The sequence below is a fragment of the Pseudophryne corroboree genome, chromosome 5, assembly GCF_028390025.1.
Source record: "Pseudophryne corroboree isolate aPseCor3 chromosome 5, aPseCor3.hap2, whole genome shotgun sequence".
NCBI lineage: Eukaryota > Metazoa > Chordata > Amphibia > Anura > Myobatrachidae > Pseudophryne > Pseudophryne corroboree.
Genome location: NC_086448.1, coordinates 598,394,963 through 598,539,141, shown reverse-complemented (window position 1 = coordinate 598,539,141; position 144,179 = coordinate 598,394,963).

The following is a 144,179-nucleotide window of genomic DNA, read 5'->3' as shown; positions in this document are numbered from 1 at the left end:
TGCGATGAGACTGGCAAAAGTGAGACAGAAAATTGGATTGAGGAGCCTCAGAGACCTTAGCACTGAAGGAAAAGCACTAGTGCTGCATAACTAGTTTCCTTCTGTTCAGTATAGTGCTCAACTCTGGTTGCAGTCTGTAGGGCCATCTCAAGGACAGTGTTTCCCTTCATGAGAGAGATTACAATCTAACAGGTCAACCCCACATATTACAATTTAAGCCTGATTTTGAGTCAGTGTCACGTCAGTATGTTAAGTGGTATTTGTGTCAACTTGCTCTGCATATACTCAGGAAAGTCATTGCATGCATATACACCTATAAAGATTGTGTACTGTACTTCTTGATGTAATGCCAGCCTCACTCTGGAGATGCAGGATAAGGCAGGGAAAATCATGTTTAAAATCCATCCACTCGCTACTCATAGAAAAAAGCTTAGCCATGCAATACATGGTGTGCCAAATTGAGCAAAATAGAGAAGGTGTAAGTGGACACATACAGTAGAAAAATAATTGGTGTATAAAACAGTAGGTCATGATGTTACTGTAAATAAATTCTGGACAAAGCACCTGTGATGTTATTGCATTAGATATTTGTACACACTCCTTTACTTGATGTGAAAGCCTGAATCTTCAGAGACTGTCCCTATGACCTTGGAGAATGCTGGGCAGTGGGTGTAGTCCAGTGACATGTGGTGAGGTGAGGCAGAGCCTTTCCTATCAAACTAACGTACTATAAGCCAGAGTTTTGACTATATAGAGAAATAGCTGTTCTACCCGTTTTTCGCATGGGAGTTTCTGATTTTCATGGTTGTAAATATAAATGAATGTTAAAAATTTGGTAAATCTATAGAGTCTATGCCAGGTGAGGCAGTGCTTCTCCTGCCTGTCTTTTCCCCACATCTCTGATCAAAGCTCACCTAATTTCTAGCAGTACAGTATATACTGCTGTACCTGTGTATAATGCCCACATGAACCCTTTGGCTCATTTATTGTGTGTACATCTGTCTCTAGTTCTTCCCAGTGCTTCCTGAACCATTTACCTCACCGCACGTCCCTGGCGTAGTTCGGTGTACAGAGTGTGTAAAGTTTGTAATGGCTGAACAAAGAAGCAGTACAGTTGTGACCAATGCATGTGTTCTTATGAACAGATAAACAAGCAAAACATGGTGTCAAAAGAGGATGGACTGCTAGTGCTCAGAGTGTGCAGGGATCCTGCAGAAGTCTGAAAAGCCATGAAAGAAGAACCTGACATGTGCTCCTGTGACATTAAACTGGCATGCAAATGTCTAGTAACTTGTCTGAAAAATGGAAAAGATTTAAACAAAGGGTTCTTATATACCTTACTACAAGTGGTGCAGATTAGAGATGAGCGCCGGAAATTTTTCGGGTTTTGTGTTTTGGTTTTGGGTTCGGTTCCGCGGCCGTGTTTTGGGTTCGACCGCGTTTTGGCAAAACCTAACCGAATTTTTTTTGTCGGATTCGGGTGTGTTTTGGATTCGGGTGTTTTTTTCCAAAAAACCTAAAAAACAGCTTAAATCATAGAATTTGGGGGTCATTTTGATCCCAAAGTATTATTAACCTCAAAAACCATCATTTCCACTCATTTTCAGTCTATTCTGAATACCTCACACCTCACAATATTATTTTTAGTCCTAAAATTTGCACCGAGGTCGCTGGATGACTAAGCTAAGCGACCCTAGTGGCCGACACAAACACCTGGCCCATCTAGGAGTGGCACTGCAGTGTCACGCAGGATATCCCTTCCAAAAAACCCTCCCCAAACAGCACATGACGCAAAGAAAAAAAGAAGCGCAATGAGGTAGCTGTGTGAGTAAGATAAGCGACCCTAGTGGCCGACACAAACACCGGGCCCATCTAGGAGTGTCACTGCAGTGTCACGCAGGATGTCCCTTCCAAAAAACCCTCCCCAAACAGCACATGTCGCAAAGAAAAAAAGAGGCGCAATGAGGTAGCTGTGTGAGTAAGATAAGCGACCCTAGTGGCCGACACAAACACCGGGCCCATCTAGGAGTGTCACTGCAGTGTCACGCAGGATGTCCCTTCCAAAAAACCCTCCCCAAACAGCACATGACGCAAAGAAAAAAAGAGGCGCAATGAGGTAGCTGTGTGAGTAAGATAAGCGACCCTAGTGGCCGACACAAACACCGGGCCCATCTAGGAGTGGCACTGCAGTGTCACGCAGGATGTCCCTTCCAAAAAACCCTCTCCAAACAGCACATGACGCAAAGAAAAAAAGAGGCGCAATGAGGTAGCTGTGTGAGTAAGATAAGCGACCCTAGTGGCCGACACAAACACCGGGCCCATCTAGGAGTGTCACTGCAGTGTCACGCAGGATGTCCCTTCCAAAAAACCCTCCCCAAACAGCACATGACGCAAAGAAAAAAAGAGGCGCAATGAGGTAGCTGTGTGAGTAAGATAAGCGACCCTAGTGGCCGACACAAACACCGGGCCCATCTAGGAGTGTCACTGCAGTGTCACGCAGGATGTCCCTTCCAAAAAACCCTCCCCAAACAGCACATGACGCAAAGAAAAATTAAAGAAAAAAGAGGTGCAAGATGGAATTGTCCTTGGGCCCTCCCACCCACCCTTATGTTGTATAAACAGGACATGCACACTTTAACCAACCCATCATTTCAGTGACAGGGTCTGCCACACGACTGTGACTGATATGACGGGTTGGTTTGGACCCCCACCAAAAAAGAAGCAATTAATCTCTCCTTGCACAAACTGGCTCTACAGAGGCAAGATGTCCACCTCATCATCATCCTCCGATATATCACCGTGTACATCCCCCTCCTCACAGATTATCAATTCGTCCCCACTGGAATCCACCTTCTCAGCTCCCTGTGTACTTTGTGGAGGCAATTGCTGCTGGTCAATGTCTCCGCGGAGGAATTGATTATAATTAATTTTAATGAACATCATCTTCTCCACATTTTCTGGATGTAACCTCGTACGCCGATTGCTGACAAGGTGAGCGGCAACACTAAACACTCTTTCGGAGTACACACTTGTGGGAGGGCAACTTAGGTAGAATAAAGCCAGTTTGTGCAAGGGCCTCCAAATTGCCTCTTTTTCCTGCCAGTATAAGTACGGACTGTCTGACGTGCCTACTTGGATGCGGTCACTCATATAATCCTCCACCATTCTTTCAATGGGGAGAGAATCATATGCAGTGCCAGTAGACGACATGTCCGTATCCGTAATCGTTGTCAGGTCCTTCAGTCCGGACCAGATGTCAGCATCAGCAGTCGCTCCAGACTGCCCTGCATCACCGCCAGCGGGTGGGCTCGGAATTCTGAGCCTTTTCCTCGCACCCACAGTTGCGGGAGAATGTGAAGGAGGAGATGTTGACAGGTCGCGTTCCGCTTGACTTGACAATTTTCTCACCAGCAGGTCTTTCAACCCCAGCAGACTTGTGTCTGCCGGAAAGAGAGATCCAAGGTAGGCTTTAAATCTAGGATCGAGCACGGTGGCCAAAATGTAGTGCTCTGATTTCAACAGATTGACCACCCGTGAATCCTTGTTAAGCGAATTAAGGGCTCCATCCACAAGTCCCACATGCCTAGCGGAATCGCTCCGTGTTAGCTCCTCCTTCAATGTCTCCAGCTTCTTCTGCAAAAGCCTGATGAGGGGAATGACCTGACTCAGGCTGGCAGTGTCTGAACTGACTTCACGTGTGGCAAGTTCAAAGGGCATCAGAACCTTGCACAACGTTGAAATCATTCTCCACTGCGCTTGAGACAGGTGCATTCCACCTCCTATATTGTGCTCAATTGTATAGGCTTGAATGGCCTTTTGCTGCTCCTCCAACCTCTGAAGCATATAGAGGGTTGAATTCCACCTCGTTACCACTTCTTGCTTCAGATGATGGCAGGGCAGGTTCAGTAGTTTTTGGTGGTGCTCCAGTCTTCTGTACGTGGTGCCTGTATGCCGAAAGTGTCCCGCAATTCTTCTGGCCACCGACAGCATCTCTTGCACGCCCCTGTCGTTTTTTAAAAAATTCTGCACCACCAAATTCAAGGTATGTGCAAAACATGGGACGTGCTGGAATTTGCCCATATTTAATGCACACACAATATTGCTGGCGTTGTCCGATGCCACAAATCCACAGGAGAGTCCAATTGGGGTAAGCCATTCCGCGATGATCTTCCTCAGTTGCCGTAAGAGGTTTTCAGCTGTGTGCGTATTCTGGAAACCGGTGATACAAAGCGTAGCCTGCCTAGGAAAGAGTTGGCGTTTGCGAGATGCTGCTACTGGTGCCGCCGCTGCTGTTCTTGCGGCGGGAGTCCATACATCTACCCAGTGGGCTGTCACAGTCATATAGTCCTGACCCTGCCCTGCTCCACTTGTCCACATGTCCGTGGTTAAGTGGACATTGGGTACAACTGCATTTTTTAGGACACTGGTGAGTCTTTTTCTGACGTCCGTGTACATTCTCGGTATCGCCTGCCTAGAGAAGTGGAACCTAGATGGTATTTGGTAACGGGGGCACACTGCCTCAATAAATTGTCTAGTTCCCTGTGAACTGACGGCGGATACCGGACGCACGTCTAACACCAACATAGTTGTCAAGGCCTCAGTTATCCGCTTTGCAGCAGGATGACTGCTGTGATATTTCATCTTCCTCGCAAAGGACTGTTGAACAGTCAATTGCTTACTGGAAGTAGTACAAGTGGGCTTACGACTTCCCCTCTGGGATGACCATCGACTCCCAGCAGCAACAACAGCAGCGCCAGCAGCAGTAGGCGTTACACGCAAGGATGCATCGGAGGAATCCCAGGCAGGAGAGGACTCGTCAGAATTGCCAGTGACATGGCCTGCAGGACTATTGGCATTCCTGGGGAAGCAGGAAATTGACACTGAGGGAGTTGGTGGGGTGGTTTGCGTGAGCTTGGTTACAAGAGGAAGGGATTTACTGGTCAGTGGACTGCTTCCGCTGTCGCCCAAAGTTTTTGAACTTGTCACTGACTTATTATGAATGCGCTGCAGGTGACGTATAAGGGAGGATGTTCCGAGGTGGTTAACGTCCTTACCCCTACTTATTACAGCTTGACAAAGGCAACACACGGCTTGACACCTGTTGTCCGCTTTTCTGTTGAAATACCTCCACACTGAAGAGCTGATTTTTTTGGTATTTTCACCAGGCATGTCAACGGCCATATTCCTCCCACGGACAACAGGTGTCTCCCCGGGTGCCTGACTTAAACAAACCACCTCACCATCAGAATCCTCCTTGTCAATTTCCTCCCCAGCGCCAGCAACACCCATATCCTCCTCATCCTGGTGTACTTCAACACTGACATCTTCAATCTGACTATCAGGAACTGGACTGCGGGTGCTCCTTCCAGCACTTGCAGGGGGCGTGCAAATGGTGGAAGGCGCATGCTCTTCACGTCCAGTGTTGGGAAGGTCAGGCATCGCAACCGACACAATTGGACTCTTTTTGTGGATTTGGGATTTCGAAGAACGCACAGTTCTTTGCGGTGCTTTTGCCAGCTTGAGTCTTTTCAGTTTTCTAGCGAGAGGCTGAGTGCTTCCATCCTCATGTGAAGCTGAACCACTAGCCATGAACATAGGCCAGGGCCTCAGCCGTTCCTTGCCACTCCGTGTGGTAAATGGCATATTGGCAAGTTTACGCTTCTCCTCCGACAATTTTATTTTAGGTTTTGGAGTCCTTTTTTTACTGATATTTGGTGTTTTGGATTTGACATGCTCTGTACTATGACATTGGGCATCGGCCTTGGCAGACGACGTTGCTGGCATTTCATCGTCTCGGCCATGACTAGTGGCAGCAGCTTCAGCACGAGGTGGAAGTGGATCTTGATCTTTCCCTAATTTTGGAACCTCAACATTTTTGTTCTCCATATTTTAATAGGCACAACTAAAAGGCACCTCAGGTAAACAATGGAGATGGATGGATACTAGTATACAATTATGGATGGACTGCCGAGTGCCGACACAGAGATAGCTACAGCCGTGGACTACCGTACTGTACTGTGTCTGCTGCTAATATAGACTGGATGATAATGAGATGTAGTATGTATAAAGAAGAAAGAAAAAAAAAACCACGGGTAGGTGGTATACAATTATGGATGGACTACCGAGTGCCGACACAGAGGTAGCTACAGCCGTGGAATACCGTACTGTACTGTGTCTGCTGCTAATAAAGACTGGATGATAATGAGATGTAGTGTGTATAAAGAAGAAAGAAAAAAAAACCACGGGTAGGTGGTATACAATTATGGATGGACTGCCGAGTGCCGACACAGAGGTAGCTACAGCCGTGGACTACCGTACTGTACTGTGTCTGCTGCTAATATAGACTGGTTGATAATGAGATGTAGTATGTATAAAGAAGAAAGAAAAAAAAAACCACGGGTAGGTGGTATACAATTATGGATGGACTGCCGAGTGCCGACACAGAGGTAGCTACAGCCGTGGACTACCGTACTGTACTGTGTCTGCTGCTAATATAGACTGGATGATAATGAGATGTAGTATGTATAAAGAAGAAAGAAAAAAAAACCACGGGTAGGTGGTATACAATTATGGATGGACTGCCGAGTGCCGACACAGAGGTAGCTACAGCCGTGGACTACCGTACTGTACTGTGTCTGCTGCTAATATAGACTGGATGATAATGAGATGTAGTATGTATAAAGAAGAAAGAAAAAAAAAACACGGGTAGGTGGTATACAATTATGGATGGACTTCCGAGTGCCGACACAGAGGTAGCTACAGCCGTGGACTACCGTACTGTACTGTGTCTGCTGCTAATATAGACTGGTTGATAATGAGATGTAGTATGTATAAAGAAGAAAGAAAAAAAAAACCACGGGTAGGTGGTATACAATTATGGATGGACTGCCGAGTGCCGACACAGAGGTAGCTACAGCCGTGGACTACCGTACTGTACTGTGTCTGCTGCTAATATAGACTGGATGATAATGAGATGTAGTATGTATAAAGAAGAAAGAAAAAAAAAAACCACGGGTAGGTGGTATACAATTATGGATGGACTGCCGAGTGCCGACACAGAGGTAGCTACAGCCGTGGACTACCGTACTGTACTGTGTCTGCTGCTAATATAGACTGGATGATAATGAGATGTAGTATGTATAAAGAAGAAAGAAAAAAAAACCCACGGGTATGTGGTATACAATTATGGATGGACTGCCGAGTGCCGACACAGAGATAGCTACAGCCGTGGATTACCGTACTGTACTGTGTCTGCTGCTAATATAGACTGGATGATAATGAGATGTAGTATGTATAAAGAAGAAAGAAAAAAAAAACCACGGGTAGGTGGTATACAATTATGGATGGACTGCAGAGTGCCGACACAGAGGTAGCTACAGCCGTGGACTACCGTACTGTACTGTGTCTGCTGCTAATATAGACTGGATGATAATGAAATGTAGTATGTATAAAGAAGAAAGAAAAAAAAAACCACGGGTAGGTGGTATACAATTATGGATGGACTGCCGAGTGCCGACACAGAGGTAGCTACAGCCGTGGACTACCGTACTGTACTGTGTCTGCTGCTAATATAGACTGGATGATAATGAGATGTAGTATGTATAAAGAGGAAAGAAAAAAAAACCACGGGTAGGTGGTATACAATTATGGATGGACTGCCGAGTGCCGACACAGAGATAGCTACAGCCGTGGACTACCGTACTGTACTGTGTCTGCTGCTAATATAGACTGGATGATAATGAGATGTAGTATGTATAAAGAAGAAAGAAAAAAAAACCCACGGGTAGGTGGTATACAATTATGGATGGACTGCCGAGTGCCGACACAGAGGTAGCTACAGCCGTGGACTACCGTACTGTACTGTGTCTGCTGCTAATATAGCCTGGATGATAATGAGATGTAGTATGTATAAAGAAGAAAGAAAAAAAAAACCACGGGTAGGTGGTATACAATTATGGATGGACTGCCGAGTGCCGACACAGAGGTAGCTACAGCCGTGGACTACCGTACTGTACTGTGTCTGCTGCTAATATAGACTGGATGATAATGAGATGTAGTATGTATAAAGAAGAAAGAAAAAAAAAAACCACGGGTAGGTGGTATACAATTATGGATGGACTGCCGAGTGCCGACACAGAGGTAGCTACAGCCGTGAACTACCGTACTGTGTCTGCTGCTAGTATAGACTGGATGATAAATAATGATATAAAAAATATATATATATCACTACTGCAGCCGGACACGTATATATTATATAATGACGGACCTGCTGGACACTGTCTGTCAGCAGAATGAGTTTTTTAATTTTTATAGAATAAAAAAACACCACACAAGTCACACGACGAGTGTACTTTTTCAGGCAGACATTCAATCACAATATACTATACTAGTGGTCAGTGTGGTCAGGTCACTGGTCACAGTGGTCAGTGGTCAGTCACACTGGCAGTGGCACTCTGGCAGCAAAAGTGTGCACTGTGTTTAATATGTACTCCTGGCTCCTGCTATAACCTATAACTGCTCCCCAGTCTCCCCCACAATTAAGCTGTGTGAGCACAGTCAGATATTATACTTAGATGATGCAGCACACTGGGCTGAGCACAGATATGGTATGTGAGTGTGACTGAGTGACTGTGTATCGCTTTTTTCAGGCAGAGAACAAGAACAGAACGGATTATTAAATAATAATAAATTATAAAACTGCACTGGTGGTCAGGTCACTGGTCAGTGGTCATCAGTCACTAGTATAACTCCTCCTAAGCTCCAGTAAGTAAATGAAGTGTCTCACTCTCCTATCTATTTTAATTTCTAAACGGAGAGGACGCCAGCCACGTCCTCTCCCTATCAATCTCAATGCACGTGTGAAAATGGCCGCGACGCGCGGCTCCTTATATAGAATCCGAGTCTCGCGATAGAATCCGAGCCTCGCGAGAATCCGACAGCGTGATGATGACGTTCGGGCGCGCTCGGGTTAACCGAGCAAGGCGGGAAGATCCGAGTCGCTCGGACCCGTGTAAAAAAACATGAAGTTCGGGCGGGTTCGGATTCAGAGAAACCGAACCCGCTCATCTCTAGTGCAGATACTGAGGAAGATAAAATGTAAGGCATCCATTTTCCTCCATGTGACAGGAAAGGATCTGCTGAACATTTATAACAGTTCTCAATAAGCTTAAGGGCAGAATATGGTACCTTTATCTCAAATGATTTATCATAGAGCTCTAATATTGTGGCCATGGTTAGGAAGGCCCAACAGCAATTGGATTTTTTGAGGAGGCTGCGGGCAGTGATTTTATCTAAAAAAAACTGGTGAATTTCTACAGCCTAAAAATCAAACGTGTGTTAACCTACTGTATACTGGTATGGTATGGTATGGTATGGTATGGGAATAGTACCAAATTGGACTGAAGGTTGTTAGAGAGAGTGGTTAAAATGTGTGAACATATCATTGGTAGTGTGATGCCCTCTGTTTAAAAAATGTATATTAATATCAGTTTACACAAAGGAAATAGCATTACAAAAGATTGTCAGCCTCCATATCCAGTGCCATATTAAACCCTGTAAAGGCTCCTAGGCAGTCGAAATCTCAGGCCCCTCTTGCAAACTATCACCTAATACATTCATAATTTTACCAACAAACAGTCTACAATCTGGAAACTGTAATGTGAATCTGATGTTTATGCTTAATGTATAGTTTTTGTTTCTTTGAGTTGATTAATTTTTTTTCTATGAGTTGGTAGCAATTAAGGAAAGCTGGATTGTCATTTTCTTTCAAGATCAAATCAATATTATTTTGATCCGTTGTTGCGGGGCCCCGACAAGGCACGGGATCCATAGGCCAATGCCTACTCTTCCTATTTGGTAATCAGGCACTGTACGTATCACAGCATTTTTTCTCTTTTATCCTTGAAAAAGCATTTTCAGTGTATCAAATCCAGAACATTCTGGCATACAAACAGTTTTTTTCCATCTATTTTATTGCTAGAATGAACCTGGCTGTTGGCTTTTATCAATATGCTATTCTGAACTGTCATGTGTACAGTATGTGGTTAACCTGGTTTATAATCGAGCTGGTTTGTACAAAGACAATAAAGTATCTTATTCTCTATAATGTAAAATTTTGATGAGTACTTTGTACCAAGAAAGAATGCGGCATATGAAAGATATGTTTTTCAATTGTGATCACAAGAAAGGTGATGATTTTGATCAGTATGTTACAAAACTGCAACCAATCAGCAAAACCTGTGATTTTGGTGAATTAAAAGATTCACTGATTAGAGAACATACTGGTATTGTATTTGGTACACCTGGTAATGGACTCGGAGAGAAATTGACGAGAGAGCAAGATTTAACACTAGACAAGGTAGTGAATATATGTATTGTAGATCTGCAAAAAATAATAGATTTCAGGCAAAAAGGCTGCACAAAGAAACTGATGGTGCTGTACAAATGTTGAATTATATAGAGCCAAACAAAACATTATTCTCTAAAATAAAGCAGTATAAGACACAGTCCAATAGAAAAATGTGTAGTAGATGTGGTAACATGCAAAGGGGGTCATTCCGAGTTGATCCCTAGCTGCCGTTGTTCGCAGCGCAGCAATCAGGCTAAAAATTGGCACTTCTGCGCATGCGTATGGTGCGCACTGCGGACGCGCGACGTACTTTCACAAAAGCCAATGCAGTTTCACACAAGGTCCAGCGACGCTTTTCAGTTGCACTGCTGATCGTTGAGTGATTGACAGGAAGTGGGTGTTTCTGGGTGGTAACAGACCGTTTTCGGGGAGTGTGTGTAAAAAAGCAGGCGTGCCAGATAAAAACGCAGGAGTGGCTGGGGAAACGGAGGAGTGGCTGGCCGAACGCAGGGCATGTTTCTGACGTCAAAACAGGAACTAAATAGTCTGAAGTGATCGCAAGGTAGGAGTAGGTCTGCAGCTACTCTGAAACTGCACAATCTTTTTTTGTAGTCGCGCTGCGATCCTTTCGTTCGCACTTCTGCTAAGCTAAGATACACTCCCAGAGGGTGTCATCATAGCGTTTGCACTGTTGCTAAAAGCAGCTAGCGAGCGAACAACTCGGAATGAGGGCCAAAACCCTAACATTTGCATTTGCATGTAGAAGGATCAATCACTTTACCAAATGCTGTTAAACAAAAAGTGAAGCAAAGTGAACATTGTAAAACAAGGTAAAACTGAATATTTTTTGGTGGATTTTATTATACTATGTAGTGCAGATATGAATAGGCTTAGCATACCATCAATTTAAACTGGGACACTCTTAGATCATTACATAGGTTCTGTGCCTGATTAAATCCAAGTGAAATGCAGGCTTGAGGCCAGCCAGCCAGCCACAGAACCTGTGTAATTCATGAGAATCCCAATTTAAAAGGAAGGTATGGTAAGTCTAGATATGATGGAATGGATTGATCCTTTAACAGTGAACAAGATTGATTGGGGATTGTATTGGGATTCTGGCACTTGGGATGCTGGCGGTTAGAATACCAACAGTGGCATCCTGACACTGTGGATGCTGTGTCACAACTGTGGGTTGAGGCTGACTGGGCGAAGCCTCAGTTGTAGGGGCTGGTGTGTAGGTGAACCGTGGAGGTGAGATTAGGTTCCTAGACATGCAGTATGATTAGATACCTTGAACAAGAAGGCGTGACCTCGGAGTAAAATTATAACATACAGTTTATTGAACACACAGTATAACTCTTGGCAATGAGAATCATCAACAGTGAGTGCAGAATAAAAATGCAATACAGTTCCTGGGAATGCAAGTGGTATTTGAGACTGTGGCTTTGCAGAACAAGATAGTAAAGTCCTTGCCAATATACGGATTTGGAAAGTCCATGGCCACAGCTAACCGCTGTAATGAGGAACGGGCAAGTACTGCACAGTAGATGGTAAACAGAAGACTGGAATAGGCACTGATACACTGAGGTTGAAATGATGTAGACAGGATTGCCAGAGACTACCGGACGGAACCGGTGTGAGGAAATATACACTGAACTCACCAGTAGAGCAACAGTTCGATGGTGAGCATCGGTAGATACTGTGGTCCGATGTTGTGTGGTATGGTATGCAGGATGATATATGAATATCGTTGGAGATGAGATGAAGCACCGCTGAAGACAGATGGTAACACCCAACACTGCTGGAAGCGACGGAACGCTGGAAGCCAGTGACAAATGTACCTTGAAGCTAGAGAGCGATGCAGGGGTGCAGAGCGATATAGGAGGAATACCGGTGGAGACAGATGGTAACACTCAACACTGCTGGAAGCGATGAAACGCTGGAAGCTGGAAGCCAGTGACAAATGTACCTTTGTAGCTAGAGAGCAATGCAGTAGTGCAGAGCGATATAAGAATACCGCTGGAGATGATATACAGCAACACTGTAGGCAGATGGTAAGATCAATCACTACTGGAAGCTGAAAGCGATGTGGGTGACACGCTGGAAGCCAGTGACACTTTATCACAGAAGCTAGAGTGCGATGCTGTAGATAACTGGAAACAATAATATGCCAGGATACCGTTGGAAGCTGGAGGCAGGAGAGAACCTTTCTGCACATGTTATATCTGCCTCCCCTGCAGTGCACATGGTTTTGCCCAATTGCTATAAAAAAAAACTGCTGCGATCAACTTGGAATTACCCCCAGTATATACAGTATATGAATATCCAAGAGATTTAAATAAAAGGTTAAATTTCAAACTACCAACCAGAGATTAAATCATGCAAAAATGTATCAGTAAATTGGATACATCTTTAAGATTCTGGCAAATTAAGTTTGATGAAGCCAGCTCAAACCTATATCAAACCTTTGACTACAATATGGAATATTGTCCAGAAGTATAAAACAAAAGAAGAAACATCATATTTGAATATATTCCAGGTGTTGAAACAATGATGACATTATTTTCTGGGGTTCTACAAAGAAAGGTCATGATTGCAGACTAAGACAAGTGATGATATTTACCATGGAAGTGAATCTAAAGCTAAACGAGGTCAACCAATGTCACACCTTGTTCATATCTCTCCCACAAACTGTATCTATCTCCAGTGCCCTCTGGAATGCCAGATCTGTCTGTAACAAACTGGTCCCCACTAGAGATGAGCGCCTGAAATTTTTCGGGTTTTGTGTTTTGGTTTTGGGTTCGGTTCCGCGGCCGTGTTTTGGGTTCGAACGCGTTTTGGCAAAACCTCACCGAATTTTTTTTGTCGGATTCGGGTGTGTTTTGGATTCGGGTGTTTTTTTCAAAAAACACTAAAAAACAGCTTAAATCATAGAATTTGGGGGTCATTTTGATCCCAAAGTATTATTAACCTCAAAAACCATAATTTACACTCATTTTCAGTCTATTCTGAATACCTCACACCTCACAATATTATTTTTAGTCCTAAAATTTGCACCGAGGTCGCTGTGTGAGTAAGATAAGCGACCCTAGTGGCCGACACAAACACCGGGCCCATCTAGGAGTGGCACTGCAGTGTCACGCAGGATGTCCCTTCCAAAAAACCCTCCCCAAACAGCACATGACGCAAAGAAAAAAAGAGGCGCAATGAGGTAGCTGTGTGAGTAAGATTAGCGACCCTAGTGGCCGACACAAACACCGGGCCCATCTAGGAGTGGCACTGCAGTGTCACGCAGGATGTCCCTTCCAAAAAACCCTCCCCAAACAGCACATGACGCAAAGAAAAAAAGAGGCGCAATGAGGTAGCTGTGTGAGTAAGATTAGCGACCCTAGTGGCCGACACAAACACCGGGCCCATCTAGGAGTGGCACTGCAGTGTCACGCAGGATGTCCCTTCCAAAAAACCCTCCCCAAACAGCACATGACGCAAAGAAAAAAAGAGGCGCAATGAGGTAGCTGTGTGAGTAAGATTAGCGACCCTAGTGGCCGACACAAACACCGGGCCCATCTAGGAGTGGCACTGCAGTGTCACGCAGGATGTCCCTTCCAAAAAACCCTCCCCAAACAGCACATGACGCAAAGAAAAAAAGAGGCGCAATGAGGTAGCTGACTGTGTGAGTAAGATTAGCGACCCTAGTGGCCGACACAAACACCGGGCCCATCTAGGAGTGGCACTGCAGTGTCACGCAGGATGTCCCTTCCAAAAAACCCTCCCCAATCAGCACATGATGCAAAGAAAAAGAAAAGAAAAAAGAGGTGCAAGATGGAATTGTCCTTGGGCCCTCCCACCCACCCTTATGTTGTATAAACAAAACAGGACATGCACACTTTAACCAACCCATCATTTCAGTGACAGGGTCTGCCACAAGACTGTGACTGATATGACGGGTTGGTTTGGACCCCCCCCAAAAAAGAAGCAATTAATCTCTCCTTGCACAAACTGGCTCTACAGAGGCAAGATGTCCACCTCATCTTCACCCTCCGATATATCACCGTGTACATCCCCCTCCTCACAGATTATCAATTCGTCCCCACTGGAATCCACCATCTCAGCTCCCTGTGTACTTTGTGGAGGCAATTGCTGCTGGTCAATGTCTCCGCGGAGGAATTGATTATAATTCATTTTAATGAACATCATCTTCTCCACATTTTCTGGATGTAACCTCGTACGCCGATTGCTGACAAGGTGAGCGGCGGCACTAAACACTCTTTCGGAGTACACACTTGTGGGAGGGCAACTTAGGTAGAATAAAGCCAGTTTGTGCAAGGGCCTCCAAATTGCCTCTTTTTCCTGCCAGTATAAGTACGGACTGTGTGACGTGCCTACTTGGATGCGGTCACTCATATAATCCTCCACCATTCTATCAATGTTGAGAGAATCATATGCAGTGACAGTAGACGACATGTCCGTAATCGTTGTCAGGTCCTTCAGTCCGGACCAGATGTCAGCATCAGCAGTCGCTCCAGACTGCCCTGCATCACCGCCAGCGGGTGGGCTCGGAATTCTGAGCCTTTTCCTCGCACCCCCAGTTGCGGGAGAATGTGAAGGAGGAGATGTTGACAGGTCGCGTTCCGCTTGACTTGACAATTTTGTCACCAGCAGGTCTTTCAACCCCAGCAGACTTGTGTCTGCCGGAAAGAGAGATCCAAGGTAGGCTTTAAATCTAGGATCGAGCACGGTGGCCAAAATGTAGTGCTCTGATTTCAACAGATTGACCACCCGTGAATCCTTGTTAAGCGAATTAAGGGCTGCATCCACAAGTCCCACATGCCTAGCGGAATCGCTCCCTTTTAGCTCCTTCTTCAATGCCTCCAGCTTCTTCTGCAAAAGCCTGATGAGGGGAATGACCTGACTCAGGCTGGCAGTGTCTGAACTGACTTCACGTGTGGCAAGTTCAAAGGGCATCAGAACCTTGCACAACGTTGAAATCATTCTCCACTGCACTTGAGACAGGTGCATTCCACCTCCTATATCGTGCTCAATTGTATAGGCTTGAATGGCCTTTTGCTGCTCCTCCAACCTCTGAAGCATATAGAGGGTTGAATTCCACCTCGTTACCACTTCTTGCTTCAGATGATGGCAGGGCAGGTTCAGTAGTTTTTGGTGGTGCTCCAGTCTTCTGTACATGGTGCCTGTACGCCGAAAGTGTCCCGCAATTCTTCTGGCCACCGACAGCATCTCTTGCACGCCCCTGTCGTTTTTTAAAAAATTCTGCACCACCAAATTCAAGGTATGTGCAAAACATGGGACGTGCTGGAATTTGCCCATATTTAATGCACACACAATATTGCTGGCGTTGTCCGATGCCACAAATCCACAGGAGAGTCCAATTGGGGTAAGCCATTCCGCGATGATCTTCCTCAGTTGCCGTAAGAGGTTTTCAGCTGTGTGCGTATTCTGGAAAGCGGTGATACAAAGCGTAGCCTGCCTAGGAAAGAGTTGGCGTTTGCGAGATGCTGCTACTGGTGCCGCCGCTGCTGTTCTTGCGGCGGGAGTCCATACATCTACCCAGTGGGCTGTCACAGTCATATAGTCCTGACCCTGCCCTGCTCCACTTGTCCACATGTCCGTGGTTAAGTGGACATTGGGTACAACTGCATTTTTTAGGACACTGGTGAGTCTTTTTCTGACGTCCGTGTACATTCTCGGTATCGCCTGCCTAGAGAAGTGGAACCTAGATGGTATTTGGTAACGGGGGCACACTGCCTCAATAAATTGTCTAGTTCCCTGTGAACTAACGGCGGATACCGGACGCACGTCTAACACCAACATAGTTGTCAAGGCCTCAGTTATCCGCTTTGCAGTAGGATGACTGCTGTGATATTTCATCTTCCTCGCAAAGGACTGTTGAACAGTCAATTGCTTACTGGAAGTAGTACAAGTGGGCTTACGACTTCCCCTCTGGGATGACCATCGACTCCCAGCGGCAACAACAGCAGCGCCAGCAGCAGTAGGCGTTACACGCAAGGATGCATCGGAGGAATCCCAGGCAGGAGAGGACTCGTCAGAATTGCCAGTGACATGGCCTGCAGGACTATTGGCATTCCTGGGGAAGGAGGAAATTGACACTGAGGGAGTTGGTGGGGTGGTTTGCGTGAGCTTGGTTACAAGAGGAAGGGATTTACTGGTCAGTGGACTGCTTCCGCTGTCACCCAAAGTTTTTGAACTTGTCACTGACTTATTATGAATGCGCTGCAGGTGACGTATAAGGGAGGATGTTCCAAGGTGGTTAACGTCCTTACCCCTACTTATTACAGCTTGACAAAGGGAACACACGGCTTGACACCTGTTGTCCGCATTTCTGGTGAAATACCTCCACACCGAAGAGCTGATTTTTTTGGTATTTTCACCTGGCATGTCAACGGCCATATTCCTCCCACGGACAACAGGTGTCTCCCCGGGTGCCTGACTTAAACAAACCACCTCACCATCAGAATCCTCCTGGTCAATTTCCTCCCCAGCGCCAGCAACACCCATATCCTCCTCATCCTGGTGTACTTCAACACTGACATCTTCAATCTGACTATCAGGAACTGGACTGCGGGTGCTCCTTCCAGCACTTGCAGGGGGCGTGCAAATGGTGGAAGGCGCATGCTCTTCACGTCCAGTGTTGGGAAGGTCAGGCATCGCAACCGACACAATTGGACTCTCCTTGTGGATTTGGGATTTCGAAGAATGCACAGTTCTTTGCTGTGCTGCTTTTGCCAGCTTGAGTCTTTTCATTTTTCTAGCGAGAGGCTGAGTGCTTCCATCCTCATGTGAAGCTGAACCACTAGCCATGAACATAGGCCAGGGCCTCAGCCGTTCCTTGCCACTCCGTGTGGTAAATGGCATATTGGCAAGTTTACGCTTCTCCTCCGACAATTTTATTTTAGGTTTTGGAGTCCTTTTTTTTCTGATATTTGGTGTTTTGGATTTGACATGCTCTGTACTATGACATTGGGCATCGGCCTTGGCAGACGACGTTGCTGGCATTTCATCGTCTCGGCCATGACTAGTGGCAGCAGCTTCAGCACGAGGTGGAAGTGGATCTTGATCTTTCCCTAATTTTGGAACCTCAACATTTTTGTTCTCCATATTTTAATAGGCACAACTAAAAGGCACCTCAGGTAAACAATGGAGATGGATACTAGTATACAATTATGGACTGCCTGCCGACTGCAGACACAGAGGTAGCCACAGCCGTGAACTACCGTACTGTACTGTGTCTGCAGCTAATATAGACTGGTTGATAAAGAGAAGATGTCTATGTAACTATGTATGTATAAAGAAGACTGAAAAAAATCCACGGTTAGGTGGTATACAATTATGGACGGACTGCCTGCCGAGTGCAGACACAGAGGTAGCCACAGCCGTGAACTACCGTACTGTACTGTGTCTGCAGCTAATATAGACTGGTTGATAAAGAGAAGATGTCTATGTAACTATGTATGTATAAAGAAGAATGAAAAAAATCCACGGTTAGGTGGTATTACAATTATGGACGGACTGCCTGCCGAGTGCAGACACAGAGGTAGCCACAGCCGTGAACTACCGTACTGTACTGTGTCTGCAGCTAATATAGACTGGTTGATAAAGAGAAGATGTCTATGTAACTATGTATGTATAAAGAAGAATGAAAAAAATCCACGGTTAGGTGGTATTACAATTATGGACGGACTGCCTGCCGAGTGCAGAGACACAGAGGTAGCCACAGCCGTGAACTACCGTACTGTGTCTGCTGCGACTGGATGATAAATGATATAAAAAATATATATATATCACTACTGCAGCCGGACAGGTATATATTATATATTATATAATGACGGACCTGCTGGACACTGTCTGTCAGCAGAATGAGTTTTATTTTTATAGAATAAAAAAAAAAAAACACACAAGTGAAGTCACACGACGAGTGTTTAACTTTTTCAGGCAATCACAATATAAGTATACTACTAACTATACTGGTGGTCAGTGTGGTCAGGTCACTGGTCAGTCACACTGGCAGTGGCACTCCTGCAGCAAAAGTGTGCACTGTTTAATTTTAATATAATATGTACTCCTGGCTCCTGCTATAACCTATAACTGGCACTGCAGTAGTGCTCCCCAGTCTCCCCCACAATTATAAGCTGTGTGAGCTGAGCAGTCAGACAGATATATAATATATATAGATGATGCAGCACACTGGCCTGAGCCTGAGCAGTGCACACAGATATGGTATGTGACTGACTGAGTCACTGTGTGTATCGCTTTTTTCAGGCAGAGAACGGATATATTAAATAAACTGCACTGTGTGTCTGGTGGTCACTCACTATATAATATATTATGTACTCCTGGCTCCTGCTATAACCTATAACTGGCACTGCAGTAGTGCTCCCCAGTCTCCCCCACAATTATAAGCTGTGTGAGCTGAGCAGTCAGACAGATATATATAATATTATATATAGATAATAGATGATGCAGCACACTGGCCTGAGCAGTGCACACAGATATGGTATGTGACTGACTGAGTCACTGTGTGTATCGCTTTTTTCAGGCAGAGAACGGATATATTAAATAAACTGCACTGTGTGTCTGGTGGTCACTCACTATATAATATATTATGTACTCCTGGCTCCTGCTATAACCTATAACTGGCACTGCAGTAGTGCTCCCCAGTCTCCCCCACAATTATAAGCTGTGTGAGCTGAGCAGTCAGACAGATATATATAATATTATATATAGATAATAGATGATGCAGCACACTGGCCTGAGCCTGAGCAGTGCACACAGATATGGTATGTGACTGACTGAGTCACTGTGTGTATCGCTTTTTTCAGGCAGAGAACGGATATATTAAATAAACTGCACTGTGTGTCTGGTGGTCACTCACTATATAATATATTATGTACTCCTGGCTCCTGCTATAACCTATAACTGGCACTGCAGTAGTGCTCCCCAGTCTCCCCCACAATTATAAGCTGTGTGAGCTGAGCAGTCAGACAGATATATATAATATTATATATAGATAATAGATGATGCAGCACACTGGCCTGAGCCTGAGCAGTGCACACAGATATGGTATGTGACTGAGTCACTGTGTGCTGTGTATCGCTTTTTTCAGGCAGAGAACGGATTATAAAGTAAACTGCACTGTCCTCTAGAGATGAGCGCCTGAAATTTTTCGGGTTTTGTGTTTTGGTTTTGGGTTCGGTTCCGCGGCCGTGTTTTGGGTTCGAACGCGTTTTGGCAAAACCTCACCGAATTTTTTTTGTCGGATTCGGGTGTGTTTTGGATTCGGGTGTTTTTTTCAAAAAACACTAAAAAACAGCTTAAATCATAGAATTTGGGGGTCATTTTGATCCCAAAGTATTATTAACCTCAAAAACCATAATTTACACTCATTTTCAGTCTATTCTGAATACCTCACACCTCACAATATTATTTTTAGTCCTAAAATTTGCACCGAGGTCGCTGTGTGAGTAAGATAAGCGACCCTAGTGGCCGACACAAACACCGGGCCCATCTAGGAGTGGCACTGCAGTGTCACGCAGGATGTCCCTTCCAAAAAACCCTCCCCAAACAGCACATGACGCAAAGAAAAAAAGAGGCGCAATGAGGTAGCTGTGTGAGTAAGATTAGCGACCCTAGTGGCCGACACAAACACCGGGCCCATCTAGGAGTGGCACTGCAGTGTCACGCAGGATGTCCCTTCCAAAAAACCCTCCCCAAACAGCACATGACGCAAAGAAAAAAAGAGGCGCAATGAGGTAGCTGTGTGAGTAAGATTAGCGACCCTAGTGGCCGACACAAACACCGGGCCCATCTAGGAGTGGCACTGCAGTGTCACGCAGGATGTCCCTTCCAAAAAACCCTCCCCAAACAGCACATGACGCAAAGAAAAAAAGAGGCGCAATGAGGTAGCTGTGTGAGTAAGATTAGCGACCCTAGTGGCCGACACAAACACCGGGCCCATCTAGGAGTGGCACTGCAGTGTCACGCAGGATGTCCCTTCCAAAAAACCCTCCCCAAACAGCACATGACGCAAAGAAAAAAAGAGGCGCAATGAGGTAGCTGTGTGAGTAAGATTAGCGACCCTAGTGGCCGACACAAACACCGGGCCCATCTAGGAGTGGCACTGCAGTGTCACGCAGGATGTCCCTTCCAAAAAACCCTCCCCAAACAGCACATGACGCAAAGAAAAAAAGAGGCGCAATGAGGTAGCTGACTGTGTGAGTAAGATTAGCGACCCTAGTGGCCGACACAAACACCGGGCCCATCTAGGAGTGGCACTGCAGTGTCACGCAGGATGTCCCTTCCAAAAAACCCTCCCCAATCAGCACATGATGCAAAGAAAAAGAAAAGAAAAAAGAGGTGCAAGATGGAATTGTCCTTGGGCCCTCCCACCCACCCTTATGTTGTATAAACAAAACAGGACATGCACACTTTAACCAACCCATCATTTCAGTGACAGGGTCTGCCACACGACTGTGACTGATATGACGGGTTGGTTTGGACCCCCCCCAAAAAAGAAGCAATTAATCTCTCCTTGCACAAACTGGCTCTACAGAGGCAAGATGTCCACCTCATCTTCACCCTCCGATATATCACCGTGTACATCCCCCTCCTCACAGATTATCAATTCGTCCCCACTGGAATCCACCATCTCAGCTCCCTGTGTACTTTGTGGAGGCAATTGCTGCTGGTCAATGTCTCCGCGGAGGAATTGATTATAATTCATTTTAATGAACATCATCTTCTCCACATTTTCTGGATGTAACCTCGTACGCCGATTGCTGACAAGGTGAGCGGCGGCACTAAACACTCTTTCGGAGTACACACTTGTGGGAGGGCAACTTAGGTAGAATAAAGCCAGTTTGTGCAAGGGCCTCCAAATTGCCTCTTTTTCCTGCCAGTATAAGTACGGACTGTGTGACGTGCCTACTTGGATGCGGTCACTCATATAATCCTCCACCATTCTATCAATGTTGAGAGAATCATATGCAGTGACAGTAGACGACATGTCCGTAATCGCTGTCAGGTCCTTCAGTCCGGACCAGATGTCAGCATCAGCAGTCGCTCCAGACTGCCCTGCATCACCGCCAGCGGGTGGGCTCGGAATTCTGAGCCTTTTCCTCGCACCCCCAGTTGCGGGAGAATGTGAAGGAGGAGATGTTGACAGGTCGCGTTCCGCTTGACTTGACAATTTTGTCACCAGCAGGTCTTTCAACCCCAGCAGACCTGTGTCTGCCGGAAAGAGAGATCCAAGGTAGGCTTTAAATCTAGGATCGAGCACGGTGGCCAAAATGTAGTGCTCTGATTTCAACAGATTGACCACCCGTGAATCCTTGTTAAGCGAATTAAGGGCTGCATCCACAAGTCCCACATGCCTAGCGGAATCGCTCCCTTTTAGCTCCTTCTTCAATGCCTCCAGCTTCTTCTGCAAAAGCCTGATGAGGGGAATGACCTGACTCAGGCTGGCAGTGTCTGAACTGACTTCACGTGTGGCAAGTTCAAAGGGCATCAGAACCTTGCACAACGTTGAAATCATTCTCCACTGCACTTGAGACAGGTGCATTCCACCTACTATATCGTGCTCAATTGTATAGGCTTGAATGGCCTTTTGCTGCTCCTCCAACCTCTGAAGCATATAGAGGGTTGAATTCCACCTCGTTACCACTTCTTGCTTCAGATGATGGCAGGGCAGGTTCAGTAGTTTTTGGTGGTGCTCCAGTCTTCTGTACGTGGTGCCTGTACGCCGAAAGTGTCCCGCAATTTTTCTGGCCACCGACAGCATCTCTTGCACGCCCCTGTCGTTTTTTAAAAAATTCTGCACCACCAAATTCAAGGTATGTGCAAAACATGGGACGTGCTGGAATTTGCCCATATTTAATGCACACACAATATTGCTGGCGTTGTCCGATGCCACAAATCCACAGGAGAGTCCAATTGGGGTAAGCCATTCCGCGATGATCTTCCTCAGTTGCCGTAAGAGGTTTTCAGCTGTGTGCGTATTCTGGAAAGCGGTGATACAAAGCGTAGCCTGCCTAGGAAAGAGTTGGCGTTTGCGAGATGCTGCTACTGGTGCCGCCGCTGCTGTTCTTGCGGCGGGAGTCCATACATCTACCCAGTGGGCTGTCACAGTCATATAGTCCTGACCCTGCCCTGCTCCACTTGTCCACATGTCCGTGGTTAAGTGGACATTGGGTACAACTGCATTTTTTAGGACACTGGTGAGTCTTTTTCTGACGTCCGTGTACATTCTCGGTATCGCCTGCCTAGAGAAGTGGAACCTAGATGGTATTTGGTAACGGGGGCACACTGCCTCAATAAATTGTCTAGTTCCCTGTGAACTAACGGCGGATACCGGACGCACGTCTAACACCAACATAGTTGTCAAGGACTCAGTTATCCGCTTTGCAGTAGGATGACTGCTGTGATATTTCATCTTCCTCGCAAAGGACTGTTGAACAGTCAATTGCTTACTGGAAGTAGTACAAGTGGGCTTACGACTTCCCCTCTGGGATGACCATCGACTCCCAGCGGCAACAACAGCAGCGCCAGCAGCAGTAGGCGTTACACGCAAGGATGCATCGGAGGAATCCCAGGCAGGAGAGGACTCGTCAGAATTGCCAGTGACATGGCCTGCAGGACTATTGGCATTCCTGGGGAAGGAGGAAATTGACACTGAGGGAGTTGGTGGGGTGGTTTGCGTGAGCTTGGTTACAAGAGGAAGGGATTTACTGGTCAGTGGACTGCTTCCGCTGTCACCCAAAGTTTTTGAACTTGTCACTGACTTATTATGAATGCGCTGCAGGTGACGTATAAGGGAGGATGTTCCGAGGTGGTTAACGTCCTTACCCCTACTTATTACAGCTTGACAAAGGGAACACACGGCTTGACACCTGTTGTCCGCATTTCTGGTGAAATACCTCCACACCGAAGAGCTGATTTTTTTGGTATTTTCACCTGGCATGTCAACGGCCATATTCCTCCCACGGACAACAGGTGTCTCCCCGGGTGCCTGACTTAAACAAACCACCTCACCATCAGAATCCTCCTGGTCAATTTCCTCCCCAGCGCCAGCAACACCCATATCCTCCTCATCCTGGTGTACTTCAACACTGACATCTTCAATCTGACTATCAGGAACTGGACTGCGGGTGCTCCTTCCAGCACTTGCAGGGGGCGTGCAAATGGTGGAAGGCGCATGCTCTTCACGTCCAGTGTTGGGAAGGTCAGGCATCGCAACCGACACAATTGGACTCTCCTTGTGGATTTGGGATTTCAAAGAACGCACAGTTCTTTGCGGTGCTTTTGCCAGCTTGAGTCTTTTCAGTTTTCTAGCGAGAGGCTGAGTGCTTCCATCCTCATGTGAAGCTGAACCACTAGCCATGAACATAGGCCAGGGCCTCAGCCGTTCCTTGCCACTCCGTGTGGTAAATGGCATATTGGCAAGTTTACGCTTCTCCTCCGACAATTTTATTTTAGGTTTTGGAGTCCTTTTTTTACTGATATTTGGTGTTTTGGTTTTGACATGCTCTGTACTATGCCATTGGGCATCGGCCTTGGCAGACGACGTTGCTGGCATTTCATCGTCTCGGCCATGACTAGTGGCAGCAGCTTCAGCACGAGGTGGAAGTGGATCTTGATCTTTCCCTAATTTTGGAACCTCAACATTTTTGTTCTCCATATTTTAATAGGCACAACTAAAAGGCACCTCAGGTAAACAATGGAGATGGATGGATTGGATACTAGTATACAATTATGGACGGGCTGCCGAGTGCCGACACAGAGGTAGCCACAGCCGTGAACTACCGCACTGTACTGTGTCTGCTGCTAATATATAGACTGGTTGATAAAGAGATAGTATACTCGTAACTAGTATGTATGTATAAAGAAAGAAAAAAAAACCACGGTTAGGTGGTATATACAATTATGGACGGGCTGCCGAGTGCCGACACAGAGGTAGCCACAGCCGTGAACTACCGCACTGTACTGTGTCTGCTGCTAATATATAGACTGGTTGATAAAGAGATAGTATACTCGTAACTAGTATGTATGTATAAAGAAAGAAAAAAAAACCACGGTTAGGTGGTATATACAATTATGGACGGGCTGCCGAGTGCCGACACAGAGGTAGCCACAGCCGTGAACTACCGCACTGTACTGTGTCTGCTGCTAATATATAGACTGGTTGATAAAGAGATAGTATACTCGTAACTAGTATGTATGTATAAAGAAAGAAAAAAAAACCACGGTTAGGTGGTATATACAATTATGGACGGGCTGCCGAGTGCCGACACAGAGGTAGCCACAGCCGTGAACTACCGCACTGTACTGTGTCTGCTGCTAATATATAGACTGGTTGATAAAGAGATAGTATACTCGTAACTAGTATGTATGTATAAAGAAAGAAAAAAAAACCACGGTTAGGTGGTATATACAATTATGGACGGGCTGCCGAGTGCCGACACAGAGGTAGCCACAGCCGTGAACTACCGCACTGTACTGTGTCTGCTGCTAATATATAGACTGGTTGATAAAGAGATAGTATACTCGTAACTAGTATGTATGTATAAAGAAAGAAAAAAAAACCACGGTTAGGTGGTATATACAATTATGGACGGGCTGCCGAGTGCCGACACAGAGGTAGCCACAGCCGTGAACTACCGCACTGTACTGTGTCTGCTGCTAATATATAGACTGGTTGATAAAGAGATAGTATACTCGTAACTAGTATGTATGTATAAAGAAAGAAAAAAAAACCACGGTTAGGTGGTATATACAATTATGGACGGGCTGCCGAGTGCCGACACAGAGGTAGCCACAGCCGTGAACTACCGCACTGTACTGTGTCTGCTGCTAATATATAGACTGGTTGATAAAGAGATAGTATACTCGTAACTAGTATGTATGTATAAAGAAAGAAAAAAAAACCACGGTTAGGTGGTATATACAATTATGGACGGGCTGCCGAGTGCCGACACAGAGGTAGCCACAGCCGTGAACTACCGCACTGTACTGTGTCTGCTGCTAATATATAGACTGGTTGATAAAGAGATAGTATACTCGTAACTAGTATGTATGTATAAAGAAAGAAAAAAAAACCACGGTTAGGTGGTATATACAATTATGGACGGGCTGCCGAGTGCCGACACAGAGGTAGCCACAGCCGTGAACTACCGCACTGTACTGTGTCTGCTGCTAATATATAGACTGGTTGATAAAGAGATAGTATACTCGTAACTAGTATGTATGTATAAAGAAAGAAAAAAAAACCACGGTTAGGTGGTATATACAATTATGGACGGGCTGCCGAGTGCCGACACAGAGGTAGCCACAGCCGTGAACTACCGCACTGTACTGTGTCTGCTGCTAATATATAGACTGGTTGATAAAGAGATAGTATACTCGTAACTAGTATGTATGTATAAAGAAAGAAAAAAAAAACCACGGTTAGGTGGTATATACAATTATGGACGGGCTGCCGAGTGCCGACACAGAGGTAGCCACAGCCGTGAACTACCGCACTGTACTGTGTCTGCTGCTAATATATAGACTGGTTGATAAAGAGATAGTATACTCGTAACTAGTATGTATGTATAAAGAAAGAAAAAAAAAACACGGTTAGGTGGTATATACAATTATGGACGGGCTGCCGAGTGCCGACACAGAGGTAGCCACAGCCGTGAACTACCGCACTGTACTGTGTCTGCTGCTAATATATAGACTGGTTGATAAAGAGATAGTATACTCGTAACTAGTATGTATGTATAAAGAAAGAAAAAAAAACCACGGTTAGGTGGTATATACAATTATGGACGGGCTGCCGAGTGCCGACACAGAGGTAGCCACAGCCGTGAACTACCGCACTGTACTGTGTCTGCTGCTAATATAGACTGGTTGATAAAGAGATAGTATACTACTAATATTATATATACTGGTGGTCAGGTCACTGGTCACTAGTCACACTGGCAGTGGCACTCCTGCAGCAAAAGTGTGCACTGTTTTAATATAATATTATGTACTCCTGGCTCCTGCTATAACCTATAACTGGCACTGCAGTAGTGCTCCCCAGTCTCCCCCACAATTATAAGCTGTGTGAGCTGAGCAGTCAGACAGATATATAATATATATAGATGATGCAGCACACTGGCCTGAGCCTGAGCAGTGCACACAGATATGGTATGTGACTGACTGAGTCACTGTGTGTATCGCTTTTTTCAGGCAGAGAACGGATATATTAAATAAACTGCACTGTGTGTCTGGTGGTCACTCACTATATAATATATTATGTACTCCTGGCTCCTGCTATAACCTATAACTGGCACTGCAGTAGTGCTCCCCAGTCTCCCCCACAATTATAAGCTGTGTGAGCTGAGCAGTCAGACAGATAATCAGATATATATAATATTATATATAGATAATAGATGATGCAGCACACTGGCCTGAGCCTGAGCAGTGCACACAGATATGGTATGTGACTGAGTCACTGTGTGCTGTGTATCGCTTTTTTCAGGCAGAGAACGGATTATAAATAAAACTGGTGGTCACTATCAGCAAAACTCTGCACTGTACTGAGTACTCCTAATGCTCCCCAAAATTAGTAAATCAAGTGTCTCTCTAATCTATTCTAAACGGAGAGGACGCCAGCCACGTCCTCTCCCTATCAATCTCAATGCACGTGTGAAAATGGCGGCGACGCGCGGCTCCTTATATAGAATCCGAGTCTCGCGATAGAATCCGAGCCTCGCGAGAATCCGACAGCGTCATGATGACGTTCGGGCGCGCTCGGGTTAACCGAGCAAGGCGGGAAGATCCGAGTCGCTCGGACCCGTGAAAAAAAACATGAAGTTCGTGCGGGTTCGGATTCAGAGAAACCGAACCCGCTCATCTCTACTGTCCTCACTAGTAAACTCTCTCCACTCAGTCTCTACACTTCTACAGTAACAGTACTCCTCCTAGTCAGCTCCAGTAAATCTCTCTCAGTCTCTTATAATCTAAATGGAGAGGACGCCAGCCACGTCCTCTCCCTATCAATCTCAATGCACGTGTGAAAATGGCGGCGACGCGCGGCTCCTTATATAGAATCCGAGTCTCGCGATAGAATCCGAGCCTCGCGAGAATCCGACAGCGTCATGATGACGTTCGGGCGCGCTCGGGTTAACCGAGCAAGGCGGGAAGATCCGAGTCGCTCGGACCCGTGAAAAAAAACATGAAGTTCTGGCGGGTTCGGATTCAGAGAAACCGAACCCGCTCATCTCTAGTCCCCACCCATGAATTTTTTATTTTATTTAACTTCCTGAGTCTCGTAGCCATTACAGAAACTTGGGTTTCCCCCTCTGACACAACTTCTCTTGCTGCGCTCTCCACTGGGGACCACACATTCTCACATACCCCTGTTCAGGGGGTTGCTATGGTGGTGATATTGGGGTCCTTCTATCTTCCAGTTACTTCTTCCAACTCAGAGCCGCAGAACCTTCACTTACATTCTCTACATTCAACGTCCACGCCATACACCTCTTCCAACCTGTACACCTTCAGGTATATGTCACTCACTATAGGCACTACCTACAAACACCTCAACCACTTTGCTTCATGGCTGCGTCTTTTCATTGCTTCAGACATTCCCTCCATTATCTTAGATGATTTCAACATCCCAATCAATATCCCCACAGAAAACTCTGCTGTTGAAAAACCTCCTCTCTGACATCACCTGCTCTCTTTTAACTTATCCCTCTTTGTTTCTCTATGTGTACCTCCTAAGGCTACTATGTATAACATTGAGGCTATTAACACTGTTTCCTTATCCTTCCTGCTCATCTCCCTTCTCTTCTCTCTCTCTCACCTGCCCTGAACAAGCCATTTCCCTAGACAATGCTCTTGACTCTGTGCTCCAGTGAACACTATTCAGCCTCGCAGATCACAATAACTCAACTCTGTCATTCCAAATTCACCAGATAGCTGCAAAAATGTTCACATACCACAGAGTAACAGTAGAGGAAATCATGCCCTAAGGCAGACTACCTCCATTTCAAATGTATGCTCTCATCCTACAGTGCTGCCCTTTCCCTTATTTCCTACCAGTCTGCACCTCTTTGCCATGGTCAGCTCCATTCTATGGCCTCCCCCACTTCAATTCTCTCCTTCACTCTCTGCCCTTGGCTTTGCTACCTACTTCACATCCAAAACTGACTCCATACATCAGGACATTACATCCAACCAAACCCTCAAACACCTACCCCCTCTGTTTCCTGACCACCCCTCCTCATCCATCTTACCAACTCTGACTTATTTTTCCCCTGTATCTGGAGATGACATTATGCCCCTCATCAGGACCTACCCATTCCACCTCACCACTAGACCCTATCCCCACCCACCTCCTTCATTATCTGGCACTGCGCTACTGGCAGGGCCGGTTCTACACCTTGTGGCGCCCAGTGCGAAAGTTTCCACTGGAGCCCCCCCCCCCCCCCGGCAAAACAGATTGTGCGTGCCAAAAAATAGGGGTGTTGCCTCATAGGGGAGGGGCGTGGCCACAGTTATGCTCCCAGTAGCTGTGCCCCCAGATTTGCCCCAAGTAGTTGTGCCCCCCAGTTGATTTTCCCCCAGTAGTTGTGTCCCCTGTTGCTTTGCACCCAGTAGTTGTGCCCTCTGTTGCTTTGCACCCAGTAGTTGTGCCCCGTTTCTTTGCCCCCAGTAGTTGTGCCCCTCTTTCTTTGCCCCCAGTAGTTGTGCCCCGTTTCTTTGCCCCAGCAGTTGTGCCCCCTCTTTCTTTACCCCCAGTAGTTGTGCCCCGTTTCTTTGCCCCAGTAGTTGTGCACACACACACACTCAAAAAAAACACTTACCACTGCCCCGCTCCTTCTTCCCGATCGCTGCTGCTGCTCCATCTGGCCACTGGCTCCTCTCTAGGGGAGAGACGTCTCTCCCGTAGCAGCACCGCACAGACACTAGAGGTCAATACTGACCTCTAGTGTCTGTCCCTGGAGCCGGCTGCAGCGGATGCCCACACAGCCCACGGCGTCTGCTGTAGCTGTGGAGCGGGGAGCGGGCAGGCACGGTGCCTGCGGGGTGACTGCGGCCGCGCCCCCAGGCCGCAGCGCCCCGGGCGAAGGCACTGCTTGCCTGCACCAAAATCCGCTCCTGACTACTGGTGGCATATGTGTATCTGGCACTGCACTACTGAGGGCATATCTGTATCTGGCACCCATGTGTGTGTCACAAACCAATTTTTTGGGCGCGTGCGCCAAAGTTTTTCCTACTTCCACCACTGCATTAAAGTAAATGTTTTCTTCACAATACTTGACATCTCTTTGATTATACTTTATTGTTGGTTTTTCTAAAAAACCTTTGAAAATGTCATATTAGACTGTTTCAAGGGCGTAGCTACCATAGGTGTAGGGAGTGCAGCTGCTATGGGGCTCAGAGCTGAAAGGTTCCCATCTTCCCAATCAAAGATACATGTATTGTATACATTTTCAACCATAGGGTGGTACATAGGGGACCTTTTGCCTTTTGTCCTACAATATCTCTAGTTACACCCCTGGACCTGCTCATTTTACTGTGGTCTAAAATTAACTGGAGGGCATTATAATGTAGTAATATGAACTGGGGAACTGTAATGTGGCACAATATGAAGTGGAGGCACCATAGTGTGGCATAATATGATCTGGGGGCCCTTTAATGTGGCATAATATGAACTGTGGACTAGAGATGTGCACCGGAAATTTTTCGGGTTTTGTGTTTTGGTTTTGGGTTCGGTTCCGCGGCCGTGTTTTGGGTTCGAACGCGTTTTGGCAAAACCTCACCGAATTTTTTTTGTCGGATTCGGGTGTGTTTTGGATTCGGGTGTTTTTTTCAAAAAACCCTAAAAAACAGCTTAAATCATAGAATTTGGGGGTCATTTTGATCCCAAAGTATTATTAACCTCAAAAACCATAATTTCCACTCATTTTCAGTCTATTCTGAACACCTCACACCTCACAATATTATTTTTAGTCCTAAAATTTGCACCGAGGTCGCTGGATGACTAAGCTAAGCGACCCAAGTGGCCGACACAAACACCTGGCCCATCTAGGAGTGGCACTGCAGTGTCACGCAGGATGGCCCTTCCAAAAAACACTCCCCAAACAGCACATGACGCAAAGAAAAAAAGAGGCGCAATGAGGTAGCTGTGTGACTAAGCTCAACGACCCAAGTGGCCGACACAAACACCGGGCCCATCTAGGAGTGGCACTGCAGTGTCACGCAGGATGGCTCTTCCAAAAAACACTCCCCAAACAGCACATGACGCAAAGAAAAATTAAAGAAAAAAGAGGTGCAAGATGGAATTGTCCTTGGGCCCTCCCACCCACCCTTATGTTGTATAAACAGGACATGCACACTTTAACCAACCCATCATTTCAGTGACAGGGTCTGCCACACGACTGTGACTGAAATGACGGGTTGGTTTGGACCCCCACCAAAAAAGAAGCAATTAATCTCTCCTTGCACAAACTGGCTCTACAGAGGCAAGATGTCCACCTCATCATCATCCTCCGATATATCACCGTGTACATCCCCCTCCTCACAGATTATCAATTCGTCCCCACTGGAATCCACCATCTCAGCTCCCTGTGTACTTTGTGGAGGCAATTGCTGCTGGTCAATGTCTCCACGGAGGAATTGATTATAATTCATTTTAATGAACATCATCTTCTCCACATTTTCTGGAAGTAACCTCGTACACCGATTGCTGACAAGGTGAGCGGCGGCACTAAACACTCTTTCAGAGTACACACTTGTGGGAGGGCAACTTAGGTAGAATAAAGCCAGTTTGTGCAAGGGCCTCCAAATTGCCTCTTTTTCCTGCCAGTATAAGTACGGACTGTCTGACGTGCCTACTTGGATGCGGTCACTCATATAATCCTCCACTATTCTTTCAATGGGGAGAGAATCATATGCAGTGCCAGTAGACGACATGTCCGTAATCGTTGGCAGGTCCTTCAGTCCGGACCAGATGTCAGCATCAGCAGTCGCTCCAGACTGCCCTGCATCACCGCCAGCGGGTGGGCTCGGAATTCTGAGCCTTTTCCTCGTACCCCCAGTTGCGGGAGAATGTGAAGGAGGAGATGTTGACAGGTCGCGTTCCGCTTGACTTGACAATTTTCTCACCAGCAGGTCTTTGAACCTCTGCAGACTTGTGTCTGCCGGAAAGAGAGATCCAAGGTAGGTTTTAAATCTAGGATCGAGCACGGTGGCCAAAATGTAGTGCTCTGATTTCAACAGATTGACCACCCATGAATCCTTGTTAAGCGAATTAAGGGCTCCATCCACAAGTCCCACATGCCTAGCGGAATCGCTCTGTGTTAGCTCCTCCTTCAATGTCTCCAGCTTCTTCTGCAAAAGCCTGATGAGGGGAATGACCTGACTCAGGCTGGCAGTGTCTGAACTGACTTCACGTGTGGCAAGTTCAAAAGGTTGCAGAACCTTGCACAACGTTGAAATCATTCTCCACTGCGCTTGAGACAGGTGCATTCCACCTCCTATATCGTGCTCAGTTGTATAGGCTTGAATGGCCTTTTGCTGCTCCTCCAACCTCTGAAGCATATAGAGGGTTGAATTCCACCTCGTTACCACTTCTTGCTTCAGATGATGGCAGGGCAGGTTCAGGCGTTTTTAGTGTTGCTCCAGTCTTCTGTACGTGGTGCCTGTACGCCGAAAGTGTCCCGCAATTCTTCTGGCCACCGACAGCATCTCTTGCACGCCCCTCTCGTTTTTTAAATAATTCTGCACCACCAAATTCAAGGTATGTGCAAAACATGGGACGTGCTGGAATTTGCCCAGATTTAATGCACACACAATATTGCTGGCGTTGTCCGATGCCACAAATCCACAGGAGAGTCCAATTGGGGTAAGCCATTCCGCGATGATCTTCCTCAGTTGCCGTAAGAGGTTTTCAGCTGTGTGCGTATTCTGGAAACCGGTGATACAAAGCGTAGCCTGCCTAGGAAAGAGTTGGCGTTTGCGAGATGCTGCTACTGGTGCCGCCGCTGCTGTTCTTGCGGCGGGAGTCCATACATCTACCCAGTGGGCTGTCACAGTCATATAGTCCTGACCCTGCCCTGCTCCACTTGTCCACATGTCCGTGGTTAAGTGGACATTGGGTAAAACTGCATTTTTTAGGACACTGGTGAGTCTTTTTCTGAGGTCTGTGTACATTTTCGGTATCGCCTGCCTAGAGAAATGGAACCTAGATGGTATTTGGTACCGGGGACACAGTACCTCCAACAACTCTCTAGTTGCCTCTGCAGTAATGATGGATACCGGAACCACGTTTCTCACCGCCCAGGATGCCAAGGCCTCAGTTATCCGCTTTGCAGCAGGATGACTGCTGTGATATTTCATCTTCCTCGCAAAGGACTGTTGGACAGTCAATTGCTTGGTGGAAGTAGTAAAAGTGGTCTTACGAGTACGACTTCCCCTCTGGGATGACCATCGACTCCCAGCAGCAACAACAGCAGCGCCAGCAGCAGTAGGCGTTACACGCAAGGATGCATCGGAGGAATCCCAGGCAGGAGAGGACTCGTCATAATTGCCAGTGACATGGCCTGCAGGACTATTGGCATTCCTGGGGAAGGAGGAAATTGACACTGAGGGAGTTGGTGGGGTGGTTTGCGTGAGCTTGGTTACAAGAGGAAGGGATTTACTGGTCAGTGGACTGCTTCCGCTGTCGCCCAAAGTTTTTGAACTTGTCACTGACTTATTATGAATGCGCTGCAGGTGACGTATAAGGGAGGATGTTCCGAGGTGGTTAACGTCCTTACCCCTACTTATTACAGCTTGACAAAGGCAACACACGGCTTGACAAATGTTGTCCGCATTTCTGTTGAAATACTTCCACACCGAAGAGCTGATTTTTTTGGTATTTTCACCAGGCATGTCAATGGCCATATTCCTCCCACGGACAACAGGTGTCTCCCCGGGTGCCTGACTTAAACAAACCACCTCACCATCAGAATCCTCCTTGTCAATTTCCTCCCCAGCGCCAGCAACACCCATATCCTCCTCATCCTGGTGTACTTCAACACTGACATCTTCAATCTGACTATCAGGAACTGGACTGCGGGTGCTCCTTCCAGCACTTGCAGGGGGCGTGCAAATGGTGGAAGGCGCATGCTCTTCACGTCCAGTGTTGGGAAGGTCAGGCATCGCAACCGACACAATTGGACTCTCCTTGTGGATTTGGGATTTCGAAGAACGCACAGTTCTTTGCTGTGCTTTTGCCAGCTTGAGTCTTTTCATTTTTCTAGCGAGAGGCTGAGTGCTTCCATCCTCATGTGAAGCTGAACCACTAGCCATGAACATAGGCCAGGGCCTCAGCCGTTCCTTGCCACTCCGTGTGGTAAATGGCATATTGGCAAGTTTACGCTTCTCCTCCGACAATTTTATTTTAGATTTTTGAGTCCTTTTTTTACTGATATTTGGTGTTTTGGATTTTACATGCTCTGTACTATGACATTGGGCATCGGCCTTGGCAGACGACGTTGATGGAATTTCATCGTCTCGGCCATGACTAGTGGCAGCAGCTTCAGCACGAGGTGGAAGTGGATCTTGATCTTTCCCTATTTTTGGAACCTCAACATTTTTGTTCTCCATATTTTAATAGGCACAACTAATAGGCACCTCAGGTAAACAATGGAGATGGATGGATACTAGTATACTTATGGATGACGAGCGACTGCCGACACAGAGGTAGCTACAGCCGTGGACTACCGTACTGTGTCTGCTGCTAATATAGACTGGATGATAATGAGATAAAATTAAAATATATATATATATATATCACACTAGTACTGCAGCCGGACAGGTATATATTATGTAATGACGGACCTGCTGGACACTGTCTGTCAGCACTGCAGACTCCTAAAGTAAGCTACTAGTATCAAGAAGATAGAAAGAAAAAAAAAACCACGGGTAGGTGGTATACAATTATGGATGGACGAGCGACTGCCGACACAGAGGTAGCTACAGCGGTGGACTACCGTACTGTGTCTGCTGCTAATATAGACTGGATGATAATGAGATAAAATTAAAATATATATATATATCACACTAGTACTGCAGCCGGACAGGTATATATTATGTAATGACGGACCAGCTGGACACTGTATGTCGTCACTGCAGACTCCTAAAGTAAGCTACTAGTATCAAGAAGATAGAAAAAAAAAAAAAAACCACGGGTAGGTGGTATACAATTATGGATGGACGAGCGACTGCCGACACAGAGGTAGCTACAGCCGTGGACTACCGTACTGTGTCTGCTGCTAATATAGACTGGATGATAATGAGATAAAATTAAAATATATATATATCACACTAGTACTGCATCCGGACAGGTATATATTATGTAATGACTGACCTGCTGGACACTGTCTGCAGAATGCGTTTATAAAAACACCACACGACGAGTGTTTAACTTTTTCAGGCAGACAATCACAATATACTGGTGGTCAGCAGACAATCACAATATACTGGTGGTCAGTGGTCACTGGTCAGTCACACTGGCAGTGGCACTCTGGCAGCAAAAGTGTGCACTGTACTTAAAATATGTACTCGTGATATAACTGCTCCCCAGTCTCCCCCACAATTAAGCTGTGTGAGCAGTGAGCACTCAGCACAGTCAGATAATGATATACAGTATTACATATGATGCAGCACACTGGGCTGAGCACAGATATGGTATGTGACTGTGTCACACTGTGTATCGTTTTTTTTCAGGCAGAGAACGGATTAATTAAACTGGTGGTGGTCACTGGTCACTGGTCACACTATCAGCAAGTAGTACTCCGTCCTAAGCAGACAATCACAATATACTGGTGGTCAGTGTGGTCACTGGTCAGTCACACTGGCAGTGTGGCACTCTGGCAGCAAAAGTGTGCACTGTACTTAAAATATATTATTTATGTACTCCTGCTCTAACTGCTCCCCAGTCTCCCCCACAATTAAGCTGTGTGAGCAGTGAGCACTCAGCACAGTCAGATATACAGTATTACATATGATGATGCAGCACACTGAGGCTGAGCACAGATATGGTATGTGACTGTGTCACACTGTGTATCGTTTTTTTTCAGGCAGAGAACGGATTAATTAAACTGGTGGTCAATGGTCACTGGTCACACTATCAGCAAGTAGTAGTACTCCAGTCCTAATATGCTCCCCAAAATTAGTAAATAGTGTCTCTAACTCTCTACTCTCTTCTCTATAAACGGAGAGGACGCCAGCCACGTCCTCTCCCTATCAATCTCAATGCACGTGTGAAAATGGCGGCGACGCGCGGCTCCTTATATAGAATCCGAGTCTCGCGATAGAATCCGAGCCTCGCGAGAATCCGACAGCGGGATGATGACGTTCGGGCGCGCTCGGGTTAACCGAGCAAGGCGGGAAGATCCGAGTCTGCCTCGGACCCGTGTAAAAAGGCTGAAGTTCGGGGGGGTTCGGATTCCGAGGAACCGAACCCGCTCATCTCTACTGTGGACACTGTAGTAATGTGAATTAGGGGTACTGTATTGCATAATGTGTACTGGCAGCACTACAATGTGACATACTATGGTCTATAAAATAAACATGGGAAGTTCTATGGGGGATAAAATGCACTTCTATAGTTCAGTGAGTAAATTAGGGCACTATTATGGGTGCATACAATGAACAATTGCTGCAGAGAGGTATCTCTCTAGAAGCATTGTGACAGAGGCTCCTTCAAAATGTTGCTATGTGCCCCACAAATTTCTGGCTACTCCCCTGGACTGTTTGTTTTTCTTGCGGCCCACACAAGACTTAGACCTTGATTATTCGGCCCAGTAGGGATTTTGAGTTTGACATGCCTGGCCTAGAACAACAAAAACAATTACATAAGCAAGTGTTATTATGTGATCTAGCCCTGGATTTATATGATTTACATTTTAACAGAAAGAAGTGCTCAAATTTTTATTTGTATAGGACTAGGGGTGATGTGCTTAGCATCCTAGCAGTTGGAATGCTATCAAGGATGCGACCACAATGTGTGTGCCTGCGCAGCAGTGATGCAGCTTGTGCGCATGAGCAGTTTGCCTCCATTGGCAAACTGTGCTGCGGGCCGCATAAGCGGCCAACTCAGAATCAACCAGCTAATCCACCCAACTCCTCACTTCAAAAGATGCAACATCTTGGCCTGAACATCCATATTCTAATTTCTTACATGCTTAAACATATGCATTCAGGGCTGGATTAAGGATTTCAGGGGCCCCGGGGAAACAAAGTTGTGGGGGCCCCTCACCAATTCATTTGATACCCTACCCCACAATGAACCCCACATACAAGACCCGCAGTACCCCCCTATATAACATATGGTGCCCCCCACCCCTAATATGCTCAATTGTGCTCCCAATTCCCCCATCTATCCTTCGGCCAATAACAAATAAAGGCCTCCATCATCTTCATGTCTCATCTCTCGCAACACTTGCCCCTCCCACCTTCACTGCCCACCTCTCACATCTCCCCCTTTAAATGTGCACCCCAAAGCACCCCCTCTCCTTCAATAATCACCTCACAGCACCCCGCAAAATTTACCGGCTTTACTCGGCCTGGCTTTGAGGATGGCTCTTCTGGTTTGCTAGGCCTTGGGTCCCCTACAGTGGCACGCACAAGCACATGTCATGATGCAAGTGTGTGTGGAAGGAGCTTGGAGGAAATGCCTGGCTGGGGATCTGGGGAGTGTTTATCCTGCCTCCTGTGTGCTTCCCGCAGCCAGCCGTGTACATTCAGAGAGCTGCTGAGGGCAGCCCTGGAGCACATAATCTTGCCCACCGCTGCTGCTCTGTCAGTCACCATTACCAGGGTCTGTGCTCAGTATTTGCTGTGGGGGGCCCCTCTGTGTGGGGGGGCCCAGGGGTGACCGCCTCTGTTGCCCTTCCCTTAATCTGACCCTGTATGCGTTCATATAAATATGACAACACATTATGTTTTTTTCTGAATTGAATGAATGCTTTTCTTTTCATTATAATCCACAGGATATGAAAAAGGATACATACAAGTTTCGCTTTAGTTGGAATAATAGATTGTTAGCAGCAACATATGGTTCTTGCAGTACATAATATAAAAATAAAAGGTTGAACATAAAAAAGAACAATCTGTTACAGTAGTAATTGTATATCCTTTATAATAAAACCCCAAAAAATGTACAGTTGATCAAGAAGAGACGATAACATTTTATTTTGTACAGTTTGTTCTTACCAACTGCATTACAGTGAATTACAAGATGAGCTAGGACTTTGGACTATGGACCTAATTCAAACCTGATTGCAGCAAGATTGTTCTCTAATGGGCAAAACCATGGGGGTAATTCAGAGTTGATCACAGCAGCAAATTTGTTAGCAGTTTGGCAAAACCATGGTGGTCATTCCGAGTTGATCGCAGCCAGCAACTTTTTGCTGCTGCTACGATCAACTAGTCCACACCTATGGGGGAGTGTATTTTAGCTTAGCAGGGCTGCGATCGCTTTTGCAGCCCTGCTAAGCTAAAAAAAATTTCAAGCAGATGAAGACTAGGCCTGGACATGCTTACTCTGTGCGACGATATCAGCGATGCTGGGGCAGGCTTTGACGTCAGACATCCGCCCTCCTTTCTCCTGGACAAGCCTGCGATTTCTTCTCCACTCCCCTAAAACGGCTGCCAACGGTCCGGAGAAGCCCAGGAACGCCTTCTTTCTGTCAATCTTCTTGCGGTCATCTCTGTGACCGCTTTCTACGTTGTCCGCGACGTAACCCGGCGACCCCTGTCGCTGGGCAATGACGTGGGTGCGCAATACGGCCACCGCGCATGCGCATTCCGGACCCGTTCGCACCGCAGCGACAAACCGCTGCGTGCGAACGGGTCGGAATGACCCCCCATGTGCAGTGCAGATGGAGCAGATATAACATGTGCAGAGAGAGTTAGATTTGGGTGGGGTATGTTCAAACTGAAATCTAATTTGCAGTGTAAAAATAAAGCAGCCGGTATTTACCCTGCACACAAACAAAATAACCCCCTCAAATCTAACTCTCTCTGTACATGTTATATCTGCCCCACCTGCAGTGCACATGGTTTTGCCCATTAGAGAACAATTTTAGTGCTGCGGTCAGGTCTGACTTAGGCCCTATATTAGGCCCCAGAGATTACATCTAGTGGCAATTGAAGTCACTGTAGTAAAGGTTATTTTTTATGTAATTGTATAAATGTGATTTTAGTGTCAAAATGTAATACACACTCAGGGTTCTGCAACCAGGTACTAGAAGGATGTGCAAATGTTGGGCTTATTAGACCGCTTGTCTCCAGCCATGGCTTTGGTTCCTCAACTATTATTTATCCCCATTCTCAAATTACATGAGAGGTGAGTGGAAAGACAATTAAAATGCAAGGAGCGGTGATGTAAGATAATGATTTTCAGTCATATGAATATAACAATGTTAAAATACATAAAAAACAACTACTAATGTCTGGCGCTAATAATATTTAATTAATTTATATACTTGCGGATGGGTGTCTGTATCTGTAATCACACCCACTCCACACAGGATTCTAAATGATCTCTTACAACTCATAAAATCTATGTAGCAGCAAGCAAGGTATAATGCCCTGTGGATATGGCCAACACACTCTCACCTGATTGAAACCAGGTGTACCAAAACAAACTATATAACCCCTTGCAGGGGCGGACCCAGAAAAAAATTACAGGGGGGGCACCATAAGGGGTGTGGCTTCGTTGGAATTGGCGTGGCTTCGTTGGAATGGGCGTGGTATTGCAGGAAAAGACTACCTTATACCCCAGTTTTGCAACCTGCACGCCCAGACGTTGGCCACCACAGGAAAGAAAAATAATCCTGATTCATGCCCCTTACATTATTTGTCATTTTTCCTCCTTATAGTAATGCCCAGTATACATAATGCCACATACTGCAATGGCCCTTAGACTTTATGCCACACACAATAATGCACATGACACAGTATGCACACACCGTAATGCCCCCGACACATTATGCCACACACCGTAATGCCCCGACACATTATGCCACACACTATAATGCCTGTGACACATTATGACAGGAATTGCAATGCCCGTTATACATTATGCTACACACTGCACTGCCCCTGATACATTATAGCACATACAATGTCTGTGACACATTATGACACACACTGCAATGTCCGTGATACATTATACCACACACTGCAATGCCCGATACATTATAGCACATACAATGCCTGTGACACATTATGCCACACACTGTAATGACCTTGAGACATTATACCACAATGCCCGTGATATAGTATACCATACACCGTAATGCCTGTGACACATACCGCAATGCCCGTTATACCCTATGCCACACACCGCAATGCCCGTTATATATTATGCCACACTGCAATGACCCTGAGACATTATACCACATACCACAATGCCCGTGATATAGTATACCACACACCGTAATGCCTGACACATTATGACACACACCGCAATGTCCGTGATACATTATGCCACACACTGCAATGACCCTGAGACATTATACCACATATCACAATGCCAGCGATATAGTATACCATACACCGTAATGCCTGTGACACATTATGACACACACCGCAATGTCCGTGATACATTATGCCACACACCATAATGCCCATTACACATTAAGTCCTACAGTAAGGCTTCTAATTACTTTTCAAATACCTGCTCGTTGTCAGGGGTTTCATGCACTGGGTGTCATGCTCGTTGCCAGGGGTTTCATGCTCTTGGTTCCATGCACAGTGCCAGGGGTTTTCATGCTCAGGGTGTCATGCTCGTTGCCAGGGGTTTCATGCACTGGGTGTCATGCTCGTTGCCAGGGGTTTCATGCACTAGGTGTCATGCTCGTTGCTAGGAGGTAGTCCTTGTTGCTAGGGCTGTGCTCCCAGTGCCACATATGTCCCCAGTGCCAGATATTCCCCCACGGTGCCAGGTACTCACATGCCCCCAGTGCCAAATATAGCCCCCCCCTCCCCCATGTGCCAGGTACACATATACCCCCCCAGTGCCACATATGCCCCCAGTGCCAGATATTCCCCGACAGTGCCACATATGCCCCCAGTGCCAGATATCCCCCCCCAGTGCTATATATGCCCCCAGTGCCACATATGCCCCAGTGCCAGATATTCCCCCCCAGTGCCACATATGCCCCCAGTGCCAGATATCCCCCCCCCAGTGCCACATATGCCCCCAGTGCCAGATATTCCCCCCCAGTGCCATATATGCCCCCAGTGCCAGATATTCCCCCCAGTGCCATATATGTCCTCAGTGCCAGATATTCTCCCCCCCCTCCCTGCCAAATATGCCCCCAGTGCCAGATATTCCCCCCCAGTGCCAGATATGCCCCCTCAGTGCGTCCCCCCCGCTTCCTCTGCCGCCGCCGCTCCCCCCGCTCCCCTGCTGTTAGGAGGGACACGGAGGGCACAGTGCACGCCTCTCTGTGTCCCTCCTGTGTCTCCGGCGGCCGCGGGTCACTCTAATAAAGGAAGTGCTCACGAACGGCACTTCCTTTATGAGACCTGCGGCCGCCGGAGACCCAGGAGGGACACAGGGAGGCGTGCACTGTGCCCTCCGTGTCCCTCCTAACAGCAGGGGAGGAAACGAGACCGCAGACTGACATGCGGACGCTCGTCCGCATGTCAGTCTGCACTAAATCAGTGGCGCCCCCGCACTGCCCGCAGCAATACAAAAATCAACTAAAAATGACAGGGGGGGCACGTGCCTTGGTGCCCCCCCCTAAATCCGCCACTGACCCCTTGCACTATTAAACTTAGTTAGAGGCAACAGGACATGAATACACTCAATAGAATAATTGTAAGATAATTTTAATATCTATAAAATCAATCATGTATAAAATACACAGAAAATTTATAAAAAATTGAATTGATTAGTATGCGCATACAAATAAAACTAAATCAAAAGCTAAATACTCAAACTACTAATTGAGCATAAGAGGTGGATCATATAGCTAATAGTGACCACAGAGAGCTAATTCAATACTCATATAATTGACAATGTCCTTGTTTTTGTTCCCAAATAGGACAGTCCCATTAGATGTGCTCATAAATATTTAATGATTAAATATCATGTGGTGTGATAGATATATATGTGGAGCCTTTGTTTATGTATACACCAATGAATGGACTTGACCAATTGCTCACATAAACGAATGGTTTCTTTACATGTGTAAAAGATATCCAGAAAACATGGAGGAATTTGATATATCACCCGGGGCTTGGTGCACCGCAAGCACCACTTGTGGATATTGGAAGACGGGAGCTTTCTTCAATAGGTGCTTGCGGTGCACCAAGCCCCGGGTGATATATCAAATTCCTCCATGTTTTCTGGATATCTTTTACACATGTAAAGAAACCATTCGTTTATGTGAGCAATTGGTCAAGTCCATTCATTGGTGTATACATAAACAAAGGCTCCACATATATATCTATCACACCACATGATATTTAATCATGAAATATTTATGAGCACATCTAATGGGACTGTCCTATTTGGGAACAAAAACAAGGACATTGTCAATTATATGAGTATTGAATTAGCTCTCTGTGGTCACTATTAGCTATATGATCCACCTCTTATGCTCAATTAGTAGTTTGAGTATTTAGCTTTTGATTTAGTTTTATTTGTATGCGGATACTAATCAATTAAATTTTTGATGAATTTTCTGTGTATTTTATACATGATTGATTTTATAGATATTAAAATTATCTTACAATTATTCTATTGAGTGTATTCATGTCCTGTTGCCTCTAACTAAGTTTAATAGCGCAAGGGGTTATATAGTTTGTTTTAATGTTAAAATACAATCAATGCAATACCAGTATATCCTGGAGGATTAAACATTTAAAAAAAAATAATAATAAAAGTACAGACAATTCACCTAGTATATCGATCTCAAATGCAATATAATTAATGTGCACTAGAGAGGTATGCAACAGGGATCGTGAATCCCGACAAGGACAGGGCACCCTGACCGTAAGTATAGATGGCTGATCAGGGTTAAGGCCGGGGGTGGGTATAGGTTTAAGTGCCACCCGGGGGGTTAAGCTGTGCAGGGACGTGTGTTGAGCTAAATTGCTCAGGAGGCACAGGCTAGCAACAGAGCCACATTTACACGCAACATATGAGCCAAAGGGTACATGGGGGCATTATACACAGGTGCAGCAGTATAAACTCCTGAAAATTTTGTCTGTTTTGATTAGAGATGTGATGAAAAGATAGGTAGGTAAGGCACTGCCATAGACTTTTCACTCCACAGTTTTGGCTATTAGGTGCCCATAACTTTATTGTGATTAACATAAACCTTTCTTAAGCTATCTTATCACTAAAATAAAATGACACACACTGAAATAAAGACACGGACACGGTAGCTGGAGTTAAAGGTCAGACGATATTTATTGATCGCTGACCAACTCTTTAAACTATAATTGTAATTCAAATTGGAATTAATTTAGATTATAAAGTTAAATTTAGATTGGAGGATGGCAAAGGAAAAGTCGCTACCAGACACCAGCTCCAGTCACTTAGATGAAATCCAACAAACCAAGGAGGGGACTACCAAAACCCCACCTCCTTCCTGCATAACCCGCATTGTGCTGGCCTCACCACTCTTTTCTCTGGCAAACGTTCGGTTCCCGCAGGGGAACGTCTAAATGTCCAACCGCAAGAGAAGGACACACCTGTTGTCCTTCTAAAGAGGGTGCCCCACAATGACCACTTATGCCTGTTTGACCGCTGGTTGGTAGCTATCTTCCCGCCAATCTGGCTGTCAATAGCCAACTGTAGATGACAAGAACAAATAAAATAATCAGGGAGGGCGGGAGGGCATACAATAATGGCAAGAGGAAGTCTGGGGCACATACTATGCCTTATATACTATACTGAGACCAACCCCTTAAAGCTTGACGGACAACCCTATGATCCTATAGGAAAAAACAACCAGAAACCATGATCTACCTAGCAACTGCTTAGTCATAACACAACCAATCACAAAAAGTTGGGCTCTTATATGGCCTCAGGCTTATGCAGCCTTCAGCTAATCTAAGGCGCCCATAACTTTATTGTCATTAACATAAACCTTTCTTAAGTTAGCTTATCACTAAAATAAAATGACACACACTGAAATAAAGACACGGACACGGTAGCTGGAGTTAAAGGTCAGACGATATTTATTGATCTCTGACCAACTCTTTAAACTATAATTGTAATTCAAATTGGAATTAATTTAGATTATAAAGTTAAATTTAGATTGGAGGATGGCAAAGGAAAAGTCGCTACCAGATACCAGCTCCAGTCACGTAGATGAAATCCAACAAACCAAGGAGGGGACTACCAAAACCCCGCCTCCTTCCTGCATAACCCGCATTGTGCTGGCCTCACCACTATTTTCTCTGGCAAACGTTCGGTTCCCGCAGGGGAACGTCTAAATGTCCAACCGCAAGAGAAGGACACACCTGCCGTCCTTCTAAAGAGGGTGCCCCACAATGACCACTTATGCCTGTTTGACCGCTGGTTGGTAGCGACTTCCCACCACAAAAGGTTTTAACAAAACTGCCACCGCCATCCGAACAAGCAAACAAGAACAACTAAAGAGCCCTAACGGAAAGGACCAAAAACATCCTCCAGGAAAACCCCATCCTCCTTGTAGAACTGCCTATTACGCAGCACAAGTAAAGGATGCCTGACAGCTACGCCACCTATGGCCCTAACAAACAGAGACACCGCCAAATTCACCTTCTTGCGAGCCTTCTCCAGAGCCGAGAAACGCACCGCACCTCGCCAATGAAAACGCGGAACTATCTCAGACCACACAATACGGACTCCCGGCCAGTGACAGCGAATCGCCACCAAATCCGCCTTAATAGACAAAATTAAATCGATGCCCTTAACTCGGCCCAAATCATTGCCTCCTAAATGCAGGATAATACAACTGGGGCGACCCCAGCGGCGCTCATGGTGAAAAAGGAAATGCAACAAATCACCCCAAAGCATGCCCCTGACACCTAACCAACGCAACTCTCTAGACCCAAAAACATCAGCCGCCCTAAGTGCCATAGGATGCCTCGCTGCCCAAAAAATATAAGAATGGCCAACCAGCCACACATGCTTCCCAAAGTCAACGACAGCTGAAAAAGAAAAACACCCTAACATCAGAAATTTGAACACAACATAGATAAATGCAATAAACAGAAATAACCCAAGTGAAGGAGAAAACTCAAAAAACCTCCTTAAAAGAACAGCCAATTGAAATTAGGCCCCCTCGGAGAAAAATTTAAAAATTCACTTCACACCCTCGATTCCTGAACGGTAAGCGTTCAAAAACCGACGAGTAAACAAGTTTTTGGGTAAGCGCAACAGGCGCACCTAAATCTTATCCAAACGAACATAAGACTTATAGGAGGCAGACTTCAAACGGCCCAGTTCCCGAATAGCTGCCGGGGAGGAGCCCGTAGCCGCGGCATGGGTAGCCACCCCAATCCGAAAGGAATGAGTACCGAAGTCCGCCCCGCGCAAGCCTAGCGCCTCCAAACATTTTTTAAACACTGCAGCAAATTGGAACTTAGTCAGCGGGCCAGCGTGCGCATGCACCAGCAAATGGTCGCCACCCGAAGGCCTTAGCCGGAGATACTCCTGCGTTAGCCGCAGCGGGCAAACACTCGCATCCTCCCGGGCCTCCAAGGACACCCAGCGACCCCGACCTGTTTGATCTGTCTTGGACCACACAATCCTACAGAGCAACAGGCCATCCTGCAGGCACACATTCCCGTAAAGCATACCGGACTCACGAGATGCCTTACTGCACAACACTAACTCGCTCACTCGGAAAGCCCCAAAGAAAGCTAGGGCAAAAGCACAACTAAATAGGGCCACCTCGAACTCCGAGGTCGCAATTCGAGGCAGCACTCGCAGCAACTCCGTTAGCAGCTGTAAAGTCACGGGTCTACGCGAGTCCGCGGACGCCGGTCGCATCCTAGCCCATCCTTTAAGCGCTCTGGAAAGGACAAAAGACCCGGTGGGGTCCGTCATCCTGTGGAGCCGAGAGTGAAAGGAAATGCCCGCAAGGGCAGAATACATGGCCGCTTTTGACCTACTCCCTTGAAAATGTTCTCAAACAAAGGCCATCAAAATGTCATCCGGGGACTCACCTGCCACACCGTACCTACTTTGAAAGGCTGACCAATCACGCCAGGCCGCATCATACGCCCTGAGCGTGGAAGGAGTCAACGCACACCTGGCCAGAGCAGCTAACCCGACTCGACAATCTGCCAGACAGAAGGCGGGCACGGTAAACCCTCCGCCGCCGCTCCCGGAACCAACGCCCGGAACTTATTAAACTGGAACCTAGACAATGCATCCGCAATTCCGTTGTCGATTCCGGGAACGTGATGGGCCCTGAAATTAATATTGCGCCGCAAGCAAACCAGCACCAGATGTCGCAAAAGCCGCAAAGCCTGTGGAGAAGAAGAACGCTGATTATTGATAGCGTGCACCACTCCCAAGTTGTCGCAACGGAACGAGATGTCCCGATTCGAGAACTGGCAGGCCCACAACTCCAGGGCAACTATGATCGGGAACAACTCCAGCAAAAGGAGGTTCTTGGTGAAAACCCGAGCCACCCAAGAGGACAGCCAAGCAGCAGCGCACCATGACCCGGCAAAAAATGCCCCAAAGTCCTGACTGCCCGAGGCATCAGTGAACAACTGGAGCCAACTGTTGGAACAACAAGGGGGAGGCCACAAAACCTCCCTGTTGAAGGAAACCAGGAAAGAAACCCAAATCCGCAAATCATACCTGATCTCGCGGGAAAGGTACACGGTGTGATGCTGCCGGACCGTCCCTGCCGTGGCCCGTTCAAGTTTGCGACAGAAAAACCCTACCCATGGGCATAATCCGGCACGCAAAGTTGAAGGAACCCTGCAAAGACTGTACCTGCTTAAGCCGAACCCTGCGCTTGCCCAAACAATCGTGAATTAAACCTAACAGCTTACGCACTTTATCCTCGGGGAGGCCACAGCAACCCGCCAACATGTCTATTTCAATTCCCAAATAGCTAAGACAACTGCAGGTACCCTCACATTTGTCCTGCGCGACAGGAACCCCCAAACTTTCGAACAAGGACCTGGCAACCGACAGAATATCGCCACAGACCGAACTGCCCCCTGGGCCCATAAAGAGAAAATCGTCCAGGTAGTGGGCCACCCCCGGTTGCCCGGAGGCGGCCTGGACGCACCAGTGCAAAAAAGTGCTAAATCTCTCAAAATAGGCGCAGGAGACCGAACAGCCCATGGGGAGACACCGATCCACGTAAAATTCGGCAAACCAATTTGAAACCCAGGAACCACAGGGAATCCGGGTGCAGGGGAAGGAGCCGAAAAGCCGATTCAACGTCTAATTTTGCCAACAGGCCCCCCGGACCACAGTCCCGTACCAAGCGCAGAGCGTCATCAAAAGACTGATAACGCACCCTGCACACGGCCTCGGGAATGGAGTCATTAACCGAAATGCCAGGAGGATGCGACAAGTGCTGTATCAGGCGGAACTTACCCGGGGCCTTCTTGGGCACCACCCCCACGGGGGAGATGCACAAGGAGGGCAGAGGGGGAAAGGCGTAGGGCCCACACATGCGCCCCAAGCCGATCTTCGCGTCCACTTTTCGCCAGACCTCATGCGGGAATTCGCGAGCCGACTTCAAATTCTGGCGCGCCACCACGTGCACCAAATCCGAAATGGGCAGGCGAAAACCATGCCTAAAACCCTCCAAAAGGAACAAAACCGCCGACTTGTCAGGGTATAAACTAAGCCAGCGACGCAATTCAGGAACCTGAATAGGGGAGGGGGCCTTACTTACCAACTCCCCCGGCCTCGGCTGGAGCGGAGGGCTTACCGCTCGCCGCCGAGGTGCAGTCTTTGGCCGAGTGACCGGCCCCGCACAACTTACACGAGTGGCGAAAATGACAATTTACGCCCCTAGTGCATTTTTCCTCATTGTAGGCAAAACACTTGCCTTTCCCCGATGAGCGGGAACCCAAAACCCCGGCCGCCGCAGGCTTCTTGACCGCGGCGTCCGGAGCGGGCTTGACCTGTTGTGTGACCTCCAACCACACCTCGACATCCGTAAAACCCGCGGGCAGAATGGGGTTACCATCCTGATTATGACGGAATTTCTCGGCGTAATCCCGCCAAGTGGAACCCTTGGATTTTAAGCACATGGCATGCACCAGAAAGAGGTATTTAACCAAATTGGGATATTCTGCGGGCCGTGATTCGGTGTAGCAAGCCGTGAAAACCAAGAAACCCCGCAACCACTGGTGAAAATTACGAAAAGCACTCTCCCCAATGCCCCCCGGTATCTTAGCTGCGTCAAAAGCCTGCCGCATCTCATCCGTAAGGGTGAAGATGTCCACGTACTTCCCCTTCCTAATTTTTTCCTGCATCTGTTTGCGAACCCCCCGCGTAACGGCCGTATTGGCGCAATGAACCATCTCCGTATAACGGGGGAGGGGGGTCAGGGGGAACCGCTAATGCCGGCGCTGACGCCTTTTGCGATTCCTTAGCCACGTGCCACGCAATAAGTCTAGCTAGTTTACGCGGGTGCCGCGGAGAACCTGAAGAAGCGCCGCTAGAAGAGGTGGAAGAAGTGCTAGAAGAACAATGGGAATTAATAGCATGCTCACCAGCGCCTGAAGGACCCGGAACAGCGTCATCCGTTTCACCCGACTCCGGTGGCGGTGGAACATCTCCCATCGGTGCTGCGGCCGCAGCTCTCTCCGACCTCCTGCCCCTCTGCGATGAAGACCCGGAACTTGCCAGCACCTGAGTGGAGGAAACAGAAGACCCAACAGGCGCAGGAGAAACCAGCGCATCAACATAAATGGGGGAACAGGCGGGAGGGGGGGGGCAAAGCACATTCGCTCGGCGGAGGGGGGCCAGCGGGCAGCGGTGGGAGAGGACCCCCCACGGAGGGGGACGAAACGGCGTGGGGGAAGGCAGACCCGACCCCCGTCGCGCCACCAACGGTGTAGGCAGGAAGCCACGCGGGAGGTGGAAGGTGCCCGGCCGACCCGGGAAATGCAGACGAGACAGGTTGGAACGCAGTAGGAGCGGGGGGTGGCTGCCAGAACTGGGCCAATGGGTTCGCCCCAGCCGGGGAGAACCCGGCATACGAGACTGCAAAGGCAGCAGGGGGATCGCAACCCGGGGGCCACCGGCCTACCACGTGGGTCGGACGCCAGCGGCCAAACTTGCAAAATACGGGTAAAAATGCGGTGAGGACGAAACCGGGAGGCCTGTGAAAGGCGCTCTGGAGGACACGGGCAACGCCTGCGCAACTGGCCAGGGAAGGCCACCGGGAATAAAAAAATGTCCCCCGGCAAACCCGTGAGGCGCGGCAAACGACGGAGGAGGGCCAGGCAGGTGGAACGCAGCCACAATGGATGACTGCGTCGCCACCAGCTGCACCGCCCCCACCGGGCCGGGGGAAGAGCCTGGAGCCCTACGCCCGGGGATGCCGACGCGGGAATATAACCAGCGAGTGACCGGGAGCCAAAAGAAAATGCCCCCGCTGCGAGATCCCCCGCCGGGGAACCCAGCACCGAAACTGCCCGGGGGGCCCCACGCTGCGGCAACCTGTGACAACCCCACCCCCCTTAATGCACTGGGGCCCGCCCTAACCACCCCATCCCCAACCATATATGCGGGGGAAAACGGCCCCCCGCAGGGAGGAGCCAATCAGCAGCTGCCCCAGCCCGAGTAATAGAGGGCACAGGATCTCCCTGCAACCCCACAACATACTGCCCCCCCTCACCCCCTGCAGCCCGCCCACGGACGCCAGGTACAACGTGGGTGCCCGCGCCGCTGGCCAGAGCCGCTGGCAAGAGGGGAAGGGGAGATGAGCCGCAGCTAGTCGCGCCGGGCGAGGGAGCCGCCCGGCGCACAAAGGTCTCCGGGGACGCCCGTGGTCGTGGCCCGGCCGAGACGACCACCTCAGCAGCACGCCAGCGCGGCCGCCGACCGCATGATCACCACTGGCAGGGGCGCGGGCCGGGGCGATACCGCAGCCGCCGGGAACAACCTCCGGGGGGCCGCACTCCGGGATCTCGGGCGTGGGGTGCCCACGGCTTCCACGAGGCGGCGGGAGGGGGGGGGCGGATCGGCGGGGATGCGGCATGTTAAGGCAGCAGAAAAGGGGTCACAGCAACAGGGGAATGCACTAAAGGGAGTCCCAAAAATAAAACAAGGGAAGCAGCAACTAAAACATCTACAGTAAAACAAAGGGGGACCAAACAGCACAATGTATGACAGAGGCAATATACTCAGCCTTCCTGGGCCATACAAAAATGGCAAGAGGAAATCTGGGGCACATGACTATGCCTTATATACTGTACTGAGACCAACCCCTTAAAGCTTGACGGACAACCCTATGATCCTATAGGAAAAAACAACCGGAAACCATGATCTACCTAGCAACTGCTTAGTCATAACACAACCAATCCCAAAAAGTTGGGCTCTTATATGGCCTCAGGCTTATGCAGCCTTCAGCTAATCTAAAAATTATTAGAATAATGCAAAGAAGATAATTCAAACAGATTATTTGTATTTTTCATATACTTTATATAGTAAAAACTCTGGCACAAATGTTAGTATGACAGGATAGGCTCTGCCTCACCTGCCCCACGCCATCGCACGTCACTGGGCTGTAGGGAAGTGGAGGTTAGGTTTTGGGTGCAGGTAGGGCGGGTTAGGTTTAGGCACTAGGGAGGAGGGTTAGTGTTAGGCTGCAGAAAGGGAGGGATAGGAAGAAGGGGAGAGGGGGAACAGTCTTATCTCCCCCCTGTCAGGATTTTGGGATGCTGGCGTCGATATCCTGGCCATACTGAATCGATAGAATTTTCTGCATTTTTTTGGGGGGGGGGGGGGGGGGATTGTACTTTTTTGCTTCCTCCTCGATAAATTTGTTGCATTTATTGCATTTTAACATGGTTATATTTTTATGAGTAAAAATGATTTCCTTATATCAACGCTCCCTCGATTCATTAATTGGTTCACTTTTTTTGAGTGTCAGCACCTCAATCTCTTGAGGTGTGCAGCAGGTGTGGGTTGATTGAATTATTTATCTTTTTTTTTTTTTTTTGAGAATGGACATGCATATATGTATTAGCACCTGGTATATTTCCCTTTTTCTTCTCGAGAGTGGAAAGAAGAGCGGCTTGATCAGGGGTAATTGATGTATCATACATCCCATAAACAATTAGCAAAGCAGAACACCATTTTTATTTGATCTTGACCTGTTCATTTTACATTTGTGCAAATCCTATTAGACCTAGTGGATGCACAATACTGTACATCAAGATCCGGAATACAAATGTATCTGCTACTGTGCAGGAATTTAACATATCTGACCAGCTCCAACAACAATTGTCTTTAGGCATACAAATATACATTTTGCCCTGCAGTGTATTAAATAAAACAAAACTCATGTCAGGTACATTTTAATTAGAGTTTACTTATTCACTATTCATTATTCATATAATATTGAAACCCCTTACATTTACCATATCAAAGCACTATATTAAATTGTACTTTGTGTTAACCAATGTTATATATATTCTACTACTTTCCTTGTGCAGTGAAATATGACAATAAACCTAAGAAATGAAATAGGCAATATGACTCCAAAAATATCCCCATGTACTGACTCCATAATACATTTCTTTAACGATTATAGCACCATCCAGTGACACCAAATTAAGGCAGTATATAGGACAAGCAACTCTCAAAAGATGCTCCTTATGCACTGACGCCAAGTATATATATTTTTAAATTCACAATAGGGCTACCTATGGGTTACCAATTAATTGTACTTGCCTACTTTCTCTGCCTTGCTTCTGTAAGATGTTGAGGTGAGGAAGCAAAACAAGAGCTAAGTGGGAGTGTACACATTTCACATCTTTTTTCCATCCACCTTGTGCTAGGTAATCTCTGTCTGGGAGTTGCCCCCTCTCTCAGGCATCTAGGAGGGCAATTCACTAATATGGAAGGGTGTGGTATTGAAAGTCGACAGTAACTAGGTCGACAATGTCTAGGTCGACCACTATTGGTCGACAGTAACTAGGTCGACAGGGTGTCTAGGTTGACCGGGTCTTTAGGTCGACATGTTCTAGGTCGACAGGTCAAAAGGTCGACATGAGTTTTTCATGTTATTTTGGTGTCATTTTCTTTGTAGAGTGACCGGGAACCCCAATTAGTGCACCGCGTCCCCTCGCATGGCTCGCTTCGCTCGCCATGCTTCGGGCATGGTGCCTTCGCTCCGCTACTGCTTCGCTCGGCACAGATTACCGTTCCAATCGTAGTCCACGTGGATCGTTAAGTATGAAAAGGTTCAAAAAAAGAAAAAAATTGTGAAAAACTCATGTCGACCTTTTGACCTGTCGACCTAGAACATGTCGACCTAAAGATCCTGTCGACCTAGACACCCTGTCGACCTAGTTACTGTCGACCAATAGTGGTCGACCTAGACATTGTCGACCTAGTTACTGTCGACTTTCAATCCGGATCCCAATATGGAAGTATATCAGACATTCCCAGAGAGTAGACATCTCTGCTCGACATCCCACCATTGATAACTTCAGAGCATAATCATGGAGGTAAAATTAATTGTTCAGTGTTAACTTCATATTCAACTGTAACTTTATGAAAAACTAAGAATTTTCTCTTCACTAAATTGTAGGCAGATGAAACCGCACACCATCTTTATGGGGATTCGGTTAGGATTCTGGCAGTTGGGATCCCAGCTGTCAAAATAAAGACGCCGGAATCTGAACATGTAACGGAATGCCAGCGCAAAAATCCTGAAGCTGGCATCCCGACACCCGGGATCCCAATTGCTACACTGCCGGGTCGCCAGAGAGGTTAGAGCATGGCGGGGGAGGGTTAGGGTTAGGCTGTGCCCCAAGGAGGTTAGAGTTAGGCTGCGGGGAGGGGGAGTTATGATTAGGCACCCCCTGTCAGGTCTGTAACTGTGTCTGTTCCTGGAGTGGGCACTAGTGGGTCAGTGGTGGTGCGGTGGAGGAAACGAGGAGGCTGTAGTAAATTCCTGCGCATGTGCGCAATGATGTTTATTTAGCACACAGAGGTATGAACAGTAACTGGAGCACAATGACAATACTGATGGTTTGAGGAAGGAAGCTGACAGAGGTATAACAACAGTCACAGGTGATGGTCTGGAAACTAGTGAGATTAACAATAGCGATGATTGGTCTGGAAGCTGATGGCAAACATCGATGGTCAACTTGGAAGTCGATGGTAACAGGATCAATATGCAGATGATAAGTAATGCAAATGATGACAGTGAATACAGGCAATAAGTAACTCCGGTGATTGGTCTGGAAACCAACAGCGATTGATTCACACAGTCTGTTTATATACACAAGTCCACAAAGCCAAACAAGGCAAAATCAGGAGACAGTTTGTAAATTGCAAGCTGGTTGTTTTAAGTGCTGGGTGTAAAAGCACAGTGCTGAATGCAGATAAACAACACACAGGTGAGAATGGTAAAGTAGCACCTGGAGAGAGTCTCTTACTGCATGTAGAAGTGGAAGCTGACTGTGGAAGGAGTTGTAGCAGAGCTGGATGGCTGGAGCCTGTAGTTCCACGGAGGCACTGGAGCAAGGAAATCACTGGAGACAGGAGACTGGAGCCAGGAGACGCTGTACACTGGATGTGACATGTTGTTCAAGGCGATGAGACTGAGCCGATGTTCTGGATTTATACCCCCTGGTCAGCAGGCATTGGATGCTTGAATCATGTATGCAGACACAGCACAGGATAGGGTGTTACAGGTCAGCTGACCGCAAGTGTCATGGCGGCGCCCATGCTGCACAGATGGCGGGCACACAGCGGGGTACATAGTGGATGGACTTCAGGGGTACACAATGACAATGGGCACCGCACCTGCGGACAGAGCATTCATGCAGCCACAAACTGGGGCCGTTACCTCCGGAGGCCTGCACACCAGCGCACTGGTAAGTGAGATGCCACTGAAAGCCGATTCATATCACCCCCGGGAAGGGCTAGGGTTAGGGTGCGGGGGGAGGGGGAGGATTGGGTTTAGGCTGCATGTAATATAGTAACATAGTATCTGAGGTTGAAAAAAGACAATTGTCCATCGAGTTCAACCTATTTGTGGTCTCCTATGCATGATGATTTGACTAAAATTTCTGACTGATGCTGCTGTCAACCGTTGCATTTTATCCCTATTTATAGTAACTATAATGCATGACTATGCACCATACCCCTGGATATCCTTATCCATTAGGAATTTATCTAACCCATTCTTAAAGGTGTTGACAGATTCCGCCATTACAACTCCCTCGGGCAGGGAATTCCAAACACGTATTGTCCTTACCGTGAAAAAGCCTTTACGCTGTATTGTGCGGAATCTCCTCTCCTCTAACCTGAGCGAGTGTCCACGAGTCCTCTGTGTTGATCTAACCAAAAACAGGTCCCGCGCAAGCTCTGTGTATTGTCCCCTTATATATTGGTAGATGTTGATCATATCCCCTCTTAGTCTCCGCTTTTCCAATGTAAACATGCCTAGCCTTTCAAGCCTTTCCTTGTATTCCATCGTCTCCATGCCCTTAATTAGTTTGGTCGCCCTCCTCTGTACCTTTTCAAGCTCCAGGATATCCTTTTTGTAGTACGGTGCCCAGAATTGTACACAGTATTCAAGGTGTGGCCTCACTAGTGATTTATATAACGGGAGTATAATACTCTCGTCCCTAGCATCAATACCCCGTTTTATGCATGCTAATATCTTATTAGCCTTCTTTGCTGCAGTCCTACTTTGGGTACTACTGCTTAGCTTGCTATCTATGAGGACACGTAAGTACTTTTCCAGTACAGAATCCCTAATTTTACCCCAATTAGTAGGTAGGTGTAATTTTTGTTCTTGTTACCACAGTGCATTACCTTACACTTGTCTGTGTTGAAGCGCATTCTCCATTTGGCTGCCCATGCTTCTAATTTAACTAAGTCGTTCTGAAGAGACTCGGCATCCTCCTCTGTATTTATAGCCTTACACAATTTGGTATCATCTGCAAAAATTGACACCATGCTCTCTAGACCTTCTGTTAGGTCGTTACTGAAAATATTGAACAATAGCGGTCCTAATACTGAGCCTTGCGGCACACCACTTAGCACTTCAGTCCAAGTTGAAAAAGATCCATTAACCACAACGCGCTGCTCCCTATTATCTAACCAGTTTTTGACCCAAGTGCATATTGTGCTTCCTAGCCCTGATTCTTGTAGCTTGTAGATAAGTCTCATGTGTGGTACAGTATCGAACGCTTTGGCAAAGTCTAGTGGGGTTAGGGTGTAGAAGGGGGGAGTAAGGGTTAGGTTCAGGATGCAAAAAGGGAGTGTTAGGGGGCCATTGGGGGGAAGCAGGCCCTGCGCTACCCGCTCAGCAAAGGGATGCAGTGCAGGTAGGCGCCTGGCAGGAGAAGCGCTCTAGCTGCCCTGCATCCCTGATGCTGCACCTGGCCTCCCTACTGCTGCCGGCTGCTGTGCCTGTCACAGTGACAGGCAGCAGAGCCGGCAGCTTGAAGCTCCTCTTACCCCCTGGCCCTGACAGCGTCATCTTCAGGTTCCGTGTCACAGTCTACTCCACTGTCAAGCCCGAAAAGGGGTCGGGGCTACATGGCACAGGGGAGGACAGAAAGTGAAACTGCTACAGAGCCTGCCAGCCAGATGGTAAGTTGAGGGAGAGTGACATAGGTGTCTATTCATGAAGCAGTGAAAAGTGTGGAGATGTGAGCCTGTAGAGAAGTTGCCCATGGCAACCAATTGGCTGCTCCGTACAATTGTACAGTATGCAAATTATAAATGTTACTTCAATGCTGATTGGTTGCCATTGGCAACTTCTCCACTGGCTCGCTTCTCCACACTTTTCACTGCTTCATGAATAGACACCTATGTCAGTCCCTGTAAGTGACCCTTGGCTCTGGTGTAGTGTGGGAGGCACATATGGTCATATTCTTACATTGGTATTTGCAATAAGTAAAAGAAGTTCCAGCACAAAGTGGAAAAAAAATTTCACTTATGGAAACTGATGATACAAAAGATGTGCAATAAGATTCTGGATGTGCAGTACATAGGTAGAGTACACACTGTCTGACTGTGTGGTTGTGAACTCTAATCTCTGGCTAAAGATCTTGTGAAATATCAGGGCACAGAACCATAAATAAGCAGCACTGCACAATGAAGAAGTCAGCATGCTCACTTCCTTTGCAAACTCGTTATGGAGTTCAACAGAGGCCTCTGGAAAGCCATGATCTACTTCAACTGCAAGAGTGGTCTGTGACTGCAGAAAAGTTTTGACTGACTATAGGCAGTTTTTGGGGAGAAAGCACCATCCTGAATCACTGTGTTTGAGTGTTTTGCAGAATTTCAGCATGGAAGATGGCCCTGGAAGCTAAGGAGCACTGTGGCTGACATGTGGCCGCCATCACCAAGGACAACATTGTTGCCATGCAGACCAGGGACGTGCAGTCAGGGGAGGCAGGGGAGGCAGTGCCTCCCCTGTGATAAATTATTAAAAGAACAAAAAGAAGATACTTATGACACATGTTCTGTGTCATAAGTATGTTCTTTATTTTATTCTAATAATTTTAGGGGGTTAAATAGGTTTGGGAGACACTGATAGCAGTGCCTTCCGTAGATAATGGAAACGGGGATCGAGCGGGGGGTGGGGCCAAGAAGTGGGCTGTAAAAGCCCATTGAAAAACATAGGCAAAGCGGCACCTATAGAAGTGCCTCGCTGACATCACTGTCAGCAAGGCAGAAATGATTGGACAGCGGATCCAGTGCTGGATCCGCTGGTCCAATCATCCATACGAGGCGGCGGGACAGTAATCTGCTCCCCTCCCTTCATCCCCCCGTAGTCCGTCACCTGCTGCTGCCTGCTGGCGATCATGTCAGGGACCCTGTGTAGAAGACAGCGGCGGCTGCGCTCCTGGAGCCGGCGTCTGAAGGCAAGTGGAGAAAGTTGAGTAGCGGCGGCTGGCGCTGTCCTCCTCCAGCCGCAGCAGCAGGTGTCTCTGTGTGTGCAGCGGAGCCGCGTCCGGAGTGCAGGGACAGCGAGAGGCGCCTGTGGTGAGTACAGCACATCCATCCATCCATCCCTCTCCCTCTCTCTCCCTCTCTCCCTCTCCCTCTTCCTCTCTCTCTCCCTCTCTCCCTCTCCCTCTCTCTCCCTCTCCCTCTCTCTCCCTCTCCCTCTCCCTCTCCCTCTCCCTCTCTCTCTCTCCCTCCCTCCCTCTCCTTCTCCCTCTCCCTCTCCCTCTCTCCCTCTCTCTCTCTCCCTCTCTCTCTCTCTCTCTCTCCCTCCCTCTCCCTCTCCTTCTCTCCCTCTCTCTCTCCCTCTCTCTCCCTCTCCCTCTCCCTCTCTCTCTCTCCCTCTCTCCCTCTCTCCCGCTCCCTCTCCCTCTCTCCCTCTCCCTCTCCCTCTCCTCTCTCTCTCTCTCTCTCTCTCTCTCTCTCTCTCTCTCTCTCCGGCCTGTGCATTGATATATATAAGCATAACTTTCAGTTTTTGCAGGTGCCGGCCCTAATGGATTCTACTGGACAAGTGGACATGACCGGCGTGGGATGTAGGTAAGTAATCTCTCTCTCATTTTTACAGGTACCCCTATTGGATTCTACTGGACAAGTGGACGTGACCGGCGTGGGATGTAGGTAAGTATGTGTGAGTGTGTAAGTGTGTTTTTAATAAACTTTTACTTTCACGGTGTGTGTGTTGTGTTTTTATTTGGGTATTTTTGTTGTTGTAGAACTACAGGTACCAGCGGGCCCGTTATTTCCTCGCATGCTGGTACTTGTGGTTCCCCAAGTACCAGCAAGCGGGGGAGGCTTGCTGGGCCTTGTACTTCCACAACAAAAAACAATACTCTTTTGTTTTACACACATGGCTATCAGCCTGGCAGCCACCGCCCAGGGGTGCTGGGGACAGCCTCGGGCTTCACCCCTGGCCCTTGGGTGCCTGGAGGGGGGGAAACCCTTGATTTAAGGGGTCCCCACTCCTACAGGGAACCCCAGCCAGGGGTGACTAGTTGGGGGGGTAATGCCACGGCCGCAGGGACCTACATAAATGTGTCCCCCGGCTGTGGCATTATGTCCCTGGCTAGTGGAGCCCGGTGCTGGTTTTAAAAATACGGGGGACCCCTACATCTTTTGTCCCCCGTATTTTTGGAACCAGGACCGGACTAAGAGCCCGGTGCTGGTTGTCTAAATACGGGGAACCCCTGTCAATTTTTTTCCTGGTATTTAAACAACCAGGACCGGCTCAAAGAGCCCGAGGCTGGTTATACTTAGGAGGGGGGGGACCTCACACATTTTTTTTTCATTTTTTAACCCATTCAGACCCTTTTCCATTAAGTTAATGGAAGCCCTGGACAACAAAATTGCATTCATGTCCTCCTCCCACTCCCTTCCCAAACACTAATTTATTTATTTATTTATTTATTTTCTATGCAAATGTACAATATATCGCAAGTATGATGAGCAAGCAGGTAGCAGGCATTGGCGGCATTGGACTGAGATGCATATTAGTGGTGGAGGGCTGGGTCAGTTGATGGTGGGTGAGTTTGTAAGCCATTGGCGGTGGCAGCAAGCAGCGGCTCAGGGCAAGTAGCGGGCATTGGCTCGGCGGCGGTAGGGGCCATCGGCAGGATTCGGCGGACATTATGGCTATAGTGCCTCACCAGCCACTGACCTCACTGCACGCCACTGATGCAGGCCATAGTTGAGTTGAATGGCAGGGTAACTGTGACCCAGTTACAGAAGAAGATAGTCATCTAATATGGACCCATCCTTTTGATACTCCACAAAATGCTTACCGTGAGCAAGATTGCACAATCAGCTGACTCGAGAGCAGAAGGAGGCTCTGGTGACTTGGTGACACAACATGCTGCCAAGGTTTGATATCGGTTGCTCAAACTCTGTCTGGGAGAGCATCAGTGGGATGAATCCTGGATGTACAGTTTTGACCCTGAGGCCAAATAGTCGGCATAGTGGACCCCAGTTGGAGGTGAGTTGCCACAGAATTTCAGAAATGTTCATAGTGTGGCCGAGAAGATGTTGGCTGTGTTTTCAGCCAAGACTGTAGCTACCATACCACTCATGTAGCTACCATACAACTCATCATGTAGCTACCATACCACTCGTGCAGCAGCGCACCATCACTGGGGATGGATACACAAACCAGTGCTTGCACAAGTGATGGAAGACATTTTGAGGCAATGTCCAAGAACTCATGGTGCCCTTCATCCATCATGACAACACACCTGCCCACATGTCCAGGAAAGTGGTCGATTTTCTGGCTAATAAATGCATCCAGGAGCTTGGTCATCCATGTACAGTCCAGACCTTGTACCCTGCAACTTCTTTGCGTTCCCACAAATCAAGTGCAAAATGCATGGGGTTAGTTTTGAGTCACTGGAAGCTGCTGTGGAGACCAGCATCCTGCATGTACAAGACAAAATTACTTCGGATTGGCCCAGCTGCTTCACCAAGTTGTTTGAGCGAATGCAAATTTACATAGACTCCTTTGGCGAATATAATAGTTTTTGTGCATCTGGACTTTTAATTCAAAAACTATACTGGTGCTTTGGTTTAACTTAATCAGATCTTATCTGACAAAGCTGCAAAATCTTTTGGGGTTCGATTCAATTGAACACGGATTTAATTGCATCAGAAGTGAGCTCTCTGAGATATTCAATCCAGTGCCATGCTAAATCGGAGAATGCCCATATTCGCTGATTAAACAGCTAAGGTGCCTCTCCATGATGATGTTTGCATGGTGCTAGGGCACAAAACAGCATTTCGGACCTAGTTTTGTTGAATTTCTGCTTACACCCCAGGAACATTGTGAGAAGAAACCCTCTAGTTCGACATAACATTGCGCTGAATTAAATAACTCCGGGAGTGCCCTCCCTGGTGCTATTCAATTTGTGTTCAAATGAATTGACCCCTTTGATGGCTATACGCATATTTTTAAATTTTGTCGCTCTGGCAAATTTTGCCATCGCCAAAACGTGTGCAGCCAATTTTCTGCTGAATTACATTAATGCCATTTAGTGCACCACATCCCTTTGCATGGCTTGCTGTGTGCAAGGTGCAACACTCCACTACCCTGCGCTCGGCACTGGTTACTATTCCCAATCATAGTCCTCTTGGATGGTAAAGTATAAAAAGTTAAAAAACATTTTTTAAAGTCATGTCGACCTTTTTACTGTGTCAACCATTTTCCCATGTCAACCTTGTCCATATAGACCATGGTCCATGTAGACCAATAGTGGTCAACCTATTGACTGTTAACCTAAGTACTGTCAACCTACTTCTTATCCGGATAACACTAAAGAATGTAAAAGCAATCAACCTAGAGTTATATAGCTCCTTTATATCATAAAAAAAAAAACATTTCAGGAATTCTGAATATAATATATTGCTGAGTAGCCACCAGAGTCTAATAAGGAATTTGACTGTAGTTATTGTCTGATTTCTCTGATTAACATTACTCTCAAACATTTCACTAACTACTTGCACACAGACTTGGAGGCATCATCCTGAACAGGTAGGATACATCTACAGGTGAAAAGCCCTGGATACTGTATTATTTAAAGAATTTTTAAGTTGATGCACATGGGCAATGAGATAAAACTTTCCTTACTAGCTTAATACTTGGGATATTAAACCTTTTCCACTCACGGCATAGTAAGCAAGATTTAAAAACTGCTTAGGCACACCACCCGTCCCCCATGAGGTAGAATCACATTGGACCCCACAGGGGGGGAAAAACACATTGGCCCCCTTAGGAAAACAAGGAAAACAAACAAACAAACAAACAGATTGGCCTCCACATTAAAAAACAATTAATCACACTGGAAACCATAGAAAAGAAACATAAAACACATGAAAAAAAATCACATTAGTCCCCTAATAAAAAAATACCGCTGCATCTGCCTACCATAGGTCACATGCACCAGGAAGAGACCAGTGCTGCCCAGGGTCAAAGTTAATAGTTGAACTGGAGGCGTCGGCACTGATACAGGCATCTCCAGCTCCGGCAGCGCACATGAGAACCACTCGATCGGGGCACTGCCCTAGACAGTTAAAAGGTACATATGATTGGGTTCCTTGCCTTTTATGCAAAAAACCTTCTTAAATTTGATTTGGGGGTTTTAACTTGCTTTACACTAACCCATCAGCTTCTGTTTTAACAAATTAATTAAACAAATAATGTTAGAGAAAAATATGAACAATGATGTTGCTTGTAGAGAGCATACAGCTACGGACGCATTTATGCACTGTACGGTATTAAAGCATTTTCTATAAGCCCACCTTTCCCGACTCCCATTGGCTCACAGGAGTCGGGAAGCAGGTTTGTAGAAAATGATAGACAAGCAGAGTGATATCTCCTGTGCAGCGGCAGCAGGTCAGTGATACACATAGCAGTGGCTGCTGATTCCTTGGTAAGGCAAGCCAGCACATACATTACATACAACATTGCATGTATGTTTATATGTGACAACCAGCTACCCCTTGCAATGTGTGGTCAAAGCTGCAGCCCAGGGGGAGAAGCCGCCACTGTTTAAAACAAATTTCTCTTCAGTTAAAGTAAGTAAGTTGTGTATCGCTGCATCTGCAGCACAAATAAGATTTACAGAAAACTACAGTGTGCTACTCTTCTCGGAGCACCTCAGTCACGTCGGTTGTCTTGCTCAGAATTGTGTATATAGGAGATGCAGTTTATGCCAGCTGTATGGATCCCTACGGTTAGGATACCAATGCCGGAATCCCAACATCTGATAATGCTGACAGCTGAAATCCCAGCGCATAGGGGCTATTCCCACTCGTAGGTGTGCATGTCACCCATAGAGCGGGAATAGAATCTGTGGCAAGCACAGCAAGCCACTGTGCCCGTAGCGTGGTGACTGCAGCAAGCCCACAAGGGGACCCTTTGTGCTTGCCCCACTGCCAGGATACTGGCGGCCGGGATGCTATTGTCTGTATACTGACAGCCGGCATCCCGGATGCCAGTTAATTATACTGATCCCGTATTCAGGCTAGGTGCATGAGGACACACCTGCAGAAGTTTTTTCTTGCAGGATTCCTAGAGCAACTGTCCATTCTCAACAGTCTTTTCTCATTGGAGGTGAATTAAATGCTGATTGCCATAGATCACTGCCTAAGTGGTAATGAACAGCAGCGAGAAGTCGCACAAACAGATTCTTTGATGACATTTTTATGTTATAATAAACTGCTTGAGCAGTTTCACAAAAGCCATTAACATGACAATTGTTAGTATTCATCTCTAGAAAGTCCCAGTTAATTTCAGCCTTTGGTGATCCAAACTGTTAAACCACATCCCCACAATCTACAGGGCATACTGCTTACATGTGCAATATGAAGTAAACATGTCACAATAAAACAATTTGACACTCATTAACTCTAGTGACTTTAATGATCCTCATTACAAAAATTTATAGAATATTAATAATACTGAAAAGATCTGCAAAGATGCTGTATAAATAGTAATATTTGAAGGAATGGAAATTTATACAATGAGTTTTTAACTAATTGCACAGTTTTCAATTGCAGTTAACTTTAATGAGTAAGATTTTTTTTATAACAACATTTTTGCTTTGAACAAGAAACTGGAAAAGTAAATTTCTACATTTAGGAGTATTTTTGTTGCAGGTTGCCTAGGGCAACTCTTCATTCTCAACAGTCTTTTCTCATTGGATTTGACTTAAATGCTGATTGCCATAGATCACTGCCTAAGTGGTAATGAACAGCAGCGAGAAGTCACGCAAACAGATTCTTTGATGAAATTTTTATGTTATAATAAATTGCTTGAGCAGTTGCACAAAAGTCATTAACATGACAATTGTTAGTATTCATCTCTAGAAAGTCCCAGTTAATTTCAGCCTTTGGTGATCCAAGCTGTTAAATCACATCCCCACAATCTACAGGGCATACTGCTTATACAGTATGTGCAATGTGAAGTAAACATGTCACAATAAAACAATTTGACACACATTAACTAACACTAATGGCTTTAATGATCCTCATTTCAAAAATGTATAGAATTTTAATAAGACTGAAAAGTTGATCTGCACAGATATAAATAGTATTATTTGAAGGAATGAAAATGTATATAATGAGTTTGTAGCTAATTACAGTTTACAATTGCAGTTACTGATAATGAGTAAGATTTTGTATTAAATCTATGCTTTGAACAAGGAGTACATTTCTACAAGCAATACCAATACTAATGTGTCCTTCCAATATTGGAAATTTAAACATTACTGTTAAATCATTTTGTTGGTCTTTATAGGAATAATCACCTCACTATTAAGAAATGTGTAACTATAAATAGCATTGCAGAAGTTCTCCATTGTGTTCAGATAGCCTCTTTTTATTCACATCTCTGGTGGTTTTGTATCTAGGTTGGTATCATAATGGGGTGAAGCAAACTAGACTCGCTCCCTGTTGTCTTTTGTTTTAGTGAGCAGTATGGTGGAGATCTCAAAGGAAGTTGTGGATGAAGGATGAACAGGTGGAACACCACAATATGAATACCACTAAGTTAGAAGCGATGGTTTGGGAGTCCAATAGCTGGTAAAGAATGCTGTCCAAGGAGCAATGAATGATCAGAAACAGCTGGGTTTGTATCCAATAATACAGATGCTGTTTTAAAGGGAGAATCCAAGCTGAAGTTAAGAAAAAGCCAGTAATTGTACATGGAAAATTAATGCCTAAAGTCAAAATTAAGGAGGAACACCAGCAAATTGATTCTTGCACAGGGGCAAAATAATCTGACAAGAGAGGAAATGAGAGGAACTGCTTTATACAGGATGTCAGGGACTGAGGCTCAGACAACACCAGTGTATGGGGCCACCATCACAAATCATGAGTCCCAGTACATATGGCTTATGCTTGGCCCCCACTCCCAACCCATACTTCCAAGGCACAGAGGGTGCAAAAGGGTAGCGTGGCGTGGTGAGTGATTTACCAAATGAAAATTGTACTTACCTGCCACCCTTAGATTTAATTATGTGGTGTTGTGGTTGTGCTTCCTATCATCCATGTCACTTCTGATCGTCAGCCAATGACCATGGTTCTATGTGCAACATTCAGAAGATGAGGATGAAAACACATACAGGGGGAGAAGTGGAAGAGAAAGGGTGAGAAGGGTGTGGCATAAGAGGAAAGTGAATGGTGAGAGCGGATAGGAGACGAAAGTTGGGGAACAGATGGTATGGAGAGAAAGATGGGATAATGTGAGAAAGATATGGGTCAGAGGCACACATGTGGAGAGGAGGAGGAAAAGGTGGTCATGAGGAGGGAACACTTCAGAGGCAAGCATAGGGAGGGGATGGGGTGCGAGACAATCAGGGGGAGGGGGAAAGAGGCACACATGGAAAGTTGAGGAGGGGTCAGAGGCAAACATGGGTTGTAGAATGGTGCAGAGGCATATATGGAAAGTAGGAAGGGGCAATAACACACATGGGAAATGAAGATGGGGAAATAGCACACATAGGTTGTGGACTAGGAACCAGAGACACTTATGTGAAGGAAAGATTCAGAGGCAAAAATGGTGATGGGGGGAGGCAGAGGCAATCAGGAGGAGGGGAGGAAGGCAGAGGCATTCATGCAGAGGGGAAGAAGAAGAGACTCTTAAATGGAGGGAAGGATTCAGAGGATTCAGTGGGGATGTTACCTTGCTGCTGTGCCACACTACCTCACCCATCACCCTTAGACCTCACCAAGTACACCAGCCACCCACAGTACAACTCGCCCATCCATCAATGAGTATGTCTATACATATTAAGTGCACTTTCCAGAAGTTATTTTACTTTACACTTACACTTTACACTTTTACGTCTGTTTCGCAAGTGTGAGATCAGTCATGGCCTTTACACTATATAATATAATTTGTATGTGCTAAGCAGCTAGATCAGGGATTTCTGTTTTTCAACTTATTGAGGTTCTTGTGAATGTCATTTTGTGACATGAATTTTTGGTTGCTCATTGTGGGGCAAATTTATTAATCCTTGGAGTGTGATAAAATGGAGAGAGATAAAGTAGCAGCCAATCCCCTCCTAAATGTCATTTTTTAAACACAGCCTGTAACATGGCAGTTAGGAGCTGATTGGCTGATACTTTATCTCTTTCCACGTTATTACTTTCCAAGGCTTAGTACATCTCCTATGTCATTTAACCCCATTTCTATGTCTGTCATACACTCCCAAATATAGAGGTTTACAGGAGAGAAAACAAAATAATACCAGAGGTGAAAAATGGAGAAGAACTGGGCAAAGCAGACTGGAAAAAAGGGAAGTGGTATAAAAAAAAGTCCAAATGTACTAATAAATTACCATTTTTCCTCTAAAATTCTTCTGCAGGAATACAGTCACCTGTGGTGAATGGATATTAGGCTCAAATTTCAAATCATAAACTGCATGGCTTAATAAAATAATAAAATGTAATCTGATATTCTCATGGGATGTAGTCAACAGGTAGAATTTTCTGTGTAACTGATAAAATCAAAAAGATATAACTGCGTTATGGTGCTCATTACATACAGTATTTTCACAGTCATGATAGATGTCAATATGGACTGCATTTGTGAACAATACCTGAGGGTCTGCAGCAGGTACCCATTTAAACCATACACCCATTTATTAATAAATGTGTAAATCTCCAAAAAAGAGATATTTTTCTGAGAATTGACTCTAAAAATAGCTTGATACTTCGGTCCCAAGATACTGTGTCGCAGGGACTTGCGGTGAGCTAAATGGCTCAGGAGGCACCCGAGCCAGATTTTCACCAATATATGAGCCAAAGGATACATCACTCCCGGAAATTTGGTGAGTTTTGATCAGAGATGTGTGGAAGAGATAGGCAGGGAGGCCTCACCTGCCATAGACTTTTTACTCCAGAGTTTTGACTATAAAAATGATTAGAATAATGCAATGAAGATATTTAAAACATATTCTTTATTTTTTCATATACTTTATACAGTCAAAACTCTTACACAAACGCTAGTATGACAGGAAAGGCTCTGCCTCACCCCACTGCTGTGTCGAACGTAACTGAAATGGAATTCTGGGATATTTCTTTGGAAATAATTATTAATCGTCAACTACAAGTGTCATAAAAATTATAGGTTTTAGTTATTTCAATTGACAAAACATTAAAATATTTTTCCAGGTTGTAGACTTCAGTATGTCATGTTCTTCTCTTCCACCTTCGGCCTTTCTAGTCACAGTTATGTACTTTATCACGCATTATTTTGACAATTACATTGTTTTTTAACTAGCACTTTGGAAGTTAGCATGACCTCATGGCAAGTACGACATATGCACCTGACAAGTCTCTGAATTTAGTCTGTATAATTCTTGTAATATTTATTTTTAATGCTTAAATATTCATGATGACCAATATTCATACATAATAACTTCTATTTGTTATTTTAAAATAAACCAGACTTAATTAATATTTATTACAGTAAAAAGTAAATACTAAAAATAATTGGCTAAACAGAAAAAGAAGATTAAATACCATTTTGCAATAACTTTTGGCCTCAATTAGTTTCATTTTTATTTTAGGGGTAAAACAATTCTGACAGAATATTTAATATATTTATTAATGAGTTCATGATACATAATTAGTTGACGATGTAAATTTGATAAATGCATGGGCTCGGGTTATGTGGAAGGGCTCGGTGGGGGCCCAGGCCCGAGCAACCCTATGTCCCCTCCTTACATGACAGCCAGCAGGCGCAGACTCTTTCTCCAAGCCGACACTGTGTGCTAGACTGCAGTAAGTCCAGGGTGGCTGCTGCCACTGAGTGTAGCAGTCTCTTCTGGCTGGAAAGAGGGGTGAGCAATTGCAACGCTTATGCTCCTTCCCCGGATCTAACCCTGGCTGAGGTGCACATGGTGCCCTACACTGCAGGTCAGCGCCACTTCGCAGAGCATAAAAAGTATTGCCTACACTTTTTATTATAAAGGGGCATGGTCAATCCTCCACAATTAGGTCACACACTATTTCAGTACTGCAGTACTGGGGCCCAGGAATCCTTGCTGCAGCCCTGCAGGGAAATAGGAAATAGTCACCAATTTATTCTGTATACAGAATATATATATATATATATATATATACTGTATATATACTGTATATATATATATATATATATATATATATATATATATATATACGAGATACCGGCACTCCTTTGCTTAAATTCTGTGTAAGGTGCCAGGTGGCATCCAATCTTGCTGCCCTCAGGTAGCAGGTAACACAATCTATTCATGGCGGCACTCCAAAATGAAAAACAATACACTGCTATGAAGCTTCATAGCAGTGTATTGCTTTTCATTTTGGAGTGCCACTGTGAATATATATATATATATATATATATATATATATATATATATATATATATATAAAACTATATGAGATGAGCGGGTTCGGATTTACTCGGTTCTTTACGCCAGAATTATCGCCATTACTTATTTTCTGGATTTTTCTTATTGGTTAACCAAAACACGTGACGTCCGATAGCCAATAAGGAAATTCGGATAAATCCGAGTAAAACCGAACCCGCTCATCTCTAATATATATATATATATATATATATATATATATATATATATATATAAAAAGAAGATACGGGCGGCACTCAGAAGACTTGATATAAAGCCTTTAATGAAAACAGTTAATTAAAGGATTCATATCAAGTCTTCTGAGTGCCGCCCGTATCTTCTTCTGTGCATGGACATTTGTTCCCAGGGAGGGCACCGGAGCAGCTGTCATGTGAGTCACAATACTGCCTGATGTGCCAAGAGACTATATATATATATATATATATATATATATATAGCTGATAGACGCACTCTTACCTAGGGGACCTTGAAATATATATTATCACAAGGAGGGCACCGTGGTAATTGATGTATTCTGTATAGGGAGTGCCTATTCACAACTCATCTATCTATCTCTCTATAAATATATATACACATATATATATATATATATATATATACTGTATATATAAATAAATCTATCTATAGAGAGGGTGAGAATAGTGCCTGATAGTGTAATATATTAGGTAGAACAGTAAGCCTCCATCACTGTGCAGCTACCCAAATAAATTCAAGAAGTACCGTAAATGGTGGTACGGTTACCACTGTTCAAATCGCATGTGGACATTCGCAGTCTGGTGACATATAAGAAATGCACAATTGCCTAGGGTAATGCTCTCCACACTCCTCTCCAAGTAGAGCAGGTACATTAAATCATAGGAAGGAAAGTTTTATCACACTATATTCACAAAAAAGACATAGTGTACATAATTGCCCGTACATTAAGTCAATGAAAAGATAGCTTATCTGGTGTAAAATCCCATCTGAGATGGTCAGTTTCGTCCTTTCATGCTTAAGTGGTTGGACTTCCCCAGGATGGAACGATGGTGCGGCACTCCAGATAAAGTAAACAGACAGCAGCTTGATAGTACGTTTCAATGCCTTTTACCATAACGGCATTTTCATCAGGAATACAAAAACAGTAAAAACATCTTACCTTTTATGATACCAAACACCCAGTGAATGCCGATCCAGGAGGGACCGCATTCCATTCCGACTTTGCACAAATCGTGACATCATCAGCTGGAGTCCCGAAGAGACTCCACTGAATGGTGACATGTGACCCATCACCAAGGATATCTGAATAAACAAATAATATAAACAGTGCTGGCTTAAATAGAGTATACAGCACAGCATATGCTAACAGTACTAAGGCATAGGCTAGTAGCAAAGTATACAATAAGACTCATCTTATGCTAATATCATAATCAGACATTAAATAACAAAATACAAAACAGGTAAGCATAAAGAATCATTACAGGGAAAGCACATTAAATCCAGAATATTCATTAAGACCTCTCTGGGTCAAAGTTCCTAAACGTAAGATTCACCTAGCCTCACATTGTAATAGCTTGAGACCAGGCTTTCCCTTGTGGTCCTGGGAGTCATTCCGAGTTGATCGCTCGCTGCCAATTTTCGCAGCGCAGCGATCAGGTAAAAAAACGGCAAAACTGCGCATGCGTACGGGCCGCAGTGTGCACGCGTGACGTACTTTCACAAAAAACAATGCAGTTTTACACAAGGTCTAGCGACTCTTTTCCGTCGCTCTGTTGATCGGTGAGTGATTGACAGGAAGTGGGTGTTTCTGGGTGGTAACTGACTGTTTTCCGGGAGTGTGGTAAAAAAACGCAGGCATGTCAGGTAAAACGCAGGCATGCCTGGGGAAACGGGGGAGTGGCTGGTCGAACGCAGGGTGTGTTTGTGACGTCAAAGCAGGAACTAAACAGACTGAAGTGACCGCAAGGAAGGAATAGGTCTGCAGCTACTCTGAATCTGCTTAAAAAAAACAGCACTGTTCTGCTACCCTTTCGTTCTCACTTCTGCTAAGCTAAGATACACTCCCAGAGGGCGGCAGCTTAGCGTTTGCACTGCTGCTAAAAGCAGCTAGCGAGTGATCAACTCGGAACGAGGGCCCCTATTATGTAGTTCAATTTGCTGGATGTCACTCACAGGACTAAAGTATGAGTATTCCGGAGCCGAGATGCATCTGGTGAAATAACGTTTCAAGTTATGTTAAACTTTCGTCAGAATCAAATAACAATTGTACAAGTGCTTACCTAAATAGACATCACCAGAAACCGAGCTGCCGACGGCCTCCGCCCAGAACTTGATGACATCATCACTGATGGCGCGCAACCTGTACGCTCTCCTCCTGCTATATTCGTTACCTGACAACCGGAGCTATAACAAAACAGTGCATACAGACATGCATATAGTGACACATAATAGCAACAAGGAAACAAACACAGTCCCTGCACTACAAACTGTTCCCACTGTTTACTCACTGGCCTCTAACAGGCATCAGCGCACAGAACTGGGTGAATGGGAGATTTAAACTCTTCTTGTTCCCAGTGATGAGTTCCTGCTGAATCTGGGTAATCCACAAAATCTGGAGTTCCAAATCTCTACTGCAGCTACAGAATGTGCAGGTCTTGTTTTTCTCTCTCTTAGAGGGAGTTGATCCCACAGAAATGTGGGCAATTGTGATAAGACACGAGCCCTCTCACCACTATATTTATGGGCTCGGTATGGCACCCCGGGGCTTGGGATGCTGGAGGTCACATGACTAGTGGCGACATCCCTACATTGAAGATCCTGACATTGGAGGGGGTAAGTATTTTTACCCTTCCTCGTCCCCTACACTAACCCTAACCTTCTGGGGGTGGCGGCTGGTGCTAATCCTTCAGGGGTGGTGGCTAGGTCTACCCCTCAGGGTGTGGTGGCTAGGGCTAACCATCCATAATAGTGCCTAACCCTAAACCCCCCCTAGTGCCTAACCCTAAACCACCTGGCCCTAGTCCTAAGGCGAACCCCCGATACATACCTTTGGTATGTCGGCTGTTAGTGTTCTTATGCCAGACTCAGGAGATGTGTTGGGATTCCAGGATCAGTCACATGACCACTGACATCCTGTCAGCCCGGATGTTGACCGCATCCCATATATAATGGACCTTTATCAAGATGTCTTCATAAAGGTCAATTATAGACAGAAACGCATTAAAATTTCAACGTATCCTTTTGAAGGTAACCTGTAAGATTCTTTTATTGCAACAATTTTGGAGGATCTTTTTCTCATGCTGTCTGGACTTTGTATCTTTTTATTGATTTTTTATTGTGTTTTAATACGCTCCTCTTTTGGCTAGGGTCTTTTGGAATAAAGAGATTTTTTTTTATAAACGTGTATATACCATATTTTCCTGCTTTTACATATGTGCAATTCGTCTGAATTTTTTTCATCACAAGGATGACTAAAGTGAATAAGATACCTTTATGTGCCTTGGAATTCCTTCTATCGCAGTGAGTGGGGTCCACCCAACACATGTTAAAGATACCTTTATGTGCACATTTTCCTCCTTATAATAGTAAGTGGGGTGCTCATAATTATCTTTGTGGAATTTTGATGTTATGAAGTTGGGCCCGTGAAATTATGCATAAGCACCAGTCTATTGGTGAAATGATCAGAGCCGTGGTAGCCAACCCTGGTCCTCGAGAGCTGCCAACAGTTCACGTTTTCCAGCTTACCTGGCAGCTGCACATGTGCAGTTATTACTGTCACATTTTAAAAGATCCACAGGTGGAGCTAATCACTTAACGTGTGATTCTGCAAGGAGACATGGAAAACATGAACTGTTGGTAGCTCTCGAGGGGGTTCACTATGATCTGCCGGTGGCCGGCCTCCCGGCGACCAGCATACTGGCACCGGGAGGCCGGCCGCCAGTTTACCGACAGTGTGGCGAGCGCAAATGAGCCCCTTGCGGGCTCGCTGCGCTCGCCACGCTATGGGCACGGTGGAGCGCCAAGCGCGCCACACTATTTTATTCTCCCTCCAGGGGGGTCGTGGACCCCCACGAGGGTGAATAAGTGTCAGTATGCCGGCGGTCGGTATGCCGGCGGTCGGTATGCCGGCGGTCGGGCTCCCGGCGCCGGTATGCTGGTCGCCGGGAGCCCGACCGCCGGCATACTGAAGACCACCCCTCTCGAGGACCAGGGTTGGCTACCCCTGGATCAGAGTATGCCCATACTGTTATGATATCACACTATTGTGCTCTACCTGTGGTAAATTGTTCTATACATTGGCCTTTATTTTTTCATCCACATACACACGACGGTTCCATTCTGTAGTTGATTATTGGGCGACCTGCAAACGGAGTCTAAGGCATCGAGACGGTTGACTTTGGTGACCTAGATCAAAGATACCTTTATGGGTTTCAGAAGTTTTTAGAATTGTGAGTGGGGTACGCCTTTCCATTTCACCTTAATGGTATACCTACCTCTACTGTTCTCTTTATTGCATCAAATGATTTATGAAATATTTGCACTAAAGAAACCTTGATATGCATAATCTTACATGTGGAATGTGAGTTTCGGTACGCTGATGGTGTCATATGACATATCTCATATTCAGTGCTTCAAATTAATTCATTGTTTTACACATCGGAATTTATTTATTTTTTCACACGTTCACAACACTCCTATACTGGAGTTGGACATCAGATAGTACCTGCAGCAGAAACTTCTAGACCGTCTATAGGGATGTACTGAACCAAAGATACCTTCATGTGCTTCATATTACCCTTTCTACAGTGAGTGGGGTATGCTCTTCTTCCTCATACCGGTTGTTAAAGATACCCATAGGCGGTCCTATCATAGGTGCAATGTTAATGGTGCACACAGGCCCCCAGTAGATTTGCTTCGAGTAGCTGTTCCCCCAGCAGATTTGCCCCAGTAGTTGTGCCACCTATAGCTTTGCCCCCAGTAGATTTTCCCCAGTAGTTGTGCCCCCTGTAGTTGTGCCCCCTGTCGCTGTGACCCTTAGTAGCCACTTACAAACACACACAAAAAAACAATACTTAACACTGCCCCACTCCTGTTTCCCGACCGCTGCTGCTCCGTCTGGCCGCCTGCGGCTCCTCTCTATGGGAGAGACGTCATGACATCTCTCCCACAGCAGCGCCGCACAGACACTAGAAGTCAATAATGACCTCTAGCGTCTGACAGGTGCGCCGGCTGCAGCGGACACCCATACAGCCCACGGCGTCTGCTGCAGCCGGGGAGCAGGTAGGCAGCGGGCGCCTGTGGGGTGACTGCGGCCGTGACCCCAGGCCGCAGCACCATGGACACAGGCACCAAGAACCACTCCTGCATATATATTACAATATTCACACTGTATGTTCATCAGCACCCAGGATTGTGTTTTTCCAACCTTTCTTTGTACATGTATCTTTTTTAGACGTGTGGTGACATTTCAGAAGGGAACTTATTTCCGGGCAACTTATTTTGGGCTTCAGTGTAGCAGGGATCCTCCATTCTTTTCTTCTTTAGCACTTCTATTCACACATACTTACCTACATTCCATGTTGCTATTCACATGCTCTTCTCCATGTAGTAATACACGTCACCTGTAAAAAAAAAAAAAAATACTCACCTATTCCAGTGTAGATCCCATCCTCTTTTTTCCATGTAGGCATTCCAGGGGCAAAAAAAAATTAAAAACCGCTTATCCAATCCAGACCAGACTGAAGCTCAGCTTGTGTTTTCACATGCTGCCCCTCTGCATCAAATGATGGGGACCCAGGTGACTCCTGTCAATGGGAAACCCCTGAGCCAATCATCTTAGCACACCAGAGGAACTCCACAGATGATTGTCTTTCGGCATACCATAGAGCTCTATGTTATGAAAATATAATTGAGCTCTATGATGGGAATCAGCCTGTATGGCTGGCTCCAAATTAAAAGACCTAAACCACAAAATTGACCTGTATTGACCTTGTGGTTTAGGTCAATTAAGTTTGCAGTCAAAGTGTAAGTGTAATATTTTTAAACTTATCGGACTATCAACTTGGCTGCAGCATTACACCCTTGGCTAGTGGAGCGCTGTGCTTGTTTTCCCCCTTATTTTTGATACCAGGACTGGTCCAAGAGAGCGGTGCTAGTTGTAAATATTCAGGAAAACTCTACTCATTTTTTCCTCTGTATTTATGCAACTAGGACCAGCTGAAAGAACCCGCGACTAATTATGAGTTTGGAGGGGGACACTTTTTTTTATTAACTATTTGTAAACTTTTTCTGACAGAATCATGCATGGATCTCACTGATATCAGTAATTCAGTATTTGAATACGTCCTTCTTAAACCTTCCAAGGGGCGTTCATAGATAGGGCAGATTAAATTCTTCTGCCTAAAAATTGGTGCATTACTTACACCAAATAGTGTTTGTGTGCTGATTATAATGATAAATAGTGCTAGTAGAATGCAGTATATTAGTATGTCTCAGAGGCTGTATTCAAAACACTTGTGGCTTTGGTGAGACTTTCTGTAATCACATGGGGCAACTGTAGCAAAGATCATAATGTTTTGGGTAATGAGAGTCAATAACTTCCTCATTCCTCAGTGTCAGTAGTCTTTCAGCTAAATCAGAACTGGTTATACATTTGAATTAGTATATGAGCGAGGACATAGAACACAAACGCGGACACACGCTGCCCACACGCGTGTTCCGCCGTTACTCTGACAGCTTCGTCCTCACTCATATACTAATTCAAATGTATAACCAGTTCTGATTTAGCTGAAAGACTACTAACCTGATAGCACCTATAGTATTGTACAAGCTGATAGACGGAATATATAATGACAGAGACCTGTGTTCCTTCTATTGCTTAGGGATAATGCAATCAGTGCAAGATTGATTTAAATGCGTTCTGATACAACCTAATGAAAAGATTCCAACTGCCTGAATTCAGTAGACATGTGTTGTATACTTACCATTATATAACAGGCAGATGGAATACTAAATGATAGAGATTTGTATTCCTTCCGGTGCTTATTGATAATGCAACCAGTGCTAAAGCAATTAGCAGATGTGCTGATATAACCCAATAAAAGGACACCTACTGCCTTAATATAAGCAGATTCATGCTATATACCTATGCTAGTGAATAAGCAATGACAAACAGTGTTGTGGATTAAAACAAACATATGGGGACGTTACAATGTTTCACATCCAATCATTGAGGTCACCTGTTAGTCATGAGGAAACACTTATGATACAAAATTGAACAATTGCAAATAGACTAATTGTATCAGTGTTAACCTGAATCTGTGCTATTTGAGAATAACTAGCCCAGACAACTCAGTATGTTTATTATTTTTATAGGCAATAGCAAAGCCAGTAAAGCATAAATTATAATTTATAACCGTTTGGTCATCCGTAATTAAAAGGGGACACAATTCATTGTCACAATAAGATGCTCTCCCCTAGTGGGATAACAACATCTGATATAACCAAATGAATTGAACAAATAGCTATATATTTATAACAGTGACACTGAGGAATGAGGAAGTTATTGACTCTCATTACCCAAAACATTATGATCTTTGCTACAGTTGGCCCATGTGATTACAGAAAGTCTCACCAAAGCCACAAGTGTTTTGAATACAGCCTCTGAGACATACTAATATACTGCATTCTACTAGCACTATTTATCATTATAATCAGCACACAAACACTATTTGGTGTAAGTTTTGCACCAATTTTTAGGCAGAAGAATTTAATCTGCCCTATCTATGAACGCCCCTTGGAAGGTTTAAGAAGGACGTATTCAAATACTGAATTACTGATATATACACAGCAATTTATATTCTTTCCTAACAAGGCTCTTCTGTGTACAGAATAATAAACAGACAGCGCTGATATTCATATAATATATTATACTTGCTGTCTGAAGGATACTGTCAGCTGTCAATATGAAAATACGAGTGAAATAGTTCTGATACTATACAGATATATCAATAAATGATCATATAAAGACATAGTAACCATTTGCTGACAACTATTATCAGACTGGTGTAAGATTGTGAGCAACATCATATAATAGGACATAAGAACCAATACGCGGACACATTTTTTAATCTTCAATCACATTTATTATTCCAATTGCACTTGTGGTATATGTTGTATATGTCTTGATTTTAACCTCTATGTTTCGTCTATACTCGTAGTTCGTGTGTTTGTTATTGTCACACCATTTTAATTTAACAACAATAAAAGTTACATTTTAGGTAATTTTTGAGAACGTAGTGACAGTTAGGTCACTCTTATTCTTGTGCATCAGCAATACAGCCTTTTCTTCTTTTTTCCCTGTCTATTCACCTCAGCTGTAGTTGGTAGCACCCCCAACATTAATGGTATATACCTACAATTAATAGGGGCTATCCTTGGAGCTTTTTGTTCCAATTACGTATCAATAAATAGCGTGTGTGCAGACACAACTCCATTGTCTGCTGCAGGACTCACATTCTCACATACCCCTCAACCCAGGGGTCGCCATGGTGGTGGTGTTGGTGTCCTTTTACATTCTAGCTACACCTACCAACTCATAACTCCAGAACCATCCCTTAAATTCTCTACATTCGAGGTCCATGCTACTGTATATGCCTCTGCCAACCTGCTAATCTTCGAGTTGATGTCATTTACCATCACCCTGGCATTTCGGCCAAATTCCTCAACAATTTTGCTTCCTGGCTTCCTCACATCCTCTCTTCTGACATTCCTTGCATTATCCTAGGTAATTTCAACATCCCTATCAATATCCTTGCTAAATACCTTGCCTCTAAACTCCTGAACCTCACCTCTCCACTTGGTCTCTTCCAGTGGACCTCCTCACCCTCCCATGTGAATGGGAGCTCAGTGGATCTGGTTTTCACTCCCCCTTCGTGATATTTCTGATTCCTCCAATTCCCCTTTTCACCTTTTTAACCACCACCTGCTCTTTTTTAACTTACCTCACTCTGCTTCTCCATTTCTACCTCCTAAGGCTACCATCACTAAGTGTAACATTGAGTCTATGGACACCACATCCCTGTTTGAATCACCTATCTCTCCTATTCTCTCTCTCTCCTTACCTAAACAAGCCACTTCCCTATACAATGCTTCCCTTACTGCTCTTGACTCTGTCGCTCCACCAACCCTTGCAGATTACAACCTCAACCCTGCCACACCAAATGCACCAGATATCTTCAAAAATGCTCATGCACTGCCGAGCGACAGTGGAAGAAATCACACTCTAAGGCAGCACTGAAGGATGAGAGCATAAGTTTGAAATGGAGGAAGTCTTCCTCCATTTCAAACTTATGCTCTCATCCTTCAGTGCTGCCTTTTCCATTGCTAAACAGTCATACTTTCAGAATCTCATCTCCTCCCAGTTCTCTAACCCCCAGTGCCTTTTTGCCACATTCAACTCCCTCCTCTGCCCACTCCCACCTCGTCTCCCCACTTCACTGTCTGCTCTTGACTTTGCCATTTATTTTATGTCCAAGCTTGACTCCATATGTCAGGACATCACATCCCACCTGACCATCAGCAACCAGCCACCTCCTATCCCTTACCACCCCTCCCCATCACTTTCACAAACTCTGACATCTTTCTCCCATATATCTGGTGAGGAAGTCATGGGCCTCATCTGTTCCTCCCCCCCACACCACTTCCCCACTTGACCCTGTCCCCTCCCGCCTCCTCCACTACCTCTCTCTCTCTGCCTGTTCCCATCTTGCACACCTTCTCAATCTCTCCCTCTCATCAGGCACTGTCCCTTCTGCCTTGAAGCATATACACATCTCCATTATTCTTAAAAAACCTACCCTTGAGCCAAACACCCTCTACAACTACCGACTCATCTCTCTCCTCTCTACAATTACCTTACTGCCTTTCGTTCTTCCCACCTTCCCCCCACTTCCACTAACTGTAGGTGTCCCACAAGGTTCTGTTCTTGGTGCTCTCCTTTTCACTCTCTATAAATCCTCTTTAGGTGAACTCATTAGCTCTTTTATCTTCAATGCCATCTCCATGCTGATGATACTCAGATTCTTTGCTGCTCTAACCTCTCCCCTGGTCTCCTTACTCGTATCTCCAACTGTCTCTCTGCTATATCTTCTTGGATGTCCCAGCGCCTTCTTAAATGTAACATGTTTAAGCCTGAGCTGATCATCTTCCCACCCTCCCACACAACCTCACCTCCCACAACTTAATTATCTATTTTTGATGGCACTAGTATCTGCTAGCCCCGAATGCGCTGTCTTGGAGTAATCCTTGACTCCTCCCTCTCCTTCAGACCACACATTCAGCACCTCTCACAAACCTGCCATTTTCATGGACTACTGTAATCTCCTCCTTACTGACATCCCTGACAAATGTCTCTCTCCACTCCAATCTATCCTCAATGCTGCAGCATGACTCATTTTCCTCACCAAACGCACTACGGCCCTCATTCCGAGTTGTTCGCTCACTAGCTACTTTTAGCAGAAATGCAAACGCAAAGCCGCCGCCCTCTGGGAGTGTATCTTAGCATAGCAGAATTGCTAACGAAAGATTAGCAATTCTGCTATTATTTCCTTGCAGTTTCTGAGCAGCTCCAGACCTACTCCTAGATTGCGATCACCTCAGTCCATTTAGTTCCTGGTTTGACGTCACAAACACGCCCAGCGTCCGGCCAGCCACTCCTCTGTTTCTCCAGCCACTCCTGTGTTTTTACCTGGCACGCCTGTGTTTTTTAGCACACTCCCTGAAAACAGCCAGTTTCCGCCCAGAAACACCCACTTCCTGTCAATCACACTACGATCAGCAGAGCGATTGAAAAGCTTTGTTCGCCCGTGAGTAAAATAGCATAGTTTTGTGTAAAATTGCTTAGCGCGTGCGCCCTGCTGTGTATACCATGCACAGAACTGCCGGATTTTAGCCTATTAGCAATTCTGCTAAAAATAGCAGCGAGTGAACAACTCGGAATGACCACCTACATCCATTTCCCCTCTCTTACCAGCCCTTCATTTGCTTCCTTTTCTTTTCAGAATCCAATTCAAACTTCTCACTCTCACTCACAAAACCCTCATGCCCTCCTCTCCCATTTACATCTCTGACCTTATCTCCCTCTACACTACCACCCATCCTCATCACTCTGCTAATGCATGCTGCCTCTTCTGCCTAATGATTACTTCTTCCCACTCCTACCTTCAAGATTCCTCATGTGCTGTTCCCTTTTGCTGGAATTCCCTACCTCTTCCCCTCAGGCTCTCCACCTCTCTACAAAACTTCAAACGGGTTTTGAAGACCCAATTCTTCACCAATCCCAGCCTAATCTCATCGTAACCCTCTGTTCCACCCCATCTGTGTCACCCCTATATGTATGACCCTCCCTTTTATAATGTAAGCTCTCACAAGCAGGGTCCTCAACCCTCATATGCTTATCCTTTGCTTATTTACAGATCTTGTGGCGCCCAGGGCAAAAGTTTCCTTTGGCGCCCCCCACCCCCTGACAGTTGAAATAGGGTTAGTTCGCGCCTAAGGCGCGCTGCAAAAATAGATGCGTGGCTTCATAGGGAAGGGGTGTGGTCACAGTTTTGCTCCCTGTAGTTTCGCCCCCTGTAGAGTTGTTCCCCCAATAGCTGTTGTGCCCCCTGCAGCTGTGCCCCCAGTAGTTTTTCCCCCAGTACTGCGCCCTCAGTAGTTGTGTCCCCATTAGTTTTGCCCCAGTAGTTGTGCCCTTATTAGTTTTGCCCCCAGTAGTTGTGCCCCCATTAATTTTGCCCCCAGTAGTTGTGCCCCATTACTGTGCCTACCAGTAATAATAAAGAATACTCACCAGCCCAGTTCCTGTTTTCCATCCACTGCTGCCCTCCTCCTCCGGCCACCGGCGCTGCTCCTCGGATCTATGGGAGAGGCACACAGACACTAGAGGTCAATTATGGCCTCTAGCATCTATGGCTGTTCTAAACTGTCGTGCGGTGCGCGATGACGTCATTCGCACTGCACAGCAGGCACCAGTAGCGGGGAAAGTCCTCTCCGCAAAGAGAAACTAGATGCTATCTCACTGTGCGTCTAGCTTTCCTTTGCAGAGAGGACCTTTTTCCTAACCACTGCCGCTGCCACCCCAGTTAGTAGCGGCTCTTGACACGGCGGCAGTGCTCTTGGGACAGCGGCGCCCCGGGCAAAAGTCCTGCTTGCCTGTGGCAAGTGCCACTACTGCTTACTTAAACCATCTTCAATGACACCAAATCCCATGGTTTTCTGCCATTCTGAAACTTATGTCAGTGTTGTCTGTTGCTGTAGATATGTTTGTATACCCTGTACTTGTCCTATATTATTGTCTTCAACTGTAAGTCACTATTTTCCTGTTCTGATTATTTTGTTTATGTACTCTGTAATTAGGTGCTGTGGTTCTCTTGTGGTGCCATATAAATAAAGGATAATAATAATAATAATGATAATAATAATAATAATTTATGTATATGTGTCTAATGTTTTGTATTTAAAAGGAATTATTACAAGTGAAGTTTTAACTAATTAATATGATAACTAAACACTAGTTCTCCTACCAAGGAGTCCTTCTCTCTCTCTTTGGCCACCCATTGAATTATCTATGCGTCGGGTATCCTGTTAGCTCACTCCTCATTTTTTCCTGGATTGTTTTATTTCCATGTATTACTTATTTGCACATTGCAATCAATGTAGTGCGCCCAACATGGCTGCCTCACCTTGTGCACTGTGTAGCATGAACAATGCATTATTCAAAGGGATTTGCAAGGATCACTCCTATTATTCTTATTTCTCCAATTGTGTGTAATCAGCAGTGCCATTTATAGGGCCCGGACAGCTGTGCAAATGCACGCGGCGCTGGCACGCGGCTACTGTGTGCAGTATTCTATGCAGTCTGGCCGGCTGCATAGGATACTGTGAAAAAGCCCCTCCCATTTTGGGATGGACATTTAGACAGAACCCAGAGGGAGGAGGCAGGCAATGGCACAGCAGTGCCAGGAATGTGGCTGCAGTGGCAGCGGAGGGAGCAGCATTAAACAACCCATGACAACAAGCAGGACCAGGTACAGTGCATGTGAGGAATGGTGCAATGGGCATTACTGTGTGGGGGCATACTTTAGTGCAAGGGGTATTACAGTGTGAAGCATAATATAATGCTAGTGGCATTACTGTTTGGGTCATAATATGGCCTAGGTAGTATTTTCCTGCATGCTCATTTGATCAAGATCATACCCATTTCAGCAAGACCATGCTCCTTCAGTATGCACATTTTTGTGTTAGTTTTTATTGAAGTTTAATAAGGATAGGCAGGGATACAGAAAACAAATAAAAGGAGGGGACACAGGGAAAGATAGGAATATCACACATAAATGAGCCATAGCCCAAAAAAACTATTCATACGAAGTGCTGGGCTAACACAAAAAGAGTCAAAGTGAGGAGAACCCAATACAGCTAAATCTACAGGCGTACTGTATATGATAGAATGTCCATGTACTCTCCTTATCTGAACTATTTCATATAGCTAGACAATGTCGAGGAGGAGTATTTACATTCCGCCGTCTCAAAAAGGAAATGTTTATGAATTTTATTTTCAATAACTGCAATACTAGGTATCAATGCAGACGTCCGTAACTGGGATATTCTGTAGAAGCTTGTAGCAGCTATCAGAAAGTGGCCCATAAGACACCTTTCACAACTAGACAACTTCCCATGGCAAAAGTGCAGTTAGGGATTCTGCAGGGACATCTACTTCCAGCAAGCTACTAATCATAAAGAATACCTCAGTCCAGACACGGCCAAAAAACATGGTAAATATCTCCCATGAAGCCACAATTCCTCCAACAGTATTGGGAAACAGAGTGCCAAATCTTTTGCCGCCACTCCAAAGTGAAGTAAGCCTTCTTCATCAATTTATAAACCATTTCAGAATGATTAATACACTTAAAAATTTTGAAGGATGATTGAAAAATAATATTCCATTACTCCTCAGTAATAGTCCTAGTCTAGATAGATCCTTCTCCCATTTAATTTGGGATGGTAATTTCCCATTTGTACTGTCTAAAAGATGGTACTGATACCACCATGAAATATTCCCCCTATGAGTAGAGGGATGAAATCAGGATAACAAGATATATACTGTATATCTTTTTAACTAAAATTTATTGTATCCTTGCCGCTGTAATCAATGCATTAAGTAACATAATCTGCCAGGTGCATGCTGTCAATGCTCTCACTACAGTACTTCAAGAGCTTTTTCAGCTTATTGAAAAAATATAACAAATACTGTACATTGTACTGTCCTTACACATTTATTGGACAGATAAGAATTAGAACACTTCTGCTTTGTTACAAATGTTCTAGGATAACAAGGTAAATAAATCATCTGTGCTGCGTGTTTTGAGAGGCAACAAATCCTCTTGTACAGGTAAAAGGACATTCTGTTCATTTGGAAACTTATATGCATACTTGTAATACTAATTTACATAAGTGCACTAATTAATAACAAATGAAAAGCACAAATCAAAAAGAACAAAGCAAATCCCCCCCCCCCATTTATTTCATTCTTATAAAAAGCAAAAATCGAAAGAAATTAAAATGTAGTGGAGCCTTGTTTATACACACAGAGGCTGATTCAGAGCTGCACAGTAGTCGGCCTCAGTTGTAGGGGCATAACTAGATCTATGGGGCCCCATAGCACATTTTCCACAAAGTGCAGTATTTTTTTGTGGGGCAGGCGTTCACCAATGAGGGTGATTACCCCTCCAAACACAGTCCTCAGATGCCGCAATTATGCTTTGCACATCCCTGGACACCACCATCGGTTGCACTACCGAAACCCACACCAACCCCACTCTGTGTGCAGACCATCTGTTCAAATGTGAGCGACCCAGCGTCTCTGCAAGCAACCACCTCCAGCAACACACTTGCATCGCTCAAACAACATGCCAACACAATGGCACATCTGCTTCTGATCAGCTAATCACCTGCAAGTGACCTGGAAGGCCCAATACATCTTCAGTCAGGGGTGTAAATACAGGAGGCAGCAGAAGGCAGTCGCCTCCGGGCTCCAGCCCTGAAGTGGGCACCCTGCCTTCCTCCATTGCTCTAGGTTTTGCTCTATGCACTAGAGCACTAATAAGCATGTTTCCGCCATTCTCCCTCTCACAGGGCCCCTGCCCCGAAGTCCACTCCCAGACTAGGGATATATCACCAATAAGCAAATCGCACAAATGTACATAAAAGGGGCAGGGCACAGGCTGGAGTGCATGGCCCTTCCTTCTTTGTTGGCTCTTTCCCCTCACACACGCAGGACCTGCTGTCTCTGCTGTTGCTGTGGAGCTGCAAAGAGCAAGAACGGCAAACCCTGATCATCAATAGGTAGTGTGTGTATGCCGGGGTGTTGGTAATTATTTGGGGTAAGAGACTGTGGGCTGGATGCATCATCACTTGGAAAGTGATAAAATGGAGAGTGAAAAAGTACCAGCCAATCAGGTCCTAACTGCCATTTTTCAAACACGGCCTGTGACATGGAAGTTAGGACCTGATTGGCTGGTACTTTTTCACTCTCCTTTTTATCACTTTCCAAGCAATGATGCATCTAGCCCTCTGTCTGGGTGCTGCTGGAGTATTGAAATTGAATGCAGGGGAAGGAGAGTGTGTGTCTGGGTGCAGCTGGGATGTTTGGAGTGAAGTCAGAGTGGGGAGAGGATGTATTTCTGGGTGCTGTTGGGCTGTTAGTAGTGAGTGTGGGGGTGGGTGTGTCTGGTTGCTGCTGGGGTGTTGACAGTGAATGTTGGTTAGGGCGAGGGTGTGTTTGAATGCTGAGGGGATTAGGGTGTTGGTAGTAAATGCAAGCAAGGTGGATAGGCACCAATAACTATTTTGCCTCCAGGCTCCTGGTATGAACTTACACCCCTGTCTTTAATGCACCTCTCCATGCCTGAACCTGCACTATGACTCCACACAAACACCATTGGGACACATGCGTAGGCAAAACATCACCCCACTGCATCGTGCATACCACTGTATCCTACATATACCCACAAAAAAGACATACTGTACCAATCTGCTAAACCCATGCACTACAAGAACATTCATCAGTGCAACAAACAGAAAGCAGCAATTACCAAAAACAATTGTAACCCTCCCTTAAATCTAATGGATGGGTAACTAATAAATGTGCCTCCACCCAAGCTATATTATTCAATCCAGGCCTGCTTGGGTAAGCCTGATTCAATGTCAGTAGGCTATTAAATGTGCTTAAATGATAGTATACATTTGCATTTCTAATATACTTGTTCTTCGTTTCAGCTCTCCGGAATCAGCGTCCAATCAGTCGGACAGATGGTAAGTATAACAATTTTAATGTAACCATATGACACAGTTTTCACACAGTTACAGGTACAGTATGAATAAACTTATATTGACGAACATATTACAATCACTACATTCACTAAACTTCCCCCTAAAAAACTTTCTTTGACAAGAGGGGAAAAATATAGTGTACACTATAACTCTATAGAGTGACCAGGTACTCTTATCACTATGATGTATATCATATATAGATGAAGTGTTTATAAAGTCCCATTTTTCCTTTGCACTGAGAATTAACAGTATTATTAACGCTGTTGCATTTCCCAGAAGGTGGGTAACTGGTATGCACCGTATGGGTGGTCACTTATCCATTTCGACTTTTTGGTGATTAACTGGTTAGCTAATTGCCATAGAAATAATCACTATCCTCCTTTCCCATCTTTGGGGGTTCTAACAGACTCTCAGACAGTCAGTCAATATGTGTAAACTATGAGTAAGGGTGTGTCCCAGCAGATTTGTATAATTTACCCTTAAGGCTGCTACTTTTGGTTACTCTGCTCTACGCTGAATAATTACATTCCACTTTATAAATATTTTAGAATCCACTCCATGTGTATTTGATTCAGTTACTTAGTTTACTTGATGGATGCAGTGCAGCTTTCTGGGTATTAGTCTGTCCTAGGCATCACTGATGAAGACTAGTCGGTATGAAGTTACAGTCTCCTATAAGCTGGTTTCTCTGTCTATGCAAACGGTATGGATTTACTCAATGGTTCTCCTGGAATCCTTTGATCTCAGTGCATACAGATGGGTCATCCGTTATCTTGACTGTTTCTGCACCTAGACGGAGGTTTAGTCACGCCTAGGTGATAGCTTAGGTTGCTGAGTTTAATCACGGACAGGCGCGTTGATGCGCGACTAGATACTCAGCATGCAATACACATCTCCACCACTGGGTGGCTAATGCTCCACTAATCCAGTACTTTAGTATGAATAGCGGAGAATTGATCTACGGTACAAGCTCTGGCAAATGGTCAGTGACGACTGTAATGTTAATATACAGTCCTGTACTGCATAGTGTACACACAGATGGTGACCAATGTCAGACGGAAAGAGTAAAAAAATAAATAAAATAGTTTATTCAGATGCAAATGAACATGTTATAACATTTGTGTATGCAGACGCAACTAATGTGTGGAAGGAATAATGTAGCTCATTGACTTTACAGTATGTACAGTGCACAAAATGAGCATCCAAGTCCCCTAACAGCATAAACAAACACCAATGGGAAGGAATCGCTGTTTGCATTACTTTTACACATGAACTTGTGTATCTTCCATGCAGCGACATAGGATAGCGGTGAAGGCTTACACCTCCCAGCTGAGGGTCCCGGGTTCGATTCCCAAAGTACCGATCTATATTTTTTTACCCCTACACTTCATTTTATTAATTTGTTTTTCTGTGTAATCCATTGTAAAACATTCAATGGAAGGATGCACACAGGTTTCACATAAATCAGCATAAATCGGCAGAAGTGACTCATTCCGCTATTTAAAATACACATAAGAATTTGTATTCTCAATCACTGCCGACAATAGCCGAACACTGCCAGGAAAGCATAGAATTCATAAAAAAAGGAGCTTTCAAATAGACCTGCTTTTTGCTGGTGTGTTCAGATAGTCATGCACAGATCAGTGAGATCCGTGCATGCTTCTCTGTGGAAAAGGGTCAGAAAATAGTTTAAAATGTCAAAAAAAAATTGCGTGGGGTCCCCCCTCCTAAGCATAACCAGCCTCAGGCTCCTTGAGCTGGTCCTGGTAGTTTAAATACCGGGAGGAAAATTGACTTGGGTCCCCAGGCTCTTGGGCCAGCCCTGGTTCCAAAAATACAGGGGACAAAAGATGTAGGGGTCCCCCGTATTTTTAAAACCAGCACCGGACTCCACTAGCTGAGAAGATAAAGCCACAGCCGGGGGACACATTTATGTAGGGCCCTTGCGGCCATGGCATTACCCTTAAATCAAGGGGTCCCCCCCTCCAGGCACCCAAGGCCCAGGGATGAAGCCCGAGGCTTCTTCCCCCATCCCTGTGCAGTAGATGTGGGGCTGATAGCATTTGTTTGTGTAAAAAAAAGAATATTGTTTTTAGTCGTAGAACTACAAGTTCCAGAAAGCCTCCCCCGCTTTCTGGTACTTGGAGAACCACAAGTACCAGCATGCGGGGAAATAACGGGCCCGCTGGTACCTGTAGTTCTACAACAACAAAAAATACCCAAATAAAAACAGAACACACACACCATGGAAGTAAAACTTTAATTAACATACTGTACATGCACACTTACACACTCACACATACTTGCCTAGTGTCCCACGGAGCCCATCGGTCCCCTTGTCAACGTAGAATCCAATTGGAAACCTGTAAAAAAAAGCCCAAAATACTCACCTATTTTCCAGTGATGATCCATTCCATGTAGAATTCAAAGGGTTAAAAAAAACAACCCGAAAAAAACCCGGTCAAGCGCACTAAAGGGGTTCCATGTTTATACATAAAACCCCTTTTCCAAATGCCGGGACCCCCCCCCATGACTCCTGTCACTGGAGATCCCAGCAGCCAATCAGACAGCGCACATCATGGCGCTCTCCTGCTTGGCTGTGCGCTCCTGGCCTGTCAGTCAGGCAGAGCGCTGCGCAGCTCCATTCTAGCCTATGATGGGAACTTTGCGGTCTGCGGCTAATTGCGGGGTTAATTGGGGTCACTCTTGTGGGCACTTGATCTGACCCATCCTCATAAGTTAAGATATTGATCTCCTTTTTTGTTTTTCTTTTTTTAGATATTTTTTTGTGCTCTTGTTTATGTATATTTCTTTCATTTTTTGTATACTTTTTTAGTCTCTTGTTTTACATGCATATGTGATATTTTACAGTCTACTTTTACCTATTGGGGGTAATTCCAAGTTGATCGCAGCAGGAAATTTTTTAGCAGTTGGGCAAAACCATGTGCACTGCAGGGGAGGCAGATTTAACATGTGCAGAGAGAGTTAGATTTGGGTGTGGTGTGTTCAATCTGCAATCTAATTTGCAGTGTAACAATAAAGCAGCTAGTATTTACCCTACACAGAAACACTATAACCCACCCAAATCTAACTCTTTCTGCAAATGTTATATCTTCCCCCCCTGTAGTGCACATGGTTTTGCCCAACTGCTAAAAATTTCCTGCTGCGATCAACTTGGAATTACCCCCTTTGATACTCTGTTTTCAGTGCTACGTTCTGTAAAATAAATTGTTGTAATATTTTTATATTTTACATATATAGCCTCCTAATTTTTATGACATAATTGGTCGCTTAGTATCACCTTATCCCCCCCTTTCCTCTATATATATATATATATATATATATAATTACCACAGTTGTTAACTGCGCATGGGATATTGCTCTCAGTCCAAATTCAAATAATCAGTTCTTTTCTTATTATCGGTGTACGTGCTGCCAATTCCTGAAAAGCCGATCCACCGGCTCGGTACATGTGAAAAAGCAAAAGAAAGGAAGGCGCACAAATGAGCAAAATTTGAAATCTTTACTAATAAAAAGATAAAAGCTCACATACATCGAGGTAAATAAGTACCGGCTCCCTCCTCCAAAACCCCACAGGAAACGTCTCCGGATCGTGCCCAGCAGTGATTCAGACTGGGAGCTTTAAATAGTTTGCATTCGGCTGTGTTTTCATCCACGCACTCGGTCACAGAGCATGCGGCTGCTCGTTCAGTACTTGGTGTAGACGTCCCGACCGGCGTGTCACGCCCCCTGACGAAGTCTATTACGACGAAACCGGTCGGGACGTCTACACCAAGTACTGAACGAGCGGCCGCATGCTCTGTGACCGAGTGCGTGGATGAAAACACAGCCGAATGCAAACTATTTAAAGCTCCCAGTCTGAATCACTGCTGGGCACGATCCGGAGACGTTTCCTGTGGGGTTTTGGAGGAGGGAGCCGGTACTTATTTACCTCGATGTATGTGAGCTTTTATCTTTTTATTAGTAAAGATTTCAAATTTTGCTCATTTGTGCGCCTTCCTTTCTTTTGCTTTTTCATATATATATATATATATATGTGTATAATATATATATTTATATATTTTACCATCTTACTGTACTTACTGTATATACCCAATACTTACTACATAACAAGTAATATATAACCTTCTCTCATAATAACTGCAACAGGGGGTCGGCTATTTAGAGGTAACCTCTAGTGTACCCTCATGTACCCCTATCGGTGGGCTACACAATAGCAAACATTCTACTCATAAATGGGTGCAGGTGGTGGGCCCCATAGCAGCGGTAGTTCCTGCCAGGGTGCCTACTAGCACCCTGAGCTCGACTTTTTTAAGCGCCCCATTCCCCATGTGTTCTCCGAAGGCGCGGGTGCTACTAGGAATGTGGGTGTGGCCTTGCAATTATATAATATGTTATCAAATTATAAATATATATACCGTATTATCACCCATACTGTCACCTCCCCTATATTATCATCCCTCTTTATAGTGCCACTTACACATAATGCCTTAGTATAGTGCCAGTTGCACATAATGCTCCAAATGTATCAGATGCACGTAATGCCTCAGTATAGTGCCAGTTACATATACAGTAATGCCCCAGTATAGTGCCAGTTACACATAATGCCCACTGCCCCAGTATAGTGGCAGTTACTTGTAATGTCCCAGTATAGTTCTAGTTAAAAATAATGTCCCCATATAGTGCCAGTTACATGTAATGCCCCAGTATAGTGCCAGTTAAAAATAATGCCCCAGTATAGTGGCAGTTACATGTAATGCTCCAAGTATAGTATCAGATACACGTAATGACTCAGTATAGTGTCATTGACAAATAATGCTGCAGTATAGTGCCAGAAACATGTAATGCCCACTGCCCCAGTATGGTGCTAGTTACATGTAATGCCCAGCATAGTGCAAATAAAAATAATGACCCAGTTTAGTGCCTGATACATGTAATGCTCCAAGTACAGTATCAGATACACATAATTCCCCAGTATAGTGGTAGTTACGCATAATGCCTCAGTATAGTGCCAGTTACACGTAATGCTCCAAGTATAGTATCAGATACACATAATGCCCCAGTATAGTGGCAGTTACACATAATGCCTCAGTGTAGTGCCAGTTACACATAATGCTCCAAGTATAGTATCAGATACACGTAATGCCTCAGTATAGTGCTAGTTACATGTACAGTAATGCCCCAGTATAGTGCCAGTTACACATAATGCCCACTATGGTGCTAGTTATTTATAATGCTCCAAGTATAGTATCAGATACAAGTAATGTGCCAGTTACACATAATGCCTTAGTATAGTGCCAGTTACACATTTTGCTTCAATTATGGTATTATATCAAGCACAAAATGGCAAGCTGCTCAATCAGATTGAGATGTCACTCAGGTGCTAAAAGGGAGGGGTAATTCTGTGTAAGAAAAAACTATTTGTGTTCCCTAATGCACACTGAGTGAGAAATAAATACTACATAATAATAAGATAATACGGATATCTTAGTTGCGTATGTCTGCAGATATAGGGTTAAGCCCCCAGGCCGTTCGGCAAGGCATCTCCGTCACTGGAGGTCCCTAATACCAGGTATGGGTCCGGGGTGCAGGACCCCATCACGTCGGCACAGGTCGGCTACCCCAGTTCAGCACACAGGTGAAAGTTAATAAGGGTTAATAAGAAGCACATAAGTGCTATATAAATGAAGTGTGATTAAAATAATACAAAAAAATATACAAAGTGATAGGGAAAATCATAAGTGTTAATAAAGTGTTAGGGTGTGCCGACCTGAAGCCGCCCAGCCATACCGACACTGGGGCCACTGCACCCCACACCCACCCCATAAATAATTACATATATGTCTAGGTCTGAATGCCCAGTGTAAGGCCACATGATAATGGCTCCTACAGAATCTGAGAGCCAGCCTACCTGGAGACACCCTTAACTTCTCCAATGGCACTCTGGAGTCAGCAATCCCTCCTAATGCTAACCCATCCATGCCTCTCTAAATACAGTGCACAAAAGTATTAGTATTAGATCATGTCTGTGTCCTGGACGGTGCATTTACAAATCTATTAAGATGTGATCACAGCTTATGAGTAGCTAAGGAGCTGCATGGACTGTGGAAGTCACATAGGGCCTAATTCTGAGTTGATCGCAGCACCAAATTTGTTAGCAGTTGGGCAAAACCATGGGGGTCATTCCGAGTTGTTCGCTCATTGCTGATTTTTGCTATGCTGCGATTTGTTGCTAATTGCACATGCGCAAGGCACGCAGGGCGCATGCGCTTAGTTATTTAACTAAAAACTTAGCAGATTTGCTGTGGATTCTGCAGCGCTTTTTAGTCGCTCTGCTGATCGCTAAATGATTGACAGGAAAGGGGCATTTCTGGGTGGTAACTAAGCGTTTTCCGGGCGTGTGCTAAAAAACACAGGCGTGTCAGGGAAAAACGCAGGAGTGTCTGGAGAAACGGGGGAGTGGCTGGCCGAACACAGGGCGTGTTTGTGACGTCAAACCAGGAACTAAACGGACTGAGCTGATCGCAATCTGTGAGTAGGTCTGGAGCTACTCAGAAACTGCAAAGAATTATTTAGTAGCAATTCTGCTAATCTTTCGTTCGCAATTCTGCTAAGATAAGATACACTCCCAGAGGGCGGCGGCCTAGCGTTTGCAATGCGGCAAAAAGCAGCTAGCGAGCGAACAACTCGGAATGAGGGCCCATGTGCACTGTAGGGGGGGCAGTTATAACATGTGCAGAGAGAGTTAGATTTGGGTGGGGTGTGTTCAAACTGAATCTAAATTGCAGTATAAAAATAAAGCAGCCAGTATTTACCCTGCACAGAAACAAAATAACCCATCCAAATCTAACTCTCTCTGCAAATGTTATATCTGCCCCCCCTGCAGTGCACATGGGGGGTCATTCCGAGTTGTTCGCTCGGTAAAAATCTTCGCATCGCAGCGATTTTCCGCTTAATGCGCATGCGCAATGTCCGCACTGCGACTGCGCCAAGTAAATTTGCTATGCAGTTAGGAATTTTACTCACGGTATTTTCATCTTTCATCGTTCTGGCGATCGTAATGTGATTGACAGGAAATGGGTGTTACTGGGCGGAAACAGGCCGTTTTAAGGGCGTGTGGGAAAAAACGCTACCGTTTCCGGAAAAAAACGCAGGAGTGGCCGGAGAAACGGGGGAGTGTCTGGGCGAACGCTGGGTGTGTTTGTGACGTCAAACCAGGAACGACAAGCAGTGAACTGATCGCAGATGCCGAGTAAGTCTGGAGCTACTCAGAAACTGCTACGAGGTGTGTAATCGCAATATTGCGAATACATCGTTCGCAATTTTAAGATGCTAAGATTCACTCCCAGTAGGAGGCGGCTTAGCATGAGCAAATCTGCTAAAATCCGCTTGCGAGCGAACAACTCGGAATGACCCCCATGGTTTTGCCCAATTGCTAACAAACTTGCTGCTGCGATCAAGTCAGAATTACCCCCATAGACAGGTGCATTACAATCGATTTTTCAGCTAAAAATTGCACAATTACTGCAAAACCCACACAGCTGATGTGTTAATGCCTAGCAAACATGCTATTTTGATATGTTTGGTGGCTTAATTGTTTAATAACATTTAATGACATTGAACAATTAAGTTCTCAAAATCAACACTTTGCAATGTTTGACGACTTGATTGTTTAATGACACATCATTAAGTTATATAATATGGGTTAGATGTTTCTTAGGTTAAGCAGACAAAAAAAATAAAAAACATCTGATGGTCTGTTTGCAAATGTCTGCTAAATTGCGAACATTAGCAAAGTTGCTGAAGGGTACACACCCACATCGCTGAATTGCTACGTACTCCAGGTGCCTCCTCTTTTGTTACTGAAGTTTTTTTACTGCAAATTTGCATTGTGGGAGTGCAATGAGTCTATTAGCAGATTTGTCGATTGATCGCAAATAAACGCAAATTAACTTGTGTCTGCATTATTTAGCGATGCCTTGCTAATGTTGTCATAATTTGAGTCACTTACCAAGAGGAGGGGGTGTCTAGGCAACTGGATCCCCCCCCCCCCTCTCCACACACACACGTTTGCCTATGTAGTGCAAGTTGTAAGTAATTCCCTCTGTAATACCAGTTACACGTAATGCTCCATGTAGTGCCAGTTACAAGTAATGCCGCCTGTAGTGCTAGTCACACATAATACTCCCTGTAAAGCTCACTGTTCAGCAGCCAATCAGTAGCCGCTGCTGCCATTCTGTGAGCTCTGATTGGCCAACAGTCAGCTTCACATTTAAAATTGCTGGGCGCCCTATGGAACGTGCATGAAACCAGCTCTGGTACATGCACATATAACCATACATATGTACAGTCACACACACATACAGTACTGTCACACAAATAGTCACACATACACATAATTTAAATCTGTACAGTGAGACACACACATGCAAACAGCCACACACATACACATGCATACACGCATACACATGCATACTATCACGGTCCTAAACATAAAAAATATTTACATAGTCACACACATATATATGGTTACATGCTTATACATATACTGTATACATTTAGTTATTCCTCCTCACACTATTACTGGGTGGCACACTTCCTTCAGTGCAGCTGCCTGCTCACCACACTGCTAGCTGCCATGTAGCCCTGCCCACCTGCTCGGTCTCCACTCGCTGATCAATCCCTACAGCTGGCAGAGTACCCAATAAAATGTCCTCCCCTCTTATTCTGGCTCTGGCATGATTAGCCCCCCTGCAGTATAGCTCTGGCAGTGGCCATCTTTAAAGGGCACATTGGTCTCATGGGATTTGTAGTCTTTACTCAGAGTTAGAGCCATACAAGATAAACTATATATCCAAAGGGCCCAATATGTGATTGTGCATGACTGGGTGCAGGAGGAGATGTGGGTATTGGAGGCAGCTCGGGTCCCATAGCAGCTACATCTCCTGCACCCATGCTAGTTATGACACTGCTCAATCGTAAAGTATTTGCACTGCATGCATGGATCTAATTGTCTGATTAAAAGCTGTACAGTACTCAGTCTTAGTTGTACAGTACTTGCACTGCATGCATCAACCTAAGGACACGATTCAATCAGCAGGCTAGATGACAAACGTTGCCTCCACCCCCCCACCCCCTGACACACACACACACACACACACACACACACATACACACACACACACACACACACACACACACACACACAATATCCCTGTGGCACAAACACTTCCGAAAAGGGGCATGGCGAACCATGGAGGGGGCATGGTTTTGCCAGGGAGAGGATGACAGGAAGAGTGTGATGGAGGGAGGCAGTGGGTGACACCAGGAAGAGGGTGATGGAGACAGGCATGGTGACACCATGGAGAGACAGCGAGTTACAGGGTGATGGAGAGAGTGACAAAGACAAGTATTGGGTGATGCCAGGGTGGATGTAATGTCAAGGAGAGGGTGGCGGAGACAGGTAGTGGGTGATGCCAGGGAGAGGGTGATGCCAGGGAGAGGGTGACAAGGAGAGGATGACAAAAGAGGCAGTTGGTGACACCATGGAGAGTCAGTGGGTGTCAGGGAGAGAGTGATGGAGACAAGTATTGGGTGATGCCAGGGAGGTTGTGATGCCAGGTAGAGGGTGGTGGAAAGAGGTAGTGGGTGATGCCAGGGATAAGTAGTAGGTGACAAGGAGAGGATGACAGGGAGATAAAGATGGAGACAAGTAGTGGGTGATGCTATGGAGAGGGTGATGCCAGGGAGAGGGTGACAGAGACAAGTAGTGGGTAAAGCCAGGGAGAGGGTGATGTAGACAAATAGTAGGTGATGCTATGAAGAGGGTGACAGGGAGAGGGTGACAGAGACAATCAGTGGGTGATGACAAGGAGAGGATGACAGGGAGAGGAAGAAGAAGACAAGTAATGGGTGAGAACAAGGAGAGGGTGACAGAGACAAATAGTGGGTGATGCCAGGGAGAGAGTGATGTAGGCAAGTAGTGGGTGAAACCAAAGAGAGGGTGACAGGTAGAAGGTGATGGAGAAATGTAGGGGGTAATGACAAGGAGAATGTGACAGAGACAAGTAATGGGTGACACCAGAGAGGGGGCGATGGAGACTAGTAGTGGGTGATGCCATGGCGAGGGTTATGCAAGGGAGATGGTGACATATGCAAGTAGTGGGTAATGCCAGGGAGATGGTAACAGGAAGAGGGTGATGGAGAGAGGCAGTGGGTGATGCCATGGAGAGGCAGTGGGTAACAGGGAGAGGGTGACGGGGACAAGTAGTGGGTGATTCCAGGGAAAAGGGAGAAAATAACAGAGAATAGTAGTGGGTGTCACAATCCTGTCTAAAATAATATAATTTGGTGACTTACCACTGGCATCTGTCTTGTATTCTGTGTGTTTTCTGCTGGCTTGGATAAACAGCTCACTAGTACCATGAGTTCCCTGAGTGCTAAGTTCTCTATCTGGAAAGTGAGAGTTGCTATCGAGTTGCTATCGAGTTGCACTTGTGTTGATTAACCTTCTGTGCGAATGCTAAATTCAGCAAGTCTCTTCATGCTGTCCTATGCTTCTGTGCCAGCATCCACAAGTCCAGTGGTCACCAGATAAATTTACCTGTGCTCTCAGGGCCTGTGGCCATTACTGTTTATCTATGCACACACCATTCCGGAGGTCCCTCCAAAACCAGCTATGTCCGTCGCCATGACAGTTCCTGGTCAGCTGACTTTCCTGATCCCAATCTGGAATCACTTCCTCGTCATGTGAATCCCTCATCCAGTTAGCAGTGAGCATAGGGTATAGGTTTCAAGTCCCAGCACTGGCAAACTGTCAGTGCTTTGTTGTCTCTCTGCCTGGAGTGAGCTCCAGTATATCTTGCTGGTAAAGACTTGCAACATCCATCTCTAGCACTACCTGACTCCCAGGATGATTTAAAGGGCCACTACTGCAATAACATTACAGCATTTCCAGATTCACTAGTGTACTATTCCAGTGATCCAGAAGGACTTTCCTGCATATCATTGCGGTCATAGTGACTTTGCTGGTTTCATCCAGCATCTGGAAACCCTGCTATGCTGATAAAGCATCAATCAGCATTCAGAAAACCTGCTGTGCTGATACAGCACCCTTCAGAATCTGGAAAACCTGCTGTGCTGGATTCGCCCTGCCTACTGCATCTGGAAAACTTGCTGTTCCGACCAGCCTCCTGCAATCTACTCTGCTGGTTCCGTCCAGCATCTGGAAAACCTGCTGTGCTGGTTCCACCCAGCCTTCTGCAATCTACTCTGCAAAGGGTGACAGGGAGAGGGTGACAAGAAATGAGTGACAACAGGGAGAGGGTTACAGAGATAGGCAGTGCCACACTCCATGGAGAGGCAGTGGGTGACAGGGAGAGGTTGACAAAGCAAAGGTAATTGTGACAAGTAGTAGGTGATGCCAGGGAGAGGGTGAGAGAGAGAGGTTGACGGAGACATGTAGTGGCTAACATCTGGCACAGGGTGACAGGCAGTCGGTGGTGGAGAGAGGCAGTGGGTGGCATGGAGAGGGTGATGCCAGTGATAGGGTGAAAGTTAGTTGATGAGAGGGTGACAAGTAGTGTGTGACACCAGGGAGAAGGTGAAAGGGAGAGAGTAATGAAAACAAGTAGTGGGTGATGGCAGAGAGAGGGTGGCAGGCAGTTGCTGACAGAGAGAGGCAGTGGGTGGCATCAAGAGGAGGATGCCAGGGAGAGACTGACAGGTAGTCGGTGAGAGGGTGACAGGCAATGTGTGACTAATACATTACAATTTACATACCTGGGCCTAGAACTGCAATGTGTGGAAGGCAGCTTCTCCGTGTGCTTTAAGGCCGGGGACAGTTGTTAGCTCCAGCACCACCGGCAAGGACAGCTGCAGGACGGTAAAGAGGAGCTGGGAGGAAGCTGTGGTCAGAGCACTGAGAGCCAGGAAAGGGGAAGGGCTGGAAGGAGAGGGGATTGTGGCCCTTCCTCTTCCTCTGGCCGGACAGTCACTGACACTGTCAGCAGCTCTGTCTCAGGTTGCTGGCTGCTGCTATTATTAAACTGTATGTAAGATAGTATGTTACTATTGTTGCAGGGAAACAAAGGCTGTCACAGGTGGGAGAGAGGTGGAGGTAGGCACAGGGCACAGGACTCTGGGCTCTCCAACTGCACTGGGCACATGGAACTTTCACATTTCCCTTGCCAGCAGCGGCACCCTCAGCAGGGTCTTCCGGGGTGCCCTGGGCATGTACCCTGCTCACCCCATCCTTGTTATACCACTGGTAGTCAGTCTCAATCACAGAGAACTTGCAGTGCATGTATGGAACTAAGGTCATGAGTCAATGCTAATCACTATTATTATCCTTTATTTATATGGCGCCACAAGGGTTCTGCAGCATCCAATTACAGAGTACATAAACAAATAATCAAAACAGGAAAACAGCAACTTACAGTTGAAGACAATATAGGACAAGTACAGGGTAAATAAACAGCTACATCAGCAGATGACACTGGAATAAGTATCAGGCAGCAAAAGACTGCTGGATTTGGTGCAGTTGAAGATTATTAAAGTAAGAAAAGGATAAGCACATGAGAGAAGAGGGCCCTACTCATGAAAACTTACATTCTAAAGGGGAGGGGTAGACAGACAGGGGTGACACAGATGGGGTACATAGAGAGCATGGAACAGAGGGTTAGGATGAAATGTGGCTGGGTTTGGTGAAGAAGTGGGTCTTGAGAGCCCGTTTGAAGTTTTGTAGAAAGGTGGAGAGTCTGAGGGGGAGAGGTAGAGAAATGGTGGAGTACGTGAAAAATCTTGGAGGTAGGAGTGGGAGGAAGTAATCAATAGGCAGGAGAGTCGGTGTGCATTAGCAGAGCGAAGAAGAAGGGTGGGAGTGTAAAAGGAGATTAGGTCAGAGGTATAGATGGGAGAGGAGGGGTGAGGGCTTTGTAAGTGTGTGTAAGAAGCTTGAAATGGATTATGAAAGGGAACGGGAGCCAGTGAAGGTCTTGTAAGAGAGGAGAGGTGGACGTAGTGCGTTTGATGAGGAAAATGAGCCGGGTAGCAGCATTGAGGATAGATTGGAGTGGAGAGAGGTATTTGCCAGGAATGCCAGTCAGGAGGAGATTACAGTAGTCCAGTCTGGAGATGACCAGTGAGTGGATAAGAGTTTTAGTAGCATCCTGGGTCAGAAAGGGTCTGATTCTGGAAATATTTTTTAGTTGAAAATGACAGTTTTGTGAGAGGTGCTGATTGTGTGATTTGAAGGAGAGGAAGGAGTCAAGGATTACTCCAAGACGGCACACTTGGGGGCAAGAGGAGATAGTAGTGCCATCAATAGATAATGAGATTGTAGGAGGTGAGGGTATGCGGGAGGGAGGGAAGATGATCAGCTCGGTCTTAGTTTAAGAAAGCGCTGGGACATCCAAAGAGATAGCAGAGAGACAGTTGGAGATAAAAGTGAGGAGAGCAGGAGAGAGGTCTGGAGAAGAAAGATAGATCTGAGTGTCATCAGCATAGTGATGATATTGGAAACCAAAAGAACTAATGAGCTTACCTAGTGGGGACGTATAGAGAGAGAAAAGAAGAGGACCAAGGACAGAACCTTGGGGTACACCTACAGTTAGTGGAAGTGAAGAGGAGGTGTAGTCATGAGAGGAGACAGAGAATGAACAGTCAGAGAGGTAAGAAGACAGTCATGAGAGGGCAGCATCACGCAAGCCAATAGAGTGAAGGATTTGCAGCAGGAGAGGGTGGTCCACAGTGTCCCCAGCTTCTCCTCCTCCCCGTCTGGGTTTCTGAGTCCTGCGTATCCGGTTATATAATGTGAGCATTGGGGTCTAGCGAGACACACACACACACACACACACACACACACACACACACACACACACACACACACACACACTCACACACACACAGCCCTTCTGAGTCCTGTCCCAGTGTGTAAGTATTACAGAGGATGCTGCTATTCTTGCATGTGACAAGATAAATTATAGATTTTATTTTTCTATGTGTATTCTAAGGTTAAGTTGTCTTTGTTACACTACAAGACAACTTTATAAAATAGTTGTCTCTCATTTAAGTGGATCTGTAAACAGTACCAAGGCATTATAATACTATTAGTTTAAATCTAATATACACCATTCATTTAAATTTAATGTACACAATCCATTATTCCCAACATGACCCAAGCCAGGAGGGATAAAATGCTCTCTATCAGGACTTCTCTCCTAATTAATGATTGCAATCACCTGTGTTGAAATACCTTTTTTATCAATTTAATAGTTAAACACAGGTGACACCAATCATATATTAGGAAAGTGCAGGTAGACAGCATTTTGTCCCTCCTGGAATGGGTCATGTTGGGAGGTATGCAGAATCTAATATACACACCCCCTTCCCCTGGCCCCCCTTCTGTAAGTGCCATGGGCCCCTCCAGGGCTTAATCAGGCCCTGCCGATGTTCAGATACAGTAGTTACAGCTATTATTTGCTACTGCGGATGTGCAAAAACTATAGAAAATCCCATGTGTTACCCTGAGTGTATGCTCAGAGATGCTGTTGCATACGGTTTGGATTGGTTCCAAAAAAATCCATCTTGTGGACGTGTTACAGGAGTATCACAGGTGTGTCAGGGAAAGCTACTGCATCCTCAGACAAATAGCCGCTTCCACAGAAGCCTCGCTCAGATGGAGAAACTGAACTTGCCTTAGGGCTGGTGCAAGTGTCTATGGTGCATGCAATGGTACACCGATGGGGGATTGTCTAGAACCATCGGCAGTGTTACTGTCGGCAAAGCCACTGAAGTGGGCGTCTCACAGCTTCCACAATCAGGAACATGCTAAGCGGAAACCTGACACTAGTATTTGCATATTATTGCACCAGCGTCCACCTCTGAATGAGGCCTTAAATGAGGATATTTGCCCATATGTAGAGTTGTAAGGGTTGACCCTATTCATTTGCTTATTAAACAGTCAACATTATCAGTATTCATTTGCAGTAGCCCAATACCAGATGAAAGAGATCTGTAGGAAATGACTTGGTCATTTTCCATCTTCAATATAACGGTCAGCATCAGTTTGTAGTTATTTAGCTTCTACAAGCTTAAGAGCATTAACACTGAACAAAGTTGTCATTTGATTCCAGTAGTTCAGATCATTTGCCATTGTCAAGACATTTGGGGCAATAGATTTGGGGCAATAGAGGCTGCTCTACACAACACGCTTCCAACAACTTCCTTAGAAACAGTATATGTAGGAAAAACTAAAGTACTATATATCATGTGTTAATAATTTTTTTTGTGTTTGAAACATTCAAAAATGAAATAAATGGATAAGCTAATTAGTGAGAGAAGAAGTTAGGGCTGAATCAATTTGTTGTAAACTCTATGGGCCGGATTTAGATGTGAATGCTTATGAATGCTTGGCTGGCTTTGACTGTGGAGTCATGGTGCGATTACGCAAATGCTTGTATCAGTTATCCCCTTGTGCACTAGTATGCATCAGATTGTGCATGCCCTGAGATGCCAGCTTTCATTGTCCATGGACAGTGCAACTCCAATAGTAGTCATAAACACTCCACCATCGGCGCACCATCAACACTTGCACTAGTCTATGACTGGTGCACAAGGGCGATCCAGAAGAAAATGCCAAGGGGTCACCATGATAGGGGAAGTGCAGTAATAAGTATATTTGCACTCCGAAGGCACACACACTCCCAGAAGAGGGGTGTGGTCTCATCACAATGGGTGTGACCCCATAGGATATGCTATCCCCACGAGTCACCCCTAATTTTTGCCTTGACGGAGATCCTGGACCCATCATACCTTCAAAACGGGGGCAAAACATCCCCGTTTTGAAGAATGGTGCAGGGTACCATCCCCGCTCCACCACAGCATGTCAATCATACTACGACTGACAGGGGGCTGTGAGCAACATTGCAAGACTCATTCTGCATACTCTGCATTTGTACGCCAACCATTAGGTTTGCATACAAATATGAATTAGGCCCTAAGTCACAGTCCTACACACATGTTATCAGTGGGAAGCTGGATGCAAGGGGAAATCTCCCATGTGTCACTTCCAGCCTCATACCCCCTGTGTCCCTTTCAGCCTCATACCCCCTGCATCCCTTCCAGCCTCATGCCCCCTGCGTCCCTTCCAGCCTCATGTCCCTGTGTCCCTACCAGCCTCATGCCCCCTGTGTCCCTTCCAGACTCTCATCCCTTGCAGCCTCATGCCCCCTGCATCTCCTGCAGCCTCATGCCTCCTGCATCCCTAGCAGCCTCATGGATCCTCCATTCCTTCAAGTTTCATGAATCCTGTATCACTCCAGAGCTCAACCTCCCAGCAGGCCCAATTACCTTCTTGCCAACTGGCTGCCCAGTGTTTGCCTGTCCTTCTTTGCGATCTGTCCTCTTACCTTCTGTAGGACAGACATCTGTGACCCCTCACTTGGAACTCAGGTCTGTGGAAAGTAGCATGAGGCTGCCGGAGTGAAGACAGCCCTGCTGCTATTAGAAGCACAGCAGGTTGGACCTAGTGCTGCTCTCCTTAAGAAAAGCCAGCCAGAAATGACAGTTGGGTCAGGGGGCTGATGCCCCAGCCAAAAACCCTTCACTCCCCAGTCCACCAGTGCTGGTGCAGTGTCTCCTGAAATTTGTCTAAACATAGCCTAAATTTGCGCTTTTTGAATGCAACCCCGTTCAGTGACACTGTCTTAACAAACCCATAAGTCTTTTTTCTGTTCACATCAGGCCACCAGTGCCTAGGAATGCCCATAATTTTGAGCTATCAGTTCTACTGCTAGTGACTCCACATGGAACAGCAGTCTCTGCATACAGTCATGGGAATGCTTGCACCATAGGGGTTTTCAGGGCTTTCTCACACATGCTGAGCAGCAAATAACCGCTGAACTGCGCAAACATCATCATCATTGTGGGTGCCTCTGAACTAGGCCACGTGTGTTTACTAGAAATGACAAGAAGAAACAAACAAAGCAAATTAGTTGTTTTCCAACCAACTTAATAACAAATATATAATATGAAAACTATATTAAAAACATATAGTATTATCAACAATTTATATAAATCAGATAGCTTAGATAAAAATAAATAATTTAATACACATGGATTCATATACCTGACTGAAAAGCTAGCTGGCTTAAACTCAATAATAGTTGCATAAGGTAAATAAACATAGGCATTTCTATAATGGGTGTAGTGTGTGCGGTGCAATGGGCCCCTGGGTCCAGGGGGGCCACACAGTACACCCTGCACCCAATATATTATACTTACCCCTCCAGAGTCCTGCAGCGGCGCCTCTGTGGTGCAGACACAAATCACTTGAAAAATGGCCACCACGGCCATTTCCGAGTGATTTGTGCATGCGCACTGGAGATTTCCCTGGGAACAAGACGTGGGCGACATGCGCATGCGCACTAGACTCTGGCATTATGCCAGTTTACTTGCTGCCGGAGAGGAGGGGGCCCGCAACTGAAGCTCTCCTCTCTTAAAACACCCCTGTAACTAAATATATCTGAAAATGTTGCAAGGAATCTAGTTAAAAAGCTGCACTTTGATAAACAGTTAATATCTCTTTAAGGACCAGCAATTAGATGTAAAAAGTCTCCAAGTATTATATATCAGTCCAGGCAAATTAAGGAATCCAGGTAGTAGTCAGATAGATCCTGAAAGAAATGCAATAGAATAATGTAGACTCTAGTATCCTGGTATTATTTTAACCCAACAGTGGCAGACCTGGAAAGGTGTTTCAATATGGTGATATACACCATTAGTAGATAAAGTACAAAATAGACTAATGACGTAGAACACATTATAGTGCTTCTTTGATGTAATATATATTGGTCCTGTAGACACAGGGGTGAAGAGATTCCAATTAGTGCAGCGGCATGGCCCACTGTTAGCTAGCAGGTTCTTTAGGGTCCAGCGATCACACATGAATAATGTGTAGTGATGGAAATAGTACCACGTGGGAACATATTATCATAGTCCCCAAAGCTGATAAATCAGTATGCACAAAGCATAAAAGGGAAGGAGTAGAAATCTGATGAGATGACATCTCTGTGGGAAATGCTAAATATTAAAAAAAAAAAAACTAAAAATGCATGTGTTGCTCGAAATACAAATGATAGGTAACGTACGGCAAGCCTTTTATGAACCAATATAATTATAGTAAATGTATATTATTAACTCTTTACTTGCCTCATCAGGAGGTTCACTTATTTGATAAGTTTCTGATTAATTGTGGTGGGTGTTTGTGGAATGCTTGAAAGTTTGAAGGGTAGGGAAAAACATTTCCCTGAGCATAGATATATCGAATTTATGTACTTTACTAAATGTCTGAAGGCATTATGAGGGGAAAAAATGCTGCGCCTTTATCACTTTTTTGTATAGAACAACTAGAACAGAATAGAGTAGTACTTACCCAGGGGAAGTAGGTAGTGGTTACCCAGGCATGAAATTCTGTAAGGACCTGGCATTGCAAAGAGGCTTAATCATGTCCCCAGGCCATGCCCATGGATCAAGCAATATACTGTATACATTTAGGACCTCTATGAGATGATGAGGTCACCAGAAGTCTCAGCAGCCCTGTGGTCCACAAACAGGTTGAGAATATAGTATGCACCATTGTCAATAGTGACAATCTGTGTATGGACCCACTAGATATGACATTTGCAAACATTATCATATGAGAAGCAATTTAACTGTTTCATCCAACAGGAATAAAAAAATAAAAAGCAAAATACTAGACTAGTTGGGTCTTTCTACCATCAAATTCTGTATTTTTGCACATTTTCTGTGGATCATGAGCATGGAGATTTGTATAATCTTCTTTGTTGCAATAAAGATTTTAGCTCATATATTTGAACAAAGTGTATTAGCTTTAGATACTGTACCTTCATATTTTGTCTTTCGATAAGCTACATATAATTCATTACACAGTCATGCTGGACAAATGATTGGTTAATTAACGGTCATATCATGTCACCTTCATACTATAATCAATTACAGAAACACTTATTATATTATCATATAATGAAACAAATTGATCACATCTGAGTGTTGATTACCTTTTTCTACTTTTGCATACTAAACAGGGCCACTACATACAAACAATGAAACATAAATAGCTTTGAATTATTCAGGAAGTCATTATTTTGTCATGCATAATGTTTATCAGTGATTGCAGTCATTCTTTGCATTACAATATGTCAAAATATTAAATAAGTAAAATGTCACATTTTAGCTTATGAAATTGTTTTTTTTTTTTTTAGGTCATAGATGTACATTTTAAATAATGTAGGTAAAAATCTCAGTAAGAACATATACAGTATAGGTAATAATTGTACCATTTATTTACTGTCACACTACTGTAAGTACTGCATTTATTATGTAATGTTCCTATCTACAGTATTTTGTTAGTCTTATTTATATACTAGCTGTTCTACTCGTTTATCACACGTGAGTTTCTGATTTTCATGGTTGTAAATATAAATGAGTGTTAAAAATTTGGTAAATCTATAGAGCTGTAAATTTGAGATGTCTTAATGTAAGTAAATATTAATCCATGGTTCTTGGCATTACCCGAGGAGCACCCTAGCAGATAGGGTAAAAAGTAACAGGACCATTTTGTAGTTTATTAAATTCTACAAACTGGAGGTGAAAATTTTTGATCCGATTGTCCGCTTGGGCATTATCGTTCATGCAGCGCAAGCCACGCATCGCTGATGATGTCATTATGTCAACCCCCTTTTCATCCCCTTAGGGGAGGTTTATTAAAATTCTAATTAGTACTTTTACGATTTTCCACCTGAAGAATACCTTTGTTAAATTTCAGCCTCCTAACATATCGGGAACCAAGAGAATTAGTGATGAGTGAGTGAGTGCTTTCACATTTATATATATAGGCATGCAAATTCATGAATGTAAAATGTAGCTCATTTTAATGGGAGAAGCTGGTTGGACATGGGAAACTGCTAAATGTATCTAAGCTACTGTATGATTAGTTATTTGTATTTATAATTAATATATTTAGTATTAATCTTGGGAATATCATGTTATTTTGAAAATCACGTACATACTATACACATGTTATTGTGTGCTGCACAACTAGCTTCATTGAAAGAAGCTACATGAAATTTTTGAAATACAGATGGAATACTATGGAAAAATAACAAGGCAATTACATACAGAAAGATCTGTTACATTTTTTAGGACAAATGGTGTAATTCATGATAAGTAATTTAGAGTAACTCAAAGGTCTTATCACATTTTAGAGAGGTTTCTCCAATAAAAAAAAAAGTTGGAAAAAGTCACACACAGAGTTCCATATTCATATATATAACGCAACTAAACAACCATTTCAACACAGACATTGAATGTAAAATCTGTGTACCTGCCAATTCTCTACACAATCATCAATTTTTCATTTTATACCAACCACGTCCAGCACCTTCACATGGGAGATGTGAGTGCAAGACATGATTAGGCCATTTTGAATGATTGTTACTGATCCATATTACTGTCCAGCTGTTACTCACTGAGCCCCTTTGTTGTATTGTACCTACTGCTAGGCTATAGGGAAGACAGGATAAGGTTGAGTGACAGTTCTGTTGATAAGCAGATGGACAGTGAGAATGAGAATAATGAAAGGAAGTGATGAATGGGATACAAAGAATAAAATAGCATTTGAAAAAGTAAACCTGATGAGAAAATATGAAATGATAGAGACATAATAAGAAACATTTTTAAATATATATAATTATTTAATTAATATTGACTCTTTAATATAAATGAATAAATCACAATGCTCTCTTAATAAAATTAAATAATAATTGTCCCACTGGTTTACCTTATTCCCAAATCAAAATCAGTCTATAAGAGAGGAGGGGGCCTGTGTGCAGTCTGTCAGGGTCACTCCTCTCTAGCTGACAGCACATGCAGACTCTGGCACTTTGAAAGAGACTATAGTGCATGCGCAGGTCTCTGAGGAAATGGCGTTGTGGTTTTTTCCTGGTCATTTTCCTATGGTGTATGCGCAAAATGCTGGGAAAATGTCTGCCGCGTAATTTTCCTGATGATTTGTTCAGTGCTGTCGCTGCAGACATGGGACTCAACAGAGGTAATTATTGAAGAATTAGGTGCAGCGGGGTCCACACCAAATACCCTGCACCTATATTTAATTACTTCCCTCTCTGGAGTCCTCACATCGGCATTGCTGATGCTGGAGAAATCAATCATAAAATGACATGATGGCTATTTTAGCTGGTGATTCACACATGTGTAATAAAGATTTGTCTCCAGGAACATGGCTGGGTCCATGTTATCAGAGACCCAGCACATGCACCATAGAGAATAGTCTCCCGGAACAAGGCAGGTGCCATGTTTCCGGAGATATGCACATGTGCAGAGTCTACAGCACCACATAGAGGAGTCTGTACATGGGTCCCCTCCTCTCTTAAGCTGCTCCTGACTGCCTGATACCTTTCCACCTACCCAGTGCCTAACAAAGCTCTGGAGCACCTTGTGATGCCCCCACCCCATGCACATGATATCATGAGGTCAAGCATATGAAGAGGGGCTGCCAGCACTTGGAAATAAAGCATTACCTTATCCTGAGGATACTCTGAGCAGCTGTACACATGGCAGGGTGCATCCTAAGTAAGCTCTGTTTGACACTGCCATGGCAATACTGGCTGCAAGATGCCATGGGGCAGCAATAGTGCCACCGACAGAGCCCTGCACCCAACCAACTCCTTACCCCCATTGGATCCATCCAATATTCACTCCTTATCACTTTTATAAAGTAAACTCTCATAAACAGGGCCCTGTCTCCTCATTTTCCATCTCTTCCCCTTCATCTCATTACCAAGCTGATAAAACTGCTGCTAGGCTGGGGAGCAGAAACTGGGGAGGAGGTAGAAAGACCCAGGCACATGATGTTCCAGTACAGGGTATGCTATGAGGGAAAGAGAATTCGGGGGATTCCACAGAACCATGGACCAGAATGGAAGAAGATTCCAGTCCTCTCACTCTCCAGTGCAGCCGGTCTCCAAAGGCAACTTCACAACATCTGAAATTATGAATCCGATGTTGCTAGGTTTGGTGGCTGATAGTGGTGCGTGGATCATCAAGATACAGCTGCGGTGGTTGTTCAGCTGTGATGGTTCCCTGTAGGGTCTTGCAACCTGGGAAACTGTAATGTTCACACTGCCCTAATTACAGCCCTGCTTGCTGGTCATTATGTAATATTTTGTACTATATTACCTTTGTATGGTGCTACAGACCTTTGTGGCATTCTTTCAATAAATGCTCATAAAAATGTACAACAATTACATTCATAAAGTAGAAGGTAAAGACAGTTGGTCCCATGTATCAGATGGCAAACAGGTAATAGAAGGACAAAAGAGAGGTAAACTTAAGTCACATTTTAACCCTAGTCTTTGTGAACACACAGCCCCTTTATCCATGTCAACATACGGTAATTATGCTCCTGTGTGTCCTTACCTGAAGAAGTACTCATGAAGATGAATGATTGCATATTGTTTCCTTTGATACTGTAGCTGTGACATCAGTCAGATGGACTCATAAATACATAATTGTGTTAGGCGCGGCGGTCTTCGGCCGTGCCCTGACTGAGCAGCGGTCACGGGCGCCGCGCCTCTCTCCTTCCCTGTCCCCCGCACGGCACCTAGCAACGTCAGGACGCCGTGCGCACGATAGCCGCCGGGTCCCTGGCAACGCAGGATGCCGTGCGTGCAGGGCCGCCGGGTGCATAGCAACGGGGACGCCACAGGTGGACCGCGTTCCCCGTTGCTAAGAATAGTTAATTAGGTTGCTCGTGCAGCAGGGCAGCTGCACGGCTACTAGTAATTAGGGTCGGGGGGCTGGTCCTGCTGGCCCTCCTGTTATTGGCCAGCAGGGCCTTTTTATGTGAGCCAGCACACTGCAGCCCCGCCGGTGATAGCTTCTTGTATGCTGTTCCTGCCTTGCAGAACTCTGTTCCTGTCAGCCGTGTTTGGTGGATCTTGCTCCCTGCCCTTTGGTACTTTGGAGGTCCGAAGCCGGTCCTGGGAATCCTTCTAGTCCTTGCGAACCTGTTTGTCATCTGGGGTTCTCGCCCGGTTTCGTGAGTAGCGGCTTCTGCCGCATGTTGCGGCCTATGCCGCTTAGTGTTTACTTTACTGTGAATTGGTGCATTTGCGGAGGTTTCCGCTTTCACTGTCCTCCCCGGAACTCGGCGGTGCCGTGTAGGGGAGTGGACAGTGGTTTCTTTGTAGTTCTTTTTCCTTTGGCGGCATGCCGCACATACGTTTAGTTTTTAGGTAGTTTATAGCCCCTAGCGTGGTTGTTTCAGTTAGAGGTCCCCTTGTTATTACCCTGTCTCAGTTCACGCCTTGTCTCTCTTTAAGACCTGAGGGGACATCGGAGTTGGGCAGACCTAATCCGCCCTTCAAACGCGGCTGCCATGGGCCCAAGAAACCATAGTCGTTCAGGCGTGAATTGATAACACGGGTAAGACAACGGAGGTAGGGTGCTAGGGGCTATTTCCTTTCCATTTCCCAATCCCAGCATTCCGTCTTGGTGCTCAGGACTCACTACATAAGATCTCCCCTGTCCTGAGCATCAGGATCGTAACATTATCACCGGCCCAAATAAAAAAAAAAAAAAAAAGGGGTTTAATTTTTTTCCGTTGTATTGGTGGGCCTAGAAATTCGGCCTCATGAATCCGGCAGGTTTAGGGCCAAACCCCAGTCAGCTTTTGGTTAACCAAATACAGGAATTAACTCAGATGGTTCAGGACCTTACTCTTCGGGTGAGATCGCAGGAAGATCTTTTGCGAGCCTCCCCGAGTATGGTTCCAGAACCAAAGATGCATTTACCTGACCGTTTTTCGGGTAACCGAAAGGATTTTTTTAATTTTAAGGAAGCTTGTAAGCTTTATTTTCGTTTAAGGCCCCGTTCCTCTGGTACTGAGTCTCAGTGGGTCGGGATTGTGATGTCTCTACTTCAGGGTGATCCACAGACCTGGGCGTTTGGGCTAAGAGCGGATGATGCTGCTTTGTTATCAGTAGACGCCTTTTTAAAATCCTTAGGCCTCTTATATGACAACCCAGATAGAGAAGCATCAGCTGAGAGTCACCTGCGTGCCCTTAAGCAAGGCAAAAATCCAGCAGAGGTGTATTGTACCGAATTTCGCCGTTGGTCGAACGACTGTGGCTGGAATGACCCGGCCCTGCGCAGTCAGTTTCGCCTCGGACTGTCGGAAGTGATTAAAGACAGTCTCCTTCAGTACCCCGCTCCTGAGACTCTAGACAAACTCATGGAGCTCGCTATTAAAATTGATCGTCGTCTCCGAGAGCTGAGGGCTGAAAGAGGAACAACTTTTAGGCCTAATCCATGTGTATATACTTTTCCGGAGGACGTCGAGGAGCCCATGCAAATGGGTCTCTCCCGGCTGTCCCCAGAGGAAAGAACCAGAAGGTTAAGTTCTGGTCTTTGTTTGTATTGTGGTGGTAAGGGACATATCGCACGTAACTGCCCGAACAAGCCGGGAAACGCTCTGACCAAGTGAATTGTGAGGGGGTTCACTTGGGTCTGCAGTTAATCTCCTCTAATAATTCTCTATTAGTTCCGGTAAAGATTTCCTTTGGCAGCCTCAGTTCGTTGGTGTCGGCCTTCGTCGACAGTGGAGCTGCAGGAAATTTTATGGATTTAGCTTGGGCTAAGGCTTTAGGTGTTCCACTGATACCCTTAGATAGACGTATCACCATGCACGGCTTGGATGGGGGTCCGCTTTCAAATGGGGTTATTACTCACCGCACACCTCCAGTATTGCTGACAGTGGGGGCCCTACATTCAGAAGAAATAGAATTTTACCTTACACATTGTCCGGCAGTTCCAGTAGTTTTGGATCACCCCTGGCTTGCCTTTCATAATCCCACCATAGATTGGCGGTCTGGGGAGATTTCCCAATGGGGTCCTTTTTGTGTTAATTAGTGTATTTCCCATCCTGTCCGGGTTGCGGCAGTTACCCCAGAACTTATTCCTCTGGAATATCAGGATTTTGCTGATGTGTTCTCCAAGGGTAATGCGGACGTTCTGCCTCCCCATCGGTCCTATGACAGCGCTATAGATTTAGTTCCCGGGGCCACTTTACCTAAGGGGAGATTATATGCCCTCTCCGGGCCAGAAACCACGGCTATGGATAATTATATCCAGGAAAGCCTGAAAAAAGGCTTCATTAGGCCTTCGAAATCTCCTTTGAGTGCAGGATTCTTTTTTGTTGAGAAAAAAGATGGGTCGCTCAGACCATGTATTGATTTTCGGGCTCTGAATAAAATTTCTGTTAAAAACACCTACTCTTTGCCTTTGATTTCAGTACTTTTTGATCAGTTACGCTCTGCCGTTAACTTCTCAAAAATCGATCTTAGAGGAGCTTACAATCTCATCCGAATAAAATCTGGGGATGAGTGGAAGACGGCTTTCAGCACACAGTCGGGTCATTATGAATACCTGGTGATGCCCTTTGGGTTGTCAAATGCTCCTGCTGTGTTTCAAGACCTCATCAATGATGTTCTTCGTGACTTTCTTGGAAAGTTCGTTGTCGTTTATTTAGACGACATTTTGATTTATTCTGAGTCTATGGAACAACATATTACCCATGTGCCGTCTGGTTCTTCAAAAACTACGGGAGAATCATTTATACGCAAAACTAGAGAAATGTGATTTTCACATCACGGAAGTGTCCTTCTTGGGGTATATTATTTCTCCCCAGGGATTTTTCATGGAACCGAAAAAACTCCAAGCCATCCTTAATTGGGCGCAACCCACAAATTTAAAAGCAATTCAGCGCTTTTTAGGGTTTGCAAACTATTATAGGCGGTTCATTCATACCTTTTCTGATTTGGTCGCTCCTATAGTAGCATTGACTAAAAAAGGAGCGGACCCTTCCAATTGGTCGCCTGCAGCCGAGTCTGCCTTTCGGGCCTTAAAGCAGGCCTTTGTCTCGGCTCCTGTTCTCAGGCACCCTAACCCGGAGCTCCCCTTTATAGTCGAGGTAGATGCCTCAGAGGTTGGAGTGGGGGCTATCCTATCTCAGGAAGATCCGGAGTCTCAGGAATTACACCCTTGTGCCTTCAGATCCAGGAAATTCTCCTCCGCAGAATCCAACTATGACGTTGGTAATCGAGAATTGCTGGCAGTTAAATGGGCTTTCGAGGAGTGGAGGCATTGGCTGGAGGGAGCTAGGCATACTATTACAGTGTTTACTGACCATAAGAACCTGCAGTATATTGAGTCAGCTAAACGGCATAATGCTCGGCAGGCACGTTGGGCATTGTTTTTTACTCGTTTCAGGTTTATTATCACCTTCAGGCCCGGTTCCAAAAATACTAAAGCTGATGCCCTGTCACGTTGTTTTCTTCCGGTTCACAATAACCATCCTGCTACTACCCCCATAGTTCCATCATCTGTCATCCGGGCAGGCCTCACACAGGATTTATTTACTCAGTCCAGCTTCAACAGCAGGCTCCTAAACCGACTCCTGCTGATCGTCTCTTTGTCCCTGAATTTCTGAGAGGCACTGTTTTAGCTGAGTTTCATGACAACAAAGTCTCTGGTCATCCAGGTATCACTAAGACCTTGCAGTTAGTCTCTCGCTCAGTGTGGTGGCCTAGTCTTTCTAAAGATGTAAGGGAATTTGTCCATTCCTGTCAGGTTTGTGCACGGCATAAGGTTCCTCGTTCATTGCCGATCGGGCAACTCGTACCTTTAGCCGTTCCTCTCAGGCCATGGTCACATATATCCATGGATTTCGTGGTGGACCTTCCTCTTTCAGCCGGATTTCGAGTCATTTGGGTGGTAGTAGATCGTTTTAGTAAGATGGCTCATTTCATTGCTCTTCCCCGATTACCCTCTGCTCAAAGGTTGTCAGTCTTGTTTCTCCGTCATGTGTTCAGGCTCCATGGGTTGCCCAGGGATATTGTCTCTGATCGGGGTCCGCAATTCATTGTTCGTTTCTGGAAACGTTTTTGTGCCTCATTAAATATGAAACTCTCTTTAACATCTGGGTACCATCCACAATCTAACGGACAAACCGAACGAGTTAACCAATCATTAAAACAGTATTTACGGTTGTATTCGGCCAAACTCCAGAATGATTGATCTGAATTTCTTCCGTTAGCCGAATTTGCTTATAATAACTCTTGTCATTCTTCCACCAAGGAGTCCCCATTCTTTTCAGTCTTTGGCTTTCATCCTAGAGCCAACTCTTTTTTTCCTCATTCTCCAGTCTCCTCGTTGACCTTAACCTCCCATCTCAGAACAATTTGGAGAAAGGTGCACCTTGCCTTGAGAAAAGCTGCCTTCCGAGAAAAGAAATTTTCTGATAGGCTCCGACGTCCTTGCACTTTTAAGGTGGGAGATAAGGTATGGTTGTCAACTCGCAACATCAAGCTCCGACAACCTTCAGCTAGATTGGGACCCAAATTTATTGGACCATTCCTTATCATTAAGAAGGTCAACCCAGTTGCTTTTCGGCTACGCTTGCCGAGATCTCTCAAAATTGGCAATACTTTTCACTGTTCTCTTTTGAAACAGTATTTTTCTTCCAGGAGATTTCCTCGGAGGACTTCCCAGGGTAGATCTCCGGTGGATGTTCAGGGGCAACAAGAGTTCTTGGTGGAGAAGGTTTTAGATTCTAAGCTTTCTCGGGGTCGGCTCTATTTTTTGGTCCACTGGAAAGGTTATGGCCCTGAAGAAAGATCTTGGGTGTTGGATAAAGATTTACATGCTCCCAAGCTGAAGAGGATTTTCTTTCAGGAGTTTCCTCAGAAACCTGGCTCTAGGGGTTCTTTAACCCCTCCTCAAGGGGGGGTACTGTTAGGCGCGGCGGTCTTCGGCCGTGCCCTGACTGAGCAGCAGTCACGGCCGCCGCGCCTCTCTCCTTCCCTGTCCCCCGCACGGCGCCTAGCAACGCCAGGACGCCGTGCGCACGATAGCCGCCGGGTCCCTGGCAACGCAGGACGCCGTGCGTGCAGGGCCGCCGGGTGCATAGAAACGGGGACGCCACAGGTGGACCGCGTTCCCCATTGCTAAGAATAGTTAATTAGGTTGCTCGTGCAGCAGGGCAGCTGCACGGCAACTAGTAATTAGGGTCGGGGGGCTGGTCCTGCTGGCCCTCCTGTTATTGGCCAGCAGGGCCTTTTTATGTGAGCCAGCACACTGCAGCCCCGCCGGTGAAAGCTTCTTGTATGCTGTTCCTGCCTTGCAGAACTCTGTTCCTGTCAGCCGTGTTTGGTGGATCTTGCTCCCTGCCCTTTGGTACTTTGGAGGTCCGAAGCCGGTCCTGGGAATCCTTCTAGTCCTTGCGAACCTGTTTGTCATCTGGGGTTCTCGCCCGGTTTCGTGAGTAGCGGCTTCTGCCGCGTGTTGCGGCCTATGCCGCTTAGTGTTTACTTTACTGTGAATTGGTGCATTTGCGGAGGTTTCCGCTTTCACTGTCCTCCCCGGAACTCGGCGGTGCCGTGTAGGGGAGTGGACAGTGGTTTCTTTGTAGTTCTTTTTCCTTTGGCGGCGTGCCGCACATACGTTTAGTTTTTAGGTAGTTTATAGCCCCTAGCGTGGTTGTTTCAGTTAGAGGTCCCCTTGTTATTACCCTGTCTCAGTTCACGCCTTGTCTCTCTTTAAGACCTGAGGGGGCATCGGAGTTGGGCAGACCTAATCCGCCCTTCAAACGCGGCTGCCATGGGCCCAAGAAACCATAGTCGTTCAGGCGTGAATTGATAACACGGGTAAGACAACGGAGGCAGGGTGCTAGGGGCTATTTCCTTCCCATTTCCCAATCCCAGCATTCCGTCTTGGTGCTCAGGACTCACTACATAAGATCTCCCCTGTCCTGAGCATCAGGATCGTAACAAATTGAGGCACCAAACTACTGGATTTACTATTTAGCAGATTTGTCAATGTCCATCTGTTATATGGCAGTTTTGTGGGAGGGCAGTTTTCTGGCAGTTGATGATAATTGCCATAAAACTGCTGCATCTTTATTTCCTATCAGAAGGCGAGGAGCCACAATACACTTAGAATAGCTGCAAGTAATTTTTTAATTTATTAGCAAATAATTATTCATTTAGTTGTATTTGTATTCTGTAATAAAAGGCATTGGATTTACCATGTTTTTTTTTTTCTATTGAGCAATTTTGTCTTATTGGTAGAGTTACAGATTTTATTTGCAGGATATCCTCTGCCAAAAGCTTTGGACATATGTTGATAATTGATAGTGATAGACAAAAACAGCTGTACTAGGTAATCTCTCTTTATCTGACAGAACTGTGAGAATGGGATATTGCTTTTCCTCCTCTTGCTTTTCCTCCTCTCTTGTTCACATTTAAAATGAAAATAGCTGTCAGCGTCTACTGGTTAGATATCATTTCTGGTATTTATTGTTTGCTTAAATTCCTTTCTAAAACCAAAGCTTAAAAAAAATAAATCCTATATTTTATTGATATTATTTGTACATTTAAGATTAAAATGATTGTACAGTATAATGTTAAATCTAAAATGTCTCTCTAATGCCATTCCTTTTAGAAGATGCGGCTACTGTACGTTTCAATTAGTTTCAGCTTGTGTGAGAGTTACAGTACAAGGCAAAGGTCAGCCTTCATAACCCTCTTAATGTAACAGGAATGGTGACAGGTATATGAAGTTATTAAGTATTATATTATATGAATCATTTAATTAAGATTATTAGTTCACAAGTTAAGCTTTTGACTACCTCTTGACTATAGAGCTTCATGAAATTGTATTTCCCTTAAATGATACTTACTGTATTGACCATATTTATTGTGGTGAAGCCAAGAGTACTGTATAAGGGAGGTCATTCCGAGTTGTTCGCTCGGTAAAAATCTTCGCATCGCAGCGATTTTACGCTTAATGCGCATGCGCAATGTCCGCACTGCGACTGCGCCAAGTAAATTTGCTATGCACTTAGGAATTTTACTCACGGCATTTTCATCGTTCTGGCGATCGTAATGTGATTGACAGGAAATGGGTGTTTCTGGGCGGAAACAGGCCGTTTTATGGGCGTGTGGGAAAAAACGCTACCGTTTCCGGAAAAAACTCAGGAGTGGCCGGAGAAACGGGGGAGTGTCTGGGCGAACGCTTGGTGTGTTTGTGACGTCAAACCAGGAACGACAAGCAGTGAAATGATCGCAGATGCCGAGTAAGTCTGGAGCTATTTAGAAACTGCTACGAGGTGTGTAATCACAATATTGCGAATACATCGTTCGCAATTTTAAGATGCTAAGATTCACTCCCAGTAGGCGGCGGCTTAGCATGAGCAAATCTGCTAAAATCCGCTTGCGAGCGACCAACTCGGAATGACCTCCAAGGTTTTATAGTTATTCTGGGTCTGTCAGTGATTTATTTCAGTACTGTACCATTCTTTTTAGAATCCTTTACTACATAATATATATTTTTATGCTACACTTTGTGAAACATTATGAACTTGTAAAAAATGTTTTATTTAACATGAAAAATGTAAATAAAGAATGAGTTTTTAATAAAATAGACATAACAATTCCCTTAAACAGAATACTCTTTTCCTCTCCAAAGGAGTCTATGTACTAAGCCTTGAAGAGAGATAAAGTGGACAGAGATAAAGTACCAGCCAATCAGCTCCTAACTGCCATGATATAGGCTGGGTTTAAAAAATGACAATTAGGAGATGATTGGTTGATTCTTTCTCTCCATCCACTTTAACTCTCTCCAAGGCTTAGTACATAGACCCCACAGTTGTGTATGTATTGACAGAGAATATTAGATACAAAATAACTGTGGACAAAAAAACACTCAAGAACTGGCATTAACAATCATTTTGTAACAATATTTATTAAGTAAAAGTCAATAAATATCTTTTTCCACTGTCTATTTTTCAAAGCTTCTTTAAGTGGAAGCTAGCTGATTTATTATAAATTAACAGTGGAGCAAAAACTAAGTCCTAAAACCAAGTCAAAGGGGTGATTCAGAGGTGGATGCAGTTGCAATAGCGTTTGTGACGTCTGTCTTTCTACAACATTTGCGTTTTGGTTGCTTGATTGCATGGTGCTCTTCTGTCTTGTGGAAGTGTTGTGGGAGTCATGCGCACAGAGAAGGGAACTTTGTTTCAGACAGATCTCTTGCACCTTGTACGGGGCGGGTGTAAGTACCGGTAATAATATCAACAGTTGTGCTGTGAAAGTAGAAAGAGTGGTCGGAGCAGCTGCCTGCTTGAAGCCACACGAGTCCTTGCATCAGGTCTATGACAAGTCAAAGTAGCATAACAAATAGTGGGGCAGATGTATCAAGCCTGGAAAAGGGATAAATAAGTGATAAAGCAGTGATAAGTGCAAGGTGATAACACACCAGCCAGTCAGCTCCTGTCATTTTTCAAATCCGGAATTATTCTGACTCAATAACCAGGCTGTAAATGTTAGGCTCCTGAGACAGTTCCTCTGTGTATGTCTAAAATGAACGAGTACTCACACCAAGAGACCTTGTCAGATAGTGTCAACTCTACTGAAGAGGCACATATGAAGAATCCAGATGAGGGTTTATTTCAAGCTGATATTCTTGTAGTTATGCACAAAACAGTAGGTGAAAAGATGATAATTTACCAGAGCTAGTCAGGAAACTAAAATGGCAGACACACACAAGCTGCTGGAGGCAGGATAAGGGAAGGACTAATGACATCAGAACCTAGCTACAGGAAATCAGGAGGGACACATTTTAACAAGCTGCAAAGCTTGCAATGGTAACATGACAACATATGAAACACATATATCGTGGGACATGACAGTAATGATTGGCTGGTGCGTTATCACCTTGCACTTATCACTGCTTTATCACTTCTTTATCCCTTCTCCAGGTTAATATGTCTGGGCTGAGTGGCTTCCTGCTTGGAGCCACACAGATCCCTGCATTAGCTCTATGGACAATAGCATTAGCATAAGGTAGTCAATCATGCTTCCACAGCATCATGCAAAACAACCACTTTGCAACCAAATCACAATCAGTACCAAACTCTACATCTAAACCTATGCTCAAATTGACTTATAGCATACACTATATTGTTTTTATTATTTCATATGCATGGTACATTTTTTATTGGTCTACATTTGGGGTATTATTTTATGTATGGATGATTGTGACAAGATCATCAATACATCTATTTTATATATGGATGATTGTGACAAGAGCTTATGTGCACATACCCAAAGGACACATCTTTATATTGGACTTTTTTCTTATACTTGCAAAGCAATAGTACTGTACAGTATGTTTGTAAAATATTGGGAATTTCTGACTAGAGCAGTGGTTCTCAAACTGTGTACCGTGGCACCTTGGGGTGCCTCAGGACACTTGCAGGGGTGCCTTTAGTTGGTGGCCCAGGAACAATTCAAATTATTAAAAGTATGGTCAATGTAATAGGCAAAGCCAGTGCTGGTGACTGGCAATCATAAAACACGTGGACAGAAAGAAGCACATCTTGTCCCTCACCTCATAACTGAACCTAAGGATGACATATAAACACAATTTATTTATTTCTAAATTTCTCAATAAGAACGTTTGGCCTAGGAGTGCCATGAAAAAAATTCTGATGCTTTAGGGCGCTGTGATTCAAAAAAAGTTTGGGAACCAATGGACTAGAGGATTCCCTCTGTTTACTGGGACTAACTGGGAACTACTTGTAGTTTTAAAATCCTGTTGCTGATGTCATCTCTAGTGCTGGGGGATACCAGTTTTTTGTTTCTTGTTCAGAATAACCCTTCCCTTTCATGCATTTGGATGATATAACTAATTGGATTGATAAATTACCAAATCTCTTGTTACTAGTTGGGGAAGAAAAGAAGTATATATTTTTCAACACTTATTTATATAGTGCCAGCATATTCTATTGTGTTTTACAATTAGGATCAAAACAGTAATCAAACAAGATATGGGTAATAACGGACAGACAAAGAGGTAAGAGGGTCCTTTTTTCACAAGATTATAAAAGGTATATATACATAAGGATAAGTGTTATATATTGCATACTGTATTGGTCCAGTCAGATTGCTGAGTTCGTTGGCGGTCTATGTGATGCAGACACTTAGCAATGTTAGCAGAGCCGTAACTAATCATTTTTGGTGCCCTGTGCCAGAAAGAGAATTGGAGCCCTCTCACACCTGATATTTAAAACAGGGACAGTGCACATTAGCATCTGTTATTCTCATTACACCGCTCGGTAGCCTCCATTGGTCACATTACATCATGCAGTAGCATCCATCATTCACATTACACCGCACAGTAGTGCCCCTTACTCACAGTACACCCCACAGTAACATCCGTTACTCACATAACACAGCACACAGTAGTATCCTTTATACACATTACACCACAGTAGAGTGCCTACACCTCATTCCTCTTCTTCCTCCTATTGTGTGTGTGTGTGAGAAGGGTGTAGCATCAGCGAGCAGAGTGTGTGCGTGTGCGAGAGAGAGAGAACCCCCCAACCCCCGAGAGCAGCTATGCTGCTGCATACATTTGTTACTGATGAGGAGTGGCTCCTGTGCTCCAGTCCCTCCTTAGACATTACAGGAGATGGAAGGGGTGGAGCTATGGAGGAGAATAATCTGTGGTAACTGTAGCAGACGGTGCGCCCATAGGACAAATGCGCTGTGGGCTAAGCATCGTCTACCCACACCTAGTTATAGCCCTGAATGTTAGTCTGGGGTCAGAGGCATAGAAAGAGAATATATATAATGTACTATATGGACAATTTAGAAGGGAGGTAATTGGGTAGAAAACAGAGGTTACCTAGGTGGTTTGAAAAATGAAAGAAAGTAGAAAGGAATGGGATATCTGTGAATTTGTGTTTCTTGTCCATTTCATGAACTTGCCTGCTCATCATGTTCTGACCCTTGTGTGAAGACCCAGAGTATTAGCGTCTAAACTCACAGAGTATACCCCGGGACTTCTGGGTCAGGTCATGCAGACAGGAGACAGATAAAGATAAAACAATTTATTTATTAGAGATTTACTCAATATAAGTTCTCTAAATCAGCTATAAGATAAACACATAATAAATAGGAATGAGCGGGTTCGGTTTTCTGAGAACTGAACCCCCTCCCCCGAACTTTGAGTTTCAAGCCCAGATCCGAGCCAAGCTCAGTTTTTCGCGCCTAACTCATCCAAAAATTAGGCAAAACTTCATCATCCCGCTGTCGGATCTTGCAGGTTTTAGATTCTATATAAGTCCCTGGTGATCGGCGCCGTCTTCACTCCGGACTTGGAGAGTGCACAGGACATGTTCCTTCTGTGCTGCTGTGGTTAGAGAAGAGGCAGGAGAGAGCAATGGGGGGAGGAGAGAGCAGAAGGGGGCAGGAAAAAGCAAAGGGAGCAGGAGAGAGCAGATGTGGGCAGGTTAGAGCAGTGCTCCTTGTGTAGGTGTGTTGTGTCAGTCACTGTGTAGGGCTCTGCACAGCACAGTAGTGCACTGCACTAGCATACTGTGGCTGTGTATAGGATGGACCAAGTGCTGTCCTCTGTCTATAAGCGGCTGTGTGCTCAGTACTGTGGCTGCCATACACTGACACTACTGCTATATCTGTGTGTGATCCAAAGTAAAAACTATATTTAATTGGTGCATCAGTCGAACTGCAGCTGCCATACACTACTGCTATATATCATCTGTGTGTGATCCAGAGCAAAAAATATATTTCTATTGTTGTGTCACTCAGTGATGACTACCAGTACTGCTGTGCACTACTGCTATATATCCTCTGTGTGTGATCCAAAGCAAAAAATATATTTCTATTGGTGCATCACTCTGACTACTAGTACAGCGGCTGCAGTATGCTACTGCTATATATCCTCTGTGTGTGATCCAAAGACAAAAATATATGTATATATTATGTATTTGAAAGGGGTGCTCTGTCTGCTGTATCTAAAAGGGGTGAACTGTCCATCCATCCAGGGGCTCCGCCCCAGTATAAAATTAAAATAATTAAAGCTAAAAAGAAAAAGCCTAAAATTATAATTATAAAAAAATCTATTTTTTGTTTGTGCTGTACCCCAGTGTACTATACAATTTTTATTTTATTTTCATAAGTACTGTGACACTGTCAGTCAGATTGCAGTATATTATTGTCAGACTGAATTAAATATAACACATTTAATTATAATAAATAATGGGGTTTGCATATAACCACAAATTCATTTAAAATTTACATAAACACAATTCATCCACTTTTACAGGATGTTCTCAAAATAAACCAGCAATAATTCTTCATATGAAGCCTGCGCTGACCACACACACCTCCAGAAGCCGGAAACCTCGAAACCGAAAAGCCGTAGTTGTGCGTTCCAAGCCTGCGGGTCAAGCAGAGCAGAGGAACACTACGGTTCTGGAAGGCGACCGGCTCCAGCCGATGACGCTAACATGAACGGAGACGTGGACCCGGCAAACGGAAAGTGAGAGGTACATAAGTGCTATTCATTAAACCAACTGCCACGAGAACTGCTAAAGTGTCTACAATACTGGGCAAGTTGCATACACTGGAAAGTGTGAGTGAAGGAGGCTACTATATTAACTTTCAAGGGCTTTTTTTGCGTAATCCTTTTGATCTGTTTGGTGAACCTATTAAAGATAATGAACCTATGTGGTTTAGGATAACAGTTCTCAGAACAATTATGGCCAGTTAGGCATTGACTTTTTATTAGACAATTTTTAAGTGCTTCATATGAATTATTAGTGCCGGTTTATTTTGGGAACATCCTGTAATAGTGGATGAATTGTGTTTATGTAAATTTTAAATGAATTTGTGGTTATATGCAAACCCCAAAAAATCTTTTTCAATTTATTATAATTAAACGTGTTATACTTTATTCAGTCTGACAATTCTTTGTATCCTTTCTACTCCTTTCTTTTAATGTTGCGCCAAGAGTTCTATTGCTGTGTATAAATCAGACTAGTAAGGGTACTAATCCTTTCTACGGCTGCATATTTAAATTTGTTTCCATCTAAACTCTTTTTTTCTCTATTGGTGCTACATCAGGGAGATTGCGCAGATAATACCTTCTAATTCTGCAGTATATTATTTCCTACTCATAAATGCATTGTGCGACGCTGTCAGTGTAGTCAACTGCAGTGTTTAATTATTATTTCTGATTCATTTGTGCGACACTGTAACAGGTGGTGTGTGATATAAAAAATACTTCTACATACTTTTGACTCATTTGTGCACTCTGTAACCACAGTGTGTGATATAAAAAATAATAGATATATTTTGATTGAAATTAATATTTTGTGCTGTGTCATCCCAGTATATATCCAGGGACTGCAGCTGCTCCGTCCATCTAGGGGTGTTCTGTCAGTCCACCCAAAATAATAGACATCCTTTTTATACTGAACCTTCTGCATATTGAAGATATCTTGGAGGAAATTAAGTATTTGATTCTAATAGATTAAATTGAATAAATTAAATTAAAAAAAATTAAAATAAATTCAATAAATTAAATCTAAAATATTGTCTTTTTTATTCTTGCCATAATCATCTTTTTGTGACCTGAAATCTTGAGCCTTGCCTAATGCATTTATTTTTAAATACATTCTTTTTTTTTATATATTTTGTCCTCCCAGTATATATAGTACATCCAAGGGCTGCTGCTGCTCCGTCCATCTACCGCAGTGCAACCTTTTGGCCTAAACTGGATAAAAACAATTGTGAGCTGTGAGATGTTCAGAATAGTCTGGAAATTAGTGGAAATTAATGTTATTGTGGTTAATAATACCGTAGGAACAAAAACACGCCTAAATTCTGTTATTGATGACTTTTATGAGAAAAAAAAATCCAGATCTAAAACCAAACCCAAAACCTGCAAGGGTGGTTTTGGAAAAACCAATCCAGATCAAAACACGAAGGAGATTCAGATCCAAAACCAAAACACAAAACCCGAAAAATGGCCTGTGCACACCCCTAATATAAATGCTTTATCACTGTAATGGGCAAGCTATAATGATGCAGAACTATATACATCAGTAATGGCACATGTAAGCTCACAATTCCCCACACAGCTCCTGGCCAGCCTGGGGGTAGAAGACACCAGTAGCCCCCAGCAGCTGGCCGGAAGGGTCTGGGCATGTTCTGTGTAGGGTGTGGAAGTGGAAAACACAGGACCCCACTTCTCCGCCAGTGCACAGTATATATAAATCAGCTGAGCCAGTTATCTGCTTCCTCCTTACCCACATCATCTGCAGCCCCAGCACTGACCCTTCCCCCTATCAGTCACCACACTGCTTACCCCACACAGGGTTCCACCCCTACCTGCCAGACTGATTCACTCTCTCTCCCCCCGCGAATAAGTGGCCACACGTGTTCCCTATACCTCCACTCTGACCGTTTTCTGGTTACTGCTGATACTTGTTGCAGAGTTCTGGGATGGTAAGTAACCTGGTGTTGCAGCATTGTATATGAAGTAAACATGGAGGGTGTGTGTCATACTTGCCTACCTGACCCTCTTCATGAGGGAGAAAATGCTCTGTTTCTGGACTTTCCTGGTAATGTATGATTGCCATCAGCTGTGGTGAGCTAGTGAATGGATAAGAAAGGTGTTTCACCACAGGTGATGGCAATCATACATAACCAGGAAAGTCCAGGAACAGAGCATTTTCTCCCTCATGGAGAGGGTCAGGTAGGCAAGTATGGTGTGTGTGTGTGTGTGTGTGTGTGTGTGTGTGTGTGTGTGTGTGTGTGTGTGTGTGTGTGTGTGTGTGTGTGTGTGTGTGTGTGTGTGTGTGTGTGTGCGTGTGTGTGTGTGCATGTCGTCCAAACAGACAAATAGAGCTCTGTTGGGGGATAGAGAGAGCCTTAGTTTCTCTTGTGAGTATTTAAATGCCAGTGAAATAAATATTGGTTTGACCTTTGATATCAATGAAAAAGAGGTTAATTTCTTAGACTTGACTATATATATATATAGAAGATAACCAGATAAAAACTAGGAACTACATTAAACCCACTGATTCAAGAACATATATCGAGAGGACAAGTTGCCATCATGAAAATTGGCTACGTACTATGGGGTATATGCAATTCACGGCGAATCGCGGCAAATTATCGCCGTTTTTTAATTCGACACAATTCGACAGGTGAATTCCGGCAGGTGGCTGCCGGAATTCACCATATTCAATGAAAAACGGATTCAACATTCCCGCGGGCGAAAAACGGCCGATTTGCCGGATTTTGCCGCAAATTAAAAAAATGGGAAAAAACGGGAAAAACCCGGAAAAAAATGGCGTGGGGTCCCCCCTCCAAAGCATAACCAGCCTCGTGCTCTTCGAGCTGGTCCTGGTTCTAAAAATGCGGGGACAAAATTGACATGGGATCCCCCGTATTTTTAAAACCAGCACCGGGCTCTGCGCCTGATGCTGGTGCAAAAAATACGGGGGACAAAAAGAGTAGGGGTCCCCCCGTATTTTATACACCAGCATCGGGCTCCACTAGCTGGACAGATAATGCCACAGCCGGGGGTCACTTTTATACAGCGCCCTGCGGCCGTGGCATTAAATATCCAACTAGTCACCCCTGGCCGGGGTACCCTGGGGGAGTGGGGACCCCTTCAATCAAGGGGTCCCCCCCCCAGCCACCCAAGGGCCAGGGGTGAAGCCCGAGGCTGTCCCCCCCATCCAAAGGCTGCGGATGGGAGGCTGATAGCCTTGAGAAAAATGTCAGAATATTGTTTTTCCCAGTAGTACTACAAGTCCCAGCAAGCCTTCCCCGCAAGCTGGTACTTGGAGAACCACAAGTACCAGCATGCGGGAGAAAAACGGGCCCGCTGGTACCTGTAGTACTACTGGAAAAAAAATACCCAAATAAAAACAGGACACACACACCGTGACAAGTACAACTTTATTACATACTGCCGACACACACATACTTACCTATGTTGACACGCCGACTGCCACAGTCTCCGACGATCCGAGGGTACCTGTGAAAAGATTATACTCACCTTCCAGCGTCCAGAGATAAATCCACGTCCAGAGTATAATCCACGTACTTGTTAAAAAAACAAACCGCATACCCGACCATGCCGGACTGAAAGGGGTCCCATATTGACACATGAGACCCCTTTCCCCGAATGTGCCGGGACCCCACGTGACTCCTGTCACTGAGGTCCCTTCAGCCAATCAGGAAGCGCTACTACGTGGCGCTCACCTGATTGGCTGTGCGCTGTCTGTGCTGTGACAGCGCATCGCACAGCTCTCTCCATTATTTCAATGGTGGGAACTTTGCCGTCAGCGGGGGGGTTACCCGCGGTCAGCCGCTGACCGGCGGGTGACCCCACCGCTAGCCGCAAAGTTCCCACCATTGAATATAATGGAGAGGCTTTGCGATGCGCTGTCTGAGCTCAGACGCGCAGAGCCAATCAGCAGAGTGCAAGGACGTTGCACTCGCTGATTGGCTGAAGAGACCTTTCAGTGACAGCTGTCACGTAGAGGTCTCTGCATTCGGGGAAAGGGGTCTCATGTGTCAACATGGGACCTCTTTCAGTCCGCTGGCACGGGTTTTTGCGTTTTGTTATTTTGCCAAGTACCTGGATTATACTCTGGACGTGGATTTATCTCTGGACGCTGGAAGGTGAGTATAATTTTTTCACAGGTACCCTCGGATCGTCGGAGACTGTGGCAGTCGGCGTGTCAATATAGGTAAGTATGTGTGTGTCGGCAGTATGTAATAAAGTTGTACTTGTCACGGTGTGTGTGTCCTGTTTTTATTTGGGTATTTTTTTTCCAGTAGTACTACAGGTACCAGCGGGCCCGTTTTTCTCCCGCATGCTGGTACTTGTGGTTCTCCAAGTACCAGCTTGCGGGGGAGGCTTGCTGGGACTTGTAGTACTACTGGGAAAAACAATATTCTGACATTTTTCTCAAGGCTATCAGCCTCCCATCCGCAGCCCTTGGATGGGGGGGACAGCCTCGGGCTTCACCCCTGGCCCTTGGGTGGCTGGGGGGGGACCCCTTGATTGAAGGGGTCCCCACTCCCCCAGGGTACCCCGGCCAGGGGTGACTAGTTGGATATTTAATGCCACGGCCGCAGGCCACTGTATAAAAGTGACCCCCGGCTGTGGCATTATCTGTCCAGCTAGTGGAGCCCGATGCTGGTGTAAAAAATACGGGGGACCCCTACTCTTTTTGTCCCCCGTATTTTTTGCCCCAGCACCAGGTGCAGAGCCCAGTGCTGGTTTTAAAAATACGGGGGATCCCCTGTCAAATTTTTCCCCGCATTTTTAGAACCAGGACCAGCTCGAAGAGCCCGAGGCTGGTTATGCTTTGGAGGGGGGACCCCACGCCATTTTTTTCCTTGATTTTACCGTTCCAGCTATTAAAAAAATATATATATTTTTTAAAATATATAAATAATACTTGTGCAACCAAAAAAGACAAACCAAGTACCTAATCCCTTCTAATATAAATAGATATGCTATTCCCCCCCCAAAAAACACCAAAAAAAAACATGTTTTAAGTTTTTTTTATTGGTTTCACCCTCCAAAGTGTGGCGGATTGAAAATGACGAATTTACTGTCTAAAAGCACTGTTGTCGAATTTCCAAACTTGAATTGAATACACTTTGGTCGAATTGCAGCACTTGTATCATTGCAGAAAAGTCGAATTTCACAAAAGTCGAATTTCAAAAAGTCGAATTTTGAAAGTCCGTTTTTTTGACGGAAAAGCACTGAATTGCATTGACGATTTTTTTTTTTTTTGGCGAAAAAATCCCGAAATTCGACAATTTCGGGAATTCGACCGCAATTGCATATACCCCAATACCTTTTGTCTAATTTCAGAGATTAAAAAAAATTGTTCAGACGAAAGTGTTTTTCATATTCAGGTAGAAGAAATGGGAGAAAGCTTTAAAGCAAGTGGATATAGTCAAGAAGAGGTACAATAATATCCTAGACCAGAGGTTCTCAAACTCTGTCCTCAGGACCCCACACAGTGCATGTTTTGCAGGTAACCCAGCAGGTGCACAGGTGTATTAATTACTCACTGACACATTTTAAAAGGCCCACAGGTGCAGCTAATTATTTCACTTGCGATTCTGTGAGGAGACCTGCAAAACATGCACTGTGTGGAGTCCTGAGGACCGAGTTTGAGAACCTATGCCTTAGACAATGTTAAAACCCTTAAAAGAGTAAATTTGATACATAGGGATCAACATAAACAAAATCAAAAAAATTCAGATAAATTAAAGTGGGCATTTACCACTGGTTATTCAACGCAACAACAAGATGTACAGAAAATTATTAAAAAACATAGGCCCTTATTACTGAAGGATCCGGTAATAGGAAAGGATTTACCAGCTAAACCTATGTGCATATTTAGGAAGGCGCCTAACCTGAGAAGTAAATTAGTGAGAAGTTTACATCCAGGTTCGCCAAAGAAATCCATGGTTTCAACAGAGGGATTTCATAGGTGCAGCATATGTATTGGATGTAAAACCATTAAAAATAATTTTGCTAAGAAGAAATCAGAGGTAGAAATTAATGGTAAGAATTGACCATTAGGGACTTTATTACATGTCACTCTTCTAGCATTATATATGGGATTGAATGTAGCTGCAACAAATTCTACATCGGCTGTACTACCCGCCCTTTTAAAGTTAGAATGAGTGAGCATTTGCACAACATTCGAAAAGGGTTGGAAACTCACGCCTTATCAATGCATTTTAAAAATGTACATCAATATAATACCAAACATATTAAAAACCTTTATGGGTTGAAAATTTTTTAAAAAGATATTATAAGCACTGATGTTACTGCCAGATTGGCAAAGAATGAAATGCAAATGATTTACAACTTTAAAACCTTAATGCCCAATGGTCTTAATAAAGACTTTGAAACCAAATGGTTTCTTTGATATAGATACATACGAGTCATCCTCTCCCCCTCTTTTTCTGGTTTTAATAAGGATATTTTTTTTTCTGGTTTTCTTATTATGTTTATTTATTTTGTAATCTGTTATTTATTTTAATAAAGAATAAGAATAGCTGGACCTATGGAAAATGGCCGCCATGTAAAATAAGGGACGATTCCGCATTGATAATATACCCCTGTTCTGAAAGAAAATGAATACAGTGGAAAGACGTCACAGGAAACGACGTCGCAGATGAGAATTTCCGGCCTGTGGAACACACGTCGGAGCCGGGACTTCCGCATTCATGTGGTGTCCCTGTTCTGAAAGAAAGTGGAGAGACGTCACAGGAAATAATGTCGCGGTAAAGAGTTTCATGTCTATGGAACGCATGCTGGAGACGGAACTTCCGGGTATGGAAGTCAGCGCTAATGGAAAATGAGCTGCACGTTTGCGTCCTTATTGAGGAGGAATCGGAGGCTGTAAGAATATGTGGAGTAGAGATCAGCTGTCATTTATGTATTAGCATAGGATCTTAGTCGGATAGGTAATCCATGTCTGGTATTAGGAATTACAATAGGATGATTATCAAGGGTATATAAACCTGTCTGATGAGATAAGCTCCTTATGTCTTGAAAAAGAAACCCTTGTGGTTTGGAAACGCGGTTTGGCGAGGAGGACGTAGGACTATCTTTGGACACTCTCCCCTGTGCTAACCATCTATCCAGGGACGCCTGTGAATGTTACGATTCACCTGCCTCTAATGTTTGGCAGGTGAATTACAAGGAGAGAATTACTACTGGAGGTGCAGGCAGATGCAGTGCGACATAGAAATGGTTAACCAGACTTGACTGGAGAATACAGTAATAACTTGAGCACGTTGTAGCAGAATTAAAGGTTAGCAGACTATGGACTCTCCCTTTAATACTGAAATGTGCAGCAGCACACTTACACTGATTATGGACAGCAGGTGAGTAATATAACAGCTAAGAGCCAGGACTTGATTACAGGACTAGAATGTATAACAATCACTGTTGCAGGAAATGAATGTCCACAGAAGTGCAGGAATACTAAGTATTTATTATAGCAGTGGTATAATGAGGTATGGCAGAGGAATCACAGTAACAATCCAGGGTACAATATGAGCTAAGAGTAAATGGGTTTGCAGACTGAGAATTGCAGCAAAGTAATGAGACAGTTGAATAAAGAATCAGAGTAATATAATCCACGGAACTGATTGCAGGATTTGTATAATAAAGCATAACAGCATGCAGGCATAGAGGAAGTCCATAGTAACATGTAACACGAGTAGTGAATACTAGAGAATCCACAGAGCACAGTGAAAGTCCATGATACTTAACTAAATAGTTCTGGCATGAACATGAGCTGGTAAGAATGGTTGTGGCAGGATTACATGAACTGGAAAACCAGGCTTCTCGGCATGAACAGGAGCTAGGACGAAGACACCAGGCAATGCAGGTAGTTCAGGCAGGAAAGTAGTATAATATCACCGGCGTCTGAGAACTCAGCTAGCTGGCCTTTAACAGCCACACTAACCAATGAACAAGGCCAGGCTGGGAGTGTTCACTAGTAATTACAAACCCTGTGCACCTGCTGAGCTGCATGTACACAGAGCCAAGGAACAGAACACATATGGATCAGCTGACAGCAGATACATACTGAACAGAATCCTAACATTACCCCCCCCCTTCAGGGTGGACTCTGGACACCCGAACAGGACTAAGGGAAACAAAAAGTCTTAGAGATAAATCATAAATTCAAGATCTCCGACGATGCTTCTTCTTACGGGACCGTTTTGGTTTAACCACTGGAAGCATAAAGACATTGTCATAGCTTACAGGTGACTCCAGTAACAAAGCTTCTTCAGCTACTGAGTCATAATCCGAATTGGAGTCAACGTCACAAGGCAAAACCACAGCTTTCTTAGCAGGAGATAAAAACTTGACAGACTGAGCAGATGATGAGTTCAAATGACAGGAATTTTCAGAAGACCAATTGTATGGGGAAGAGAATGACATAAAGCCAGAAGTTATGTACTTGGTTTGTTGTTTTGAAGATTTTGGAAGCCTGCAGTCTTTGTGAGATGAAGAGTCATTCGTGCGCTGGTTCCTCAAAGGAGATCCGACTTCAGTAATAGAAGATTCTTTCGTGGACAAGGCAGGACTCCCAGAATATTCAGAAAAATCAATTTCAGGACCACTAAATCTTTTAGTTACAGCATTACTGAAGGCTTTCAAGTCTCGAAGAACAGGATCGTTGGAAGAGATGAGTGGTTTAAGCCATTTCAGAGCCTCCCCCTTGAAGGCCATGCCCAAGAATAGAATTATCTCAGCATCAGAGGAAAGGCATGGACCCAATTCCCGAACTTGAAGTAACAGATCTCGAAATTGCTCCAACCTTCCATTAAAGATAATAGGGTCTGGGTCTTGGTCAGGACCAACAGAATGAGAGTCTTTAGCAGGATCAACAGACTGGACTTTCATTTCAGGCTTGACAGAAGGAAGAACTTTCTCAGGACCAACAGGACATGAAGCCTCTACTTGAGACTTACGAAACTTAAGGTTCTTCCCGGGAACCGGTAGGGCAGGAAATTTCTCTTTAGGATCAGCAAGACATGAAGACTCATTAGCAGAAGCAGTTAACTTAACTTTACTGACCGGAACAGGTAGACTTTGACTGGAAATAGATACGACAGAATTTGAATCTATGGACAACTTTGAACAGTCTGATTTTGGGGTGAATCTTTGTTGTACCGCTTTAATGAAGGCAGGAAGATCAGTGAGCAATGGATTTTTGGACTTGATGAAGGGTTTGGCCCAGTCCAAAGCTTCCCCTCTGAAGGATCTGAGGAAATAACTAACTGCATTGGCAGGAGTGATGCTGATTGACGAGTCTGATTCGATGTATACGAGATACTGACGAGCCAGGGCACGGAATTGGGCAAGATCTCCTTCAAAGACAATATTCCCTGGAGTATTACAATGGAGATCTTTCTTGGAACTAAAGCTAACAGATGCGACATGATGGTGTTTGGAGGCATTTTGGATACAGTCTGAGAAAGCTGTGTTTAAACTGGAAATCAACTCTGAGGCACAATGTTTAACACTAGAACTTGAATCAGATGCCCTTTCTAGGGCTTCAGAACTGGACACAAAAACTGGAACCCATCCTGGGACTTCAGGGTTTGATGACCCTTTTGGTGAGAGGCCATCAACTACCCTTTCTGGAATCTGGACAGGCAGAGCCCCCTCCTGAGGCTGGACAGGCAGAACCCCCTCCTGGGGCTGGACAGGCAGAACCCCCTCCTGGGGCTGGACAGGCAGAACCCCCTCCTGGGGCTGGACAGGCAGAACCCCCTCCTGGGGCTGGACAGGCAGAACCCCCTCCTGGGGCTGGACAGGCAGAACCCCCTCTTGGGGCTGGACAGGCAGAACCCCCTCCTGGGGCTGGACAGGCAGAAGCCCCTCCTGGGGCTGGACAGGCCTTGGCATGACCTCTGGCAAGGCAGGCACCTCTCGGACCTCTGGCAAGGCGGACACCTCTCGGACCTCTGGCAAGGCGGACACCTCTCGGACCTCTGGCAAGGCGGACACCTCTCGGACCTCTGGCAAGGCGGACACCTCTCGGACCTCTGGCAAGGCGGACACCTCTCGAACCTCTGGCAAGGCGGACACCTCACGGACCTCTGGCAAGGCGGACACCTCACGGACCTCTGGCAAGGCGGACACCTCACGGACCTCTGGCAAGGCGGACACCTCACGGACCTCTGGCAAGGCGGACACCTCACGGACCTCTGGAAAGGCAGGCACCTCACGGACCTCTGGAAAGGCAGGCACCTCACGGACCTCTGGAAAGGCAGGCACTTCACGGACCTCTGGAAAGGCAGACTTGGATGACTGAGTGACCCTGAAAGACAAGACAACATTTGGACTGACCGTTGACACGGCAGTCCTCGCTTGCCCGATGGAAGGGAAAACAGCGTCCTCATGCCGTGAGGCAAGGGCAGACGGGTCCTCATGCCGTGAGGCAAGGGCAGACGGGTCCTCATGCCGTGAGGCAAGGGCAGACGGGTCCTCATGCCGTGAGGCAAGGGCAGACGGGTCCTCATGCCGTGAGGCAAGGGCAGACGGGTCCTCATGCCGTGAGGCAAGGGCAGACGGGTCCTCATGCCGTGAGGCAAGGGCAGTGGGAACCCCTCCTGGGGCTTTGGCACACGAGTCCCCTCCTGGGGCTTTGGCACACAAGTCCCCTCCTGGGGCTTTGGCACACGAGTCCCCTCCTGGGGCTTTGGCACACGAGTCCCCTCCTGGGGCTTTGGCACACGAGTCCCCTCCTGGGGCACAGCCAGTCGAGACCCCTCCTGGGGCACAGCCAGTCGAGACCCCTCCTGGGGCACAGCCACTCGAGACCCCTCCTGGGGCACAGCCACTCGAGACCCCTCCTGGGGCACAGCCACTCGAGACCCCTCCTGGGGCACAGGCGGTGAACACCTCACTGCTGATAAGAGACTTAGTCTCCTGCTGGTTCCCAAATTTAAGTTCTGAGCCCCTCGTCACAGGACTCCAATTGTAAATAAGAGTTTTCTTTTGGGCAAGCTTTTTGGGAGAAATAGGGTCTGGAAGAACATTGAGTGATTTATCAGCTTGAACCCTGGAAGGCTGAAGTTTATCACTATTTCTGAACCTGCATAATGAACAGTCTTTAATCAGGTGTTCAGCACTCCCACAATAGAGACAGAGACCATTCTCAATACGCCGCTGGCGTTCAGCTTCAGAAAGCCTGGGTCGCAGGTAACTCCGAAATCTCCCTTCACCCCAACCTGACGAGGGAATTTCAGTAGTGGGGAAGCAAGAGTCTGTAGTCACATTGGTCTCAGAAACCTGAGAGTAAGCTTTGAAAAGGTCCAGAAAACTCCCAAAAATTTCTGGTATCAATTGAGTTATACCAGTAAAAAACGTTTGTAACTGCTCAATTTTCACGAACAAATTACTCAGTCGCTCAGGATTCACTCCACCATGGGACAGAGAGGACCTGGAACAGTTGCAAGAAAATGTACCAACAATATTGTCCTCACCAGGCTGATTATGGCAAGGATTAACTGCCTCCAGGACACTTTGAGAGGTTGGAATACTCTGCTGCAGCAGATCCACACGAGAAGATATTCCAAAAAGGCTTGTAACAGCAGTGTCTGTGTACTCTCAAAGTTCTGCAGCTTGCTCAGAAGACCCGGAACTGGATCTGCAACATGAGTCTGACCGGCTGAGATCTGGACTGGACTTGAAACGACTGGGTCCATTCTGAGCATACTACTCCAGTAGTGTGTTTTATGGCCGGTGATAATGTTACGATTCACCTGCCTCTAATGTTTGGCAGGTGAATTACAAGGAGAGAATTACTACTGGAGGTGCAGGCAGTTGCAGTGCGACATAGAAATGGTTAACCAGACTTGACTGGGGAATACAGTAATAACTTGAGCACGTTGTAGCAGAATTAAAGGTTAGCAGACTATGGACTCTCCCTTTAATACTGAAATGTGCAGCAGCACACTTACACTGATTATGGACAGCAGGTGAGTAATATAACAGCTAAGAGCCAGGACTTGATTACAGGACTAGAATGTATAACAATCACTGTTGCAGGAAATGAATGTCCACAGAAGTGCAGGAATACTAAGTATTTATTATAGCAGTGGTATAATGAGGTATGGCAGAGGAATCACAGTAACAATCCAGGGTACAATATGAGCTAAGAGTAAATGGGTTTGCAGACTGAGAATTGCAGCAGAGTAATGAGACAGTTGAATAAAGAATCAGAGTAATATAATCCACGGAACTGATTGCAGGATTTGTATAATAAAGCATAACAGCATGCAGGCATAGAGGAAGTCCATAGTAACATGTAACACGAGTAGTGAATACTAGAGAATCCACAGAGCACAGTGAAAGTCCATGATACTTAACTAAATAGTTCTGGCATGAACATGAGCTGGCAAGAATGGTTGTGGCAGGATTACATGAACTGGAAAACCAGGCTTCTCGGCATGAACAGGAGCTAGGACGAAGACACCAGGCAATGCAGGTAGTTCAGGCAGGGAAGTAGTATAATATCACCGGCGTCTGAGAACTCAGCTAGCTGGCCTTTAACAGCCACACTAACCAATGAACAAGGCCAGGCTGGGAGTGTTCACTAGTAATTACAAACCCTGTGCACCTGCTGAGCTGCATGTACACAGAGCCAAGGAACAGAACACATATGGATCAGCTGACACCAGATACATACTGAACAGAATCCTAACAGTGAAATTGTACACATGGGGGTATATTTACTAAGCTCCCGATTTTGACCGAGATGCCGTTTTTTCTTCAAAGTGTCATCTCGGTTAATCTCGGTCATTTACTAAACACTAATCACGGCAGTGATGAGGGCATTCGTAATTTTTTGCAAGTTCAGGTAAAAAATTACGAATGAATACACCATCGGTCAAAACGCGGCTGTTTAAGTATGAATCTCGGTCATTTACTAAGAAGTGCAAAGCCAAAAAAGAACAAACACTGCCGTGAAAAATTTCAACTCGTAAAAAAGTGCTAAAAAAAAACAGACCTTTTTTTTTTATTCGTGATTGGATAGGCATGCACGGATCCATGAGATCCGTGCATGTATATCAGTGGGAAGGGGTGGGAAAGTGCTTATTTTTTAAAAAAAAATTGCGTGGGGTCCCCCCTCCTAAGCATAACCAGCCTCGGGCTCTTTGAGCCGATCCTGGTTGCAGAAATATGGTGAAAAAAATGACAGGGGTTCCCCCATATTTAAGCAACCAGCATCGGGCTCTGCGCCTGGTCCTGGTCCCAAAAATACGGGGGACAAAAAGAGTAGGGGTCCCCCGTATTTTTAAAACCAGCACCGGGCTCCACTAGCTGGACAGATAATGCCACAGCCGGGGGTCACTTTTATACAGCGCCCTGCGGCCGTGGCATCAAAAATCCAACTAGTCACCCCTGGCCGGGGTACCCTGGGGGAGTGGGAACCCCTTCAATCAAGGGGTCCCCCCCCCCCAGCCACCCAAGGGCCAGGGGTGAAGCCCGAGGCTGTCCCCCCCCATCCAATGGGCTGCGGATGGGAGGGCTGATAGCCTTTGTTGTAAAATAAAAGATATTGTTTTTAGTAGCAGTACTACAAGTCCCAGCAAGCCTCCCCCGCATGCTGGTACTTGGAGAACCACAAGTACCAGCATGCGGCGGAAAAACGGGCCCGCTGGTACCTGTAGTACTACCACTAAAAAAATACCCAAAAAAACACAAGACACACACACCGTGAAAGTATAATTTTATTACATACATACACACATACATACATACTTACCTTATGTTCCCACGCAGGTCGGTCCTCTTCTCCAGTAGAATCCAAGGGGTACCTGTTGAATAAATTCTACTCACGAGATCCAGGGGTCCAGGCTCCTCGGCAAATCCAGGGATAATCCACGTACTTGAATAAAACAAAAAAACGGTTGCCCGACCACGAACTGAAAGGTGACCCATGTTTGCACATGGGTCACCTTCCCACGAATGCCAGAAACCCACTTTGCCTTCTGGCTAAGTGGGTTTCTTCAGCCAATCAGGGAGTGCCACGTTGTAGCACTCTCCTGATCAGCTGTGTGCTGCTGTCCTCACTGACAGGCAGCACGCGGCAGTGTTACAATGTAGCGCCTATGCGCTACATTGTAACCAATGATGGGAACTTTCTGCTCAGCGGTGACGTCACTTTAGGTCAACCGCAGGGCAGAAAGTTCCCATCATTGGTTACAATGTAGCGCATAGGCGCTACATTGTAACACTGCCGTGTGCCGCCTGTCAGTGAGGACAGCAGCACACAGCTGATCAGGAGAGTGCTACAACGTGGCACTCCCTGATTGGCTGAAGAAACCCACTTAGCCAGAAGGCAAAGTGGGTTTCTGGCATTCGTGGGAAGGTGACCCATGTGCAAACATGGGTCACCTTTCAGTTCGTGGTCGGGCAACCGTTTTTTTGTTTTATTCAAGTACGTGGATTATCCCTGGATTTGCCGAGGAGCCTGGACCCCTGGATCTCGTGAGTAGAATTTATTCAACAGGTACCCCTTGGATTCTACTGGAGAAGAGGACCGACCTGCGTGGGAACATAAGGTAAGTATGTATGTATGTGTGTATGTATGTAATAAAATTATACTTTCACGGTGTGTGTGTCTTGTGTTTTTTTGGGTATTTTTTTAGTGGTAGTACTACAGGTACCAGCGGGCCCGTTTTTCCGCCGCATGCTGGTACTTGTGGTTCTCCAAGTACCAGCATGCGGGGGAGGCTTGCTGGGACTTGTAGTACTGCTACTAAAAACAATATCTTTTATTTTACAACAAAGGCTATCAGCCCTCCCATCCGCAGCCCATTGGATGGGGGGGGACAGCCTCGGGCTTCACCCCTGGCCCTTGGGTGGCTGGGGGGGGGGGACCCCTTGATTGAAGGGGTTCCCACTCCCCCAGGGTACCCCGGCCAGGGGTGACTAGTTGGATTTTTGATGCCACGGCCGCAGGGCGCTGTATAAAAGTGACCCCCGGCTGTGGCATTATCTGTCCAGCTAGTGGAGCCCGGTGCTGGTTTTAAAAATACGGGGGACCCCTACTCTTTTTGTCCCCCGTATTTTTGGGACCAGGACCAGGCGCAGAGCCCGATGCTGGTTGCTTAAATATGGGGGAACCCCTGTCATTTTTTTCCCCATATTTCTGCAACCAGGATCGGCTCAAAGAGCCCGAGGCTGGTTATGCTTAGGAGGGGGGACCCCACGCATTTTTTTTGGGGATTTTACATTGTTTAATTAAAAATAAAAAATAAAAAGAACCCCAGCACGGATCACACAGATCCGGCCGAGATTGATTGTAAAAAAAAAACGGCAGTGTTTTGCTAATCACTGCCGTAAAATTAGGTAAAAAAAACCGAATGACATCGACATCGGAAGAAAAGAAAAACACGAATACGACAGCTTAGTAAATCCATCGTAATAAATTCAAAAAGTTGCAGTTTTACACTGTCGATGTCATTCGTGATTGAACTTTGACCTATTTTCGGAAATTACGAATGTTAGTAAATGTACCCCATGCTCTTTTGTCTGTTGTGTTGCAGACAATAAGTTCTGGTGAGAGACCAATTTTAACCCATTACTGTGTCTGTGGAGTTGAAGTGTTTTTAATATATTAAACTGTGGTTTGGAAAATGTATTTCCTGGTATGCTTTACTACAACGGATTATTATTACAATTGCATTGATGTCTGCAAATTGTGTAGACCATTTATTCTGGTAAGAGTTTATACCTTACAGAATAGAATCTTGCTGGTGGACTAATCAATATTACACTATGGGAGTATCTTTCTTCTCTCTTTATATATTATTCTGTGATGCTATCTGAAAATAATGTTCTGAGGGACGTCTGAGACCAGGAGTTTCAGCTTGCAACTACTGAGGAGAGAGAATAGAGTCAGTCCGTGCACTGGTATATCCACCTAAGATTATTGTAGAGAGAGAATTTATAACCAGAAATTATTCTTAATATAAATCGGGCAGTGAAACTAAATCTTCCACGGGCGATATTCAAATAACTATTGTCCGGTGGTGCTCCCCTAGAGTCATGATTTGCGTAGAAAAACAAACAAGAAAAAAGAAGACTCTTTTGTTTGGGGGCACTCTTCTAAATTAGTTAAAACTACTGAGGAGACTCGGACTGTGTTTTTGGTGAACATTGATATATAGCGCCTGAGAACAGTGTACTGTGTTTTTTTTAGAGCTATGTTGGGCACCACAGAAGTGAGGATCAGCCTTATATATATATATATATATATACATATATAAGATTTGAGGCTTGCAATTTTGATTATGCCTGCTAGTTTTTTTTAGCTAATTATGGCTAATAAGGAAGTGTTGTACTCATCTGGATCTGAGTCCTTATTTTGCATGCTTAAATAATTCTAACAAGCTGAGTACTAGTATTATATTAATTGTTTACAGTGTTCCAAATGGGTGTGGTGTGCCTGACTGGCGGTCACATAACTACATCCCTTACATACCACTAGGTGTAAGCAAACAAGGGGTCATTTTTTTTGTTCCCTGTTAACACTTGAACAGGGTAAAAACAAACAGATACATCATAAGACATTACACTGGGATAATAAAAATTTGGATGTACTGTACTTCCTGAACATTGGCAAATGGTATGTCCATAATGACATTCTGGAAAAGTTACTGCAGGGATAGACTTGAAATAGACTTCTTATAAAAGATGGACTCCTTGAACTTTAACCACATCAATCTGGTCCTGCAAAATTCTGTGAATTTTTCAACTGTACTGTGTACTGAGAAGTTTATTTTCCAAGGGCAGGAAGTAATCTATTCTATAAGAAACCAGACTTTGCGGAATAGTTTGGGCTGCATTACTAAGGTAGCATAAGACTGACTTTCTGGACATGTCCAAAGGGTATTTTTGATTGGGAGAGTAGCCAGAAGACAGGATCTATGGGCACAGAATATTGAGATGTGCATATAGTCCCAACAAATATGTAAAAAGGTGCCTGTATGACTTTGCCATCCCCAACAGGTGGTTGGGGTAGAGGGAAACATTTGTGAAGAAGAGAATGGTGTCTGTACCAACAGAATAAGCTTTTTGTTATTATATTGGGCTTACATAACTCTAATGCAAATGGAACTTGTATACCTTTTCTGGAAAATCCTATACCAGTCTCTGTCCCAGGCATTAGTATAATGCAGTCAAGACATTATCTACCAGAAGTTTGTATACAGCAGAAATCATGTAGACATCTGGAAGAAGATGCATAGCTATTTGAATAAGGTAAGTTCCCACTTCTCCTTGATTTTAGAGGACTGATGAATACAGTACTGACAAGGACACCAGCTGGCTGACTCTAAAGAGACCTGAGCTTCATATCAACCTCTGGGGGAAGTCTGAATTCACTAAAAAAGGAAGTGATCAGACCAAAACTAAAGAATGCATATGGTAATTGTCTCAGTGATTTCTATCAGGTGAGAGTAGGGGTAATGGTGGGGTAAAGAAGGGGAAATGTGGAAATACAAGGGAATCAGGGAACAATTTCACATTGCAGTTGAAGAATGTACATCTCTATGGAGACCAATTGCTTTACTTCCCTGACCTTAGTCCATTCAAGTATGGCCTGGTAGCAGCTTTTAAAATCTAGTAATCTACCCATTACGGTGTCTAGATGACAGGTCGACCGTAATTAGGTTGACAGTCAAAAGGTGATTAGGTCAACATGGACAAATAGTCAACATGGTCATTAGCTTGACATGTCAAAGGTTGATAGTGTTTATGGTCGAGAGGTACAAATGGTCAACGGGTGACAATGGTCAAAGGGTGACAATGGTTGACAGTTATTTTATTTCTTTATTTTTTTCAAATTTGTCAGACTTCGTGGACTATGATTGGGAATAGTAATCTCTGCCGAACACAGCGGTAGTATTTGAGGCACCTTCACTAAGCGGTACACTGATTGGGGTTCACTGTACTCTTGCAAAGAAAACTACATCCAAAAAATGAAAAAAAGTTCCTTGTCAAATAAGCAGAATAAACATTATTGACTTTCTTCAAATCCATAACCTTTCTACTTCATCATGCATAACAGTTTTTTGCCTCTAAATAATGAATCTAGTCCCTTAGCAGAACCATAATTTCCTCACCGTAGTTTAGAACAGTGGCTCTCAACATCGGTCATCAAGTGCCACCAACAGTTCATGTTTTCCAGTTCTCCTCACAAGATTGCAAGTGAAATAATTTGCTCCGCCTGTGGGTCTTTTATAATATGTCACTGAGTAATGAATACACCTGTTCAACTGCTAGGTGACCTGGAAAACGGGATATGGTTATTAGGTCGACACAGCTTTGGTCGACAGTCATTAGGTTGACCACTGAAGGTCGACATGGCCGACATGTTGACATGGTCATTAGGTCGACATGTGCTAGGTCGTCAGGTCAAAAGGTCGACATGAGTTTTTCACTTTTTATTTCATTTTTGGGATTTTTCCACACTTGACGATCCACGTGGACTACAATTGGAATGGTAACCCGAAGCGAGCTGTGCGAGGGGACATGGCGCACTAATTGTGGTTCCCCATCACTTTATGAAGAAATCAACACCAAAAACAGTCCAAAAACTCATGTCGAACTGTTCACCTGCTGACCTAGTACATGTCGACTTAATTCCCATGTCGACCTAGTGCACGTCGACTTAATGCTCATGTCGGCATTCAGTGGTCGACCTAATGACTGTCGACCTAAGTTGAGTCGACCCAACGACCCATACCCCTGGAAAACATGAACTGGACCAAGGTTGAGAACCACTGGTTTAGAACATACAGTATGCTTTTGAATTACAGTGGAAGGTCTTTGTTGGTACCTTTTGGCAGTGTTTTTTTGATCATATTAATGATAATCTAGCTTCACATGATCTACTTGTAATAAATTCTGTTTATTACAGTTCCTTTTAGGGCCTTTATTTTTCAAGGGTGTGTAAATAAAATGTTCAGATGTATTATAACACTTTATAAATATCTATGTGGATGACACATTCATTTTCTCATGGAAGCTTGAAAAACACTGGAAATATGTGGTACAAGTACTTTGGGTAAACCAATTATTATAAGTCCTTTTGAAAGCTACAGTATAACCAAACTATCTCAGTCACAAACCAAATGGTCTTCTGATGCCACCAAACTTTAATCAGTTCTAATGCTCTTTTGTTTTAAGTTTTACTCTGCAACAACCTGATGTAAATATTCAATTTTACTTGGAAGTGAAAAGCTGTTACTGTTGAATTAAACTGATGTGAATTGTTCTCTTTAAAATTACAAGCTGGTGAGATATTGAAGTACAGTTTAGAATGAAAATAAAGATAAAGGAAGTCAGAAAAGTAAATGATGTCATTAAAATACTGTAGATAATCACATATTTATAAAGAATATTTTGCAAGTTTCATGGATTTCAGAATTTGAAATTTGAATGCATAAAATTCTATATGACACTTGGAAAAAAAGAAAAGTTAGCAATTTTTGGAACTAGCACGTTTCCAGGAAAACAGCATTGCTCACTGATAGCAGAGTATGAATCTGGATTTCACATAGGTAGTCATAAATTTGGCACTCGAGATGGCACTTGTCTGGCTGGGTGATAGGAACACACAAATGAGCAGAGAAGCGGAGTGCCGGGAACTCATAATTATACTTGGATATCAGAGTGTCAAGATCTCAGTTTTCACATGGATAGACAAGTGTCAGGATGGCAGGATGGCATTTAAATAGCAGAGTGTCAGAAATACATTGCTCTAAATTTTTAGATAAAAAAAACTCTCTTTCCACTAAGCTTTAATGATAATATTGATTTTTAATCTTTTTCTTAAAGCATGACCTCAAAATAGGTTGGGGATATGATCAGTTATTTTATGTGCAGAAATGATTCCTAGTATATATAAATTAATACTGTAGTATATATTAGTTTGTACACTTATGAGATACAGTTGAAGGTATAAGGTAATATTATTATACAAACTGTATACCATTGGCATTGAGTGGTATTATGATAAGCGTCATACGATAAAGCATGGGGAGTCTTAATTGGAAGATCTTTAAGCCTTCTGATGCATTTAAGTTATGCCTGTTTCAGCGGAAGTATTCTTATTAATGAATGCCAATATCATCGTAATTATGGGAGATGTTAGTGAAAGGGTTAGAAAAGAGGTGACTCGGGTTTTAATCCTATTGGGGATTAATAAATTTGTACTCTGACTGTTGACAATATCATTTGCTGTATTTCTAAAAATTCAAAGGTAAAGTAATAATTTATGGTAGAGAAGAGGTAATGACATGGTTTAACAATGACGACAGACCAGGGTTCAATTCCCAATAGGATCACAAATTTTATATATGTACAGTATATTAAATTCACCTTCCACTACTATTATAGTAAAAAATTGTATTCCAACTAAGGAGCTGTGATAGGGTAGTGGCAGTGACAAGGTTTAGTATGGTAGATAGTGTCAGCAGCCACGACACAGCTGCTGGAGGACGCAGATCCCGGCCATTGCAAATGCGACCAGGACGCTGCACCTCCTCTGGCTGCCGATGCTTCCAGGTCCAGCCCTGCGCATAGCAATGCTGCCGCATATGAACCTGCTTGCTATTACAGAAAAATTACTCACATGGGTGCTAATTCAGAGTTGATCGCAGCAGCAAAATTGTTAGCAGTTGTGAATAACCATGTGCACTGCAAAGGGGCAGATATAACATGTGCAGAGACAGTTAGATTTGGGTGGGGTGTGTTCAAGTTGAAATCTAAATTGAAGTGTAAAAATAAAGCAGCCAGTATTTACCCTGCACAGAAGCAAAATAACCCACCCAAATCTAACTCTCTCTGCAAATGTTATATCTGCCACACCTGCAGTGCACGTGGTTTTGCCCAACTGCTAACAAATTTGCTGCTGCTATCAACTCTGAATTACCCCCACAATCAGACACAGCCTCCCCTGCAACACTGTCACATAGTATGCTCCACTAACACACACCTTTAGGCCTCATAACTGTAAAAGAGATGGGATTGGAATATTACTGTCACAATTGTTCACAAAACAGTTTTGCTACTGTTTCCATCACTCACATTTACATAATTTGAAATATATTCTATTAGGATTTCACCCTTTCTCTCTGCATGTTGCTACCCTCTATCACCCACCTGGGAAACTCCAAACAATTTCTGGAAATGTCTTTTGTTTGGCTCCCATACTCTGACATATTTTCCATCATTTTGGGTGATTTCAATATTGCTATTGACCTTCCACAATCTCCCCATGCCTCCAAACTACTCTCTCTAACCTCCTCTCTCGGCCTCTCCCAATGGACTGGCTCCTCTACTCATCAGGAGAACTACTGACTTGATCTTGTATTCACCAGACTACTGTATGCTCTGTTTGTGAATACATTAACACTCCTTTCCCTCTCTCAGATCACAACCTCCTCACCTGCATGCTCCCTTCCATTACTTCAAATGACACTGAAGTCTACCAAACCTCCTCAAACCCACAGAAATATTAATGATATTAATTTTCAACAACTATCCACCTCTCTGCAACAACTATTATCACCAATTTCTCACATACAGTATAAGATCATTTACCACTCTAATTGTAATGCTCTGGACACTACCAAACAAACATATTTCCAGTCTTTCATCTCTGCTCAAGCCTCTAACCCCAAGTGATTTGTTAATAAATTTACATCATTTCTTATCCCTCCCTCACCAAAGCCACCAGCTAGATGTTGACCAAGCATTGAAAATTGGTATAATTACAGGAAGGTGCAAATGAGAGGAAGGAAGGAGGAGGCAGGAGTAGCAATAAGGAAATAGCAGTTGGACAGCAAGGAGTGGAACAATGACAGTTTCATGTCACTGATGTCAATAATGTGTAGGATTTCTAGGAAGAAGGGATGGTGGAGATTGACAAAGGAAGATTAAAATAGAGAAGTGACTCCTGGATTTGGCAGAAAGGAACTTGTCAACTTTTGGTGAGGGCAGTTTCAGTTGAACTTTAGATTGGAGTGGGTCAAATAAGTAATGAGAATAAAGCAAGTAGGTAAAGCACATGTATGTAACCTCTTCAAGAATGGGGAGAAGATTGTGTCTACATCAGGTTGCACTTGATTAGGACCCGTAAAGAGTAAAGATCTCAGTATTGCACTTGGATAGCAGAGTGTAATTATCTCATGAATAGAAAGAGTAGCAGGGTGTCAGTAACTCAGGATTGCAAATGAAAAGAAGAAGGTTAGGATCTCACAAAAGTATTCAGGTATCACAGTGTCTAGAGCACATTGTTATTACGGTGATATAAAGTTAAACAGTATGCCTTATTCACTATGCATCATTAATTTGCAAAAAATGCAAATCGGGTGATTATTGGCAGACTGTCATGCAAACGCATTGCACATGCGCAGAGGACAAAATACAATTGCTCTGTGTTTACAGCATAAGTGAAAAGCGATTGCAATTTAATGACAAGAAGTGGTAACATGTAGTTGGGAAAATGCAGGCATGTCATGACCGTTTTCGCGGTGTGCATCTTATGTCAGGTGCGATCACTGTGATGAAAAACATGGTTCCTGGTGAGACTGCAATTGCATTATTTTGAGTAGGCAACCACAACTGTTGATGGTGCGCCATTTTTACATATGCATTGCAGTTATGCAACTGCATACGCGAATGCAGCAGTGGGCATCTTTTCCCTTTCTGGGCGGCTCTTCACTTGTGATTTTCAGCAGTAGAAGTTTTGAGACAATTGCTATTTTAGCCTCAATAGTGATCCTTACTGAATTATATCCAAGTATAACAGAATATCATTATATTGGATATGCACATACTGTAGGTAGCAAGGTGTAAGGAACTCAGGATTGAGCATGAAGAGTTAAAAGCTTATAAAAGCCTTCTGGTAACAGAGTGTGTGGAGCAGTGTGGCAAGAAATCACAATTACACATAGATAGTAGAATGCGAGGAATTCGGGATTGCAATTGTTGAACAGAATGACATGAGCTCTGGATTGAACACAGCTGATACAGTTAGATTGAACACAGCTGATAGAGTTAAGAACTGAGGATCTCCTAAAGAAATTTGAGTGTAAGGATCTTAAGACTGAACACAAAGAACAGTCAAGATTTCAGGATTGCACTCAGATATCCAAGTGTCTCAAACTCAGGTCCCAACATGGATAGACAAATGTAAGTAACCTAGAACAGTTGAACAAACTGTTGACAAGCATTGAGAAACATCAAGTAAAGGTAACTTTAAATGTAAACAACTTATTCCTTCCACTTAACCCAAAATTAACTCACAAACTACCACAGCATGTTCACCATACTACTGCTTCTTATTTCAATTCATGGAATTCTCACCAAATTTAACACATTCTACACTCACCCAACAACTCACCCCTCTGTACACATTGCAGCTTCTATTATCCACTTCCCTCTTCTAAACACTTATGAGCTTAATACTTACTTCTCTACAAGTACTTTGACAACCACAATTGGCCACCATAATAAACACTCACAAACATCCACCAATATTTATCTCACTCCTCTGCTTTTATTAGCTTTTGACATATCACCAAATCCAGTCCCCAACCACCTGTCCCACTCACACTCAGCTGTTTTAAAACAACATAGAAATACATCTAACCTCATAAATATCACGTCTCCCATCCCCCTCCAAGTCACAAAAATGTGCCTTATTGAATGCATGCTCTGTGTGTAACAAATTAACATCCATCCATGACCTCTTTATCTCTCACAACTTTAATCTGCTGGCTATAAAAGAAACATAGCTCACACAATCAGACACGGCCTCCCCTGCAGCACTGTCACACGGTGGTCTCCACTTCACACACACCTCCAGAACTGGCAATAGTAAAGGTGGTGGGGTTGGAATATTACTGTCCCAATTTTGTACATTCACAGTTCTACCTCAGGTTCCTTCGCTCACATTGACATCATTTGCTGTTCACTCTATCAGGATTTTTACCCCCTTCTTGCTGTGTGTTGCAGCTATCTATTGCCCTCCTGGGCAACCCAAACAACAGTTTCTAGAAGATTTTTCTTCCTGGCTCCCACACTTCTTATCGTCTGACATCTCTACCATCATTATGGGTGATTTCAATATAGCTCTTGATGGTCCACAATCTGTTTATGCCTCCAAACTCCTCTCTCTAACCTCCACTCTTGGCCTCACCCAATGGTATGACTCCTCTACTCACCAGGAGGGCCACTGCCTTGATCTTGTATTCACCAGGCTCTGCTCAGTTTCTGAATTAATTAACACTCCTTTCCCTCTCTCTGATCACAACCTGATCACCTTCTCAATCTATTCCATTGCTCTAAACTCTATGACACTAAAAACAAGCAAGCCTCTAACTTTCAGAAATACTAATAATAATTTTCAACAACTTTCCACTTCTCTGCAACAACTGCTCTCACCAATTTCTACATTTACAACACCTGATACTGCTGTATCCCAACTGCACCAGACTATAGAGCGTGCCCTTGATGAAGTGGCTCCAGCTACCCATCACACTCTATGTAGGCTTAGATGCCAACTGTGGCACTCTAAATCAACAAGACACCTGCAAAAACTGTCACGTAAAGTAGAACATCAGTGGCATAAATCTCAAAATCCATGTGACTTTCTCACATATAAGACCACCTACCACTCATATCGTCAGGTCCTGGACGCTGCCAAACAAACATATTTCCAATCTCTCATCTCTTCTCATACCACTAACCCCAAGTGACTTTTTAATACATGTAAATCACTTCTTTACCCTCCCCCACTAGCTACTACCCATGCACAAGAACTTGTTTCCTACTTCAAGGATAAGATTGATAAAATCTGAGATGAAATGGTATGCTCTAACTCAGCCAGTGACCTACTCAATTCCCTACCTGAACCCTCTGGCACTTTCTCTTCATTTGATCTCACAAGTGAAGATTAAGTATCAACACTCTTTTCATCCTGCTACTCAACTACCTCTCCTCTTGATCCTATACCCTCACAAGTCAGTAAAACTTTGTCTCCTGTGCTTATCCCAATCTTAACTAAAATCTGTAACTTCTCTCTCTCTCTACTGGTATCTTTCCTTCTCTGTTTAAGCATGCAGTGATTACTCCCATTCTGAAAAAAACACAATTCTGACCCAAATACTCTCTCTAACCATCTCTCAGCTCCCATTTCTCTCCAAGCTACTTGAGAGACTTGCCTATACTTGCCTTACACACTTTCTTAACTCCCACAACTTACTGG